We start from the raw sequence: 144,179 nt of genomic DNA, 5'->3' as shown, positions 1-144,179 counted from the left end.
TCTAACCCTCCCAAACTGTACCGACCCGAACCGTTCCGCTCAGTGGAAACGAGGCATTAGAGTATTCTAGGAAGCATGGTCTAACTTTGTTGCCTATTGGTTTCCTCAGACATACTGCCTAATCGCTATAAAAGGAAAGTGGAGGTAAGCTATAAAATTGGTCTCTTCCCACTCTCAGAGGCTTTGCTGAGGCTGCAGAATCCAATAGCAGTTAGTGGAATCCTATGACGAGGGAGCAGGGCTGAGCTGCACTGTCTGTGTCTATGGAAGTAGGTCTGAGGATTGAGCATGCAGATGTGCCACCATATGACACACCAAGAAGAGGAGGAGTCACAGGCAATATTCCAGAGGATATAACCTTGGAGGTCTTTCCCTTCAACAGGCAACCTGGTTCTTTAAATTGATTCTTAAAGCGGAATTCCGTGCACGAAAACTTTTTTTCAGTGAACATACCCCCGGGACAGTCAGGGCTAGTACATTCCACAATGGCTACCCTTTCATCTGTCCCAGTTCGCACTTACCTACAAGAAGAAATACTCACTTTTAAAATTTCTTCTCCAGCGTTGCCATCTCTGTTGTGGGCAGCTGAAGCCAGCGCGATTCTCTTCTGTGTCCTCTTCTGCGTCTTCTTCTCCCAGAATGCGCCTGCACTGGCCCCTCTCGTCACTTCTGGTACGGCACCGCATTCCTCCACAGCTTCTGGGCATGCCCAGAAGCTGTTTAGCAGGGAATGCGGCGTCGCCCCGGAAGTGATGAGCGGGGCCGGTACCGTCGCATTGATTCCAGGGAGCGATGACGTTCAGCTCCCAGGAATCATCGCAAGACAGGAAGTGACGGCGGAGCCGCGGCACAGAGGGAGGAAGTACAGAATAGGTGAGTATTTTCAATCTACAATTACAAGGTGAGTGAAAAAAAAATGCCTAACAATCCAATTCCTTTTCAGGTGAAGGAGACCAAGCGGATGGGCACAAGGAGACTCTGTTCTATGTATTGTGACATTGGTCCCAACATGGAACAAGACAGATGGGTCATGCCCAGCCTCTCCAAGTAATTTATCAACTCAGGGGCATGGGGGCCAGACACCCCACACCTATATGGATTAAGTATGTTCCTGTAAACTGTTCTCATGAACCCTGGTCCAATTGGACTGGGAGTGGGATGCAAAAAACCTTTTAGGGCAGGCCAGGTTTCTCTAGTGTGGGTACTAATGCCCCTGCGACTTCTAGTAACACCTGGGTAAAGTGAACATAATCTAGAGGTGCCGCTGCAGCAGTCCTGTCTCTGGAATGACTTGAAGGGAGTTGTAAGTTGGATGCACAAAGACTAATAGGCAAGTCAGAGTCCTCTGAATGAGTACTGATGACCCCCGGCAGTGAAAGAGTGACATTAGGAAGCTAGGTTCCAACACAGTGGTGCTCCTAAGGAGAGGAGAGGGATTTTAAGGAAAGGAAGCTTTATAGTGATGTGCAATGTGCACCTTTCACATTTGACTGTTGTGGACCATCCACTATTTAATTAGTGAAGTATGCTAAGTTACACCGAATAGTATGTATATGTAATGTGTCACAGCAAAGTGTGGAAACTCTAACTTGTTGTGGACATTCCTTTCTTGTGAATATAAAGGGTAATGGCCGGGGATGTCATAGGAAAGCCTATGGCAAGTAGTTGGGCACAATATGGTGAAGGCTAAGAACTACCAAAAGTGGGTTGTAGTCCAAGCGGGGGGCTTGAGTGATTTGGCATCAATAGTCGGCCAATCAGAAGCCCCTTACAAGTATTTACTACAGTATATCTGTGTGTATATATAAAATACAAAAAGAAGAATTTGCATTACACCAGTAGTGTACAAAACAACCCAATACAGTGATACCATGTTTGAATTTTTGCCACTTCTAGAAAATTCAGAGCTGGCTACAAAATGAATTAAAAACGTAACATTTATTAACATTTATTTACAATAATTGTATAGCAGTTGTAGATGTTATATGATTTTATACCAAAGGTTGAAATATCTTTTAAGATGTCTGAATGCTGTGGGGACTAGGAATAAATATGGCAAGCAAAAAGTATTGAAAATAAATAAGTGTTTAAAATATATTTTTTTAAAAAACACAATTATACCAGTTATTCCTTTGGGCAGCATGTATACCAGAGTAGAAAAGAAATATCCAAAAGACTTATTTGTAGGATTGAAAAAAAAGCATACGGTATATACAAACTATAAATCTAAAGTTACATTTTCACCTTGTTAAGGTTTCCAAAATATACCTTTCTTAGCTCTGTGCGTACAAAGAAATATGATACATGGATGGCACTGACAGAATGTCAAATGCAGAATACTTGCTTGGTGTTAAAATGGTCCAGAAAAAAAATAGCCCAAATAAATGTTAATAAATCCCCTGGTTATTTTTAAACTATTGTTGAGTTAGTACCATGGGAATAATGCAGAGCAAATGTACTACCTACAGTATTTTTTAAAGGGGATTAGGATCTTTATAATAGAGTTAAAAGTTTATTGGAGGTGTTGTTAAAGGACCACATTCAAGAAGTGGCTTTGGGAAAAAAAATATTACTCCAACATTCCAGAGCAAAACAAGACACCTGAAGCCATTCCATCTAAAGCAGGCCATACACGATGCGAATTTCGTCCGAAAATCGAAATTGCAAGTGAATTCGAACGATTTTCATATCGTTAGTGTGGTATGTGCAACATGCGATTTTCGTACGACAGCAAAAATTCACATATCCAACATGTTGGGCCAAATTTTGTATCATTAATGGGGGAGTTGTATGATTTCACCTAACAAAACACAGAACAGTAGGGGGTGTGTCCAGTAGAGGTGTGGTTAAAAGTTGGTTAAAAGTGTTTGGAAGTATGATTTTCGGATCACATTGATGGTACACTCGCATGATGTACACGAGTGCCGCTTGCGTTTATCGCACGATAAATCATTCGAAATTTGCATCGTGTATGGCCTGCTTAAGGGTCCTTTCACATGCTGTGCTGCCGATGAGGTCCATTCTCTGCTCAGCGGGTGATCGATCAGCTGATCCCCGCTGAGCAGGCTGATGACAGCTCCGTCTCCGCTCACTGTGCAGAGACGGAGGTGTCAGATCCCCGCTGCTCTCTATGGGGGATTCAGATGAGAATGGACCGCCTGTCCGTTCTCATCCAATCCCATCTGATCCGATCCCCTGGACGGATGGAAAATACGGTTTCCATCCCTCCGGATTTCACGGACAGGATCAGAATCGGATAGCAGCGGGTGTCAGCGGAGATATCCGCTGCCTCATAGGGATGCATGGAGGATCCAACCAGGTCCACCTAAAAATCTGACAGGTGAATCTGATCGGATCGTTCATGTGAAAGGGGCCTAAAGCAGGGTAGGACAGTAGACGCGTTTCACACTACTGGTAGTGAACAAGCACATAGCAGTCGTGTGAAACGAGTCTACTGTCCTATCCTGTTGTACCTTGTACCACTTATGTGAATTTTCCTTTCCTGATGGCAGCATACGTTTGGATAGCCCCGCCTCCTCTCCTACTCTATAGGACCCCACTCCCATAAATCTTTGCTCCCTTTCAGCATCCATGTTCTGTAACTAGCCTACTCAGTAACTGGGAGGGGACTCCTGCTGCCATGGAGTCCATCAGGAAAGGAAAATTTCAGTAAGTATTTGATAGACAATTTTCCGTTTTCCTGACAGACTCCATGGCAGCATAGGCTTGGGAAATAACTCGCCATACACTCCCGGGTGGGTAGATGCTGAACAAAAATATTTAATTAGTACCATCAACCGACAGCACTTGAACACCACCTACAATAAACAAACAAGGTTACAAGAGACAGGCCCTCAAGCAGGGGAGGAAGACAGAAGAGTATTATACTTGCCACGCAGCTCCCCAGGGATAGGAATGGCCCAGGCAGACACATGCAGCACCGGACTTCTTGGGCAAAATCAGGCCACCCGTAGCAGCTGGGCTATCTAGTAAGTCCCCGGCAAAGGTTTCTTCAATTGCCCCCTCCATACCCTGCTAAGAGCAAGGGCTTAGCGGAGGAACAGCGACCCACTGTCGCTTCATGCCAAGACCCATTGCGATATCCAGATAGATAGGGACGCACCTCCACGTGCATCCAGAGGAGGACAAAAAAGGAACATGGATGCTGAAAGGGAGCAAAGATTTATGGGAGTGGGGTCCTATAGGGTAGGAGAGGAGGCGGGGCTACCCAAACGTATGCTGCCATGGAGTCTGTCAGGAAAGGAACTTTTCTTCATTGGATTCCGTGGTGGTGTGCAACCATTTTCTTCTTTCACAACCCTTACATATACCCAGTGAATTGACTGGCCTTGGGTGATACACAGAGATGAAACAAATCCTCCTACATAAATTGTACCTGTTTATCTGAAGTCTTTTCTTGCCTACATGTGTTCAAAGTCCAGAATGTATAAAGCTTGTCTAAACTGTCAGAAAAAAGGGGGACGGAGAGCTGAATTTGCCCTCTGCAGAGCTGTGACACACCCCAATTCACACAGCACACAGGAACAGAGCTGAGACTGTCAATCAGCTTGAGCTTCCTCCCCTGTCACTTTTTTCACTTGGTGTCAGGAAAACTTGTCACCTAGTGCTCTTAATTGAGACACGTATACACTATAGAAGGAAATGCTTTTTTCACATTTCCTGTCTGATGTTTACAACCACTTTAGGCTATACCTTGATAGTTGCTCAAAAATATTTCTATCTATCTATCTATCTATCTATCTATCTATCTATCTATCTATCTATCTATCTATCTATCTATCTATCTATCTATCTATCTATCTATCTATCTATCTATCTATCTATCTATCTATCTATCTATCTATCTATCTATCTATCTATCTATCTATCTATCTATCTATCTATCTATCTATCTATCTATCTATCTATCTATCTCTACATTCCTGCATAATACCTTGTTTTATAAAACATCAACTATCTTCCCTGATTTCTCAGTGCTGTCTTCTCCACCTCAAAAGATGAACTGCTTCACGTTAATTTTCACTTATTTATTTCATCTTTATTTGCGTGTTTGGTGGGGATCTATTACACTGCTCAAAAAATTAAAGGAACACTTTGAAAACACATCTGATCTCAATGGAGAAAAATATCATGCTGGATTTCTATACTGACATGGACTGTGTAATGTGTTAGGAACAAAAGGATGCCACATCTTTTGATTTTCTAGAAGTGTTTAGCCCTCTTTAGATTGATAATTTTAATTTCCATCAAAGTGGAACAATTTTGCAGCAGGCTAGTCCATTTTGCTGAAATTTTATTGCAGCAACTCAAAATGGTACTCAGAAGTTTGTATGGGTCCTACATGCTTGTATGCATGCCTGACAACCAAGAGGAACCCAGGACCCACTGCCCCATTGTCAGGATCTGACAATGGGTCCAAGGATTTCATTTTGATACCTAATGGCAGTGAGGGTGCCATTCTCAAGCATGTAGAGGTCTGTGCATCCCTACATGGAAATGCCTCCCCAGACCATCACTGACACACCACCAAACCGGTCATGCTGAATGATGTTACAGGTAGGGTTGAGCGGACACCTAGATGTCCGTGTTTGACGGGTTCGGCCGAACTTTAAAAAAAAGTCCGGGTCCGTGTCCCGGACTTTTACCGAACTTTTCCCGGACACCGAACCCCATTGAAGTCAATGGGGACCCGAACTTTAAGGCACTAAAATGGCTCTAAAACACCAAAGGAAAGGGCTAGAGTGCTGCAAATGGCAGCAAAACGTAATTAAGAGCATGGCAAGTGCTCTGCAAACAAATGTGGATAGGGAAATAACTTAAAACAACAAAAAAAACCCAGAAAAATAAAACAATGTTCTTCTTCATCTCTGAAGGACGAGGCCCATATGGAGTAGGAGGGAGGTTGAGGTGGTGGTGGATGTGGCGGTGACATAGGCATGCGCACAGGGTGTGCCGGGTGTGCCTGGGCACACCCTAATCACCTAGGGCACATAGCATTGCCAGTGAGGAGATGGGAAAGATCTCCCTCGGACCTGCTCTGCTCTATTTCTCTTTGCCTACAGGTACATGGCCCCGATACATTACTCTCCCTGCTGGCAAACACATGCATGTGTATTTCAACTTTGGGGTGCACACCTTAATGCAATAGGCTGCGCACACCTATGGGCAGTGTAGGTGGAAGCGGCGGTGGAGGAGGACCAGGGCCGGATTAAGAGCATCATGGGCTTGGTGCTGAGGATTTTGAAGGGCCTTAAGGGCCGTGCCTTGCCATGCACCCAGAGGAGGAAGGGTGCAGCCATGCATGCCTAATTCAACATGGGATGCTGTCTCTGAAGCCCATAAACACATCCATGCATCGGCAACTGTCCCTCCTTGTCCGGCCTTCGCGCTGTGTGGGGAGGTTCTGAGGGTGCTGCCTGGGGAAGCGAGCATAGAAGCCAGACTTCTGTGTTTACAAGTGACAGAAGAGCGGTAACAGTGAATATGGCCAACCCGGGGCCTATATAAAAGGTAGGGGCCTGGAGCTGCAGCTCCAATAGCCCCTACGTTAATCTGGCCCTGAGGAGGAGGACGAGGTAGCCAACACTGCTTCTTTTCACAAATTTTAAATGAGGGTACACCCCAAAAGAGTGAGAAAGAGCAAAAATGGAACAATGGGTGGGTAAGGTCGGTATCCATTGCTATTCTGCACAAGGTACGGAAAAGTCCCGTGGGATCCATGCCTGGTTCATTTTAATGAACGTGAGCTTGTCCACATTGTCTCTGGACAGGCAGCTGCGCTTGTCTGTTATAACGCCCCCAGCCGTGCTAAATACCCGTTCAGATAATACACTGGCTGCAGGGCACGCCAGCATCTCCAAGGCGTAAAGGGCAAGCTCAGGCCATGTGCCCAATTTGGAGACCCAGAAGTTGAAGGGGGCAGACCCCTCACTCACTACATGTAGGCGTGTGCACACATACTGCTCCACCATGTTGGTAAAATGCTGCCTCCTGCTAAGACGTTCCATCTGAGCTGCTGGTGCTGCTGTTTGTTGTGGCGTGCTGACAAAGCTTTTCCACATTTCGGCCATGCTAACCCTGCCTTCTGAGGTGCTGGCGGTGCCCTGGTTGCGTTGGCGACCTCCTCCTCCTCTGCCTTGTGCTTCCACTGCGGCCCCGCTGTCAGATGGGAATGCCAGCAGCATGGCGTCTACCAGCGTGCGCTTGTACTCGCGCATCTTGCGATCGCGCTCCAGTGAGTGAATTAAGGACGGTACGTTGTCCTTGTAACGGGGATCCAGCAGCGTGGCCACCCAGTAATCAGCACAAGTTAGAATGTGGGCAACTCGGCGGTCGTTGTGGAGACACTGCAGCATGTAATCGCTCATGTGTGCCAGGCTGCCCAGAGGCGACGAAAGGCTGTCCTCTGTGGGAGGTGTATCGTCCGTGTCCTCTGTATCCCCCAGCCACGCACCAGTGATGGCCATGAGCTGGCCTGGGTGCCACCCTGCTGTGAACATGGTTCCATCTCCTCCTCCAGCTCCTCCTCCTCCTCATCCTCCTCATCCTCCAGAACTGTGCCCCTGCTGGACAATTGTGTCCCTGGCGTTTGTGTGTGCAGGAACCCACCCTCAGAGCCCCTTGCGAATGACTGCCCTGAAAGCCTTGGAAATGTTACCTCTTCATCCTCCTCCTCCTCCTCATCCTGTGCCACATCCTCTTCCATCATCGCCCAAATTGTTTTTTCAAGGAGGCATAGAAGTGGGATAGTTAAGCTGAGAACGGCGTCATTGCCACTGGCCATGTTGGTGGAGTACTCAAAACAGCGCAACGAGGCACACAGGTCTCGCATGGAGGCCCAGTTATTGGTGGTGAAGTGGTGCTGTTCCGCAGAGCGACTCACGCGTGCGCGCTGCAGCTGAAACTCCACTATGGCCTGCTGCTGCTCGCACAGTCTTTCCAGCATGTGCAAGGTGGAGTTCCACCTTGTGGGCACGTCACATAAGAGGCGGTGAGCGGGAAGGCCGAAGTTACGCTGCAGGGCTGCCAGGCGAGCAGCAGCAGGGTGAGAACGCCGAAAGTGCGCACAGACGGCCCGCACTTTCTGCAGCAGCTCTGACATATCGGGGTAGTTTTTAAGGAACCTCTGCACCACCAAATTCAGCACATGCGCCAGGCAAGGGATGTGCGTCAAACCGGCTAGGCCCAGAGCTGCTATGAGATTTCGCCCGTTATCGCACACCACCAGGCCGGGCTTGAGGCTCGCTGGCAGCAACCACTCATTTGTCTGCTGTTCCATGCTCCTCCACAACTCCTGCGCGGTGTGTGGTTTGTCCCCCAAACAGGCAAGTTGTAAAACTGCCTGCTGTCATTTACCCCTGGCCGTGCTGAAGTTGGTGGTGAAGGTGTTACGCTGTCCGGATGAGGAGGCGGTAGAGGATGAGGAAGCGGAGTAGGAGGAGTTAGGAACAGGAGGCAAACTGAAGCGCCCTGCAATCCTCGGTGGTGGAAGGACATGCGCCAAATTGCTATCCGCCTCAGGCCCATCCACCACTGCATTTACCCAGTGTGCCGTTAGGGAGATATAACGCCCCTGACCGTGCTTACTGGTCCACGTATCGGTAGTTAGGTGGACCTTGGCACAGATGGCGTTGCGCAGTGCACACCTGATTTTTTCCCCCACTTGGTTGTGCAGGGAAGGGATGGCTTGCCTGGAAAAGTAGTGGCGGCTGGGCGCGACGTACTGTGGGACAGCCACCGACATAAGGTTTTTAAAACTGTGCGTCTCCACCAGACGGAATGACAGCATTTCAAAGGCCAATAATTTTGAAATGCTGGCATTCAGGGCCAGGGATCGCGGGTGGGTAGGGGGGCACTTCCTCTTCCTCTCAAGTGTTTGGGAGATGGAAAGCTGAACGCTTCCACGGGACATTGTGGAGATGGTTGTTGGTGACCCAGGTGGTGGTGTTGCTGACAGATCGTCTGTTTGCGGGGTGGCAGGTGCCGGTATCACTACAGATGTGGCTGGAGCGGCCGAGACTGCAGCAGAAGAGGAAGCAGGATGAGCCAGAGACGTTTCTTGGTTTTGAAGGTGTGTACTCCACTGCAGCTCGTGCTTTGCACTTAGATGCCTGATCATGCAGGTTGTGCTCAGGTTGAGAAGGTTTATGCCTCGCTTCAAGCTCTGATTGCACAGGGTGCAAACCACTCGTGTCCTGTCATCAGCACATTTTCTAAAGAACTTCCACGCTAGAGAACTCCTTTGAGCTGACTTTGGTGCGCTCGTTCCCTTGCTGCGTTGGGCAGTAGAGGGCGTAGTGTCTAGGGCACGGCCGCTCCGCTTCTGCACCCTGCTCCCTCTTCTGCTGTGCTGGTGGCTCTGTGCGACCACCGCCTCTTCCTCCAAACCACTCAGGTCACCTGCATGACGTTCATTCCATGTGGGGTCGAGGACCTCATCGTCCTCCACATCATCTTCCACCCAGTCTTCACCCCTGCCCTCCTTGTCGGTCTCCACAATGCTGAACGCCGCAGCAGTTGGCACCTGCGTTTCGTCATCATCGGAGACGTGCTGCGATGATCCTTGCATGTACTCATCTTGAGAAATAAGTGGTTGGGCATCGCTGCACTCAATCTCTTCCACTTCTGGGGCAGGGCTAGGTGGATGGCCCTGGGAAACCCTGCTGACAGAGTCATCAAAAAGAAGAAGAGACTGCTGTATGGCTTGGGGCTCAGACTGCTTGCCTGATTTGCAAGGGGGTGAGGTGAAAGACGGTTGGACATCGGCTGCAGGTGCCAACTGTGACCTTTCTGCAGTAGACTGGGTGGGAGACAAGGTGAAGGAACTGGAGGCACTGTCAGCAGCAAACCAATCTACTATCGCCTCCACTTGTTCTGGCCTCATCACTTCTAGGGGCGTATGATGCCCTACCAAATACTGATGCAGGTTCTGTCGCCTACTCACACTTGAGGAAGGTGTTTCACTTGTGCGTGTAGCTGGCACAGATCGACCACGTCCTCTCCTTGCAACAGGAGCTCTACCAGCAGCACCACGACCCAGGCCACGGCCCTTATTTGACGGTCTCCTCATATTTCTGTAATTTAAGATCTTGCACTAGAAAGGTTTTTATTGAATAGCGGAATAGGAAATATGATCCAAAAAAGTGTATGTATCTCGCACGTACAAAACCACACTAGGCCCCAATTACTATTGTTTCTACCCCTAAAAGGATGGATGAGGAGTAGGAGGAGTATGGAACAGACAGCACCCTCAAATCTTCAGAAGTATGAGATGAACCTCAAAAACTTGGAAAGGTGGATCTCACACGTACCGACACAGACTATCCTGCAATTCAATTGATCCTCAAAGGTTTTTATTGAATAGCGGAATAGGAAATATGATCAAAAAAAGTGTATGTATCTCGCACGTACACCACCACACTAGGCCCCAATTACTATTGTTTGTACCCCTAAAAGGATGGTTGAGCAGTAGGAGGAGGAGTATGGAACAGGCAGCACCCTCAAATCTTCAGAAGTATGAGATGAACCCCAAAAACTTGGAAAGGTGGATCTCACACGTACCGACACAGACTATCACGCAATTTAATTGATCCCCAAAGGTTTTAATTGAATAGCGGAATAGAAAATATGATCAAAAAGAAAGTGTATGTATCTCACACGTACACCACCACACTAGGCCCCAATTACTATTGTTTGTACCCCTAAAAGGATGGTTGAGGAGTAGGAGGAGGAGTATGGAACAGGCAGCACCCTCAAATCTTCAGAAGTATGAGATGAACCCCAAAAACTTGGAAAGGTGGATCTCACACGTACCGACACAGACTATCACGCAATTTAATTGATCCCCAAAGGTTTTAATTGAATAGCGGAATAGAAAATATGATCAAAAAGAAAGTGTATGTATCTCACACGTACACCACCACACTAGGCCCCAATTACTATTGTTTGTACCCCTAAAAGGATGGTTGAGGAGTAGGAGGAGGAGTATGGAACAGGCAACACCCTCAAATCTTCAGAAGTATGAGATGAACCCCAAAAACTTGGAAAGGTGGATCTCACACGTACCGACACAGACTATCACGCAATTTAATTGATCCCCAAAGGTTTTAATTGAATAGCGGAATAGAAAATATGATCAAAAAGAAAGTGTATGTATCTCACACGTACACCACCACACTAGGCCCCAATTACTATTGTTTGTACCCCTAAAAGGATGGTTGAGGAGTAGGAGGAGGAGTATGGAACAGGCAGCACCCTCAAATCTTCAGAAGTATGAGATGAACCCCAAAAACTTGGAAAGGTGGATCTCACACGTACCGACACAGACTATCACGCAATTTAATTGATCCCCAAAGGTTTTAATTGAATAGCGGAATAGAAAATATGATCAAAAAGAAAGTGTATGTATCTCACACGTACACCACCACACTAGGCCCCAATTACTATTGTTTGTACCCCTAAAAGGATGGTTGAGCAGTAGGAGGAGGAGTATGGAACAGGCAGCACCCTCAAATCTTCAGAAGTATGAGATGAACCCCAAAAACTTGGAAAGGTGGATCTCACACGTACCGACACAGACTATCACGCAATTTAATTGATCCCCAAAGGTTTTAATTGAATAGCGGAATAGAAAATATGATCAAAAAGAAAGTTTATGTATCTCACACGTACACCACCACACTAGGCCCCAATTACTATTGTTTGTACCCCTAAAAGGATGGTTGAGCAGTAGGAGGAGGAGTATGGAACAGGCAGCACCCTCAAATCTTCAGAAGTATGAGATGAACCCCAAAAACTTGGAAAGGTGGATCTCACACGTACCGACACAGACTATCACGCAATTTAATTGATCCCCAAAGGTTTTAATTGAATAGCGGAATAGAAAATATGATCAAAAAGAAAGTGTATGTATCTCACACGTACACCACCACACTAGGCCCCAATTACTATTGTTTGTACCCCTAAAAGGATGGTTGAGCAGTAGGAGGAGGAGTATGGAACAGGAAGCACCCTCAAATCTTCAGAAGTATGAGATGAACCCCAAAAACTTGGAAAGGTGGATCTCACACGTACCGACACAGACTATCACGCAATTTAATTGATCCCCAAAGGTTTTAATTGAATAGCGGAATAGAAAATATGATCAAAAAGAAAGTGTATGTATCTCACACGTACACCACCACACTAGGCCCCAATTACTATTGTTTGTACCCCTAAAAGGATGGTTGAGGAGTAGGAGGAGGAGTATGGAACAGGCAACACCCTCAAATCTTCAGAAGTATGAGATGAACCCCAAAAACTTGGAAAGGTGGATCTCACACGTACCGACACAGACTATCACGCAATTTAATTGATCCCCAAAGGTTTTAATTGAATAGCGGAATAGAAAATATGATCAAAAAGAAAGTGTATGTATCTCACACGTACACCACCACACTAGGCCCCAATTACTATTGTTTGTACCCCTAAAAGGATGGTTGAGGAGTAGGAGGAGGAGTATGGAACAGGCAGCACCCTCAAATCTTCAGAAGTATGAGATGAACCCCAAAAACTTGGAAAGGTGGATCTCACACGTACCGACACAGACTATCACGCAATTTAATTGATCCCCAAAGGTTTTAATTGAATAGCGGAATAGAAAATATGATCAAAAAGAAAGTGTATGTATCTCACACGTACACCACCACACTAGGCCCCAATTACTATTGTTTGTACCCCTAAAAGGATGGTTGAGGAGTAGGAGGAGGAGTATGGAACAGGCAACACCCTCAAATCTTCAGAAGTATGAGATGAACCCCAAAAACTTGGAAAGGTGGATCTCACACGTACCGACACAGACTATCACGCAATTTAATTGATCCCCAAAGGTTTTAATTGAATAGCAGAATAGAAAATATGATCAAAAAGAAAGTGTATGTATCTCACACGTACACCACCACACTAGGCCCCAATTACTATTGTTTGTACCCCTAAAAGGATGGTTGAGCAGTAGGAGGAGGAGTATGGAACAGGCAGCACCCTCAAATCTTCAGAAGTATGAGATGAACCCCAAAAACTTGGAAAGGTGGATCTCACACGTACCGACACAGACTATCACGCAATTTAATTGATCCCCAAAGGATTTAATTGAATAGCGGAATAGAAAATATGATCAAAAAGAAAGTGTATGTATCTCACACGTACACCACCACACTAGGCCCCAATTACTATTGTTTGTACCCCTAAAAGGATGGTTGAGGAGTAGGAGGAGGAGTATGGAACAGGCAGCACCCTCAAATCTTCAGAAGTATGAGATGAACCCCAAAAACTTGGAAAGGTGGATCTCACACGTACCGACACAGACTATCACGCAATTTAATTGATCCCCAAAGGATTTAATTGAATAGCGGAATAGAAAATATGATCAAAAAGAAAGTGTATGTATCTCACACGTACACCACCACACTAGGCCCCAATTACTATTGTTTGTACCCCTAAAAGGATGGTTGAGGAGTAGGAGGAGGAGTATGGAACAGGCAGCACCCTCAAATCTTCAGAAGTATGAGATGAACCCCAAAAACTTGGAAAGGTGGATCTCACACGTACCGACACAGACTATCACGCAATTTAATTGATCCCCAAAGGTTTTAATTGAATAGTGGAATAGAAAATATGATCAAAAAGAAAGTGTATGTATCTCACACGTACACCACCACACTAGGCCCCAATTACTATTGTTGGTACCCCCAAAAGGATGGTTGAGCAGTAGGAGGAGGAGTATGGAACAGGCAGCACCCTCAAATCTTCAGAAGTATGAGATTGTGTTCACTGTACCCCACAAAGATTGTGTTCACTGCACCCCCCAAAGATTGTGTTTACTGCACCTCAAAAAGGATTTTGTTCACTGCACCCCACAAAGATTGTGTTCACTGCACCCTAAAAGGATTTTGTTCACTGCACCCCAAAAAGATTGTGTTCACTGTACCCCCCAAAGATTGTGTTCACTGCACCCCACAAAGATTCTGTTCCCTGTACCCCACAAAGATTGTGTTCACTGCACCCCACAAAGGATTTTGTTCACTGCACCCCAAAAAGATTGTGTTCACTGCACCCCAAAAAGGATGTTGTTCACTGCACCCCAAAAAGGATTTTGTTCACTGCACCCCAAAAAGATTGTGTTCACTGCACCCCACAAAGATTGTGTTCACTGCACCCCACAAAGGATTTTGTTCACTGCAACCCAAAAAGATTGTGTTCACTGTACCCCCCAAAGATTGTGTTCACTGCACCCCACAAAGGATTTTGTTCACTGCACCCCAAAAAGATTGTGTTCACTGTACCCCCCAAAGATTGTGTTCACTGCACCCCACAAAGATTCTGTTCACTATACCCCACAAAGATTGTGTTCACTGCACCCCACAAAGGATTTTGTTCACTGCACCCCAAAAAGATTGTGTTCACTGCACCCCAAAAAGGATGTTGTTCACTGCACCCCAAAAAGGATTTTGTTCACTGCACCCCAAAAAGATTGTGTTCACTGCACCCCACAAAGATTGTGTTCACTGCACCCCACAAAGGATTTTGTTCACTGCACCCCAAAAAGATTGTGTTCACTGTACCCCCCAAAGATTGTGTTCACTGCACCCCACAAAGGATTTTGTTCACTGCACCCCAAAAAGATTGTGTTCACTGTACCCCCCAAAGATTGTGTTCACTGCACCCCACAAAGATTCTGTTCACTGTACCCCACAACGATTGTGTTCACTGCACCCCACAAAGGATTTTGTTCACTGCACCCCACAAAGATTGTGTTCACTGCACCCCAAAAATGATTTTGTTCACTGCACCCCAAAAAGGATGTTGTTCACTGCACCCCAAAAAGGATTTTGTTCACTGCACCCCAAAAAGATTGTGTTCACTGCACCCCACAAAGATTGTGTTCACTGCACCCCACAAATGATTTTGTTCACTGCACCCCAAAAAGATTGTGTTCACTGCACCCCAAAAAGGATTTTGTTCACTGCACCCCAAAAAGGATGTTGTTCACTGCACCCCAAAAAGGATTTTGTTCACTCCACCCCAAAAAGATTGTGTTCACTGCACCCCACAAAGATTGTGTTCACTGCACCCCAAAAAGGATTTTGTTCACTGCACCCCAAAAAGATTGTGTTCACTGCACCCCAAAAAGGATGTTGTTCACTGCACCCCAAAAATATTGTGTTCACTGCACCCCACAAAGATTGTGTTCACTGCACCCCACAAAGGATTTTGTTCACTGCACCCCAAAAAGATTGTGTTCATTGCACCCCAAAAAGGATGTTGTTCACTGCACCCCAAAAAGGATTTTGTTCACTGCACCCCAAAAAGATTTTGTTCACTGCACCCCAAAAAGGACGTTTTTTCACTGCACCCCAAAAAGATTGTGTTCACTGCAGCCCAAAAAGATTGTGTTCACTGCAGCTCACACACAGAAAAATGGATGTGGATCACTGACACCTGCCTATCTCCTATCCCACACCACACAGCAATATTGATTGTAGTTTGTAGAACACAGTTTCCCTAAAATTCAGCAGCAGCAGCCTCTCCCTAACAGGATTGAGAAGAGATCGTAGATCAGGATTGAGTGCAGAGTCACCCCACCCCCCACACAGCAATATCGATTGTACTTTGTAGAAGACACTAACCCTATAATTCAGCAGACTCTATCCCTAAAATGCCTACAACTCGCCTTGCCTAAACACTCCGACCTGTCCCTCAATTCTATCCGGACACAAATGGTTTTTTCCTGCCTGTCTTTCCCTAATCAGCAGCCAGCACGTTGATGTGTGCTCTGTCCCTGATCTAAGCAGCAGAATGAAGACGCTGCAGCTGCCTGGAACTTATAAAGACTTGGTCACATGCTTCAGATGGCCAATCACAGCTACTGAGACATTTGCAGGCATGGCTGGGATGGCTTAAGGCACACCAGTTAAACGATTGTTGATTGGCTGTTGAAAGCCCGCCATGAAAAGAGCGCCAAAGCATGCAAAACCTGGAAATAAAACGACCGAACACGGATTTTTACCCGAACATACAGTAAAGTGTCCGTGTCCGTGTTCGGGTACAAAAAATCCAATTATTCGGTACGAACACGAATAATACAGTCCGTGTTCGCTCAACACTAGTTACAGGCAGCATAAAATTCTCCACGGCTTCTCCAGACCCTTTCAAGTCTGTCACATGTGCTCAGAGTGAACCTGCTCTCATCTTCGAAAAGCACAGGGTGCCAGTGGCGGACCTGCCAGCTCTGGTGTTCAATGGAAAATTCTAATTGAGCTCCATGGTGCCAGGCAGTGAGCACAGGGCCCACTAGAGGACGTTGGGCCCTTAGTCCACCCTCATGAAGTCTGTTTTTGATTGTTTAGTCAGAGACATTTACACCAGTGGCCTGTTTGAGGTCATTTTGTAGGGCTCTGGCAGTGCTCATCCTGTTCCTTTTTACAGAAAGGAGCAGATTCCGGTTCTGCTAATGGGTTAATGATTTTCTATGGCCCTGTCCAGCTCTGCTAGAGTAACTGCCTGTCTCATGAAATCTCCTCATTGCTTTTGAGCTGGGAGACACTGTAAATCTTCCAGCAATGGCACATATTGATGTGCTATCCTGAAGGAGCTGGACTGCCTGTGCAACGTCTATAGGGTCCAGGTATGCTACCAGTGCTATCAGTAGTGACACTGACCCTAGCCCTATGTAAAACTAGTGAAAAACAGTCAGAAAAGATGAGTAGGGAAAAAAATGTCATTGGCCTCCACCTGTTAAACCATTCCTGTTTTGGAGGTTGTCTCATTGTTGCCCATCTAGTATACCTGTTATTATTTCATTAACACCAAAGCAGCTGAAACTGATTAACAACCCCCTCTGCTACTTACTGGAGCAGATCAATATCACAGGAGTTTACTTAACTTGATGCTATACTCTGATTAAAAAGTGTTCCTTTAACTTTTTTGAGCAGTGTACAATCGTTTAACTTACCCTCAAGAGACGTCTGGCTAAAGTGAAAGAACAGAAGAAAACATGGATCATGGACTTTTAGCAAATATACTAGGGATAGACCGATATGGTTTTTTCAGGGCCGATACCGATATTTTGGTCACAATGTATCGGTATCGGCTGATATGGGCGGATATTTTGTACATTTAAAGTTTTGAAAAGTTAAGACATTTTTTGACACAAATCTAGTACTAAACATTTTAATTTTTGTTTAATGCTTAATGGCTGACTGGCTGTCACCCTGTGGTGGGTGGGTGGCTGGCTGGCTGGCACCCTGTGGTAGGTGGGTGACTGGCACAGGGCTGGTGGGCGGCTGTCTGGCTCAGTGCCTGTGGGCTGGTACAGGGCCTGTAGGTGGCTGGCTGACTGGCACCCTGTCTGTGGGTGGCTGTTTGTCTGGCACCCTGTGGTGGGTGGCTGGCTGTGATACACTCCCGCGAGACTAGTCCCAACTCCAGACGAGGCTGTCCAAGGCGAGGGAGGAAGCCTAAGAAGGCAGAATGACGTCACAAAAATATCTGCAATATCGGCCAGTTTCAGGGCCGATACCGATATATCGGGGAAAGTACATATTGGCCTTGCCGATAATCTGTCTATCCCTAAAATATACTCCACTAGCTATTATCCTCTTCTCGTTCTTTAACTTCAACTTCTCCAGCATAAAAATACAACCTATTAACCCCCACCAACGCAATATGTGTCTGATTATTCTAAACAGAGTTCCCTGCTTTGCTTTTTTACAAATTCATGAGTTGAACTGAATTATAGTCTGACGTGTGCAATGGTAGGCAATTTCAGTTGGTTTGCTCCCGTCTATTAGTCTGCAAAATCATTCCTTATTTTACTACTACACTAACCACTATTTAGAAATTGTGCTTGCCATATCTGACAGCTTCCCTTTAAGTAATTATGTCTTTCTGTTCTACCTAAGCACAAAAGGTATTATTTTTTTTAGAAGTTCTCATTCAAAAATGTCTAAACAGCATTGTTCAAAACAGTACCTGCCTTCTGGTGCAGAGCTTTCTAATGCTAACATAACACAGTCATATATCAAATGTTCCTGAAAATCAGATGGCTGAAAAACCGAACAAAGAAAAATGGGGCAGTGAAATTAAATCATAACAAAATTGGATACAGACTGCTTCAGCACAAAAGGTTTGCGTTAAAGGCTTATATTTTTAACACTGAGTAAATCTAATATAATGGTATGGGACCAATAAAGAAGGAAGAAGAGGGGAAATATGACAGGGGAAAAGTAGCAGAGAAGACTGCTGTCCAATCAAATGCAAATTAAAATGTCCAGATTTTTCCTGCTTTCCTGCAGACAATGTTTTTTTTTTCTTCACAGTGACATCCATTTTTTGAGACTCATTATTAGTATAACTTGAGATCTCTTTCAGCAGCATTGTGTTCTTGTTTTAAATTGATTAGCAAACCTCTGATGTGGGCTAAGCCTGTGAATTAAAGAGTTATTCCAGGTATTTCTCTAATTGGCTATCATGCCTATTATAAATGCTTCAGCATAACCAATTTATTTTACTAAATTATTGTTTTCTCTCAATTGCTGCATTCTCTGTATGTGTATTATATAAATTAAGCTGAAAGATGTTAGAGTTAAATTAACACTGGTATTTTGATTCCTTTGGCCTTACTGAAAAAGAAAGCTTTAATGAAGAGTTCTGTGCTGTGGTTTTTCCCAGAATCCCTCATGGGTAACCTATTTTTATAAAATCAAACAATGTATAACTCAGAGATCAAGGACAAGTATTCTACTTGGTAACTACCACATTACCATATCTGGAAATGGAAATGGAACAATACTGTCTTTCACAGATTCACTTAGTGGTCATATACACATCAGGTCATTGCCAGATATCAAACCTATATAAGATGACACTGGGATTTACAATATGGGGTATTTCCGATCATTACAATGATTTCCTAGAATTTTTAAAATAATCACAAAATACACATTTGATGCTTTTATTAGCATCAGAACATTTACTCCAACCGTATCCCTTTTATTAGATGAAAATAATGATAATAGCACTCACCCTTACAATTTAATATGGATATCTTCATCTATTTTATCCAAGTTTTAACTTGGTGAACAGCAGCTGCACATTTAATTCATTTTTTGTATTATTATATATGTTTAGCACAGGTTATTATTCAAATATTTATTTCTTTTTTTAAATTGACTGTTTTAAGCAAGTTGTATTATATGTAACTAAAGAAAGCAATTTCTATTTCCATCTACAAAGAGTTATTTATGTATAATAAATGCAATATATCAAAGCATATACAGCAGTAGATTCCTTGTTATCAAGTTACCAAAAAAGGAGATTAATACCTTTCAGGCTGGGTTCACACTGGTGCGAATTGAATGCGGGTTTCCCTGCAACCAATTCACATGACAGGGGAGTGTGCCCGGCTCTCAATGGACCCAGTTCACACATCTCTGTGCACCTGAGAGTGGATTGAACAGGGATCCTGTGCGTCTTTGGCTCTGTTTCAGGTCTGAATTCATGCAAAAATCCATCACTGTAATGGAGAATAAGGACGCACCAAACCCCCGCTGTGAGCATCTGATTTAAGTGTGATCCCAGCCTAACAACCAGAAAACTAGGTGGCTCTGTCCCAGAACAGTGTCTAGTTACAAAAAGTAGTGTACTCAGGTGCTAGGCTTCTGTAGATACAGTCTTCCTGTATTGATGTCATGGGTATGTCAGTGCCCCGTTATAAGCCAGGTTGGGAGGAACCCTAGTGCAGATGGGCCATGGGAGTCAAACACCCCACCCCAGCACAGATTTAATTAGCATGTAGAGGCCCTATACAAGGCAGGAGGCAAGGAGGAATGAGCCTAAACCCAGAAGGAACCGGCTGTAGTTTTTCTGTCCTTTATGGAAACTGGGGTAGGGCATATTGCAAAAGGCCTCTTAGGGTAGGTCAGAGATCCCTGTGTGAGGCTGCTTCCTTGGGAGATTCCAAGGAGAGATGTACATAGCAAGGAGGTGACTTCAGAGAGCACAGCCCTGTGATTTGAGGAGAGACTGTAAGGTTATGGCAGCTGAGGTGCTGCACATGCTTTCACCTGTGACTAATGTGGACTGTCTACTAATGTGATTGACTGTGGAATATCAAGTGACCCTAGAATGTATATCCTTGTGATGTGACTTTAATTCTTTTTCCTGAATACCACCAGTAAAGTACAGCAAAACTACTTTTTTGTGTGGGCATTGCCTCCTTGGGGAAACATAGATCAATGGTCGGGAATGTCATGTAGAGGCCTATGGTAAGGAGCAGGGCACAAGGCGGAGGAGGGTACGACCTCAGCAATAGGGATGATTGAACTTTTCAAAAGTTCGGTTCGGCCAGAACATCCGAACTTCCCGAAAGTCCGGCCCGGATTTCAGAACCCCATTGAAATCAATGGGACCCGAACTTCGGTAATCAAAAAACACCATTTTGAAGCCCTAAAACCCAATAAATGCCCCTAAAAAGTGCCTAGGGTTCTGGGTCATGCCCCAGGGACTATTAATCACACAAAAAAAAGTTCTCAAAAATTGTCATTTTTGATAGAGAGCCAATTATTGAAAAAATTAAAAAAAAAAAAATTGTTTGGGATTTAGTATCTGGGGGGTCTAAAAAGTGTACCTCTGTAGCATGTCCAGAACCATAAAAAAAAGATAGTTTGCATTAGGTCACTTATAGAACAGGTTAGTGGCTTCTCGCTTTTCACACCTTGCCGGTTTAGTAGCAAGCATTTTTTTGGGCATTTTTTGGGTTCTTTGGAGGCAGGAAAAACATCTGAACTTGTGTATAGTGGTATATATACCACTATACACAAGTTCAGATGTTTTGCCTGCCTCCAAAGAACCCAAAAAAATGCCTAAAAAAACGCTAGCGTAAAAAAAAAAAAAAACTCTCAGGTGTGTTGTTGCAGGCATTTTTTGGGGGTTTTTGGAGGCAGGCAAAACATCTGAACTTGTGTATAGTGGTATATACACACACATACTTATATGTATTTTACACTTAGACATATATAGGTGTTATAGGAGTGTAACCATATTAGTGTAAATGATTTCATTAGCGCAAGCATATATTTCTGCTACTATCACACCTATATATGTCTAGGTGTGTATATACATATGAGTATGTGTGTATATATACCTCTATACACAAGATCAGATGTTTTGCCTGCCTCCAAAAACCCCCAACAAATGCCTGCAAGAACACACTTGGGCGGTTTTTTTTTTGGCTCTAGCGTTTTTTTGGGCATTTTTTTGGGTTCTTTGGAGGCAGGCAAAACATCTGAACTTGTGTATAGGGGTATATATACACACATACTTATATGTATATATACACCTAGACATATATAGGTGTGATAGTAGCAGAAATATATGCTTGTGCTAATGAAATCATTTACACTAATATGGTTACGCTCCTATAACACCTATATATGTCTAAGTGTAAAATACATATAAGTATGTGTGTGTATATATACCACTATACACAAGTTCAGATGTTTTGCCTGCCTCCAAAAACCCCCAAAAAATGTCTGCAACAACACACCTGGGCGTTTTTTTTTTTTGACGCTAGCGTTTTTTTGGGCATTTTTTTGGGTTCTTTGGAGGCAGGCAAAACATCTGAACTTGTGTATAGTGGTATATATACACACATACTTATATGTATTTTACACTTAGACATATATAGGTGTGATAGGAGCGTAACTATATTGGTGTTAATTATTTCATTAGCGCAAGTAGTTTTTTCTGCTTCTTTCACACCTATATATGTGCAGGTGTATATATACATACATGGGTGTGTATATATACCCCCTATACACATGTTCAGATGTCATGCCTGACTCCAAACGTGCTCAAAATATCCCTATAGACGCCTGCAGCCAAAAAGAATGCTGACGGGGGCAAAGCCATATTACTGCAGCAAAAGTGACTTCAGAGAAACTAGCTTTTCTCTATAGCGGTCACCCTGATATGGAAGGGGTTTGTCACCCTGCCATAGCAGTCACTGTCAGTTAACCCTACACTACACTACGGTCCCCTTACACTTAACACTTTCCCTACAGAAACTGAATAAATTAAAGCTAACTAAAGTGTAAAAGAGCACCCTAACTACACTAGATATCCATTTCTTCACACTAATAAATGCTAAATGACACTTTGTAGCAGAAGTCCACGAACTGCTTCCACTCTCTTCCATGTCCCTGTATAACAATGCTAGGAATTTGGCGGGGGCTATCTTATATACTGGGGGGCGTATTCACTAATGATTGGTCTATGGACCCCCTAGTCACTCCAATCACATTCCTAGCATTCTCCTGCCCCCTCAATTGGCTTTTGCTAATGGTTCTGGTCCAATCATGGGCTTTTAAAGCACATTTCCTATCCCATTGCATTTTGGTCAGTTCTGGTTGCCGAATTCCGAATTTTTTGGGCAAAAAGTTCTAGATTCGGCCGAACCTCGAACAGCCAATGTTCGGGTCGAACCGATGGTCGACCCAAACCGTTCGATCATCCCTACTCAGCAAGAGAAACAGTGTTCGTACAGGGTTGGGGATGGGGTAGGGATCTGTGCTTTTGGGGCCAATTCAACCAACTACAAAGCCCCCCCTAAAAGAAAGTTCAATGCCACTACATTTAGTAAAGTTTTAAGTTATCTATAGTGAAAACTTTTTTTCAGTTTTGGATAGAGTGGTGAAGGCTTAGAACTCTATCAGACTTGCTGCTGTCTGGGGTGCTACTAGAGAGATTTACCCTCACTTTTTTGGGGACAACATTTTACCAAACAGGGAATGGAAAATATGCAACAAAAAACAGACAGCAATAAATGCTAACAAGGGTTTTAGCCTTCCCCTACTTCACCTAAAAAAAAAAAAAAAATACTTCTATCTGTGTAGTAACTGCAGAGTTTTTGAGTTAAAGTGGTTCTAAAGGCTCAAGGCTTATAAATCTTCAAGTTAAAAAATCTTCTCGGTGCAGCTCCCCCCCCAGCACCTCCTTAAACACACCTGAGCCCCATCTTGATCCAGTGATGTGCATGAGAGCAGCAGCTTTCAGAGTCTCTCTCTCCTCATTGACTCACACAGAAGTGTCAATCACAGTTAGTGAGACAATAAGCAGAGTGCAGGGGGTGAGGCCGAGCCATGCTCTGTGTGTGAATGGACACACAGTGTGCGACTCAGGAATGAGGCTTGCTATTGGGGGCACTCGAGAGCGGGAGAAGCCAGGACTGCCAGCGAGGAACCCAAAAAGAAGAGGATCGGGCTGCTTACTGCAATGTCATTGCACAGAGCAGGTAAGCATATCGTGTTTGATATTGTAAAAAGAAAAATCTTTCCTTTATAATCACTTTAAACACTTTCAGGTAATTACAGAGGACAAGGGGGCAAACAATAAACCTGAATATTACCATTTATAAGTAATAACACCAGTAATTGTTGGTCAAGGTAAAATACAATTGCCTTCTGTGTGATCGGGAAGGAATATTTTTTAGATATCCTATTCTAAAACCATGGCCATTAATATAACATTGGTCACTCTGTTAAGGCTGTAATGACCTTCACTTTTCTGGAAAGTCTTTCCACAGGACTCTTAAGTATAGACCTGGGTTTGTAAAAGTGAAAATGACCTTAATCAAACTGTTGCCACAAGTTTTAAAGCACACAATCATCTAAAATGTTTTCTATGCTGTATCACTTACAGTACTCTGCAATGAAAAAACCTGAACTCAATGATCGTAGTACTCCTTAGTTACATTTCCTATTTAAATTTAACCACTTAAGGCCCGGAAGATTTTACCCCCTTCCTGACCAGGGCCTATTTTGCGATTCGGCACTGCGTGACTTTAACGGACAATTGCGCGGTCTTGCTATGCTGTACCTAAACGAATTTGAGGTCCTTTTTTTCCCACAAACAGAGCCTTCTTTTGGTGATATTTGATCACCTGTGTGATTTTTTGATCATGCGCTATAAACAAAAAAACAGCGTCAATTTTGCAAAAATAACAATATTTTTCACATTTTTTTATATGAAATTCCAAAAAAAAAAATGTAAAAATCAAAATTTTTTAACATTTTAGGCCAATTTGTTTTATGCTACATATGTTTGGTAAAAAAAAAAAAACGCAAAAAGCGTATTTTGATTGGTTTGCGCAAAAGTTATTGCGTTTACTAACTAAGGGAAAGATTTTTATCATTTTTGTTGTTATTTTTTTTTAACGAGTAATGGCGGTGATCTGCGATTTTTTTTGCGGGACTGCAACATTGCGGCGGACAGTTCGGACCCTTGACTGACATTTTTGACACTTTTGGGGTTACCAGTGACATTACTACAGTAATCAGTGCTATACATATGCACTGTTACTGTAAAAATGACACTGGCAGGGAAGGAGTTAACTTTATTTGAGAAGGAGGGGTTAAGTGTGTCCCTAGGGGCGTTCTTCTAACTTTGATTGGATGTGGCTGTGTGTGTAAGAACAGAGATCAATGGTCCTACATAGCAGAACCGTATGATCTCCATTCTTACACAGGGGAGAATGACAGGCGGCTGTGTTTACATTAGCTGCCTGCCTTTCCCCCCCTGTAAAGGACAATCGCGACTGGGGGTCCGTGAGCGAGCGGGAGCGTGCCTCCAGCGGCGCACGCTCGCTCCCTAGAGCCTCACAGGCTAGCGACATAGACCTACATCGCTTTGCCTGTGAGGGGCTGACTGCCGACGTAAATCGGCGTTAGGCAGTTGGCAAGTGGTTAAAAAAAAATGCATAGAGCACTGATTGAGTTTTTATTGAGGTCTGTGTCCCCAGTTGAGAGATTTCCCTCTCCTCTGGTCAGGACAGGAAGTGCTGGGAAATCTTTTCAACTTTGTTAGGTTATTACTACTATCTGTTCCCTGTGCTGATCCTCTCATTTCCTGTCCTGCATAATAGACTATTGGAGGGACAGCAAGTGAGGTGACATTTACTCAATATAACTCACTGACAGAAATGTGACAGTAGTATATATCTTTTTCAAGTCTATCCAAAACTAAATAAACATTTTAATTGGAGTTTGACTTTAAGAAGAAGAAGTCACAGGCCAGAGGCATAACTAGAACCTTCAGGGCCCCGGTGCAAGAAATTATGACAGGGCCCTTCCCTTCAAGCCTGGGGCTCTTCCCATTGATCCTGTGGCCCTTTACTCTCATTGCGGGGCCCTTTATTATGGTCCCGCAGTGGGACCCTTTCACAAGTTCTGCAGTGGGCCCCCTTTCTGCAGTGGGCCCCCTTCCTGGGGCCTCCCCACAAGTTCATCCACTGGTGTTAGTAGTTTTTATTTTTTGGTATCTTAATTGTATTATTTTTTATCATTTTATTTTATTTTTTTACAATGTCACTGACTTTGAATCTGTCCATTCAGAAAAGGAAGGAGCTGGTAAAATACATATTTACCGACCCCTTCCTGCTTCCCTATTGTGACACATCCCCTGCAGCAGCCGATAGGAGAGGGGAGGGAGCACGGGGAGGGAGCACCACCATGAGAGCCCACAGGGGCCCAGAGACAGCAGAACACAAGGGAACTGGATAGCAGGAGTGGCGGGGGCAGCATACAGAGGAACCATTCTCTTCAATTTTCCTCCTGCAGCTACAGAAGGAAAAAGGAAGACAGTGATTTCTCTACATGCTGCCCCTGCCGCCCCTCCTATCCAGGTGTACAGGGGAGCCGCACAGGCCCCCTGGAGCATGGGCCCAGTTGCAATTGCAACCCCTGTAGTTATGCTCCTGTCACAGGCTTTGCCTTAGGTAGCCTTTGGGACTAATGACTGTTGTTGCCATTGTGGCAAACCTTGTTCCTATGTTTCAGTGACAGTTTACAAGGACATACAGTTTTGTCTTATGTCAAATGAAAAGGCCAGATAGATCTACAACATCTCAAAAAATCTTGGATGCTTAAATGACGTGATTCCCCATGCCATAACATTTCTTCATATAGTACTGTGGAAGTTGATAGTAAATGACCATATTCTTTACCACTATCCTTATCATCATTGTCGTCACTGTTGGGAGTCTGAAGGTTTTCCGAAATATGATTTTATAGGCACTTTGTATTACAATTTTTTCACAGGCGGTAGAATCATCTAGGAGTACGAGTCATTTAAAACAGTTTATAAAATGGATTCATTTTGGTTAAAAAAGTTTATGATAACAAAATACTTTGTTTTTCAGTTTTACCCATTTGCATCACAAGATTGAGGACAATAATTGCTGTGTTATTTAGCAGGCAGCTTAAAATGCACATTTGCATGGTAATGTCATAACGACCTTACTAGTTCAAAGGAAATGAGGACAATTAGCTAACATTTGAACTACAGCAGACACTGATTTTCAACATTGTATTATAAATAGAAAAATCAGTTTTAGTACTTCATATAACAAAGAACAACAGATCAGAAGCTAGTTGATGTTTTGGACTGTCAGCCCATAAACACGACTAGAACATACCTTGCACAAAAGCAGGGAGGAGACAGTATGATGGTAATTGACTTGCTCGTATTGTAGGTTTTCATGAGAGCAGGCAGATGTGCCTACTCATAAATGCAATCTCTTACCTACTAAAGAGCACACTCATGTTCAGATAAGACACATGAAATACAAGTTTAGATTCTGTGAAACAATAAAAATAACAGAGTATAACATGTGCCATGATTGCTCAGTAAGCTCACATGCTTTAATCTAATCAGCATCTCCAAAAAATATATATTATCTGTCCTCACAGAATGAAATGTGAATATCTCACATGAGCCATGTTTTTGCCACCAAAATCTCTCTCCCTTAAGCTGCAATGGTAATTAATGGGGGTGTACACATACCATGACGCTTTGCATTGTGGCAAGACAAAAATGATCCTCCCAGTTGCAATGCACACAGCTGTGACTCAATGGTGTGGGTTTTTAGGTGTTATTACAGGTGGTTGCGCAACATAAAAAGCCATGTAGCATGCTGAAGTCATCCAAAACCCCAATGTGTTTTGTCACCAGGATATATGACTTCCTCAGAGATGACAAAACGTGTTGGGGCAGGGCTTTAGACGATGTAAGCAAAGTATATGCCCAAAAAGGAAGTCACAAAAGTGAGTACAAACCTCACATTTTTGTAAATATTTTACTATATATTTTAATGTGACAACACTGAGAAAATGATACTTTGCTACAATGTAAAGTAGTGAGTGTACAACAGTGTAAATTTGCTGTCCCCTCAAAATAACTCAACACACAGCCATTAATGTCTAATCCGCTGGCAACAAAAGTCAAAATGTCCAAATTTGGCCCAAAGTGTCAATATTTTGTGTGGACACCATCATTTTCCAGCACTGCCTTAACCCTCTTGGGCATGGAGTTCCCCTGAACTTCACATTCACCTGAGTTCCTCTTCCACTCCTCCATGATGACATCACGGAGCTGGTGGATGTTAGAGACCTTGCGCTCCTCCATCTTCTGTTTGAGGATGCCCCACAGATGCTCAATAGGGTTTAGGTCTGGAGACATGCTTGGCCAGTCCATCACCTTTACCCTCAGCCTCTTTAGCAAGGCAGTGGTCCTCTTGGAGGTGTGTTTGGGGTCGTTATCATGTTGGAATACTGCCTTGCGGTCCAGTCCCCGAAGTGAGGGGATCATGCTCTGCCAGCAGCACTCATGCAGCCCCAGACCGTGACACTCCCACCACCATGCTTGACTGTAGGCAAGACACACTTGTGTTTGTACTCCTCACCTGGTTGCCGCCATACACGCTTGACACCAACTGAACCAAATATGTTTATCTTGGTCTCATCAAACCACTGGATATGGTTTCAGTAATCCATGTCTTTAGTCTGCTTGTCTTCAGCAAACTGTTTGTGGGCTTTCTTGTGCATCATCTTTAGAAGAGGCTTCCTTCTGGGATGACAGCCATGCAGACCAATTTGATGCAGTGTGCAGTGTATGGTCTGAGCACTGACAGGCTGACCCCCCCCCACCCTGCCCCACCCCATCAACTTCTGCAGCAATGCTGGCAGCACTCATACGTCTATTTCCTACAGACAATCTCTGGATATGACGCTGAACACATGCACTCAACTTCTTTGGTCAACCATGGCGAGGTCTGTTCTGAGTTGAACCTGTCCTGTTAAACCGCTGTACGGTCTGGCCACCATGCTGCAGCTCAGTTTCAGGGTCTCAGGCACTTCTTATAGCCTAGGCCATCTTTATGTAGAGCAACAATTCTTCTTTTTTTCGGATCCTCAGAGTTCTTTGCCATGAGGTGCCATGTTGAACTTCCAGTGACCAGTATGAGAGAGTCAGAGCAATAAGGCCAAATTTAACACACCTGCTCCCTATTCACACCTGAGCCCTTGTAACACTATCGAGTCACATGACACCGGGAGGCAAAATGGCTAATTGGACCTAATTTGCACATTTTTTTTTAGGGGTGTACTCGCTTTTATTGCCAGCGGTTTAAACATTAATAGCTGTGTTTTGAGTTATTTTAAGGGGACAGCAAATTTACACAGTTATACAAGCTGTACACTCACTACTTTACATTGTAGCGAAGTGTCATTTCTTCAGTGTTGTCCCATGAAAAGATATATTAAAATATTTACACAAATGTGAGGGGTGAACTCACTTCTGTGAGATACTGTATGTTATTAGTTGAATTAACGGCAATGTATGTGATTTTATGCTATATCTGTCATGCTGTGTAGTGAACCTTATATTGTGAATATGGTGGGTTGGGAACAAAGCTTTAATTTTATGGTAAAGCACTATGGAGTGTTTAAATTCTTTATGGTGACACTATACTGTAGAGGAGTGCAGAGCAGAGGACACTAGAGGTGGTTGTATACCATTTAAAGGGGCCATACATGCACAGTGGTAGAGTAAAAGAGACCTAGAAGAAGTGGATTCAATTTAAAAGGGGATATATGCACTTTGTGACCTTTCAGTATATGAGAGTTATATATTCCAGGTGAGAGCACAACTAGTGGTGAGGAGTCACATGTGGTAGAGGAATGAAGTGGATGCAATGTAATAAGCACAGATTTATGGATGTATAAAGCTTAATTAAGACACAAGAAAGACTATATACACTATATTACCAGCCTGCCTTTACACGCGCATAAACTTTAATGGCATCCCAGTTTTGTTCATAGGGTTCAATATTGAGCTGGCCCACCTTTTGCAGCTATACGAGCTTCAACTCTTCTGGGAAGGCTGTCCACAAGGTTTAGGAGTGTGTCTATGGGAATGTTTGACCATTAAACTCGCTCATCCATGTCTTTATGAAACTAGCTTTGTGCACTTGTGCGCAGTCATGTTGGAAACAGGAAAGGGCCATCCCCAAACTGTTCCCACAAAGTTGGGAGTATGAAATTGTCCAAAATGTCTTGGTATGCTGACACCTTAAGAGTTCCCTTCATTGGAACTAAGGAGCCAAGTCCAACCCCTGAAAAAATAACCCACACTTTAATTGCCTCTCCACCAAATTATTTGGACAAGTGCACAAAGCAAGGTCCATAAAGACATGGGTGGGCTCTTTTTAGGGTGGAGGAACTTGACTGACTGGTCTGCACAGAGTCCTTACCTCAACCCGATAGAACACCTTTGGGATGAATAACAGTGAAGACTGTGAGCCAGGTCTTCTTGTCCACATCAGTGCCTGACCACACAAACGCGCTTCTGGAAGAATGGTCAAACATTCCCATAGACACACTCCTGTCCCTGTGGGCAGCCTTCCCAGAAGAGTTGAAGCTGTTAGAGCTGCAAAGTGTGGGCCAACTCAATATTGAACCCTATGGACTAAGACTGGGATGCAATTAAAAGTAAATTGGGTGTAAAGGCAGGCGTCCCAATACATTTGGTAATATAGTGTATATATAAATTTCATTTTGTAGACTTTTTCAATTTGTTTATTATTTCACTTATATTTGATTGGCTAAAAAAGCTTCACCTTTGCATTCCTTTTTTTAATACAGTGTTGGGAGTTATACAAGGTGTTGGCAGCTAAAAAAGTTTCTTTTTTTTCTTTTTTTGGTGTTATAAATAGCAGCACAAAGAGTTATTTGGTTAAATATGCTGAAAGGTGTTTTTTTCTTTCTCATCTGAGAAAGTTGGCGGATCTGTATCTGCACCATCCTTTAAAACTGTCCTGTCATGACTGGACTCTGTGTCTTGAAGTTTGGACTCTTCTGCATTTTCTGACAGTACCAACGCCTACCCTTCAATCCCCAGTGAGGCTGTCCAATATAGCGATGGGATGGTAGAATTGTGTTATATGTCAGATATCAGATGTCAGAATGGCCCATCATTTTGCAGAAGGGTTTTAGAAGCTGCTGCAGGTATGAGCAGGCATGTCTTGATTATGCCTGCTGAGATTTTATTTTTGCTTACTTCAATACAGTCCATTCAAAAGATATTAGCAGTTTGTGTGGTATTATGTTTGGTTCTTATCAAACCATATTTGGTCATGAATTAGCCATATGCATGCTGTCATAATTGTGTGCATCAATTTGTTACGGTGCATTGTGTGCCCAGAATAAATATTACAAGTATGCTCTGTCTGTTTTACAGATTTAGCGGGGACATTGTTGCAACAGCATACGCACATTTTCTTTAGTGAACCAAGGCAATTGTCCCATTATTCTGATGCACTTTTTCTTGGATGTAGTAGATTTAAGCAGTCGTGTACCATCAGCTCACTTTGATTTATTTCTTTGTGCATGTTCCTATGCAATTGCCTCTAACTATACTGCATTGTCTTGTTGGCTCCCTTCATCTTTTTGTAACTAAATCATTAAATCCTCATGTTGAGTTGTTTATTCTCTCTGTTCTGGTGTATGCTCTGCATTGCATACAGTTCTGTTTAGGAAATATATCTATTCCAAGGCAATGAAAATAAATTTGTTTGCATGTATATGTAAAGACAAACCAATAATTTGTAGAAGAAAGAAATAAAAATACATAAAGCATTATATTTACGAAAACACACACAAGGGCATGAACATACATTAGGGCATATATAGGTCAGTACATTAAGGCTGAACTGCAGGCAAACAACTAAATGTGCAACTAAACTGCATACCATATGCACTATATTGTCAAAAGTATTGGGACACCTGCCTTTACATGCACATGAACATTAATGGCATCCCAGTCTTAGTCCGTAGGACCTCTTGGATGAATTAGAGCTGGTCCAACATCAGTGCCTGACCTCACAAATGCGCTTCTGGAAGAATGGTCAAACGTTCCTATTGACACACTCCTAAACCTTGTGGACAACCTTCCCAGAATAGTTGAAGCTGGTATAGCTGTAAAGGTTGGGCCAACTCAATATTGAACCCTACGGACTAAGACTGGGATACAATTAAAGTTCATGTGTGTGTAAAGGCAGGTGTCCCAATACTTTTGACAACATAGTGTATATCAGATATTTTATCAACCAAAGAATTTGCATTTATGTCTATCCAGTCCTGATTTACACATCACTGCCAGGCAGCAAAGCCACATTGGTGACCTGACTGTTCTCTATTCTAGATAGGCAATTCAGCTAGGTCACCTTCCTGCCCTTTGCATATTATTGGACAGTGAAGGAGAAGCAACAGACTGCTGAGCTCATCATTTTGTTCTCTTGGCACCTTTCCCTTGTAAGCACGTTCTCTGTCAGCACATGTGAATCACAGTGTGCATGGTTCAAAACAGACAAGTAGAATAGTCTCAAGCCAAGTTCAGATATATACAATAATTGCATTTTAATGATTTTTCATTGAAAACTTGGTTACAATTATTGGAGTTTTTCTGGTACAATATTTTTTTTATTGCATGTGAAAGTAACAAGACTGCTGATTGCCCATGTGGGGTTATACAACAATGAACAGGAAACAAGACATATAGGCATGAGTAATGTGACGGTATTGGCCGTCACTGGGAGTGAGGGACTGATGCTTTGGATTGCTTCAAATGGGGTCTGTATTTACAAGTGATGCTAATGTGTATTATGCTTCGGTGTCAGACAGGATCCCCCTATTGTTTGTGTTTTGAGATGGAATGTGTATTGTGTTAAGGTTTGCCTGTCCCATTGTTGAATGTTGATGACCTCTTATTGTTCTGTCCAGATGGCTGGCTAATTGGTTCAGGTTGATTCTGTTTCTGTATACAATTTCATCTGCATATGATGATGTAATCATTCGCTCCCTGACCTGTGTGTAGTAATTGATGAGGAGGGGAATGTGCTCGTGTGTGTATAAATTGAGTATGTGTCTATTCAATAAACAGTCTGTTTCTACCCCCTCATGAGGTCTCGACTCATGTTTTGGGGGGAATATGCTCTTCATACTCCCTTGGATAATCACTAAGCTCTTGTAAGAGCTTGTTCCTGCTCCACTCTTTGGGGAAAGAGAGGTTTACACACTGGAACCTGGAGCCTTGTCGTAGGTCCAGGGTGGGTAGGAGACGGTGAGACCCCAACCAAGCTGCGGCAGGTTTGTGGGGTCTGAGGTGGTTATGGTGTCTAGTGGAGTGCTTGGAGCCTTCGGGAAGCACTAGGAACATCCGTCAACGGAGGTACCAGGTCGGGGTGCCAGTTGATCCGTTACAAGTAATATCTTGTGCAACTAAACATTTTTTAGTAAAGCCAAACGTCAACTAACCGACCTCATGAATGGAGCCATAGGTCTGCATAAGCTGCCTAAACCCGAAGGCCTAGGGGCACACCATGTGGAAACAAGAGTGGAAAGCCAGCAAGCCAGTCACTGAAAGAGAGGAGGGGGAAAGGAGAGAGGATAGGAAAAAAAAAAGGGGGAAGGGGAACAAGACAACTGAGGGGGGAAAGGTGGGAGTGGTTCCCAAGGGAAGAAGCTGGGAGTTAGAGGAAAAGATAGAAAAAGGGGTCTATGCATTAAGATAAAAAGCCTTCTGTTTGCAGCAGCCACCCCAGCACCCCTTAACACTTACCTGAGCCCCATCTCTGTCCAGCGATGTCAGCGAGTCCCTTGGCCATCCAGGATTCTCCCTCCTGATTAGCTGAGACACAGCAGCAGCGCCATTGGCTCCTGCGGTTGTCAAAGACAGTTAGCCAATGAGGAGAGAGAGGGGGCTTTAAGCTTTGACAAAAAAACCTGCAAGCTGATTGGTTTCTATGCACAGCTGCACCAGATTTACAGTTTTAGTAAACCAACCCAATGTTTCTAAACTGTGCATCTACTTTGCATCTACTTTGTTTCATTTATCTGCAGAGCAAAATGATGAGCTTCGATCTGCAACCTGATGTGCAAACCCATCAGTCTAACCCATATGGCCTTAATTAACGCGTCCTCCCCTTTTCCCCTTAACTACAGTAATATTTTTCCTGATATATTTCCTTTTGTTTATTTCAGCTTTTCTAACCATTAACAGTAAACCTTTTTTTATTTTTTTTTTATATTCATTCATGTTGTTAATTATTTTCTTTAGTGGTGCAGTAAAAAAATATTATGTCCCCCCCCCCCCCTAGTTCCTATCCAGGCTTTTTTTCAGTTTTCAGCACCCTGATAGTTTGAGTAACACTGACTCTGTAACTCCATACTGCCCCCAAATTAATGTTTTACCTTTGTGAGACAGATAGAGCTTTATTTCTTGTGCTTCTTAATAATTGCTGAGATTGTTCATTTTTACTTTTATTTTTCTTTGTATATAATGTTCTTAAATAATGCAGAACTCCAACCAAAAGCTACAAGATCCCCGTTAAAAGATAAATTAAGCTTTTGCTGCCATAATCACTTTCACTCTGGAGGTTTACCACTCAGCACGTTTTTCTTTTTTTGCTAGATGTTATCAGTCTGATGACCATTGGCTCCCACTGCTATTAATCACAGCAACTGAGGAGGGTGGCAGAGGCACCTTGCTATGGTGGGCACTCAGCAGGGTGGGAGGAGCACCAGCAGAGGATGAGAGAAGAATAGGGTCGTGCTCTGCTTGTAAACCCATACTGTCATACTTACCTGCTCTGTGCAAAACTATTGCACAGAGCAGGTAAGTATGACAGTATGGGTTTACAATCACTTTAAGGGTATATTTATAAAGCAGTGAATGTGACATTTAAACATTCATGGATGTGTTTTCAATGAGAGTGATTGATTTTGCAGAAAGGCGCATTTACTACTTTATAATTTATAAGTACTGGAATTTTTTTTTTTTTTAAGGCAGACTAACAGTAGCATTATGCATAAGTTGCTGCACTGTAAGATTTAAGGTAAAGCTTATTAAGCATTAGTTCATCAGTACCTTAGACTGTAATGGCAGTGTCCTCTGCTAGGAGAGTTTCTTTGTTTCCTAGGTCACACATCAGTTTTAGAACTAGTAGTATATCATGCCCTAGGGTTGGAGATTGGCATACTTTTGTTTTAGCTTTCCCAGCCAAGGACACTGCTGTCAAATGTACAGTTATTACAGTGTGCAAAATTCATCAGGCTCTGTGTACTCGTCAAGGTAGCAGCTGCTACATACGGCTCACAAAAGGTTTCTTTTAGAGTGAGATTGGTGTCAAAGGCATATAATGGAACAGAATAATGTTATATAGACATCCCCCTGAGATATTACATTCCTTCCAACTTAAATGTCCCTATTAATATATTTAATTAATAAAATACTAAAACATTTTACAGCGGTTTAATTGGACACTACTAAATTAGATTTCATAGGATAATGCAATTTTAAAGTGTATCTAAATCCAAGAAAAATACATAAAACATATTGGAGCCTAATGGCTCTTAGTTTTCTTATTTTTTTCTTTATTTTCACCTGGTGACTTTCTGTCCTGACAATGCTGACAGTGACAATGCTCACTAAATATACTATATAAAAGGGGAGGGTTTTGGGACTTTAAATGAGAAACATAGAGGTGTCTCCATCCCTGGTTCAATGGAACAAACAAAGGGTTGGGACTTTGAGTGAGGAGCAATGCACAAACCAGGCCGTGAGTAAAGAACATATAGTAAAATAGCAAAGTTTATTGTAGCGACCACAGCATGTAACACCTGGAGTACATAATAACAATGGGATAACATGATGGAAAAACATTACATCACAAAAAAAAGGTCATAAACCAATAACATAGGATAGGACGGTACAAATAAATACATTGCAAATGATGATGTTTCAAAGGGTTGGTAAATCATGGAAGATGAGTGTTGTACAAAATGAACTGAGTATATTCAACACAATGATGGCATCATAAGTGCTTAATGCGTTTCGTAGATCACATGCTACTTCTTCAAGAGAAGATGCACAAGATATTATCTAGAAAAAATGTACATCATAAGTAATGAATAGTTAACAGAAAGTGTAGGTAACTCAATCTGTATATATCAAGTAATGGGGATTCAGAGTGGGAAAGAAAATATACTAAATCTATGGTGGAGCAGCATGGTTAACCTAGAAAATGAAGTGTGGTAAGACTACTGATCCCCTGTTCTTATTTTCAAAATACAGCTGTTTTGTAGTCCTCTGTGACAAATAGGGCTAATAATATTGTGTGAAATTTTAGTACAGCATTGTGAGCTTAGAGAAAATTGAGTGCTCAATGGATTTCTGGCAGAATCAATAGGTATTTTTTTTTCTTTTTTGCACTTATTAAACACAAATACATTTCTGAAAGCATTTTGTTATATAACATATTGAAAGGGACCAAAAAGGAATAGATTATTGCTAGGGTTTACGTATACCATTGTGTGTCAGAGGCGCGCACTGCTGTTCCAAAGAGATAAAATTGACTTTATTGTACAAGACCAACAGAAAGTACTCCACTCTGTTTCTTCTTCAGATGAATTTCACCCTTATATTGTAATTTTCAAGAGTTTGGTACAATACAGAGCCTATTGGGCATACCCAGACTCTTCGGACAAACCAACATAGAAAACAAGAAAAGAAAAGAAAAAAAAAAAAAAAACATAAGTAAAAAGTACGCTCAGACCAAAATAACGGATTGAATCACAGTGATCTTATACCTGAATTCAAGGCTTAAGGACAGAGGAGGATGATAAAACAAGGCATCTTCGTAGGTGCAATCACCTAGCCGAGTACTAAAACACAAGGAGCAATAACGTGGAATACCATTGGTGCCGTAAGCAGAACTCTTTCAATAAGGAATGAATAATTAAAATAACCCATACATTAGCTTTAAATATATAAAATTATGACACTACAAACTTGCATTGGTACAAACGGCCACGGCCTTTATTAAATATTTTTAAAATACCATGTGGGATTTAAACAAAGGTATAGCTTGGCCCTAAAGCCCAAACTAACCACCACTGAAATGTAAACAAATAATACATATATATACTGTAGGCTAGCCAAAAAGCACAGCCTATACCACAAAATAATATTAAACATCCCACACGCCAAGCCCATTAAGGGGATGGCACCACCACAAGGCCTAAGGCCAACTCAATGCAAGATTGTAGGCCTACATTAAAAATATCATTCGCCACATCTGAAAAATGAACCAAATCACTTCTATAAAAACCGCCTAATACCCCCTCCAGGTCAGAGTGTCTATAAGACAGTCCACCTACAGAGGGCATAAATTTAGCCACGGATCGATTTACACGTTTGCGATTTTTCTCCAAAAACAATTTACCCTCAGAGAACCAAAGCAAACGCGAAACCATCTCCGAAAACACCAACCTACAGGAAGGAAAAATAGAATTAAAATACATGAAATCAGACCTGACTTGCAAAATAATATCAATATTCTTGCGATTCCCTAAATCATTACCACCTGCATGTAGAATAATAATATCAGGAACGGGCCACTTCATGCAAAGAGCAGAAAACATAGAACGCATATCAGTCCATAGAAGACCACTGATGTAGAAGGAAATCCTAGATTACTGCCATAAGTCCTTAAAGCAGCTCTTCTGTGGGCCCAAAAAATATAGGAATGCCCGATAATCCATACAATTTTAGCACTACCTGCAATTTCAAAATGAAAGGTTAGGTCTAACATAAGATCTGAAAGCATTTGATCTCCACCTGCCAATATTTTGAATAGAGCCACTGGAAAAACCTGCAACAGAAGCAGAAGAGGCAGCCCCAATCCTAAACGAATGAGACGTGATTGGCAAATGGTCCAAATGCAAGTGGGCCAAACATTTTTTAAGAGGCCTAACTTTCAAATACTGTTCCACCAGCAGCACACAACACAAATGGTAGTATCAACCTGTTTATTCAAGGAAATCAAAAAACCTTGTCCAGATTGGTCAGTTTTACATTGCCTCAAGCAAATCCTCAAGGACCCGTCAACCAAAGATACATCTTGAAACAGCAAACCATTACTTGCTGTAGAAGACGAAGCAAATAACTCAGATACTCTAAAGGCTCCAAAATAACAGACACAAACAGACACAAAAAGCAGTCTGAAACAATAAAGATTCAAAACTTGAAAAACAAACTGAAGAGGTAGCACCACAAAGACTTTTTAAAATGGACAATGATATGGCAAACCTCTTATCAGAAACAACATGAGCCCTACGATAACCACGCAAAACAACTTTCACAGAAAAATAACTAGCACATGATGGATAACCACTCAAACGTGCAAAAAATGAAATGCCAGCCAAAGTTTTATTTACATAAGCAAAAGAAAATTTTTTACTACATAAGTCATTCAAAAACAACATAACAGACCCCTCATCCACAGGAAGTACAGCCCTCCCTCTCGATAACCTGAAAGAGGACCATAACCCCCACGAGGACAGATAAGACGACCAAGTAGAAGGAGCCAATGAATTCCGAATAGCCGATGCAACGTCAGTCAAACAAGGGTCCACAAGTGGCTGGGGCAAGACAGGCCAATTGGAGCAGCCTGGGGCGCCAACATCCGAAACCTGTGGAACTGCAGGCGGGATAAAGAATCAGCTATATCATTCGAAAAACCTGGGATATACTTCGCTTTTAACCAAACATTCAATCGAAGACACTGCAAAACTAAGAAACGTAATAGAGAAATGACAGGTAAGGAACGAGAGGACAAACAGTTGACAGCAAATACAACTCCTTGGTTGTCAGAATGTAAAATAATCCTCTTATTCCTAAATTGCCGTCCCCACAATTCCAATGCAACAAGCACAGGAAACAACTCCAAAAGCACTATACTAGAAGTCAAACCCCTACTAATCCAATCAGGATGCCAAGAAGCAGCAGACCAATTGCCATCCCAATAAGCCCCAAAACCGTGGGTGGCAGATGCATCTGTGAATAAATTAAGAGCAGAAGCAGAACAAAAATCATCCTGCCAAACTGAAGATCCATTTAAGTCATCCAAATACCTTAACCACATCCTCAAATCCTCAGATATAGCAGAAGAAATTCTCACAAAATGAAAAGGGGATGAAAAACCAGAAATGGCTCTATACAAAAACATTTACAAAAAACCCTGCCCATAGGCAGCACTCGACAGGCAAAATTTAAAAGTCCCAGAAGAGACTGAATAGTCCTCAACTGGACTTTTTTCCTACACAAAATGAATTGCAACAAAAATTTTATCTTTGAGATCTTGGCAACTGGGAGGCGAAATTCCATCAATACAGTGTCTATTTCAATACCCAAAAATTCAAAGCTGGTGGTAGGGAATACAGTCTTCTCAGTAGCCAAGGGGATCCCAAACTCATAACAAATAATTTTGAATTCAGTAAAGATTCTCAGACAATCCAGAGAATCAGCACCCCCAGCGAACAAGAAATCATCAAGGTAATGTAAAACATTACCTGAAGACGCCCTACAGGATACTACCCATTCAACAAAACAAGAAAAGAGCTCAAAATAAGAGCAGGACAGCGAACACCCCATAGGCAAACATTTGTCGTAGAAAAACTGATCACAAAAAAAAATTCCTAAGGAGTTGAACGCAGAAGGATGTATAGGCAAGAGTCTAAACGCAGACTTCACATCAGACTTGGCTAACAAAGCAGAGGCCCCAACACCCCTAATCTTCTTCAATGCATCTTCAAATGTGGAATAGGATACAGAACAAAGAGAAGGGTCAATGTCATCATTAAGAGACAGCCTGTCAGGGTAGGACAAGTGATGGATAAGGCGAAACTCGCCGACCTCCTTCTTTGGGATAAGCCCCAACGGGGAAATGCGGAAATCTGGAAAAGGGGGAGAAGAAAAAGGGCCAGCCATCCTACCAGCATCAATTTCTTTAAAAAGTTTTTCACGAACCAACTCTGGGAATTCACGTACAGAAGGCAAATTTTCAACGACAAAACATCCAGAACCAGAATATGGGGGCAAATAAAAACCAAATCTAAAACCCTCATACAAAATCAAAGCTTTGTCACTGTCTGGGTACTCCATGAGCCAGGGAAGCATTCTTTCCCAGCTCACCGGAGTTGCCGCTCTTTTGAAAGAGCTGATCCTTAGCTGAAGGGACAGAAGGCGGATTATTCTTTTTAAAACAACGAGAAATAGGGTGATTATTTGCACAATGTGAACACTCGTGTCTAAATCTGCATTTAGAACGAGAACACATGCCTTCATTAAAAGCAAAGCACACTCCCTTTCTTAATTGCCCAAAGTTGGAAGAAAGGGCAGATGATCTTGAAGGGGCAGATGATCTTTGTGGCAATAACAAATTAATCCACAATCCCACATCCTTTACTCCCCACTTTAAGGAATGATGAATAGAAAGCTTCTGTCTAAAAGATTCATCATAACTGTACCAACCAAATCCTTGAAAATGTTTGTAAGCCTCCAGGACAATGTCGAGATGTTGAAAAAGTCCTGAACATAATTCAGGACGCCTTTCACCTAAAACACTCGCAAAAATACAATAGCCCTGCAGCCAATTATTAAAAGACTTTGGAATATTCCTAAGTCTATCCTCAGACTGCTTCTCACCATCCTTACCTGCAGCTCTGTAATGAGGTAATAAAGTCAAAAGATCAACAAATCCCCCCCTCCAAATCCGTTCTTTAACAGAAGAAGGTAAATGAAATCCTAAAGGTGAAATTTCGCATGGTATACTCTCCTTCATGCAAACAGTAGGTACCAAAGGTGAAGAAACAGGAACAGAGGGGGTAGATACATCATGCAAAGCAGGGCGATCTGTAGGAAGCAACGCCTCAGACCAAACTTCGGTCAGAGGGTCCGCAACAGATGGCCCCTGGACAGGCACATTAGAAACAATAACCTTGTCAACAGGCATAGTAGAACCCACAGCAACAGGAGAAGACATTTGAGAACAAAAATCAGTCAACATAGCAAAGGATCCCTGAAGCAAAGCTGACAGATGAGGAAACTGGAACGACAGGAACCGGGATGGTATGCCGAGCCGCTGATACTTCCGGACCGACAACCTGGAAAGAAGGAGTGATATTAGCAAAGGGGGCCGACTGTGAATTGGTACTACATGTACCTCGAACGGGCCTTCCCTTTTTTCCGGAATTCCTGCAGGAAGCGGCGACATCATCTCCAAAACGACCCGGTCGCTTCACCGAGCGGAGCGGGCGTCCATCTTGCCTCCTTGCGACCGTCGCCCGGAAATGATGATCCGGAACTGCGTCATCGGGGTCAAAGACCTGACGATCCGGAAATGCGTCACTGGGGTCACGGTCCCGACAGGCAGGAATTGCATCACCGGGGTCACGGGCAGCCATTCTGACTGGACGACCTCGGCCAACATGACCCGCATCAGCAGGGAGCGCCACAGACACAGGAGAAACGTCATCAGTAACAGCCGAAGAAGATCGGCAAGGCTCCACCGGCTCTGGGATCGAAGAAAAGGACAGGCAACGCCGCATCCATTCGACACCATCGGCTTCCCCGGCCCAGTTCAAGATCTGCTGGAGAAGGGATTCCATAGCAGGTCAGTAACAACAACAAAAAGTCCTGAAGCTATTGTCTGTTGCTCCCGCTGCTGAATGAATTTTAACCGTTAGATTTCCTCTTTATATAGGGGAGTCCAAACGGCTCAAGGTGAAAATTCTGTCACTTTTGGACCAACCAACAACAGGTAATAAAAAAGTAACCAGTAATATTACATTGTCATTGTCCAATCAATAATAGAGTTAAATGACCAATCATATATTCTGCCTTATCAACCAATAGACTGTCTTTAATAACATGTAATTAAATCTTTTTTTTTTTTTTTTTTTATACCAACTGTCATGCTACGTCCCCACAAATGAATGACAGGTACATTTTATGACCTGTCCTTCATCTTTTTTCTCTAGAACACATCAATTAAACTTTTATACATGTTAATCACGTGTATTAGAGTCAGAATTTGTAGACGGGGATTCTACCAAAATAACCTGCACTTTGTGGAACTTTGTGGCGCAACCACTAGATAAGTAAGTAGCCTTATAGACCCCCTTAGTGGTGTTTAATGATGAACCATTATTAAACCAGGGGTGCAATTAATCAGAGGGAGGGTATTGGGGAGTATACTTTGTTGTGCTGGAACAATAAAGTTGATTTGAACTTTTTTGGAAAAAGCGGTGTGAAGCTTCATTGCACAGTGATTGATTACATTGGGAGGTGATGGACCCAGAGATACAGGCACGTGGTTACACAGAACAGAAACTTAAGAGCAGAGCAGAGGCACAGAGGGAGTATAAGGGTTTATCTACACTTTAATCATAAAGCTATCTGGATTGCACCTGCAGATGCTAGGCATATTTCTTAAAGTGGAGTTCCATGTTAAAAAAGAATTGGACATTTTTTTTTTTGGGGTCACTTACCTTATTTTAGGGGCATCTCTGTCCGACTTCCTCTTTCTGCGGCCGCGGCCCCGGACGTCACTTTCGGTTTCGCATTGCATCCTGAGAGATGTGAGTCATCAATCCCAGGATGCAATGGGAATGGCCGGCCGCTACTCTGATTGCCGAACGCAATCTACAGCGCATGCGCGAGATTGCAATCGGCATTCTGGGAGCCAGAAACCAGGAAGAGGGACACAGCGGGGGACACAGCGGGGGACACAGCGGCTTCAGACGCCCACACCAGAGATGGCCACGCTCTGCAATCAATTTTAAAGGAAAGATTTTATCTAAATTTAATTACTGTCCTGTACTGCAATGTGGGTTTAGTGTTAGTGTAATTGGCATTAGCTTAGGATTAGGGGGGTATTTTTATCTAAAAAATGTTTTTGTAGCCGGAACTCTGCTTTAAGTATTGTCAGGATTCGGAGCTTCAGTATTTCATTCTGAAAGCTGCAAATTCTAATTCTCTAGAGAAAATTTAGCATCAAATTTGTGAAACCCTTTTTTTAGTTACTGTATTTATCGGCGTATAACACACACTTTTTTCCCTCTGAAAATATAGTGCAAACAGTGGGTGCGCATTATACGCCGATGTTTTTTTTTCAATGAGGGGGCGAGGGGGCGGCGATCGGCCGGTCCGCCCCGCCTCTCCTGGCCCTGGGACAGCCCTGCCAGCGTACTCTGCAGTTAAGAAAAAAATCACTGCAAGCCCTTTTTATAGATCCTTACTTCATTATATCACTGTCATTGAAAAACGCTGCCTCTAAATACTTGGTTAGCTTTGTTCTTGCTGGCTGCTCTCCTCCTTCCGCTCCTCCTCTCTGAGTGTAGCTTCACATTGGTGGAGGAGAGTGATCACATGACCGGCTATTAAATGTCAGAGAAGAGCAGCCACATGACCGGCCATGAAAGAACGGAGCTACTGAGGTATTTAGAGGCATCGGTTTACAATAACAGTGACACATTGTAGGAAGTATCTATGGAAAGGGGCTGGCAGTGATTTTGTTTTTACTTTAGAGTATGCTGTCAGGGCTGTCCAAGGAGACTGGGGGTCTCCAGGGAGTGCATGGGGGCTGTGCAATGTAAAGGGGGCTTTGTAATAAAAGGGGGTATGTAGTGTGCATGGGGGGGACTGTGCAATGTATAGGGGGCTGTTTAATGAAAGGGGCAATGTACTGTTATTTTAAAATATTTAAACATTTTTTTTTCCTAAAACTTCCCTCTTAAAGTGAAGGTGCGTGTTATACGCTTGTGCGTGTTATACGCCAATAAATACGGTAATTTTCTAAATAGGTAGAGAATAATTAGGTAACAAAGTGAATGGCCATTCAGCCTAGGGAATATGGTGCAGCTTTGTTAACTTTAAGGATAGGAGGTGTGAACTGTGTATTTATCACTACATTGTAATGGATGAGTGAAACTGATCCCCTTTGGCTTTGCCAACATTTCTGGGAAAACTAGGATGTTTTACAGAAACTTTGCTTTGGCAAAATGGTCAATGGAAACGCTAAGTTAAAAATTAATGAAGGTTTTGGTGATTTTTAAAGCTGCAGTAGGCTTAAACTGAGAGTTGCATCATAATTTGTGTCCTGTCGCTTTCAACTTTGTATTTTTTTTTTTCATCCTCTTTATTTTACTTCTGCAATAAAAAGTTATGTAACAATAAACACACACACAGATGACATAAAATACTTAAAATGGTAGAGAGAAAATATGGAAGCTAATTATGCCAAAATATCTGTAAAACTATGTCACAAAGTCAATTTTTATGAAAGCTCTTCGCTCTTCTCTATACATTGAAGATGGACAGACGAGTCCTCAATGAGACAGCTGTCCATCTTTTAAAGCAAGTGTGGCTAGCTTTAGGAACATTCAAATGCCTCTTCTTTCTCTTCAGCACTAAATATTGCACTCTAAAAATGGTTTGTTGGAATTAAGGCATCATTTTGCATTCAGCATTTTAATTAAATAACAATATAAAACATACATTACCAAAACTGATATTTCTGTTTGAAGTAAAAAAACTAGCACTTGAAAAAAAATAATTAACGGCCACAATTTATTGTCAGCTATTCTAACTTAACATTGTGTTTTCCTAATTAAAGATATTTAGTTAGAAAAACTTAAATTAATTGAGTCATACAAATGTAGAATTATATTTTGTGTTAACAAAATATTGCCTTAATTGTTACTGGCAGTTACAGAGCACTAGAAAATGTTACGTGTTAGTTCCTGTCCTCAAGGGGTTTACAATTTAAGGTCCATATCTCACAATTAACCTACCAACAAGGTCTTTGGAGTGTGGAAGGAAACGGACACGAAGTGAAAACATGCAAACATAAAAAGTGGCTTAATAGTTAGTACTTCTGACCTGCAGCAGTGGGGTCCTCATTTCGAATCCTGGCCAGGTAAACTATCTGTAGAGTGTACATGTTCTCCTTATGCTTGCATGGGTTTCCTTCCACGCTCCAAAGACCTTGCTGCTAGGTTAATTGGTATATGTATGCAAGATAGCAACCTTAGAATTTAAGCTCCTTGAGAGCAGGGATTAATGTAAAAATATGTAAGGTGCTGCATAAAATTTTCAGTGCTATTTAAATGCCTGTCATAAATAAGGTACATTTTGGTAATGTATGTTTTATATTATAATTTAATTAAAAAGCAAATCCAACAAACCACCTTTACAGTGTAGTGTATTTGTCATATATTTTTACTAGCAGCTAAACTCTTCCTTTATTTGGTTCCCTTGCTCATTTTACTGATGTTCGTAATGATGAGTACTGATAAACATTGTAGCTCTACTTCTTATAGTCTCAGTACTCAATGCTATTTATTTACAGCATTTATTTTTTGGTTCCAATGTCTTTTTTATTTTACATTTACAGTATGTTGTATGTTGGGTTATTAATAACTACTTCTGGTTAGCTTATCGTGTAGCTATCAAATGTCCAATTGACAGTTTCACAAACAACAACCTGGCAAGATTACCTCTCTGCCTGGGGGCTTGTACTGTGCTGTGCTGCCATAGTAACCTAATGCCACAAGTACACTGAGGCACGCTGATATAAAGGCTGCTTGCAATGTACCAAAGAAATACATTCTGTGATACTTAGCAGGGTAATATTACCTTAGAAACAAATATGACACAGGTATTTAATTTAGAACACATATGTGCTATTTATTTATCTCATTTCAATGTGCCAGAGGCAGCAGACCTCTTTGAACGCAGACACTAAGAGCAGAAATATTTTTGCACCTGGCATTGAATATTTATCAAGAAAATGTTAATTTAAAATCTGTATTTCTTGTTTTGCTGGTATTTAAGGCCCAATTTTAACTAAACCTGTTTTCTAAAAACAGATTTCTAACCCTTCCCTACTCTAATGTAAGCTATAAAAAAGTTTTAGCTAGAGTTGAGCATTCAATTTAGTTGTATATCTTTTTTATTTAGTGTTTTCTGCACATTTTTAACAATATTCACAGAGTGGGAGGGGTAGGGGATTGCATAAATTAAATTTTAATTTTAAAGATACCATATCACTTTGCCCTTTAAGGACAAAGTAAAGGGTTCTCTTGATAAAAACCGACCCTTTCCACCCACTGATACCTTTTCTGTTGTCTCCTGCTGCATGTTCTTCCATAGAAGTCGGGAATCCAAACCCTGTGTTGGATAGTGTCAAAATTTACACAGGGTTAAGGAGAGGGACAGTTTTCCCCCTCTTCCTCATATGACAATATTTGGGCACGGCGATTGGTATTTTAGTCCTGAACACTGGATTCTAGGAGATAAAGGAGAATGTCACATGCCCCCTCATACCAAGAAAGTTTTTCCCCATGGCTCAATAATCAGGGGAGCGAAGAAAAAGTGTCTAAACAGGTTGGGGGGGTGTTCTTTTAGAGATCCTGATGTCAATCATAAGATAAATTAACATTAGAAATGTTACTTTTAACATATGACAAACACATTTCTGAGCCAGGTCAAATAACTAAACAGACAGTTCAGTAAGTTACTCTTTGTTTGACTGAGCCCCCAAAGAAAGCCATCTGGTAAAGTGTGCTACAATATCTCATTTGGGTTAATTTACATAAGTAAAAATGAATGTTCATTGTTAAGGTGTAGCTACAATCACTTTGAGTTACTCTAGTTTGGCCAGTTCAGTATGTTGTCCAGTTTTGGTCACCAGGAAAGATGTTCTTGAACTGGAGAGAGTCCACAGAAGGGCAACAAAGTTAATAAGGTGGCTGGACCTTAGGACCTTAGTTACGAGGAACAACTTCCAACATTAAACTTATTCTTCCTGGAAAAGAGAGACTTAAGAGGGGATATGATCACAATTTACAGATCTTTGAATGGTGACTCTGGTATTGGGAGGAAACTATTTAACCTAAGGTCTGTGTAGAAGAAATGCGGCCACACAATAAAGTTGGACAAGATGTGTCAATCAATCTTAAACTGCATAAGGGGTTCTTTGTTCTTAGAGCAGTAAGAATGTGGTGGTAGTGGTGTCAGCGGAAAGTGTAGATAAATTCAACAGACTTTTAGAAGTGGTCCTTATTGAATGCAATGTACAGGGATATGGTAAATAGTGACATAAACACACGCGCATGTACACACACATGCCCAGGTTGAACCTGAAGGACTGGTGTCTTTTTTCAACATTAACAACTAGGTAACTATGTAATAGATACCTGAGGTCTCCTTAAAAATATCCTTTCAATTGCACTCTGCTATCACGTAGAGAACTTATCAGTTTCCTTGTGATAGCAGTGAAGTTAAGTTAAAAAAAAATAATTAAAATCAACTGATCAAACATCAGAGGCTCTCAGTGTCTCCATGGTGGCTTCTCTGGCTGCTCTTCTCAAGGCCGACTTTCATTATAAGTGGGCCTCCTCCCACATGAAAAACCTGCGTATTTAGTTTCCCAGGAGGCTGGAAGATGCCTTTGGGTTGAACTTTTCACTACTTTCATCAAACAAAAGAGATCTTAAGGCTTGGAAGACTGGCTAGTTTTCCTTGTCTGGGTGCTGCAGGCATAGTTAAAATGAATATTATGCCCAGTCTCATTTATCTGTTGCAGGCCCTGCTGCTTCTTACTCAGAATTCCTTCCTCCATGTGATCAATAGGACACTCCTCAATTTCCTCTGGTCGCAGGAACCTCCTAGACTCCCTCAGGCTATACTTAGTTCCTCCAAAACTGTTAAGAGGCAAGGCACTGCCGGATGTGACCCTTTATCATACAGCCTGTCATTGACTAGAGTGCTAGACTGATGCCGTCATGGACAAATCAAGCAAAGGGTGCAGTTGGAGCAAGTCATAGTGGGAATACCATTGAACTTGCTGCCATGTTGTCACACAAACCTCCCTGTCCCCGTACACACCCATCCTACTGTTGGAGAAAATTGGCGAGTCTGTTCTAAAGGGTTTTGAATCTCCTCTTTCTTCGGACCCCTCACCCCTCACTCCTATAGTTGGAAACCTCACCTTTAGCCCTTGCTTACTTGATCCAAGATTTGAAACCATGAAATCTAACGGCCTCTTCCAGGCACAATATTTCATTTCAGACAGACATTGGGTTTCCAGACAACTAATTTTGAATGACTCTGAATGACTGTTTTTGATGGTTGTTTTTTTGGCAGAAGTTTCAGCTGGCACACTTCCTCAGTTCTTTAACCCTGCTGAATCCTTTTGACTAATCTGACTCTTTTTGTACTTTTGTGTCAGTTCTCCTTTGTGCAAACTGGTTTTCCAGACTTACTGCATGCTCATATCCCCACCCCAAACCTAACGGTTACCATACATCTCAAAATGGGAACAAGATCTGGGGTTGAGCCTTACGGACAAACAAGTAGAGAGATGATTCTCCTGTTCACTTACAAAACATCTCTCAGTTCCAGGTACCAAGAATCTGGATTCAAACTGTTAACACGTTGGTATTTTATGCCTGTCCGGATCAATAGGATGTTTCCCTAATGTCCCAATGTGTGTTGGTGTTGTGGGGAAGAGATTGCCTCTCCTTTATACCTTTTGGTCCTGCCATTCTCTGCATGCTTTCTGGTCGGAGGTACATCGCATTACCCAGAAACTCACTGATCATGCAATATCGTGGGACCCAGCGTTCTTTCTCCTGCATTATCACCATATCTCTGGGAAGACCTACAGACGCTCCATTTTACCATTACTGCTCACTGCAGTGAAGAGCTGTATGGCACTTTTCCGAAAGCAGACACAGACACTGTTGATCTCTGTCTGGTTGAAAATGGTCTCTGAAATAAATGAGATGGAGGACCTGGAGGCCATGGACAGGGGCCTACAAGACATATACTCAGAGGAGTACCCATCTCTGTTTGGTTGAATTGTCATCCTGGGGCATTTGGAGGTTGCTTTGCTGGCTTGCCAAATCAGGGAAGACAGAGGGGAAGATGCAGGCTCAATTCCTCTCTCCTCTCTCCCCTCTCTTTTTTTTTTTCTTCTTTCTTCCTCTTCTCTTCCCCTCTATTTCCTTTTCCCCTCTCTCTTCTTTCTACTTGAATCCAAACTGGAAAACACAAGTTACAGAGACAACTGAACTAGCCCACTGGGGTAATTTGGCATGTACTATTTTAGCTGGGATCTCGCTGCTCTGACAGACATTGTGTTGCAATTTGGCTATGTGGGAACATGGTTCCTGTTTGTTTAACTCTTAACTGTACATGTTTTTTATCTCTGATGATCATGCTATGCATTCTCTCTATCATTGCCTTGTGACAAAAAATAAAGAATTGGAAAAAAATTAACGTTTACGTACATACAAAAACAAATACGTCCCACATATAAAAGGTGTCGCCACACACAAGTGAAAGCAATAATTATTTCACTGTTTCATTGTTAACTCAATTTTGGGTATCGTGATGGTTCCCTAGTTCACAGGTGCGTAGTTTTGAGGCTTAACATATTTGGTATCAATTTACTCAATTTACTCAATGCAACCATCTTCTTTTATATATCTTACAAAAAATGGGATGCTATATTGTGTTTGTGTGCATTAAAATTAATTTGAATGTATATTTTACTAAAATTATACATTTCATATTGTGACATGGGGGATCATTAGTTCAGTGGTAGATGCATTTTTAACAATGAGTTCATGGCAGACAGAAACTATGTTTAACCTCCCTGACGGTATGATTCTTTCCGATTTTAGGTGCTGAAAGTGGTACCATTATTTTGCATGTAATTCTTAAGAATCAGCAGCCCAAACCAACTATTTACATATGATTTTTTTTTACTGTGCGTTCTTCTTTATATCTTTATAACATCTCGGGTATGATAGAGTTTGAAACACAAAATCATAAATTATAATATAATAAATAACTATAAATAAGTTAAAGTATGTATGTATATATATACAGTGGGTACGGAAAGTATTCAGACCCCCTTAAATGTTTCACTCTTTGTTATATTGCAGCCATTTGCTAAAATCATTTAAGTTCATTCTTCTTCCTCATGAATGTACACATAGCATCCCATACTGACAGAAAAACACAGAATTGTTGACATTGTTGCAGATTTATTAAAAAAGAAAAACTGAAATATCACATGGTCCTAAGTATTCAGACCCTTTGCTGTGACACTCATATATTTAACTCAGGTGCTTTCCATTTCTTCTGATCATCCTTGAGATGGTTCTACACCTTCATTTGAGTCCAGCTGTGTTTGATTATACTGATTGGACTTGATTAGGAAAGCCACACACCTGTGTATATAAGACCTTCCAGATCACAATGCATGTCAGAGCAAATGAGAATCATGAGGTCAAAGGAACTGCCTGAAGAGCTCAGAGACAGAATTGTGGCAAGGCACAGATCTGGCCAAGGTTACAAAAAGATTTCTGCTGCACTTAAGGTTCCTAAGAGCACAGTGGCCTCCATAATCCTCAAATGGAAGACGTTTGGGACGACCAGAACCCTTCCTAGAGCTGGCCGTCCGGCCAAACTGAGCTATCGGGGGAGAAGAGCCTTGGTGAGAGAGGTAAAGAAGAACCCAAAGATCACTGTGGCTGAGCTCCAGAGATGCAGTCAGGAGATGGGAGAAAGTTGTAGAAAGTCAACCATCACTGCAGCCCTCCACCAGTCGGGGCTTTATGGCAGAGTGGCCTGACGAAAGCCTCTCCTCAGTGTAAGACACATGAAAGCCCGCATGGAGTTTGCTAAAAAACACCTGAAGGACTCCAAGATGGTGAGAAATAAGATTCTCTGGTCTGATGAGACCAAAATAGAACTTTTTGGCCTTAATTCTAAGCGGTATGTGTGGAGAAAACCAGGCACTGCTCATCACCTGTCCAATACAGTCCCAACAGTGAAGCATGGTGGTGGCAGCATCATGCTGTGGGGGTGTATTTCAGCTGCAGGGACAGGACGACTGGTTGCAATCGAGGGAAAGATGAATGCGGCCAAGTACAGGGATGTCCTGGACAAAAACCTTCTCCAGAGTGCTCTGGACCTCAGACTGGGCCGAAGGTTTACCTTCCAACAAGACAATGACCCTAAGCACACAGCTAAAATAACGAAGGAGTGGCTTCACAACAACTCCGTGACTGTTCTTGAATGGCCCAGCCAGAGCCCTGACTTAAACCCAATTGAGCATCTCTGGAGAGACCTAAAAATGGCTGTCCACCAACGTTTACCATCCAACCTGACAGAACTGGAGAGGATCTGCAAGGAGGAATGGCAGAGGATCCCCAAATCCAGGTGTGAAAGACTTGTTGCATCTTTCCCAAAAAGACTCCTGGCTGTATTAGATCAAAAGGGGGCTTCTACTAAATACTGAGCAAAGGGTCTGAATACTTAGGACCATGTGATATTTCAGTTTTTCTTTTTTAATAAATCTGCAACAATGTCAACAATTCTGTGTTTTTCTGTCAGTATGGGGTGCTATGTGTACATTCATGAGGAAGAAGAATGAACTTAAATGATTTTAGCAAACGGCTGCAATATAACAAAGAGTGAAAAATTTAAGGGGGTCTGAATACTTTCCCTACCCACTGTATATATATATATATATATATATATATATATATATATATATATATGTACACAGTATATACAGTATATATATATATATATATATATATATATATATATATATATATATATATACATAAAAAGTACAGTGAAACTATAGGAAAGAGCACTGCGGGGCCAACTAATGTGAATTTATTTTATTTAGCAATGTATCAGTGTGTTTTAATTTTTGAATTTGCCTCCGGTTCCACCCCCCCTGCGAGCGCCACGTCGCAGGAGATGGAAGGCGGGGCACACAGAGCATCAGGAGGAAGATCCGCCGCTGCACACCGCCGGGATACATCGCTGGATCCCGGGGACAAGGTGAGTACCCTCTCTTCCAGGATCCAGCGATCTTCCTAGCGGAGTGTGGCTCGGGGTTACCGCTTTTGGCACTGAAATTTAACCCAGAGCCACACTCTGGAATACCGCTAGGAAGGTTAAGGGCCGGGTAGCCCATGTTTATTAAAAAAACAAAAACATCCCCGCGCATCATCTCCCATGGGTAACGCCGCCCAAGACTCCACGCTCAATTCTGACTCACCCCGTTATGGGTGCAACCCTGCGCCTCTTTCATGCGATACGCCGCAAACTGGACCTTTCTCCGAAACTTAGTCCACTGCTACCCCTATGCGCCTCCCCAGAGTTCCCACCCTATCACCCTTTCCTCCCGTCCACGGGGCCCTCCGTAGATATGCCCTTTCAAGCGCGTCACTTCTTTGCCGACTCTCGCCCTCTCACACACCAAGCCCTTCACCTTAAATACCCATATGTTGACATTCCGTTCTACAGCTTTTTACAGATTAGACACTTCTTACACAGCGCACAGCCGGTGGCGGATTGGACCCGCTCTCTTACTTCCTTTGAACAAGTCTGTTAAGCGCCGGGGCCACATCGCCACCTGATATCCATACTATACACTATGCTCTTTCCGACTGCCCACGCACACACGGAGGCACTTCGGTCTCAATGGGAGAGAGACCTTGGCAGGAACATTTCTGAGGACGACTGGACGAGAATTCACTACCACATGCATAAGGGATCCCTGAATGTCCTTGCTCAAGGAACTGGCTACAAACTCTATGCTAAGTGGTATAGAACTCCTGAATTACTGCACAGGTTCTCAGCAGCTAACTCTCCTACTTGTTGGAGATGTGGCCTGCACCCGGGCTCTCTTTAGCATGTCTGGTGGGACTGCCCTATCGTCCAGCCGTTCTGGAGGGAGGTACACTCTCTGATTCCCGAATCACCACCTATACTCCCGACTTTACTCCGGCGCAATACTTGCTTCATCTCACGTCCTTGCCCTACTCCAGTTACAAAAAGTCCCTCACGCTGCACCTCATCAATGCAGCCAGGATGTGTGGGCCTTGTCACTGGCGTTCTACCTCCCCCCCCCCACAGTTGCGGAGTGGCTGAAGAGGGTTCAGAGGGTGGCAGAAATGAAGGACACTATTGCACAGGCTAAGGATACCCATCACAAATATTACACGACCTGGGCTTCCATCCTGGATACACTTTGCAACTCTTCCTGACTTTCAGACACTGACCACTACATCCTAGATGCTAGTTAAGTCCTGCCGGTTGCGGGATGCTTCGGACATCTTTTCCCATCTACCGCTGCTTACATCCTTGGTCGAGACCCCCTCACCTATACCACGGGCATCAAGCCCCCCATCTGAGTATTTCTCTCCTCGCTGTCCCTTTCTTCTCTCCTTCTCCCTATTTAACGTCCTCTCCTCATGTTTTTCCCTACACCTTCTCTTTTCTCTCCCTCCCTCCCCCCTCCTCACCCGGATGCTCCCCTGTTCCCCCCAAGCCGCAGACCCGACCCCGCCCGCGGGCTGGAACACATTCCTCCACTGAACCCCCATGTGGGTTTCTTCGGAATTACCCACCCCAAGACGGCCTACACGTGTTTGCCGGTTGCCCCCTATGCTCGGATACAGCATGTTCCCCCATGGGGGTGTCCGGACATGTGGGGGGAACCACCTTTACCCTTGAAGATGCCTTATCCGTTGCATACGCAATCGTGTTGAACGTTGCAACGGTTTCTTGTTTACATGTTCTCCCAACGGCCCTGCACCATGAGTATGGGGACTCATTGTCCTCTCCTTACTAAAGGGTTTACACTGCCTGCCTTATGATGTTCTTGCTCATTCCTGTACTCCACTGTTTGATTGTGTCGTGGTCTGTTTACACAACCCTATTCACACTGTGTGCTGTTGTTGTTTCCCTTGTTTTTCTTTTTTGATGCACTTCGCTATGCCTAAAAGTGATGTTTACTTATTTACTTGTTATGTCAGTCCATTTTAACTCAATAAAATGTTTTGAAAAAAAAAAAAAAACACTGATCTATGTAACAATATGTATTCATTTGTCTTTTCCCTTTTTTTTTTTATTGTATTCATGTTTAAATACTCTGTATTGTTCAATATGCAACTGTTTGACATTTACGTTATATTCTTTTCACTTGAAATAAACGAGTTTGGAATAAAAAAAATGTGGGAAAAACACAAAAAAAAAACAAAGCAAAATACAAATGAAAATTACTAAACCACCTGGCTCTCTTGGTTAGCAGTATCTCTGCTTGTTTGGTCTTCCAGACCACTGGCTATTCTATGCACACAGCCTTGGGCTTCTTGGATGCACATAGCCTTAAGGTCCTTAATGCACACAGCCTCAAGTCCTTTAACGCACACAGCTTTCAGTCCTTTAACACACACAGCTTTGAGCTTCTTAACACAGACAACTTCTATCTCCACAAAGAGACTCTCTCTCAGTGGCGACCACTGCTCCTTCTCCCCTCCACTCCACCTGCAACTCTCAGCAGGCCAACATTATAACGGCTGCGTGCACTCTGCTGGTGGTCCACAAAACTCAGACACTGCGTTGGAGATTCCTTCCCTTCCAAGGCTCTTTGAAATCTCCAAACTATTTAGCCCCATCCAGAAATATCAAAATCTAGAGAAATCTGCAAAAGCAGTTTTCTCTGCTCAAAATAACTCAGCAAATGTGTAAACCATGTGTCCTTTCCATGATGACAGAGCCTGTTACTGTCAGAAAATTCAGTAAATTTACATATCTCCCCTCCTTATTTCGACCCAGTAGAGGGCAGAACACATAACCCTATCACTTTGGTTGGGACACCTCTGTGCCAGCTGTCAGCCACATAGGCCCAAACCTTTTTCTGGGGTCCTCTGCTGCCTTTTTTGATACCATCAGTACTGTATTTAAAAGTGTCTATGAGTACTTCAACTTGTACATCTTAAGTGACCAAAAGAACCTCTGCCAATGATGCGTCTATTCCTGGCCCTTCTGTTTTATGAGGTCTAGTGGGTGAGACAGTATCCACAGCATTTACTAACCCCTGCTCAGCCACACCTCTAACAACACTAGCAGGAAAATCCTTCATCACCGCACCAAACTGAGAGACCTATGATATCTCTAACAGATCTCCTGAGCACCTTCTATACAAACCAGTCACTGGAAGCGCCCTCACAGGGAACCGTGAGATCACTTACCCCATTATTATTAAGCGTTGTACCCACCAATTGCACTGTTGATTAATGTTACCCAGCACAACTTGGACTACCTGGCTCCCCCAATCGGTACTACGCAGTGCCTGGTGCTCCCCCGGATTGCAGTCAAATGCATTTCTTTTACTCATCCCCTCTAACTCAACAACAATGAGCCTCTGCAAGTTTACACAGGTAACATGGTCACCTTGACACTTGACATTATTCAGGTGTTGGGCTGTGGACAACACATCTGCCACCCATGCACCCTGAACCGCTCCTTCTGACTAGAGGGGATAAACCGGTGCTGGAGACAATGTGCCCATGACCACCAGGCATTCCGCGATCCCTCCATGGGGCATAGCAGATGTTATGTTCACCCCGTTTTTACACATGAACACTTTGTCCAGCAATGCAAGTACTTCCCTGCTCCAACTATCCCAGTCCATGATGTCTCCAATAATGGGTGCTACACTGCACCATGTCACCTGCTCTAGGAGACACCTGGGACTCCCCAGCAAATATAGTACCTTTAGCATCAACAACAGCAACAACATGGGGACAAAGTGCTTTGGGGTAGAGGGGCAGAGCCCACCTTCTGCCTCAAAGCACCCACCCCCCCATGTTGAGGGCATGTGGTCTGGTCTGGTTCAGGAGGAGGGGCTGCTCGCTCATTCTTCCCCTTTCCTGACCTGCCAGGCTGCATGCCTGGATAAGGGTCTGGTATGGATTTTGGGGGGACCCCATGCCATGTTTTGTTTTTATTTTGGCACGGGTTTCCCCTCCAAATCCATACCAGACCAGAAGGGGGAGGAGACCCCATGTTCTTTTTTTCTTTCTTTTTTTTTTTTTTTTATTGTTCAGCTATCAGTGGGGAAACCCATTAAAAATCTAATGACTCATTGGTTGTTAAGGACACCGAAGCCGGCTTCCTGGCCCTGCTCCTTAACAAACAGCTTACACTGCTCCATGATTGCCCAGAATGCACTGTACAGAGCTCAGTGCATTGCAGGGTGTTCGTCAGGGCGAACACCCTACGAACACCCTGCAAACACCCTACGAACACCCTGCAAATTTAGGTGTTCGATGAACTGCCAAACAGGCAAATAAACCGTTCGCCCATCACTGCTTACCGGATCCTGTAGCAGGTGACTTTGGCTTAATTTGAGGTGCGCTGCCTCTCAGCCTTATCCTCACAGGCTACTGCCCCTATGCGGCTACAGAGTGACACTGCAGCCTTTCCAGACTCTCCGGCAGAATTCCAGAACCTTGAGCAAGTAAAGATCCCACACCCCACTTGGCCACACTCCAAGTACAGTACCGGACTCTGAGCTTTACCTTCTTGGCAAATCCCCAATGACTGGCTCTCTCCCATTGCCGTGGGACACTGCTCTCGAGGACAGCATTGGTCACTGCCTTGAGCAGGAGACTCCTTGGATTCCAGACAACCTGGCTGGCCTGGACATTACAGCCATGAATGACTGTACCCTTTCTTGCCTCACGCACCTGGATCCATGTTGCCAGGGACAACATCCTTAACTTAAGTGAAAAATTTTGGTGAAACCAAAAGAAACTGCGCAAATGGTTGATTTTGTGACCCTTGTGATAAATTATATATGTCTTATATAAATATAAAGGTATTTTAAATTCCTAAGGAATTTCTTCCTGAATGTGAGCAGCAAACAAAAAGCTGTGATGCTGTGACAATTTTGAAAGGTGAAAAATTGTTGCGCTCAACATGTAATAAAGTGCTTGTGCAAATAAATTAGCATAGGTATAATTTCATAACATAAAAAAGTGGAGATTTTCAATCAAAAACTCAATAAAACAGTGTAAAAGTCCATATGCAGCAACAGAACCCAAAGTCCATATAGCATTGGTAACACTATGTATAGAGAGAGACTTGATCATGATCCCCTGATGACGTCAGCTCCTACTGACGAAACGTACGTCGGGAACGTGAGACCGTAGTGACTTCCGGGTTGGAGGAGCGCTAGCGTTCGGCATTGCTCATCGCCCCGCTGTTTAAAACCACCTGTATTGAGCGAACGATTCATGGAAACTCTAGTAAGTGCAAATCTGTAAGAATAAATAGTCATGTTTAAACTTACTGCACCATGAGAGTTTTCTTTGCTCTATCTATGTCCGCCACGAGATCCGGGTTGATTCTGAGAGGTTATCATAGGAATATGTACCCTGGAGCAGAGGAGTTGAGGATCGTGTATTGAGCGGATATCTTTGTCTATGTGACCCCCTATAATCAAGGGGTCATATATCTCCGGTAAGGAGTACCTTGCTTGAGCACTGGGTGGAATTGTGGAGGTGAAGGCTTTTTTACACCACTATCAAGTCTCTCTCTATATATAGTGTTACCAATGCTATATGGACTTTGGGTTCTGTTGCTGCATATGGACTTTTACACTGTTTTATTGAGTTTTTGATTGAAAATCTCCACTTTTTTATGTTATGAAATTATACCTATGCTAATTTATTTGCAAAAGCACTTTATTACATGTTGAGCGCAACAATTTTTCACCTTTCAAAACATCCTTAACTTACCCTTAAGCTGGGGATGACACAACCAATTTGCACCAGTCCACTGCTAATTTGCACACAGCTAACTTTTCTGGCATGGTTGGAGTATGTGTCGACATACTCTCTAGCCACAGTATTCTTTTCCTTGCCTTAGTAAGGATTGCAGCCTTTTTCTGCTTTGACTTCCCCATTTTTGTAGTCACGTACACAATGACTTTGTACAAAGTTTAAAACAGACATTTTTTACTTTCCTTTTGCAGGTACAACACCTGCATGCAATGTATATTGCCTGGCTGCACCACACAGACACAAACAGTTCTTGACATTCAAACTCATTGTAGAGCAAGGATCCAGATTCCACCATTTTCTGCTTGAATCCGAAAACCTTTGTGACATGGGGGATCATTAGCTCAGTGGTAAATACATTTTTAACAGTGAGGTTATGTGAGACAGGAACTATATTTAAGGGCCTGGTAGCCCAAGTTTTTTTTGAAAAAAAGGCAAAAACAAAACAAAAGTCCAACATAAGCTTTCCCACAAGGGGGTTCTTCTATAGCATTATGCAAATGAAAATGACTGAGCCACCTGGCTTTATGTTCAGCGGTATCTCTGCTTGTTTGGTCTACCAGAACACTGGCTATTCCATGTACACAGCCTTGGGCTTCTCGAATGCACACAGCCTTGAGCTACATAATGCACATAACCTTGAGCTTTTTAACGCACACAGCATCAATCTCCACACAGAGACTTTCTCTCAATGGCAGTCACTGCTCCATCTCCCCTTTACTTCACCTGCAAATCTCAGCAGACCAACATTATAAGGGCTTAGTGCACCTGGGCCCACAACCTGTTGGTGGTCCACAAAACTAGGACACTGGAGATTTCAAAGTGCCTTGGGAAGGAAGAAATCTCCAACCCAAACTATGGAGCCCCATCATGAAAACATCAAAATCCGGAGAAATCTGCAAAAGCAGTTTCCTCCGCTCAAAATTAACACTTAGTAGTTCTGCATTTAGCAAATGTGCAAACCCTGTGTTCTTTCCATGATGACAGAGTGTTGTGCTGACATAATATACAGTAGCACATATATTGTAAGACATAAACTATTGCAACTGCAACTATTTTATTCTACAGGGTCCGTAAATCTGCTTTCAGAAAATATTTAATGGTAAGTGCATGTTGAGCAATCATAAAGCATTTTAAAGTAATACTAAAGGCAAACAACTTTTTATTTAAAATTATCTGTTATACTTACCTTCTCTGTGCAATGGTTTTGCGCAGAGTGGTCCTAAACATCCTCTTCTGGGATCCCCCACTGGCAATCATGGCTCCTCCTCTTCTCCTCATGTCCCCATAGCAAGCTGCTTGCTATGGGGACACACAGTGTGCGCTTGCTCTCTCATGAGCTGTGTATGTCTCTGTAGCCACGCTCCACAGCCACACACAGCTTTACTCGGCCCTGCCCCCTGCTTCCTCCTCACATTATTTAAATGAATAGCAGTAGGAGCCAATGGCTGTTGTCCAAGTCCCTGTGTGAAGAGCAAAAAAGAAAAGAGGGGAGAGAAGAGATTTAGCCATACACAGCGCTGGATCAATTGAGGACACAGGTGTGTATTTAGGTAGGTGAGGGAGGACAGCAAAGTGTAAGCAGTTTTTTACCTTAATGCAGAGAATGCACTAAGGTAAAAAAAAAAAAAAAAACCTTTAGAACCCCCTGGAGAGCAAAAAATCTATATGAAAATATATACTGTACTATATCTTAACATATGTGTCTATGTAAAATTAAATAAATAAATATATATAAATAGTGCCTCTTAACCACTTGCCGACTGGTCACGTTGACCGTACTGCGGCAAAGTGGCTCAATATCGTCCAGTGGGAGGAGCGGCGGTGATCACCGCCGTTCTTCCCTGATCATCGGGGATCGAGTGTGGAGATCCGCCCGATTGTGTAAACAAAGCGGGCGGATCTCCTAAGTGACAGGCAGGGTCAGATTGCAGGATTCAGCATAGCTGAACCTGTGATCTGTGCCTGTGTCACTTACTCCCCTCCCCCCACACACCTTAGTAAGCACCAGGCATACATTAGCACCTTGATCACCAATAAAAGTTAACCCCTTCCCTGCCGGTGTCATTTTTACAGTAACAGTGCATATTTATAGCACTGATTACTGTAGTAATGTCACTGGTACCCCCAAAAGTGTCAAAACTGTCAGTCAAGGGTCCGATCTGTACGCCGCAATGTCGCAGTCCCGCAAAAAAAATCGCAGATCGCCGCCAGATCGCCGCCATTACTAGTTAAAAAAAAAACAATAAAAATGACATAAATTTCTCGTAGTTGGTAGCTGCGATAACTTTTGCGCAAACCAATCAAAATACGCTTATTGCAATTTTTTTTACCGAAAATATGTTGCAGAAAACAAATTGGCCTAAGATGTTAAAAAAATTTGATTTGATTTTTACATTTTTTTGGGGGGGAATTTCATATAAAAAAATGTGAAAAATATTGTTATTTTTTCAAAATTGTCGCTCTTTTTTTGGTTATAGCGCAAAAAGTAAAAATTGCACAGGTGATCAAATACCATCAAAAGAAAGCTCTATTGTGGGGAAAATAAGGACATAAATGCACGACCGCGCAATTAAAATAACGCAGTGCTGAATCGCAAAATATAGCCTGGTCAGGAATGGAGTAAAATCTTCCAGTCTTAAAGCAGTTAAAAATGCGCTCATTGAGAATTTTTTTGTCAAAGATAAGTAGCTAAATACATTTTGGCCTAAATATATGACAAAAATTGAATATATTGGATATTTTTTAACTGTCAAAGTAGAAAAACATTGTTATTTTTTTCAAAATTGTCGCATTTTTTTATTAATATCGCAAAAAATGAAAATCGCACAGGTGATCAAATACCACCAAAAGAAAGCTCTGTTTGTGGGAAAAAAAGGACGTAACTTTCGTTTGGGTACGGTGTTGCATGACCGCGCAATTGTCAGTTGAATTCGCACAGTGCCGAATCGCAAAAAGTGGCCTGGACATAAGACAGCAAAATCCTCCGGTGGTAAAGTGGTTAAAAAAACATTTTTTTTTGTTTTTTTTTTTGTTTTGTTTTTTTAGATATTTGTGAGCTTCTCTTTATTTTAAATAATGTGCTCAATTCTCTCCTAGATCAATACCTGTGTAAAAAATTGGAAACATACTCACAAATTGTATTACTTTTCCATTACAGAAGGGTAATTGAGCTTAATTGATAATCCATTTAATTCCCCATGCTTTTTCCTTCACGTTACAACCAGGTAATATTATTTCACCAATCCTCCTTCTCCTCTCACCAAATGGACAAGACTTCATATGCCAATTCACAATAAATAATGCAAGATAAACTTTATATAGCGTAAATCCATTTATTAAAATTACATAAAAGAAATACAGTAACTATTATACTCATGTGTAAAATGCGCAAACAGCATCTAGTAATCGCTAGAACAAACAGATTCAACGGCCATGGCTCGACCTGGTGCATTTTGTCAAAGTATTGACTTTTTTAAAGGTCTTTCAAAGGCTTTGAAAAAGTCAATGCATGTTGTTAATAGAGGATTTATGCTGGATGGTTGTGAGAACAGATCCTTGGCTATATGGTTTTATATATTATAAATATGAAGTTTAGTAAGTTTTTAAAAAAACAGCACCAGGGTCAGTACTTACTATGAATGAGGAGTTACAAAGAAGGAAGTCTCCAAAACGCATAGCTTAGCAACCTCAGCTATGTCCCCAGCTCCCCGAACAATCTAAGACTCTGCTCAACAAGGACTCCACAGTGTACCACCATTGATTTATCCCTGCTCCACTACTGCTGAAAAGTGTCTGTTCACCCCGTTTGGGGAACACCCGCATTTGCAAGGTTTGCGGACGGTGTTCCCCCGGCTGAATGCCCTGCAATGCACTACACGCTACACCTGATTACTACATTCTGCACCCTGATTGGGCAAAGCATTCTGCACCCTGATTGGGTCCATACAATACCAGGCCACATGCCCTCAACATTGGGGAGATGGGTGCTTTGGGGCAGGGGCTGCATATTGATGGGGACAAGAGTCTCTTCCCCACAACCCTGGGCTGTGGTTGTGGGGGTCTGCAGACAGGGGGCTTAGAGGAATCTGGAGGCCCCAAGACCCCACCCCCCCATGTGAGCGAGGCGTTGTGGTGGCATCATGATTGATGATGGATCTACATTGGGGGGGTTATTTTTTAATAAAGGAATTATCAAAAATTGTCTCTGTATTTTTATTACTTATTGACACTTTTTTTGGTGAATGGGTAGGGGTACTATGTACCCCAAACTCATTCACATCAGAGGTCCAGAATCCAGATTCCAATAAGCCCTCCACCCGCAGACCCCACAACCTTCAGACCAGCGTTGCGGGGAAGAGAGCCTTGTCCCCATCAACATGGGGACAAGGTGCTTTGGGGTGGGGGCAGAGCCTCCCCTGTCCCAAAGCAGCCCCCATGTTGAGAGCATGTGGCCTGGTACAGTTTAGGATTGGGAGCGCTTGCTCGTCTCCCCTTTCCTGACTTGCCAAGCTACATGCTCGGATAAGGGTCTGGTGTTGATTTTGGTGGGACCTCACATTGTTTTTTTTTTTAATTTTGGTTCGGGGTTCCCGTTTAAATCTGTACCAGAATGCACTGTGCAGTGAGCAGGACATTAGGCAGGGCAAACACCCACCGAGCACGCTGCAAATTTGGGTGTTCCCTAAACGGGGGGGAACAGCCAATGTTTGGGCTGAACCATTCACCAAACTCTAGTCTGCAGTAGCTCTAGTAGCTTCCTTATATAGTGAACTTTCTGCAGAGCAGTCATTTCTTAAAGCTTCTTGTTGCCAGCAGGTACTATCAGTCCAAGTTAATATTGTGTGATGTTCCTTTGGACATTAGTTGCATGGATGACAGTGGCACCATTTATATTCTAGCAGCAGTGGAGCAGGGATATATGAATGCTGGTACAATGTGCAGTTTTTGTTGAGCAGAGTCTCAGATTGTTCTGGGGACACAGCTGAGATTGCTAGGCTATGTGTTTTGGAGGCTTCCTTCTTTGTCACTCCTTATTTCATGGTAAGTACCATCCCTGGTGCTGTTATTTAAATGTGATTTGACTCGTTTATTTTCTTTAGAAATGTCATTTTTGCTTCAGCATGTTCTATATATATTAAAGATGCACCAATTTACAAGCAGACTAAGGGGACCCCCCAGGTAGTGATGGACGAACATCGGCCAGGGCGGTTCGCGAACGTCAGCCGCAAATTTTCTCAAAAGTCCGCGAACCGCAAGTTCGCGGTGGGCCCTATTGACTTTAATGGGAGGCGAACTTTAAAAACCTTTAGGTCATATTTGCAGCCACAAAAGACATACTAGCTGTGCACAAATAGTCCCAGCACACAGATAATGTCATAACAGAAGTATTGCAATTGGAAAAGTTGCCCAATTTTTTTTTTTTTTTTACAGCAACTGGGAGCAGCAGGTAAATACATGTCAAATACATATAGGGTCCATTTACACATCTGTAAAATGGGTCCGCATCCATTCCACAATTTGGCGGAACTTTTACAGACCCATTGTCTTTCAATTCCAGTCTGAAAAATTAGGCATTCACAGGATAAAGAGGTAAGTGTCGGCCATTCCAGGCCCGAAAAAAAAATCAAATTTTTTTTTAAATTATTTCAATAATTGGCTCTCTATCAAAAATGACAATTTTTAAGAACTTTTTTTTGTTTGATCAATAGTCCCTGGGGCATGACCCAGAACCCTAGGCACTTTTTAGGGGCATTTATTGGGTTTTAGGGCTTCAAAATTGTGTTTTTTGATTAGCGAAGTTCGGGTCCCATTGATTTCAATGGGGTTCTGAAATCCGGGCCGAACTTTTGGGAAGTTCGGGTGTTCTGGTCGAACCGAACTTTTCAAAAGTTTTATCATCCCTAGTCAGATGTATCTTGGCACCAACACTGTGTGCCAGAGATATATTCACTTGCCGCTGAACATGGCCATACAGCTCTGGAATGCCCTTCTGCGAGAAATATTTCCTGCCTGGGACCTTCCATTGTGGTGTTCCAATAGACACAAATTTACGAAAGGCCTCCGAGTCCACCAGTTGATATGGCAGTAGTTGGCAGGCTATCAGTTCCGACAAGCCAGCAGTCAAACGTTGGGCAGGAGGGTTATCCGGCGTCATCATTTTTTTCCGCTCCAACATTTGGGCCACAGAAGCCTGCCTTTTTCCCAGAACAACGTGACAACGGCATGATGGAAGGTGGAGTGGAGGACAATTGTGAGGAGAGAGTAGAAAAGGCTGGACGGTGAGAGCCTGGAGTGTGGCTTTGTAGGTTCTTACAGTGTTGCTCCCACTGGGCTCGGTGATGGGAGTTCAGGTGCCTTCTTAAGGCGGTTTTCCCCAGGTGAGTGTTGGACTTACCGCGACTTATGCGTTGACTGCAAAGGCTGCAGATGGCAACACTGTTGTCAGCAACGGACACATTAAAAAAAGCCCACACTGCAGAACCATGTGCCGACATCCTGCGAGCGCCAGATGTGACTGTACATGGTTGATGGCTCGCTCCTGATACATTTGCAGTCTGCTTTGTACCTCTTGTGCAATGCAAGTTCTGCCTGCCTCTCCTCCCTATAAGCCGGTCCATCTCTCCCTCTGAACTCCCCTCCTCTTCCTCTCTTGTGGGTACCCACGTGACATCCATAGACACGTCATCATCCACGTTACCTTCCCCACCACTAACAATCAAAATCTCGGAGTAGGCAGCAAAAGCGCGGACCAACCTCCTTGGATTGATCTGGGTACTGTCGTCAGACTGCTGAGTGGCGGCTGTTGCTACTTCTTCTTCGTGATCCGATGCCAACAATGGTTGCGCGTCGCAAATGTCTTGTGATGGATCGGAAAATAATTCCAGTGACTCAAGCGGAGGGTATGTGGTGGTGGTGGTGGTGTTTGTGGTGGTGTCTTTGGGGGTGCACACAGCAGAGAGTGAAGAGGGTGCAGATAGAGAGGATGAGGAGGGTGAAGAAGAGGAAGGCTGAGTGAGCCACTCAACCAAGTCTGGTGCGTCCTTTGACGTAATCGAACGCGCCTTCTGAAACTTCACACTTTGGCTCCGGCCTACTGCTCCTGCCCTACCCCTACCACCCCTGCGTAAGTGTTTGCCTCTTCCTCCGCCTGTCATGATTTTAAATTACGCTGTGACAAAAGTCTCTAGAGAATCGCAATATATCTGGAAAAAGGTATATAACACCCCGCTTCTGGCACTGTGTGTATCAGAGTTAACACAGCAAAAGTGGCAATATTGTTGCAGGACACAAATACAAGTATGAAAGTATACTGTTAAAAAACACCCCACTTCAATATGTGGTATTGGGGGGCCACTGGTCTATCACACCAGTTGTTCAAAAATTGGCCAGTGAGTTTGGCACTGTGTAGCAGAGTTAACACAGCAAAAGAGGCAATATTGTTGCAGGACACAAATACACTTGTAAAAGTATACTCAGATAACACCCCACTTCAATATGTGGTATTGGGGGGCCACTGGTCTATCACACCAGTTGTTCAAAAAATTGGCCAGGGAGTTTTGCACTGTGTGTATCAGATGTAACACAGCAAAAGAGGCAATATTGTTGCAGGATACAAATACACTTGTAAAAGTATACTCAGATAACACCCCGCTTCAATCTGTGGTATTGGGGGGCCACAGGTTTATTACACCAGTTCTACAAATAATAGACCAGTAACTGTTGTCACTGTGTGTAGCAGAGTTAACACAGCAAAAGAGGCCACATTTTTGCAGGACTAAAATACACTTTTAGAAAAGTATACTGTTAAATAACACCCCACTTCAATATGTGGTATTGGGGGGTCACTGGTCTATCACTCCAGTTGTTCAAAAAATTGGCCAGTGAGTTTGGCACTGTGTGTAGCAGAGTTAACACAGTAAAAGAGGCAATATTGTTGCAGGACACAAATAAACTTGTAAAAGTAAACTCAGATAACACCCCACTTCAATATGTGGTATTGGGGGGCCACTGGTCTATCACACCAGTTGTTCAAAAAATTGGCCAAGGAGTTTGGCACTGTGTGTATCAGAGTTAACACAGCAAAAGAGGCAATATTGTTGCAGGACACAAATACACTTGTAAAAGTATACTCAGATAACACCCCACTTTAATATGTGGTATTGGGGGGGGGGCACTGGTCTATCACACCAGTTGTTCAAAAAATTGGCCAGTGAATTTGGCACTGTGTGTAGCAGAGTTAACACAGCTAAAGAGGCAATGTTGTTGCAGGACATAAATACACTTGTAAAAGTATACTCAGATAACACCCCACTTCAATATGTGGTATTGGGGGGCCAATGGTCTATCACACTAGTTATAATACATTAAAAGTGCTTTTGTCACTATTTGTAGTATTGCTGCAGCAACGCTCAGTCACCACACCAGTTACAATGCTGCACAGTGCACAATACAAATCCACTATAATATACTTTCTATATTACATAGTATATTACACCATGGATTACACTATATAGTGCACTGCACACCAATACCAAAAAAATTCCAGCCCTTTAAATTACTTTTGTGGACATTAACAGAGCGATTTGTGTCACTGCAGATCTGTCCCTAGAGCACACTGGATACCCGTCCCTAAACTGAACAGAAACTGCACACCAATACCAAAAAAATTGCAGCCCTTTAAATGACTTTTGTGGACATTAACAGAGCGATTTGTGTCACTGCAGATCTGTCCCTAGAGCACACTGGATACATGTCCCTAAACTGAACAGAAACTGTACACCTATACCAAATAAATACCAGCACTTTAAATTACTTTTGTGGACATTAACAGAGCGATTTGTGTCACTGCAGATCTGTCCCTAGAGCACACTGGATACCCGTCCCTAAACTGAACAGAAACTGCGCACCAATACCAAAAAAATTGCAGCCCTTTAAATGACTTTTGTGGACATTAGCAGAGCGATTTGTGTCACTGCAGATCTGTCCCTAGAGCACACTGGATACCTGTCCCTAAACTGAACAGAAACTGTACACCTATACCAAATAAATACAAGCCCTTTAAATTACTTTTGTGGACATTAACAAATCGATTTGTGTCACTGCAGATCTCTAACTGTCCCTAAAGCACAGAATGGATACCTGTCCCTAAACTCAAAAGAGACTGTAGTAGACCTATACCAAAATACCAGCCCTGAAAAGGACTATTGTGGATCTTAACAGAGCTATTTGTATCTGGCAATCTCTCCCTCATGAACACAGCAGACCTCTCCCTATGCTGACAAAAAGCAGAATGTGAAATGGCCGCCTGCTCTGGTCTATTTATAAGGTAGGGGGCATGTCCATGTGCTGAAATGTTTCAATTGGCTGTCCCGTTCCACCTGACGGCTGTGTCATGGGTCAAAGTTCTCCCCAATGTAAACTTATACGGCCGCCGCGAACAACGCCATGTGTTCACAAAAGTGGCGGGTAGCGAACAAGCAAAATTTGCCGCGAACTGACCGCCGGGCGAACCGCAAGGCCATCTCTACCCCCAGGCATTATATTGAAGCAAATTTTTCATTTGTATTGTTGCTCTTTAGGCATTATTAACATCACTTCTCCTGAAAAAATTATCTTTTTTACAAACTTGTTTTGCTTTCATACATGTCCCCCAGGGCAGTACCCGTACCCACATAACCCTTTTATGGCCAATTACTTGCCTATAAGCTGTTTGGTTCAGAAATTTTCCCCTGTTCGAGAGTTCTACTGCAAACCGGAACAGGAGGGTGCAGACATCAGGGCAAGTGTCACTACCTTCAACTTTACAACACTATTGTTTGTTCATGGTTCTGTAATGGATGTAATAATGGTTAATAGTGGTTATAGTGAAATGCCTATTTCACTTATGATGCATGCCTTATATACATATGTTACTGCTGAGATTTACTACCTTACTCAAAATGCAGCTAGATCACCCCTCCCTTCATGGAATCCAAGATGGCACCTCCAGAGAGAGACTTCACTCAAAATAGAAGACCTCGTCATGTCCTGGAAGAAAAACCTAGACAGATAGATACTCCAATCATCCAATCACCACCTTATACGTATTATACAGTATATGACTATTTCTTGGAATGAATTTCTTGAGTCTTTATAAAGACAAAAGAGGAACAAATAAATATAGAAACGAACTACTCTGACAAATGTGTTTGCTATGATTCCTGTGTGTGCACACACTATTCTGAAATTAGGCCAGATATAATCTCTGACTACTTTGGTCCCAATCCAAAATATTTGGCACCCCAGATGGGACCTTGGGTTCTGTCCAACGGTAGCCGATAAAGAGGAAGCTGAGAGAAATCAAACACAGATGAGGGGCAGAGACTGATCACCTCTGAATATGCGGTAAGACATATTTTAAAATCTTACCTGTATACCCTGTCTCTGTGATTGGTTATCCCTGTGTCTGCATTGGCTGCCTGCGGTCAGCAAAGACAGGTAACGTAACTTGCCCAGGGTCTATTAACAAGGAACCTGTATAATTTATATATGCTGCCTGTTTTGTTATATATGTGCTGGCTTGTGGTGGGGTGACGAGACGGTCAGAAGGGAAATACTGTCACAGATGAGATAACTCCCCAGGGAGGAGGGAAAAACGCGTTTAACGCTGGGATCCTGTGCAACAGGTTTCATTCTGACGGTTTTTTCACCCCCCTGTAATGAGTCAGTAATGTCATGTGTGTCATGTCTTAAGTGTTCTTGTTTTTTGAGGCCCTTAATTAGGTTTGCTGCATGCGATTGAGACACTTACATGGCACCTGAAATTATATATTGAATTTAAGCTATCTTGCTGGACAGATCTGTATTACTTGCTTCCTGTTTTTTATGTGACAAGCGCTGCTGCAGACACACACGCTATCCCTTACTCTAACTTCCTCTTTTTCCTGTGTAGTGTGACGTACTCGTATATCTATATCCACAAAACTAACAAGATACACGCAGGGTGTGGGACTAAGAATCCCAGCATTCACACACATATACAATTATTTCTGTAAAATTCAATTGTTTTGCCATTTATTGATATTGAGCGTAATAATAGAGGATAAGAACACTGTTTTATCAGGAAAAACATGTGCCCGTAGTTTCCTATGCATAGGGGAGACTCGGTGCAAAGTTTTGAGAATTGGCTACTTGTCAAGGGGGAGGGGGGTTCAAATGTAAATATCTTTGTTCCTATGACAGTTATAGAATTCATTTTTGGACATTAAAGGTTACAGCAATTAATGGTGGATTTACAGGCTCTTGATATTGCTTGTGATAAAGGCCTTGTGTCTAGGGGACAGTAGCAGACCTAGGGAGATTGCTGAGAGTTCAATAAACTGTGGATGTTTAAAGTTCTTAGAATAGTTGCTGTGGTGTCTGTAGACACATGTCTAGACAGAACTAAGGAGGATGTTGTTTTCATGCACAGATAATTAGTAATGTCGCGAACATAAAATTCGCCGTTCGCGAACGGCGAACGCGAACATCGGCGAATTTTCGCGAACCGGCGAACATTGCGAACCGCCATAGACTTTAATAGGCAGGCGAATTTTAAAACCCACAGGGACTCTTTCTGGCCACAATAGTAATGGAAAAGTTGTTTCAAGGGGACAAACACCTGGACTGTGGCATGCCGGAGGGGGATCCATGGCAAAACTCCCATGGAAAATTACGTAGTTGACGCAGAGTCGGGTTTTATTCCATAAAGGGCATAAATCACCTAACATTCCTAAATTGTTTGGAATAACATGCTTTAAAACATCCAGTGTGTGTATACGATCAGGTATGATGTTGTATCGATCAGGTAGTGTAAGGGTTACGCCCGCTTCACAGTGACAGACCAAACTCCCCGTTTAACGCACCGCAAACAACCGCAAACAGACCAGAACCGACCAAAATGGGACAGGAACTGGGCTTTAAGGGTTAGGGTTAGGTTTAGTGTTAGGGGCTAGGGTTAGGGTTACGGTGAGATACTTAGGGTTAGAGTTAGTAACCCTACCCCTACGCCTCTAACCCTAACCGTCTAACCCTAAGCACTAAAAATAACCCTAACCCTAGCCCTAACCCTAACCCTAGCCCTAACCCTAATTCTATTTTTTTTTCTGGTTCTGGACATGCTACAGAGCTGAAACTTCACAGGTACACTTTTTAGACCCCCAGACACTGAATCACACAAAAAAAGTTCTTAAAAATTGTAATTTTTTGTTAGAGAGCCAATTATTGAAAAAATTAAAAAAATAAAAATAAAAAATTTCTTTGGATTTAGCATCTGGGGGGTCTAAAAAGTATATCTGTGAAGTTTCAGCTCTGTAGCATGTCCAGAACAAGAAAAAAATACGAATTAGGGTTAGGGCTAGGGTTAGGCTTAGGGCTAGGGTTAGGGCTAGGGTTAGGGTTAGGGCTAGGGTTAGGTTTAGGGTTAGGGTTATTTTTATGGCTAGGCTTAGAGGGTTAGGGTTAAGGTTAGAGGGTTAGGGTTATGGTTAGAGGGTTAGGGTTAGGTTTAGTGTTAGGGGCTAGGGTTAGGGTTACGGTGAGATACTTAGGGTTAGGGTTAGTAGCCCTACCCCTACTAGGGATGATCGAACTTTTGAAAAGTTCGGTTCGGCCAGAACATCGGAACTTCCCGAAAGTTCGGCCCGGATTTCAGAACCCCATTGAAATCAATGGGACCCGAACTTCGGTAATCAAAAAACACCATTTTGAAGCCCTAAAACCCAATAAACGCCCCTTAAAAGTGCCCAGGGTTCTGGGTCATGCCCCATTAACTATTAATCACACAAAAAAAAGTTCTTAAAAATTGTCATTTTTGATAAAAAAAGCCAATTATTGAAAAAAATTAAAAAAAAAAAGAGAGATTTTTTGATTTTTACTTTGGATTTAGTATCTGGGGGTCTAAAAGGTGTGCATGTGAAGTTTCAGCTCTGTAGCATGTCCAGAACCATGAAAAAAAAAAAAGATAATTTTTCAGTAGAACCGGGATGTGGGTCGGGAGCCTCCTTTAACTTTAACACCTATATGATCTTTTTTTCTGGTTCTGGACATGCTACAGAGCTGAAACTTCACAAGTACACCTTTTAGACCCCCCAGACACAAAATCACACAAAAAAGTTCTTAAAAATTGTCATTTTTGATAAAAAGCCAATTATTGAAAAAAAAAGATTTTTTGATTTTTACTTTGGATTTCGTATTTGGGGGGGTCTAAAAGGTGTGCATGTGAAGTTTCAGCTCTGTAGCATGTCCAGAACCATGAAAAAAAAAAAGATAATTTTTCAGTAGAACCGGGATGTGGGTCGGGAGCCTCCTTTAACTTTAACACCTATATGATCTTTTTTTCTGGTTCTGGACATGCTACAGAGCTGAAACTTCACAGGTACACCTTTTAGACCCCCCAGACACAAAATCACACAAAAAAGTTCTTAAAAATTGTCATTTTTGATAAAAAGCCAATTATTGAAAAAAAAAGATTTTTTGATTTTTACTTTGGATTTCGTATTTGGGGGGGTCTAAAAGGTGTGCATGTGAAGTTTCAGCTCTGTAGCATGTCCAGAACCATGAAAAAAAAAAGATAATTTTTCAGTAGAACCGGGATGTGGGTCGGGAGCCTCCTTTAACTTTAACACCTATATGATCTTTTTTTCTGGTTCTGGACATGCTACAGAGCTGAAACTTCACAGGTACACCTTTTAGACCCCCCAGACACAAAATCACACAAAAAAAGTTCTTAAAAATTGTCATTTTTGATAAAAAAGCCAATTATTGAAAAAAAAAAAAAAGAGAGATTTTTTGATTTTTACTTTGGATTTCGTATCTGGGGGGTCTAAAAGGTGTGCATGTGAAGTTTCAGCTCTGTAGCATGTCCAGAACCAGAAAAAAAAAGATTGTTTGTATTAGAACTAGTGTTGAGCGAACACGGACTGTATTATTCGTGTTCGTACCGAATAATTGGATTTTTGTTACCCGAACACGAACACGGACACTTTACTGTATATTCGGGTAAAAATCCGTGTTCGGTCGTTTTATTTCCGGGTTTTGCATGCTTTGGCGCTCTTTTCATGGCGGGCTTTCAACAGCCAATCAACAATCGTTTAACTGGTGTGCCTTAAGCCATCCCAGCCATGCCTGCAAATGTCTCAGTAGCTGTGATTGGCCGTCTGAAGCATGTGACCAAGTCTTTATAAGTTCGAGGCAGCCGCAGCGGCGTCATTATGCTGCTTAGATCAGGGACAGAGCACACATCAACGTGCTGGCTGCTGATTAGGGAAAGATAGGCAGGAAAAAACCATTTGTGTCCGGATAGAATTGAGGGACAGGTCGGAGTGTTTAGGCAGGGCGAGTTGTAGGCATTTTAGGGATAGAGTCTGCTGAATTATAGGGTCAGTGTGTTCTACAAACTACAATCGATATTGCTGTGTGGGGTGGGGTCTGCACTTAGTTCTCCTGATCTACGATCTCTTCTCAATCCTGTTAGGGACAGAGTCTGCTGAATTTTAGGGAAAGTGTGTTCTACAAACTACAATCGATATTGCTGTGTGGTGTGGGATAGGAGATAGGCAGGTGTCAGTGATCCACATCCATTTTTCTGTGTGTGGGCTGCAGTGAACACAATCTTTTTGGGGTGCAGTGAACACAATCCTTTTGGAGTGCAGTGAACAAAATCTTTGTGGGGTGCAGTGAACAAAACCTTTGTGGGGGTACAGTGAACACAATCTTTGTGGGGTGCAGTGAAGACAATCCTTGTGGGGTGCAGTGAAGACAATCCTTGTGGGGTGCAGTGAACAAAATCTTTGGGGGGTACAGTGAACACAATCTTTGTGGGGTGCAGAGAAGACAATCCTTGTGGGGTGCAGTGAACAAAATCTTTGGGGGGGTACAGTGAACACAATCTTTGTGGGGTGCAGTGAACAAAACCTTTGTGGGGTGCAGTGAACACAATCTTTGTGGGGTGCAGTGAAGACAATCCTTGTGGGGTGCAGTGAAGACAATCCTTGTGGGGTGCAGTGAACAAAATCTTTGGGGGGTACAGTGAACACAATCTTTGTGGGGTGCAGTGAACAAAACCTTTGTGGGGTACAGTGAACACAATCTTTGTGGGGTGCAGTGAACAAAACCTTTGTGGGGTACAGTGAACACAATCTTTGTGGGGTGCAGTGAAGACAATCCTTTTGGAGTGCAGTGAACACAATCTTTGTGGGGTACAGTGAACACAATCTTTGTGGGGTGCAGTGAACTAAACCTTTGTGGGGTACAGTGAACACAATCTTTGTGGGGTGCAGTGAACACAATCTTTGTGGGGTGCAGTGAACAAAACCTTTGTGGGGTGCAGTGAACACAACCTTTGTGGGGTACAGTGAACACAATCTTTGTGGGGTGCAGTGAACAAAACCTTTGTGGGGTACAGTGAACACAATCTTTGTGGGGTACAGTGAACACAATCTTTGTGGGGTGCAGTGAACAAAACCTTTGTGGGGTACAGTGAACACAATCTTTGTGGGGTGCAGTGAACAAAACCTTTGTGGGGTACAGTGAACACAATCTTTGTGGGGTGCAGTGAAGACAATCCTTTTGGAGTGCAGTGAACAAAATCTTTGTGGGGTACAGTGAACACAATCTTTGTGGGGTGCAGTGAACAAAATCTTTGTGGGGTACAGTGAACACAATCTCTGTGGGGTGCAGTGAAGACAATCCTTGTGGGATGCAGTGAAGACAATCCTTGTGGGGTGCAGTGAACAAAATCTTTGGGGGGTACAGTGAACACAATCTTTGTGGGGTGCAGTGAACAAAACCTTTGTGGGGTACAGTGAACACAATCTTTGTGGGGTGCAGTGAACAAAACCTTTGTGGGGTACAGTGAACACAATCTTTGTGGGGTGCAGTGAAGACAATCCTTTTGGAGTGCAGTGAACACAATCTTTGTGGGGTACAGTGAACACAATCTTTGTGGGGTGCAGTGAACAAAACCTTTGTGGGGTACAGTGAACACAATCTTTGTGGGGTGCAGTGAAGACAATCCTTTTGGAGTGCAGTGAACAAAATCTTTGTGGGGTACAGTGAACACAATCTTTGTGGGGTGCAGTGAACAAAATCTTTGTGGGGTACAGTGAACACAATCTTTGTGGGGTGCAGTGAAGACAATCCTTGTGGGGTGCAGTGAAGACAATCCTTGTGGGGTGCAGTGAACAAAATCTTTGGGGGGTACAGTGAACACAATCTTTGTGGGGTGCAGTGAAAATAATCTTTGTGGGGTGCAGTGAACACAATCTTTGTGGGGTGCAGTGAAGACAATCCTTTTGGAGTGCAGTGAACACAATCTTTGTGGGGTACAGTGAACACAATCTTTGTGGGGTACAGTGAACACAATCTTTGTGGGGTGCAGTGAAGACAATCCTTGTGGGGTGCAGTGAAGACAATCCTTGTGGGGTGCAGTGAACAAAATCTTTGGGGGGTACAGTGAACACAATCTTTGTGGGGTGCAGTGAACAAAACCTTTGCGGGGTACAGTGAACACAATCTTTGTGGGGTGCAGTGAAGACAATCCTTTTGGAGTGCAGTGAACACAATCTTTGTGGGGTACAGTGAACACAATCTTTGTGGGGTGCAGTGAAAAAAACCTTTGTGGGGTGCAGTGAACAAAACCTTTGTGGGGTACAGTGAACACAATCTTTGTGGGGTGCAGTGAACACAATCTTTGTGGGGTGCAGTGAACACAACCTTTGTGGGGTACAGTGAACACAATCTTTGTGGGGTGCAGTGAACAAAACCTTTGTGGGGTACAGTGAACACAATCTTTGCGGGGTACAGTGAACACAATCTTTGTGGGGTGCAGTGAACAAAACCTTTGTGGGGTACAGTGAACACAATCTTTGTGGGGTGCAGTGAACAAAACCTTTGTGGGGTACAGTGAACACAATCTTTATGGGGTGCAGAGAAGACAATCCTTTTGGGGTGCAGTGAACACAATCTTTGTGGGGTACAGTGAACACAATCTTTGTGGGGTGCAGTGAACACAATCTTTGTGGGGTGCAGTGAAGACAATCCTTGTGGGGTGCAGTGAAGACAAACAATCCTTGTGGGGTGCAGTGAACAAAATCTTTGGGGGGTACAGTGAACACAATCTTTGTGGGGTGCAGTGAACAAAACCTTTGTGGGGTACAGTGAACACAATCTTTGTGGGGTGCAGTGAACAAAACCTTTGTGGGGTACAGTGAACACAATCTTTGTGGGGTGCAGTGAAGACAATCCTTTCGGAGTGCAGTGAACACAATCTTTGTGGGGTACAGTGAACAAAACCTTTGTGGGGTACAGTGAACACAATCTTTGTGGGGTGCAGTGAACAAAATCTTTGTGGGGTACAGTGAACACAATCTTTGTGGGGTGCAGTGAAGACAATCCTTGTGGGGTGCAGTGAAGACAATCCTTGTGGGGTGCAGTGAACAAAATCTTTGGGGGGTACAGTGAACACAATCTTTGTGGGGTGCAGTGAAAACAATCTTTGTGGGGTGCAGTGAACACAATCTTTGTGGGGTGCAGTGAAGACAATCCTTTTGGAGTGCAGTGAACACAATCTTTGTGGGGTACAGTGAACACAATCTTTGTGGGGTACAGTGAACACAATCTTTGTGGGGTGCAGTGAAGACAATCCTTGTGGGGTGCAGTGAAGACAATCCTTGTGGGGTGCAGTGAACAAAATCTTTGGGGGGTACAGTGAACACAATCTTTGTGGGGTGCAGTGAACAAAACCTTTGCGGGGTACAGTGAACACAATCTTTGTGGGGTGCAGTGAAGACAATCCTTTTGGAGTGCAGTGAACACAATCTTTGTGGGGTACAGTGAACACAATCTTTGTGGGGTGCAGTGAACAAAACCTTTGTGGGGTGCAGTGAACAAAACCTTTGTGGGGTACAGTGAACACAATCTTTGTGGGGTGCAGTGAACACAATCTTTGTGGGGTGCAGTAAACACAACCTTTGTGGGGTACAGTGAACACAATCTTTGTGGGGTGCAGTGAACAAAACCTTTGTGGGGTACAGTGAACACAATCTTTGCGGGGTACAGTGAACACAATCTTTGTGGGGTGCAGTGAACAAAACCTTTGTGGGGTACAGTGAACACAATCTTTGTGGGGTGCAGTGAACAAAACCTTTGTGGGGTACAGTGAACACAATCTTTGTGGGGTGCAGAGAAGACAATCCTTTTGGGGTGCAGTGAACACAATCTTTGTGGGGTACAGTGAACACAATCTTTGTGGGGTGCAGTGAACACAATCTTTGTGGGGTGCAGTGAAGACAATCCTTGTGGGGTGCAGTGAAGACAATCCTTGTGGGGTGCAGTGAAGACAAACAATCCTTGTGGGGTGCAGTGAACAAAATCTTTGGGGGGTACAGTGAACACAATCTTTGTGGGGTGCAGTGAACAAAACCTTTGTGGGGTACAGTGAACACAATCTTTGTGGGGTGCAGTGAACAAAACCTTTGTGGGGTACAGTGAACACAATCTTTGTGGGGTGCAGTGAAGACAATCCTTTTGGAGTGCAGTGAACACAATCTTTGTGGGGTACAGTGAACAAAACCTTTGTGGGGTACAGTGAACACAATCTTTGTGGGGTGCAGAGAAGACAATCCTTTTGGGGTGCAGTGAACACAATCTTTGTGGGGTACAGTGAACACAATCTTTGTGGGGTGCAGTGAACAAAACCTTTGTGGGGTACAGTGAACACAATCTTTGTGGGGTGCAGTGAACAAAACCTTTGTGGGGTACAGTGAACACAATCTTTGTGGGGTACAGTGAACACAATCTTTGTGGGGTACAGTGAACACAGTCTCATACTTCTGAAGCTTTGAGGGTGCTGCCTGTTCTATACTCCTCCTCCTCCTCCTCATCCATCCTTTTAGGTGTACAAACAATAGTAATTGGGGCCTAGTGTGCTTCTGTACGTGTGAAAAACATACACTTTTTTTGATCATATTTCCTATTCCGTTATTCAATAAAAACCTTTGGGGCTCAATTAAATTGCGGAATAGTCTGTGTCGGTACGTGTGAGATCCACCTTTCCAAGTTTTTGGGGTTCATCTCATACTTCTGAAGCTTTGAGGGTGCTGCCTGTTCTATACTCCTCCTCCTCCTCTTCCTCATCCATCCTTTTAGGTGTACAAACAATAGTAATTGGGGCCTAGTGTGCTTCTGTACGTGTGAAAAACATACACTTTTTTTTGATCATATTTCCTATTCCGCTATTCAATAAAAACCTTTGGGGCTCAATTAAATTGCGGAATAGTCTGTGTCGGTACGTGTGAGATCCACCTTTCCAAGTTTTTGGGGTTCATCTCATACTTCTGAAGCTTTGAGGGTGCTGCCTGTTCTATACTCCTCCTCCTCCTCTTCCTCATCCATCCTTTTAGGTGTACAAACAATAGTAATTGGGGCCTAGTGTGCTTCTGTACGTGTGAAAAACATACACTTTTTTTTGATCATATTTCCTATTCCGCTATTCAATAAAAACCTTTGGGGCTCAATTAAATTGCGGAATAGTCTGTGTCGGTACATGTGAGATCCACCTTTCCAAGTTTTTGGGGTTCATTTCATACTTCTGAAGCTTTGAGGGTGCTGCCTGTTCTATACTCCTCCTCCTCCTCCTCCTCATCCATCCTTTTAGGTGTACAAACAATAGTAATTGGGGCCTAGTGTGCTTCTGTACGTGTGAAAAACATACACTTTTTTTGATCATATTTCCTATTCCATTATTCAATAAAAACCTTTGGGGCTCAATTAAATTGCGGAATAGTCTGTGTCGGTACGTGTGAGATCCACCTTTCCAAGTTTTTGGGGTTCATCTCATACTTCTGAAGCTTTGAGGGTGCTGCCTGTTCTATACTCCTCCTCCTCCTCTTCCTCATCCATCCTTTTAGGTGTACAAACAATAGTAATTGGGGCCTAGTGTGCTTCTGTACGTGTGAAAAACATACACTTTTTTTTGATCATATTTCCTATTCCGCTATTCAATAAAAACCTTTGGGGCTCAATTAAATTGCGGAATAGTCTGTGTCGGTACGTGTGAGATCCACCTTTCCAAGTTTTTGGGGTTCATCTCATACTTCTGAAGCTTTGAGGGTGCTGCCTGTTCTATACTCCTCCTCCTCCTCCTCCTCATCCATCCTTTTAGGTGTACAAACAATAGTAATTGGGGCCTAGTGTGCTTCTGTACGTGTGAAAAACATACACTTTTTTTTGATCATATTTCCTATTCAGCTATTCAATAAAAACCTTTGTGGCTCAATTAAATTGCGGAATAGTCTGTGTCGGTACGTGTGAGATCCACCTTTCCAAGTTTTTGGGGTTCATCTCATACTTCTGAAGATTTGAGGGTGCTGCCTGTTCCATACTCCTCTTCCTCATCCTCCCTTTAGGGCAGTGGTTCTCAATTCCGGTCCTCGGGACCCACTAACAGGCCAGATTTTAAGTATTACCTTGGGGGATGCAGACTAGAATACTGCAATCACTGAGCAGCAAATGAGATCACCTGTGATGTAATTTAGTTATCTTGCAAACCTGGCCTGTTGGTGGGTCCCGAGGACCGGAATTGAGAACCACTGCTTTAGGGTAGGAAAAAATTTAATCGGGCCTAGTCTGTGTTTGTACGTGTGAGATACACAGTTTTTTATCCTATTCCGCTATTCAATACACACCCTTTTGGTGTAAAAAACATTAAATTGCGGCATAGTTTGCATATTTGACTGTGAGATACACCCGTGCGATACTGTTGTTCTTTTGTTCCGCTATTCAATAAAGACCTTTCTAGGGCAAGATCTTAAATTTCAGAAATATGAGGAGAGCGTCAAATAGGGGCCGTGGCCTGGGTCGTGGTGGTGCTGCTGCTAGAGCTCCTGTTGCAAGGAGAGGACGTGGTCGATCTGTGCCAGCTACACGCACAAGTGAAACACCTTCCTCAAGTGTGAGTAGGCGACAGAACCTGCATCAGTATTTGGTAGGGCATCATATGCCCCTAGAAGTGATGAGGCCAGAACAAGTGGAGGCGATAGTAGATTGGTTTGCTGCTGACAGTGCCTCCAGTTCCTTCACATTGTCTCCCACCCAGTCTACTGCAGAAAGGTCACAGTTGGCACCTGCAGCCGATGTCCAACCGTCTTTCACCTCACCCCCTTGCAAATCAGGCAAGCAGTCTGAGCCCCAAGTCATACAGCAGTCTCTTCTTCTTTTTGATGACTCTGTCAGCAGGGTTTCCCAGGGCCATCCACCTAGCCCTGCCCCAGAAGTGGAAGAGATTGAGTGCAGCGATGCCCAACCACTTATTTCTCAAGATGAGTACATGCAAGGATCATCGCAGCACGTCTCCGATGATGACGAAACGCAGGTGCCAACTGCTGCGGCGTTCAGCATTGTGGAGACCGACAAGGAGGGCAGGGGTGAAGACTGGGTGGAAGATGATGTGGAGGACGATGAGGTCCTCGACCCCACATGGAATGAACGTCATGCAGGTGACCTGAGTAGTTTGGAGGAAGAGGCGGTGGTCGCACAGAGCCACCAGCACAGCAGAAGAGGGAGCAGGGTGCAGAAGCGGAGCGGCCGTGCCCTAGACACTACGCCCGCTACTGCCCAACGCAGCAAGGGAACGAGCGCACCAAAGTCAGCTCAAAGGAGTTCTCTAGCGTGGAAGTTCTTTAGAAAATGTGCTGATGACAGGACACGAGTGGTTTGCACCCTGTGCAATCAGAGCTTGAAGCGAGGCATAAACCTTCTCAACCTGAGCACAACCTGCATGATCAGGCATCTAAGTGCAAAGCACGAGCTGCAGTGGAGTACACACCTTCAAAACCAAGAAACGTCTCTGGCTCATCCTGCTTCCTCTTCTGCTGCAGTCTCGGCTGCTCCAGCCACATCCCTAGTGATACCGGCACCTGCCACCCCGCAAACAGACGATCTGTCAGCAACACCACCACCTGGGTCACCAACAACCATCTCCACAATGTCCCGTGGAAGCGTTCAGCTTTCCATCTCCCAAACACTTGAGAGGAAGAGGAAGTACCCCCCTACCCACCCGCGATCCCTGACCCTGAATGCCAGCATTTCAAAATTATTGGCCTTTGAAATGCTGTCATTCCGTCTGGTGGAGACGCACAGTTTTAAAAACCTTATGTCGGTGGCTGTCCCACAGTACGTCGTGCCCAGCCGCCACTACTTTTCCAGGCAAGCCATCCCTTCCCTGCACAACCAAGTGGGGGAAAAAATCAGGTGTGCACTGCGCAACGCCATCTGTGCCAAGGTCCACCTAACTACCGATACGTGGACCAGTAAGCACCGTCAGGGGCATTATATCTCCCTAACGGCACACTGGGTAAATGCAGTGGCGGATGGGCCTGAGGCGGATAGCAATTTGGCGCATGTCCTTCCACCACCGAGGATTGCAGGGCGCTTCAGTTTGCCTCCTGTTCCTAACTCCTCCTACTCCGCTTCCTCATCCTCTACCGCCTCCTCATCCGGACAGCGTAACACCTTCACCACCAACTTCAGCACGGCCAGGGGTAAACGACAGCAGGCAGTTTTACAACTTGCCTGTTTGGGGGACAAACCACACACCGCGCAGGAGTTGTGGAGGAGCATGGAACAGCAGACAAATGAGTGGTTGCTGCCAGCGAGCCTCAAGCCCGGCCTGGTGGTGTGCGATAACGGGAGAAATCTCATAGCAGCTCTGGGCCTAGCCGGTTTGACGCACATCCCTTGCCTGGCGCATTTGTGCTGAATTTGGTGGTGCAGAGGTTCCTTAAAAACTACCCCGATATGTCAGAGCTGCTGCAGAAAGTGCGGGCTGTTTGTGCGCACTTTCGGCGTTCTCACCCTGCTGCTGCTCGCCTGGCAGCGCTGCAGCGTAACTTCGGCCTTCCCGCTCACCGCCTCATATGTGACGTGCCCACAAGGTGAAACTCCACCTTGCACATGCTGGAAAGACTGTGCGAGCAGCAGCAGGCCATAGTGGAGTTTCAGCTGCAGCACGCACGCATGAGTCGCTCTGCGGAACAGCACCACTTCACCACCAATAACTGGGCCTCCATGCGAGACCTGTGTGCCTTGTTGCGCTGTTTTGAGTACTCCACCAACATGGCCAGTGGCAATGATGCCGTTCTCAGCTTAACTATCCCACTTCTATGCCTCCTTGAAAAAACAATTTGGGCGATGATGGAAGAGGATGTGGCACAGGATGAGGAGGAGGAGGAGGATGAAGAGGTAACATTTCCAAGGCTTTCAGGGCAGTCATTCGCAAGGGGCTCCGAGGGTGGGTTCCTGCACACACAAACGCCAGGGACACAATTGTCCAGCAGGGGCACAGTTCTGGAGGATGAGGAGGATGAGGAGGAGGAGGAGCTGGAGGAGGAGATGGAACCATGTTCACAGCAGGGTGGCACCCAGGCCAGCTCATGGCCATCACTGGTGCGTGGCTGGGGGGATACAGAGGACACGGACGATACACCTCCCACAGAGGACAGCCTTTCGTCGCCTCTGGGCAGCCTGGCACACATGAGCGATTACATGCTGCAGTGTCTCCACAACGACCGCCGAGTTGCCCACATTCTAACTTGTGCTGATTACTGGGTGGCCATGCTGCTGGATCCCCGTTACAAGGACAACGTACCGTCCTTAATTCACTCACTGGAGCGCGATCGCAAGATGCGCGAGTACAAGCGCACGCTGGTAGACGCGATGCTGCTGGCATTACCATCTGACAGCAGGGCCACAGTGGAAGCACAAGGCAGAGGAGGAGGAGGAGGAGGTCGCCAACTCAACCAGGGCACCGCCAGCACCTCAGAAGGCAGGGTTAGCATGGCCGAAATGTGGAAAAGCTTTGTCAGCACGCCACAACAAACAGCAGCACCAGCAGCTCAGATGGAACGTCTTAGCAGGAGGCAGCATTTTACCAACATGGTGGAGCAGTATGTGTGCACACGCCTACATGTAGTGAATGAGGGGTCTGCCCCCTTCAACTTCTGGGTCTCCAAATTGGGCACATGGCCTGAGCTTGCCCTTTACGCCTTGGAGGTGCTGGCGTGCCCTGCAGCCAGTGTATTATCTGAACGGGTATTTAGCACGGCTGGGGGTGTTATAACAGACAAGCGCAGCCGCCTGTCCAGAGACAATGTGGACAAGCTCACGTTCATTAAAATGAACCAGGCATGGATCCCACGGGACTTTTCCGTACCTTGTGCAGAATAGCAATGGATACCGACCTTACCCAGCCATTGTTCCATTTTTGCTCTTTCTCACTCTTTTGGGGTGTACCCTCATTTAAAATTTGTGAAAAGAAGCAGTGTTGGCTACCTCGTCCTCCTCCTCAGGGCCAGATTAATGTAGGGGCTATTGGAGCTGCAGCTCCATGCAGGCCCCTACCTTTTATATAGGCCCCGGGTTGGCCATATTCACTGTGACCGCTCTTCTGTCACTTGTAAACACAGAAGTCTGGCTTCTATGCTCGCTTCCCCAGGCAGCACCCTCAGAACCTCCCCACACAGCGCGAAGGCCGGACAAGGAGGGACAGTTGCCGATGCATGGATGTGTTTATGGGCTTCAGAGACAGCATCCCATGTTGAATTAGGCATGCATGGCTGCACCCTTCCTCCTCTGGATGCATGCCAAGGCACGGCCCTTAAGGCCCTTCAAAATCCTCAGCACCAAGACCATGATGCTCTTAATCCGGCCCTGGTCCTCCTCCACCGCTGCTTCCACCTACACCGCCCATAGGTGTGCGCAGCCTATTGCATTAGGGTGTGCACCCCAAAGTTGAAATACACATGCATGTGTTTGCCTACATGTACATGGCCCCGATACATTACTCTCCCTGCTGGCAAAGAGAAATAGAGCAGAGCAGGTGCGAGGGAGATCTTTCCCATCTCCTCACTGGCAAACAGAGCGATAATGCTATGTGCCCTAGGTGATTAGGGTGTGCCCAGGTACACCAGGCACACCCTGTGCGCACGCCTATGACACCGCCACATCCACCACCACCTCAACCTCCCTCCTACTCCATATGGGCCTCGTCCTTCAGAGATGAAGAACATTGTTTTATTTTTCTGGTTTTTTTTTTGTTGTTTTAAGTTATTTCCCTATCCACATTTGTTTGCAGAGCACTTGCCATGCTCTTAACTACGTTTTGCTGCCATTTGCAGCACTCTAGCCCTTTCCATTGGTGTTTTAGAGCCATTTTAGTGCCTTAAAGTTCGGGTCCCCATTGACTTCAATGGGGTTCGGTGTCCGGGAAAAGTTCGGTAAAAGTCCGGGACACGGACCCGGACTTTTTTTAAAGTTCAGCCGAACCCGTCGAACACGGACATCTAGGTGTCCGCTCAACCCTAATTAGAACACTTTCTTTCAGGACAGGTAGTTAGCTTCTCTCCCGGTTTAATAGAAGACATTTTTTGGGGTTCTTTTCAGTCAGGAAAAACATCTGAACTTGTGTATAGTGGTACTGTGCACAAGTTCTGATGTTTTGCCTGCCTCCAAAAACCCCCAAAAAATGGCAGCAAAAACACAACTGGGCATTTTTTTTTTGACGCTAGCGTTTTTTTTGGCATTTTTTTGGGTTCTTTTGAGGCAGGCAAAACATCTGAACTTGTCTATAGTGGTATATATACACACATACTTATATGTTTATACACACCTAGACATACCGTATTTATCGGCGTATAACACGCACTTTTTCCTCCTAAAAATGGAGGAAAAAGCAGCAGTGCGTGTTATACGCCGATATTAAAAAAAAAAACGGCCAGGAAGCATCGCCGAGAGCAGAAGGGGTGAGCCGGGCAGGGCCGAGGAGAAGGAAGGACTAGCTGTCATTAGAGCAGAAGGGGGGCGGGCCGAGCCGAGGAGAAGGAAGGACTAGCTGTCATTAGAGCAGAAGGGGGGCGGGCCGGGCCGAGGAGAAGGAAGGACTAGCTGTCATTAGAGCAGAAGGGGGGCGGGCCGAGCCGAGGAGAAGAGAGAACGAGCGAGCGCAGTCATCGGAAGTCCCGCCTATGACAGACGTCACATGTCTCGGCAGAGGAGGCGGTGTTCCGTGAGAATTACCTACCCCGTGAAAATTACCTACCCCTCGTCACTTCCGGCCAGAAAGAGCTGAGCAGCGCAGCACTGCGCATGCTCAGAGCCCCGGATACGTGATGGAAGAACAGAGGAGCTTACTAGTGCGCATGCGCACTAGTATTAAACGATCACGGTGTACCGTGAGGAAAACCTACCGACGCGGCGCTTACATAAAACAGCTGTGCGGCAATACGAATCATCTCCGCTCCTGTCCCGGTCACTTCCCTGCTCTCGGCAAGTAAATATAAAAGCGGCTTTCGGCTCCGTGATTTATCTTTTCATACAGCCGCTGCCGCTTTTATATTTACTATCCGAGATCAGGGAAGTGACCGGGACAGGAGCGGAGATGATTTGTATTGCAGCCCAGCTGTTTTAATGTACCCGCTGCATTACATACAGTGCCGAGTACCGGAAGTGACGAGGGGTAGGTTTTTCTCACGGGTAGGTAATTCTCACGGAACAGCGGGACTTCCGATGACTGCGCTCGCTCGTTCTCCCTTCTCCTCGGCTCGGCCCGCCCCTTCTGCTCTTACGGTATGACAGCTCGTCCTTCCTTCTCGGCTCGGCCCGCCCCCTTCTGCTCTTACGGTATGACAGCTCGTCCTTCCTTCTCGGCCCGGCCCGCCCCTTCTGCTCTCGGCGCTGCTTCCCGTCTTTTTTAAAACAAGATGAGGTTAGTTCCAATGGCGCTTGCGATGCTGCATATTTGGACATCGCGCTTGCTAGGCTGCATGTATGGACACTTGGTGGGCTGCATGTATGGACACTTGGTGGGCTGCATGTATGGACACTTCGTGGGCTGCATGTACGGACACTTGGTGGGCTACATTCATTGACACTGCTTGTGGGCTGCATGTATGGACACTGCTGGTGGGCTGCATGTATGGACACTGCTGGGGGGCTGCATTCATTGACACTGCTGGTGGGCTGCATATATTGAGGCTGGATATATGGACACTGCTGGTGAGGCTGCATTTATGGACACTGCTGATGAGGATGCATTCATGGGCACTGGTGATGTCATTTGATTAAAAAAAAAAAAAAAATGTTCTGAGTTCAAAGCTGTTTATGTTAAATTTAAGCTTTTTTCCTGAAATTTCTCTCCAAATATTGGGGTGCGTGTTATACGCCGGCGCATGTTATACGCCGATAAATACGGTATATAGGTGTGATAGTAGCAGAAATATATGCTTGCGCTAATGAAATCATTTACACTAATATATTTCTGCTACTATCACACCTATATATGTCTAGGTGTGTATAAACATATAAGTATGTGTGTATATATACCACTATAGACAAGTTCAGATGTTTTGCCTGCCTCAAAAGAACCCAAAAAAATGCCAAAAAAAACGCTAGCGTCAAAAAAAAAAAATGCCCAGGTGTGTTTTTGCTGCCATTTTTTGGGAGTTTTTGGAGGCAGGCAAAACATCAGAACTTGTGCACAGTACCACTATACACAAGTTCAGATGTTTTTCCTGACTGCAAAGAACCCCAAAAAATTGCCTGCTATTTAATAGCAGGCATTTTTTTGGGTTCTTTGCAGTCAGGAAAAACATCTGAACTTGTGTATAGTGGTACTGTGCACAAGTTCAGATGTTTTGCCTGCCTCCAAAACCCCCCAAAAAATGCCAGCAAAAACACACCTGGGCATTTTTTTTTTTGACGCTAGCGTTTTTTTGGCATTTTCTTGGGTTGTTTGGAGGCAGGCAAAACATCTGAACACGTGTATAGGGGGTATATATACACATATATGTCTGAATATATACCCCTAGACATATATAGGTGTGATAGTAGCAGAAATATATTACTGTAAATTATTTCATTAGCGCAAGCATTTATTTCTGCTACTATCACACCTATATATGTCTAGGGGTATATATTCAGACATATATGTGTATATATACCCCCTATACACATGTTCAGATGTCATGTCTGACATCAAACATGTCCTCAAAAAAGCACTGACAGTGGCAGCCCCTGCAGCATAAAAAATGCTTGCTGGTGAGAAGCCATAATGGTGTTCCGAAGCTATTCAGAGAAATGATCATTTCTCTATTGCCGTCACCCTGACATGGAAGGGTTTGGTCACCTTGCCATGGCAGTCACTGTCAGTTCACCCTACACTACATTACGGTCACCCTGGTATGGAAGGGTTTGGTCAGTCGGTCAGCCTGCCATGGCAGTCAGTTTCCCCTACACTACATTACGGTCACCCTGGCACTTCATACTTTCCTTACAGAAACAAATTTTTTGAAGCTAACTTAAGTGTAAAGGAGCACTCTAACTACACTAGATATCCCTTTCCTCACACTAAAAATAGCTAAATGACACTTTTAAAGTAAAATTAACAGAACTGCTTCCACTCTCTTCCATGTCCAGTATAACAATGCTAGGAATTTGGCGGGGGCGATCTTATATACTGGGGGGCGTATTCACTAATGATTGGTCTAGGGACCCCCTAGTCACTCCAATCACATTCCTAGCATTCTCCTGCCCCCTCAATTGGCTTTTGCTAATGGTTCTGGTCCAATCACGGGCTTTTAAAGCCCATTTCCTGAAGCATTGCATTTTGGGCGGTTCTGGTTGCCGAATTCCGAACTTTTTGGGCAAAAAGTTCTAAATTCGGCCGAACCTCGAACACCCAATGTTCGGGCCGAACCGATGGTCGACCCGAACAGTTCGATCATCCCTAACCCCTACCCCTCTAACTCTAATCCTCTAACCCTAAGCACTAAAAATAACCCTAACCTTAGCCCTGACCCTAACCCTAGCCCTAACCCTACCCCTAGCCCTAACCCTAATTCTATTTTTTTCTGGTTCTGGACATGCTACAGAGCTGAAACTTCACAGGTACACTTTTTAGACCCCCCCCCCAGACACTAAATCACACAAAAAAAGTTATTAAAAATTGTCCTTTTTAAAAGAGAGCCAATGATTGGAAAAAAAAAAATAAATAAATAAAAAATTTCTTTGGATTTAGCATCTGGGGGGTCTATAAAGTGTACCTGTGAAGTTTCAGCTCTGTAGCATGTCCGGAACCAGAAAAAAATTACGAATTAGGGTTAGGGCTAGGGTTAGGCTTAGGGCTAGGGCTAGGGTTAGGGCTAGGGTTAGGGTTAGGGTTATTTTTATGGCTAGGCTTAGAGGGTTAGGGTTAAGGTTAGAGGGTTAGGGTTATGGTTAGAGGGTTAGGGTTAGGTTTAGTGTTAGGGGCTAGGGTTAGGGTTACGGTGAGATACTTAGGGTTAGAGTTAGTAGCCCTACCCCTACCCCTCTAACTCTAACCCTCTAACCCTAAGCACTAAAAATAACCCTAACCTTAGCCCTGACCCTAACCCTAGCCCTAAGCCTAACCCTAACCCTAGCCCTAACCCTAATTCTATTTTTTTCTGGTTCTGGACATGCTACAGAGCTGAAACTTCACATGTACGCTTTTTAGACCCCCCAGACAATAAATACAAAGAATTTTTTTTTTTTTAAGTTTTTTTTTTTTTAAATTTTTCCAATAATTGTCTCTCTATCAAAAATGACAATTTTTAAGAACTTTTTTGTGTGATTTAGTGTCTAGGGGGTCTAAAAAGTGTACCTGTGAAGAGTGTACCTGTGAAGTTTCAGCTCTGTAGCATGTCCAGAACCAGAAAAAAAGATCATTTTTCAGTAGAGCAGGGATGGTGGGAACCCCTTGTACACCTATATGATCTTTTTTTCTGGTTCTGGACATGCTACAGAGCTGAAACTTCACAGGTACGCTTTCAGACGCCGCAGACAATAAATACAAAGAATTTTTTTTTTTAAGTTTTTTTTTTTTTTAATTTTTCCAATAATTGGCTCTCTATCAAAAATGACAATTTTTAAGAACTTTTTTGTGTGATTTAGTGTCTAGGGGGTCTAAAAAGTGTACCTGTGAAGAGTGTACCTGTGAAGTTTCAGCTCTGTAGCATGTCCAGAACCAGAAAAAAAGATAATTTTTCAGTAGAGCAGGGATGGTGGGAACCCCTTTTACACCTATATGATCTTTTTTTTTCTGGTTCTGGACATGCTACAGAGCTGAAACTTCACAGGTACGCTTTTTAGACCCCCCCAGACACTAATCCAAAAAAAGTCATGCCTGCCACCGTATATATCAGTGGTGGGTGGGCAGTGGCACTGCGGTGGGCACAGTACACTCTGTGGACCTGACACAGCACTCACTGCAATTATGACAGAGGAAAAAAAAAACATTTTTTAAAATGCAAGGTACTGTGCCTGTGCCACCCGAAATGAGTGTGGTGTGCACACAGTACAGTCTGTGGTGGGTCTGTGGCCTCTCACACACAGCGGGCAGGCAACTGCAGTGTACAATAGATATATATATATATATATATATATATATATATATATATATATATATATATAAAGAAAAAACTCAATTACCAGCCCTTAAAAGGGCTTTTGGGGACACTAGATATATATATATATATATATATATATATATATATATATATATATATATATATATATAAATAAAAAAAATCCTCAATTACCAGCCCTTAAAAGGGCTTTTGGGGACACTATATATATATATATATATATATATATATATATATATATATATATATAAAGAAAAAACTCAATTACCAGCCCTTAAAAGGGCTTTTGGGGACACTAGAGCTTTTTGGGGTGCTGTCAGGATGCTGTCCTTACAGCAGTAGTGGACCAAGAACACTGCAAGACCAGGAACACTGACTAACAACTGTCCCTAGCTTAACAGCAGCAGCAGCAGCAGCAGCAGCAACTCTCCCTGCTCTCACTAACACACACTGCTTCAGAATGATCTAAGATGGATGCTGCCCTTGCTTATTTATAGGAGGTGGGAGGGTGTGGGAGGGAGGTATGCTGATTGGCTGGAAATGTGCCTGCTGACTGTGAAGTTCAGGGTCAAAGTTTGCCTCAATGATGTATTATAGGGGGCGGACCGAACATCGCATATGTTCGCCCGCAGCGGCGTACGCGAACATGCTAAGTTCGCCGGGAACTGTCCGCCGGCGAACAGTTTGGTACACCTCTACAGATAATATGTTAGCATGGCCATTTCGAATGCATCTTATTAGCTCCAGTAATTTGAGGATGTTAGCACATGACTCTTTAAACATGGATGTATGGGTAAGGCAGCCACAGTGTTACATTGTGTCTCTGTATATTTGAAGTCCAAAATTTCAAAACTTCATGTATCTGAAAATGAAATGACACCTTCTCCCTGTAGTCCTTTGTATGTTATTAAAACAGAGCTAAACTGTATCTGAGTACCACATACCTAAACACTATTTCATTCATTTTTTTAATATTCAAAGCAAACACACCCATCCTTCTCTGTCTCCATGGCTTTTTTTATTGGGAAATCAATTTGAAAAATATCTCCCTAACATTTCTAGTAATGGTCATCTTGAGTAAGAGCAGATGATGCATGTAGCATTTACTTCTTAGAATCCATCTTCCCTTAACTCTGGCATTCAGGCAAGAGAGTGTGCTTAGCTAAGAAAGCCCCGCCTCCCTTCCTGAAGACTCCTGGGATGTATGACATTATTTTGACCTGGGCCAGAAACCAGGAATCAATCAAAGAAATGTTAAAAAAAGGGTAAACTAAGAAAATATGACATACCTACCAATATATTTACTAAGACTAGCTGCAAAAGGATTTAAAATAGTTCAATTTGATTGGGAGAGCTTAGTTCCACTTTATTACATTGTGTAAACATGTATATTCAGTCTCCATATTTTCACCATGCTCTTAAAATTTTGTAGGCAAGGGATTATTTTTTGGCAACAAGAAAACAAACAATACTGTATTATCTGTTTGTAAATGAACATAAAGATAGCTGCTGCGCAAATGGTGGTGATATGTAATTCCAATAGATAGCAAATATCAGCATGCCAGTTCCACATCCAATAAGTACAAAAGTCCGACCATATCAAAAATCCAACTGGAGACTCCTATTATTCAGGTGACAGACAAGGTGTTAGTGAAAATGCAATTCAAATATATGTATTGTGTGTGTGTCTGATGTGTGTGTGTTAATATTTAGTGTGACCACCCTTTGCCTACAGAAAAGTATTATTTTTTCTAGGCAAACTAGCATACAGTGTTTGAAGGTATGACTTTTTTGCTGCAATTCTTTCACAAAGTCCACTTCTGACCAGACCTTTCTGGACCATAGATAGGTGTACCTGGGTCTCACTGTTTCCGCCATTTCTGTGTTGATAGCACTTCTGGACATCTTCCAATGTCAAAGGGACGTAAGCATGATGTGTCTTTCATCTGCTTGGCCGACCACTGCATCTATGGTCCTCAATGTTGCCTGATCAATGGTGTCCTCAATTCTGAGAAATATAAGCAGATACTCATCCATCATACCATACCATCAGGGAAGTGTGTAATTGGCCCCACATTCTTCTGCAGCAGGTCAAAGCCCCCCCAAACATACAGACAATGTCATTAAGAACTATCTTCAGCGTAAAAAGAAGAACAAGGAATCCTGGAAGTGATGGGTTGGTCCCCACAGGGTCCTAATCTCAACATCATTGACTCTGTCTGGGAATCTGGGATTACAAAAAGAGACATAAGGATTTGAGGCAGCCTCCATCCACAGAGGATCTGTAATTAGTTCTCCAAGATGCTTGGAACAACCTACCCCTGAGTTCCTTTAAAAACTGTGTGCCAGTGTACCTAAAATAATTGGTGTTGGTTTGAAGCCTAAGGGTAGTCACATCAAATATTGGTTTGATTAAGCTGTTTCCTCTGTTCACTCACTTTGCATTTTGAAAATTGTCAAACAATTAAAATATATATTTTACTTTATAGCATTTCTTTACATCTGCCTAAAACATTTGCACAGTAATACAGTATATAGGTATACTGTATGTTGGTTGCGTAACAATTTCACATACTTGTACTGTATAAGGGGGAAAAGGAAATCTTGTCCTTCCTGTGAAATCCCAAGATTTAGGATGGAGAGCAAAGTAAATGCTAGCAGCATTCACTCTATTAACTGGAGACAGTGCCGTGGCATGTGGTCCAGCTGGACCAGAAGTGCATTTCAGCAAAACCAGAAATGGTTCACTGTGCATGCACCAAATATCATGTCCTCCTCAGCTGTCCAATAGGATGAAAATAACCATCACTAGGCATCAGGCAAATGGCGCTAGCTGTCACAGTAGATAGACTGTCCACAAAATAAAGGAGAAATTAGCAAATATTGAAGGATAGCAATAAACAAATTAACACCACTGAAAAATTAAATGAGAAAATAATGACAAATGGCAACCAATATGTACAGTATGAAAAAAATGTATGATGTAGCAAGGAAAACATAAATAAATAAAAATAATGAAATAATTAAAAAAAATTACTGGAAATGTAATGCACAAAATAATGCACAAAAAAAGGTGTAAATGGAATGAAGTATGATGACATTTAGTACACTGCTTCATTGTTATTGTGAGTTTAAATTCATGTATGTTTATTGTTTATTCAGTGTTATTACGAATTCAGTTTAATAAAAAAAAAAGTATATATGTATATATATATAAATATATACACAATACCGTTCAAAAGTTTGGGGTCACCCAGACAATTTCATGTTTTCAATGAAAACTCACACTTTTATTCATCAAATGAGTTGCAAAATGAATAGAAAATATAGTCAAGAAATTAACGAGGTTAGAAATAATGATTTTTATTTGAAATAATAATTTTGTCTTTCAAACTTTGCTTTCATCCAAGAATTTTCCAGTTGCAGCAATTACAGCCTTGCAGACCTTTGGCATTCTAGCTGTTAATTTGTTGAAGTAATCTGAAGAAACTTCACCCCATGCTTCCTGAAGCACCTCCCACAAGTTGGATTGGCTTGATGGGCACTTCTTATTTACCATACGGTCAAGCTGCTCCAACAACAGCTTTTATTCTAAAACTTTTTGTACACCATCAGGGTTCCTTGACCTCCATATATATAGGCAGTCCATGCCTGCCTGGGGGGCTTGGTTTGCCTCTGGTCAGATTCATCAGTCGTCCCTCTGCAAGCAGCCATACAGGTGGGACCACCCATATCACACAATTTTAATACCCATTTGGATAAAATAATTTATACAGTTTTTTTCCTCTTCTGTTTTTTTTTTTTTTAAATATATGATTGTTAAATTGATGTACGCATGTATGTTAACAAAATGACTTAATCATATGTATATGCTCTATTTTATTGTCCTACAGTTTTTACATTGATTGAGATTGTACACCCCTATACCCCTGAGGAAGCGGAAAATCCCGCAAAACATGTCGGGTAGTGGGTAATCATTCAGAGGAAGTCTTCCCAGATTTACCAGGTCATTCCTGGTCATCTGGTACCTCCGTACGGTCTACTACAATCATCTTAATGTTATAGCCATGCTGACTTGTTTTGTATATCTGGACTGTCTTATGTCCCCAATCTTTAATTTATGTTGTTGTCTCCTTTTTTTTTTTTATTTCATAATAAAATTTATGATTTTATAGAAAAACATGATGGTCAATCTTTGAATTTTGGCTACTATTGGTCACAGACGGTACTTTTAAAATCCTGCCCCATACCCCACACCCTCTCTTACTCTTTATATAACAGCTCAATAGGGTTGAGATCTGGTGACTGACCTGGCCACTCCATTACAGACAGAATACCAGCTGACTGCGTCTTCCCCAAATAGTTTGGAGGTATGCATTGGGTCATTGTCCTGTTATAGGGGGGGAAAGGCTCCAATCAAGCCCTGTCCATAGGGTATGGCATGGCATTGCAAAATGGAGAGATAGCCTTCCTTATTCAAAATCCCTTTTACCTTGTACAAACCTCCCACTTTACCAAAGCAGCCCCAGACCATCACATTATCTCCACCATGCTTGACAGATGGTGTCAGCCACTCCTCCAGCATCTATTCACATGTTCTGCATCTCACAACTGTTCTTCTGTGTGATCCAAACACCTCAAACTTAGATTTGTCTGTCCATAACACTTTTTTCCAATCTTCCTCTGTCCAATGTCTGTGTTATTTTGCCCATCTTAATCTTTTCCCTTTATTTGCCAGTCTCAGATATGGCTTTTTCTTTGTCACTCTGCCTAGAAAGCCAGCATCCCTGAGTCGCCTCTTCAATGTGGACGTTGAGACTGGTGTTTTGCAGGTACCATGGATTAAGCTGCCAGTTGAGGACCTGTGAGGCGTCTATTTCTCAAACTAGAGACTCTAATGTACTTGTCCTCTTGCTTAGTTGTGCACCGGGGCCTCCCACTTCTCTTTCTATTCTGGTTAGAGCCCGTTTGTGCTGTTCTCTGACGGGAGTAGTACACACCGTTGTAAGAAATCTTCAGTGTCTTGGCAATTTCTTGCATGAAATAGCCTTAATTTCTCAGAACTAGTGATGAGCCGAACACCCCCCTGTTCGAACCAGAACATCTCAAACAGGGAAAATGTTCTAGAAAACATACGAACAATCACAAATCCTCATTTTAAAGGCTTAAATTAAAGTGACTATTAATTACCTGCTGGCCAGGGGAGATTCAAACCCATAGCCTCTAACTTGCAAGCCTGTTATTCTACCAGCTATGCCACCAAGCCAGTTGATTACCTTAAGGCTCTCTCTGCCTAACTAATTTCTATCTGAGTTTGACAGCTCTTTTATAGGGCTCTGACGTCACCAGCACCCCATAATCCACTGCTCAGGTGCAGTGAATAAATTACTGATGTCACCTCAGAAGGGGCGGGGACAATTAATAGGTTTTAATTAAAATCTATAATTAATATTGATCACCTGCTGGCCAGGGTTTTCAATCCCCCAGCCTCTCATTTGCTATCCCCTTATTCGAACAGCTATGCCACCGAGCCAGCTAATTAACCTAAGACTCTCTCTGCCTAACTAACTTCTATCTGAGTTTGACAGCTCTTTTTTTTTTTTTTTCCAATATAAAACTTTTATTCGTGAAAAAAGAACAAACAAGTAAAAGTATGCATTACAATAGTAAAGTGCATGTTAAGTTTAGACATTTTGTTCAGTAACATTCAGGAAAGACTGATGAACATTCACATACGGCATCTACAATCCAGTCTCAATGAGAAGGTGTTAGATGCACAAATGAAAACAAACTTGCATATAAATTTCCAGATGTATACATTTTATAAGTATATAGTCTATAAAGAGGAGTGTAAATCGGTTACTGTTGTGATATTATCAAGCAGACGAGTCACATGGCGTGGCTCATCCATATAACAAAGAGAAAATAGAAAAAGGGAAGAAAAAGAAAGATTAGAAACGAAAGATATAAAGGAGTGAGAAGTGGAGATATTAGAAGAAATGGGACGGGGTAGGAAGGGAATAGGATGTGGGGTAGGGGTGGAGTAAAAGTTGTTAACGTGTCCAAGTTTGAGTGAATGACCTATCAAGTCTTATTGAGCTGCCATAAGGTCTTTGTACTCTGATGAGACCGTAAATGTTTGCCAGTGGGACCACATTTTTTGAAAGATATTGTTTCTCTCCAGTTTTATAGCCAAAGTCTCCTCCATCTCATATATGTAGCCAACCCTGGCCAGCCAATCTTTTGTCGTGGGAACCACTTTTGTATTCCAATGTATTGGGATGAGGGATTTAGCTGCGTTAAGCATATGTCTTGTCAATGATTTTTTGTATTTTCTATATGGAAAATGATTAATATGTAGTAGACAGCATGCTGCATCTAGTGTAAGCGTAGTTTCCGTGATATGTCGTATCCATTTGGAAATTTCTTTCCAGAAGCCTCCTATGACAGGACAGTCCCACCAAATGTGGAGGAATGTGCCTAGAGATGAGCCACATCGCCAACACGCACTAGAGTTTTGTTCAGACCAACGGTGAAGGACAACAGGTGTACGATACCATTGGGTCCTGATTTTGTAGGATGTCTCCTGTATTTTCGCACTTAGAGAACATTTATGAGAGAAACAACAGGCTTTCTCCCATTGAGCTGATGTGAATAAACAGCCCAGTTCTTGTTCCCATTTTTCTTTATATGGGTCGGTAAAATCTGGCGACGCTGTGATAAGCTTTTTGTACGATTGAGACGTGGCTCCCTCAATCCTCTCTCTTTTCATGCACTGTTCCTCAAAGTCTGTTAGTGGCCTGTAGAGGAGTTCCCTGTGTTTAGTGTGCGAAATGTAATCGTGCAGTTGTAGATAGGACCAGTACTTTAAGGGATTTTCGCTCGAGCAGTCCAGTTTAAGATTATCAAAGGATTTAAACGTATTATTTCGGAAACATTGGTAGACCCTCAACGGGAGCAGCTGGCCATTCTTTTTTAGTAGAAAAGAGTTGTTCTCAATACCAGGCAAAAAGTCTGGATTTTTGTGAAGTGGTACAAGTGGGCTTGGAAAGGAAGATATCTTTTGCGCTAATGCTACATTTTTGAAAATGTTAAGGGTATTACTTATAAGCGGGTGTGCTTTGATTTCTGCGGGATAATTTCGTTGGTTTGTCCATAGAAGGTGATGTGAAGGTATAGAGCTCCAGCCAACCTCCACACCCACCCAGTCTTTGCTGTTAGAGTGGCAATGCCAATCCAGTACTCTTGTCAGGTGTGTTGCCTGATAATATTTTTGGAAGTTTGGTAACGCTATGCCACCACTCAGTTTAGGCAATTGTAAATAGCTAAGTTTAATTCGAGGTTTTCTGTTTGCCCAAACAAATTTTCTTTGTAGAACCGTTAATTTGCGAAAAAAAAGTGAGGGTATCCTGACTGGGAGCGTGTGGAAGAGATAGAGCAACCTCGGCAACACCGTCATTTTTATGATGGACGCCCTGCCAAACCAGGAAAAAGTCTTTACATTCCATTTTTTAAGATCACTTGCTATTTGTGTCAGTATGGGTATAAAATTTGCTTCGTATAGGTCAGCTGTCTGTTTCGTAAGTTTGATGCCTAGGTATTTCAACGCCTTGGGTTCCCATCTATATGGGCAATTTTCTTTCGTCAGTTTGAAGAGATCATTAGAGAGGGTTAGGTTAAGAGCTTCGGATTTGCTGTGATTAATTTTAAAATTAGATAGGTATCTATATTTATTGAATTGGTTGTTTAAATTTGGAATAGAGATGTGTGGTTGGGATATGAAGAATAGTAGGTCATCTGCGTAAGCTGAGAGTTTAAACTCTCTAGTTCCTCTTTGGAATCCATGAATATCTGGAGAAAGGTTTATAGTACGAATTAGGGGTTCAAGGGTCAAAATAAACAAAAGTGGTGATAAGGGACATCCTTGCCTGGTACCATTTCTCAGTGAGAATGGAGAAGATAGGTTGTTGTTAACCTTAACCCTTGCTGTGGGGTTTGAGTACAAAATTTGAAGCCAACTTATCATATTTGGTCCTAGACCAATATGCCTACATGTGTGCATTAGGAAATCCCACGCCACTCTGTCGAAAGCCTTCTCCGCATCTGTGGAGAGTATCAGGCCTTCGACAGCAGTGTCTCGCACTCCATGGATCAAGTTTATCGCTTTTATGACACTATCTTTGGCCTCCCTTCCCTGCATGAATCCCACTTGTTCCGGCCCTATAACATGATGTAACAGTGTACCCAGTCTGGTTGCCAATATTTTAGTTAAAATCTTTAAATCTAAATTTAGGAGCGAAATTGGCCTATAGCTTGCACAAAGAGTAGGGTCTTTGTCGGGTTTGGGGATGACTGAGATGTGTGCCATCAAAAAATCTCTGGATGGGACAAGTTTTCCAAGCATGGAATTCAATGCATTTGTGAGATGAGGCGCTATAGAATCTATATATATTTTATAATACTGGGATGTAAAGCCGTCTGGGCCGGGACTCTTCCCTGTTTTCAATTCTCTTATTGCAGTCTTCGTTTCATCTAATGAAATCTTTTTTTCTAAATCATCCAATGCATCTTTCGGCAGGGTTGGTAACCCACTGTTGATCAAGTAGTCCTGAATTAGCTCATCTCGGGATCCTTCCAGCCCCTCGGGTTTTTTCTGCGGTGGGATATTATATAATTTGGAATAGAAGGATCCAAAGCTGTCTGCTATTTTATGTGGGTCTCTTATCAATTCACCATTTTTGCCTTTGATGCAATGGATGTTATTGTCAAGTTGGGTTTCCTTCAAAGCCCTAGCTAATAGTTTACCGCCCTTGTCCCCCTGTTCATAGTAGATTGATTTTTTGAGGAACAGTGACCTTTTAATCTTAAATTGTAGAATATCATTCAGAGCCTTCCTTTGTGTTATCAATTCTTGCTCTACTTTTTGCGAAGTACTGAGTTTGTGCTGCCCTTCAAGTTCAGAGATTTTCCTTATCAGGGTTTCGGTGAGTTTTTCCCTCTCCTTTTTACATATTGCTCCATGCCTAATGAGCTCTCCTCTGACCACACTCTTGTGTGCTTCCCAGAGCAATAGGGGTGAGATGTCCTCTGAGACATTTTCTTTAAAATAGTTTGTTATGGTATTCTGGATATCATCTTGAATGTTTTTTTTCACTAACAGTGATGAGTTCAATCTCCATGTGAACTCATTTCTAGATGGTGTGTCTAGTATAAGCGAAATGGAGATCGGTGCATGATCCGAAAAGGAAATAATGCCTATGTCAGCATTAGTCAGTTTGAAAAGATCTCTTTGGGTTATGTAGATATGATCTATCCGATTGTATCGTTTGTGTGGAGCTGAGTAAAACGTGTAATCTTTTACCGTCGGGTTGAGCGCTCTCCATGTGTCAATAAGTGTTAGAGATCTGAGGAGTGTTTTAATTTTTTTAATTATTTTGTATGTGATACAAGATTTACCCGAGGATGTGTCTTGTAATGGGTCTAGGGGCACGTTAAAATCCCCCCCTAATATTATACATCCTTTTGCATGTTGTTTAAGTTCATCTATGATCAGATTACAGAATGTGATGTGTGCTGTATTTGGGAAGTATACGTTCGCTAACGTCATCGGGCTTCCGTTAAGGGTTCCTATCAAGAGCAAGTATCTACCATCTGGGTCTGATATCTGCTCGTCCAGTTTGAATTTGCAATTCTTATGGAGCAATATTGTCACTCCTTTTGTTTTGGCTTGAGTATTGGTTGCGTGAAAAGTCTTAGGATAATATCTAGTATTTAATTTGGGTATTTTGTCGCTACGGAAGTGTGTCTCCTGCAAATAAACAATTTGGGCTTTAGATTTTTTAAGCTCATATAAAAGACGACTTCTTTTTTCTGGGATGTTAAGGCCATTTACGTTATGGGATATAACAAAGGGCACCTTGTCTAGCCTCGAATAGGCCATATTGCAATATTTGGGAGGGGGGAGGGTGGGATGGGGGTAAAGAAAGAGGCAGAAAAGAGAAGAGAGTGAAGCACAAGGAAAGTAGAGAAAGAAGATACCAAGTAGGTAACAACGACCACCCGTGACTAGTTAGTCCCGGTGGGATATCAGTTTCAGAGGCTACCGTAGTATAAAATGGCTCCTGCTACACCTTAGAAACGGTGAACAGTCTGCCAGCCTCTGTCTAGGGAACAAATGGTTGGCACATCCAAGAATGACCACTACACTCAAAAGAGAAAACACACCAGGAATTGGAACCAAGAGTAGGTTTTCCAGGTGTATTAAGTTCTATGAATAAGTCAATCATTCCAGGAGGCCCTCCCACTCCACTTAAAAGAATAACGTTAAACAGTGAAAATAGGTATACTGTAAGAAGCATACCTTTAAAACACTTACAGCTTTTTAACAATAATTTGGGTACTTTTGTTGAAAAGATCGGCAACTGAAAGAGAACTCACATTTCGGTACCCCTATCTGCCAGCTCCTGTGAGACCGCATTTTAGCCTGAATACGATGGTAATCTTCCGTTGTGGATACTCGCGTGCGCATTATGACAACGACATACATACATGGAGCACTCACCCAGCACCCAGCGAGGGGATCCCCAACACCGGATCCGGCAGTGACACTTCCCCATATAAATGTCCGCTTGAGATCATTAGTCACCCTGCGCACGCGAGCAGAACAAGGAGAGTTCTTGCATCAACAAAAGAAAACTGTGATATCAAATAAGACTGAGAAAATGTAAAGCACTTATCATTAATAGATGTCTATGAACTAGGGCGTTCAAGGGAGTATATGTCACTGCACATTTCCAGGTCTCTACTGTAAAGTCCAACACATTCACAAGGATGTTGCCTAAAGATTAATGGCTTAATTCACTGTTAATTCTAACTGCATTATGTTAGCACAATAGCTGCAGCTATCTGGTTGCGCAGTCGTGTACTACCGTTCCATCAATCAACAGTTATGAAAGTCATTTCTTATAGTTTAAGGAAGTGTATATAAACAATTAACCTATAAAGAGAACATTAGCGGTAGAAGATAATGATGATGTCTTAAGAGAAGATCTCCAATGCATTGTTCTCATTCTCATTGCTATGGTAATCACAACCCCATTTTTAATGACCAATCGTCATAAATCAAAATAGAATAGTGGTTTGTAGTCTCCACAGCAGCACGAAACTGGTATTGATGTGAATGTGTCTCAGCTTCACGCAAAACCGTGGAACAAGAAAGTATAGTGGTGCGTATACTCCGCCGAAATAAGATAATGGTGTAGTTATGAATGTGTCTCATCTTCTCATATATCAGTACTCCCAAACAGTTTGAGTCATATTTTTGAGTATAGACATCTATTTCTAGGAACAAAATTAAATTCAAGGTAAGGAAAAGTCAACCTCATCCAGTCTGGGCATGAGTGGAACTATGTGGTCAATCACCTGTATTCATCACTTATCAAGAATGCGGCCATGTGGGCAGGGGGTGACAAAGTTCATGTCGTACTGTCAATTATGAACCCTTATTCTCGGCGTCCTAGGTGGAGACGAGAACAGATTTCCAGGATCACGGAACTTTTGCTTCTTTCCACTTTTCCCGCCTGGGGTCCGCGCTGGAGAGGGGTTAGGGGTTCTTTGGTTACCCATAGGATCCGGAGGGAGCAAAAATTCGGCATACCAATCTGGAAGAGAGATTGGCTCAAGGTGTAAGGATTCACAGAAGGCTGGCAGATCATCCGGGGTTTTGAGCATATATTGTCTGCCCCCTGAGCTGGCCTGAAGTGCAAAAGGAAATTTCCAGCGGTACGGTATATGCTTAGCCTGTAAAATTTCCAGTAGTGGTTTCAGTGCCCTTCTGTTTTTTAGCGTGATAGGGGACAGATCTTGGAATAAGAGGATTGGTTGCTCATTAAAGATGATCTGTTCATTTTGGCGTGCCTGTTTTAGAATCTCTTCCTTCAAAGGGTGACTGCTTAGACAGCATATGATGTCACGAGGAGGGGTATTATCGGGTGCTTTAGGTCTAAGGGCCCTGTGTGCCCTGTCAAAATCGATTGGAGATTCCACGGGTCTGTTTAAGAGGCCGTTAAAGATCGAGCACAGGGCCGGTTTCAGTCGCTCACTATCAACTTCTTCTGGTACCCCTCGCACTCTGATGTTATTTCGTCTACCCCTGTTGTCCAGGTCCTCTAGTTGACGGTTCATCATAATTAGATGTGATGAATGCGAGTTGGTCACCTCCTCAAGCCGTTGTATAGCTCTGTCTCTTGACCTACCGGCCTTCTCTCCAACTGCCATTTGTTCCTTAATCCCCATAATGTCAGTCTTAAGGTCAATTAGTGCTGCAGCAAATGACCCCTTGATGTCTGCTGCGATGGCAGTCATGTCATTGAAAGTCAATGTGCGGTCTGGCCTAACACAATCACCTCCCAAGTCTTCTGACGTGGCCAATGACTCTAGATCATCTTCTTCTTCCCCTGTTGGGGCTGGGACTTGTGCTGTTTTGGAATTTGCCATTTTATTTTTGCTCTTAAACTGAGTCTTGAAAAGATCTGGTATAACCTTACTACCCTCTGATTTTCCGGACCGTAGTTGTTTTGAGTGTAGTCCAGGCTTTGAGAGCTTGCCCATTTCAGGAGCGGGTTGCTATAGATAAAGCTGTATAGCTGTGGAGCAGGAGGGCCATCAGCGGAATCGCTCTAGCAGGCGGCCATTCTGTTTGTGTGCCAAGCCACGCTCCCACACGTCATGTATGTAAAAAGTAAAGTCTTATGTCCCTTTAACAGTTTTGGTGTGTGCTGCTAGAAAGGGTTTCTATGATATTGAGGCAGTTTTGCAGTACACTGGGGGATCAGTCAAACAGTGTAACAAGGACCAATTCAGCTTAGAGGGCGAGGATGATTGTGGCAGAGTATGAGTTAAATGCTCAGTGCCTCTTATATGAAGTAAAGCTGTGTTTGAAGGATATGAACAGTCTGCTGCCAGCAGTGTTGTATCTACTGACTCCTTTAGGGTGGCAGATGGTGCGGCCTGTAATGAGCTCCTGTGTCACAACTGGAGTGTCTGAATGGGTTAGTGGATGGCAGTATTGTTGGGGGATGTCTGAGAGTTAGTAGGAGTGCTCAGTACCACAATGCTAGGATTAATTAAATCTCTTGTGCATGCTAGGGTGCTCCTCCTTAGGCAATGCTGCAGGCTCAGGTAATGTCTAGGCCGCAAGCACAAAGCCCCTCTGTTCGGCCTTTCAAGTGGTCTAGGAGGGTCTGGTTGGGACTTGTAGTCCTTCAGGTATATTTTGCCGGGTTATGCTGGTCACTGGTGGTGAGAGGGATGCCGCCGAACGGCTCCGGGCCTAGGCCAAGATGGCGGTCGCGGCCGTGGAGGAAGGAGTCAGCACTAAGCCCTGGGGTCCCCACTGATAAGATCCCGGGCTGTGTGTGGTGTCGGTGCCTACCTCCTTCCCGATGACTCGGTCCCGTACTGCGCGGATGATATCGGCGCGCTCGCGGACGGATGCCGCCGTACTCGAGTCCGCGGCTTCTGGTCCGGCCTAGGCCGCAATTGTCGATCCTCCACGGATGGCCCGAATTGGAAAATTTTTTGCCTGGTATGATGCCCAGAGGTTGTGGAAGCTCGATGGGCACTTTTGATCCCCGTCGGTGTAGGCAAACCCGAAGATTACTTCGGATTTACCCGAGGGATCGGCGGAGCTCTTGATTTTCACCTCTGCCTCGGTCTCCTTCCGGTCACGCCTCTTTTTATAGGGCTGTGACGTCACCAGCCCCCATAATCCACTGTCAGCTGTCAAACTCAGATAGAAGTTAGTTAGGCAGAGAGAGTCTTAGGTTAAACAGCTAGCTCGGTGGTGTAGGTGCTAGAATAACGGGCTTGCAAATGAGAGGCTTTGGATTTGATTCCCTGGCGAGTGGATGATTGATATTAAATAAAACCTGTTAAATTAATTATGGATGCAGGGACTCAAAGTTCCTACCAAGAAGCCCATTTGTTCGCCATTCGGCGAACGCGCAAACAGGCAGTGTTCGAGTCGAACTTAGGTCTGACTCGAACACGAAGCTCATCACTACTCAGAACAAGTATAAAGTGTCGAGTTTCAGAAGAAAGTTCTCTTTTTCTCTTCATTTTGAGTATAACCGAACCCACAAATGCTGATGCTCCAGATACTCAACTAGCTTAAAGGAAGGGCAGTTTTTTAGCGTCTCTAGTCAGCACAACAGTTTTTTAGCTGTGCTAACATAATTGCACAAGGGTTTTGTAATCATCAATTAGCCTTTTAACACAATTAGTTAACACAATGTACCATTAGAACACAGAAGTGATGGTTGCTGGAAATGGGCCTCTGTACACCTATGTAGATATTCCATTAAAAATGAGCCGTTTCCAGCTAGAAAAGTCATTTACCACAAATGTCTAGACTGTATTTCTGATTAATTTAATGTTATCTTCATTGAATAAAACAGTGCTTTTCTCTCAAAAATAAGGACATCTCTAAGTGACCCCAAACTTTTGAACGGTAGTGTATAGATAGATAGATAGATAGATAGATAGATAAAGATTATTTATATTTATATATATATATATATATATATATATATATATATATATATATATATAAAACTATATATATATATATACTGTATAAAGTCTAGGTCTAAGGTTTGAAAACAGCTGAGATTACTTTATTACAATTTTCTTAAATTATACATACAGTACATAGATAAAACATTTGCTTATGTTGCTCATCGACAAAATAACACTGCATAATAATTAATATAGTATTTGGAAATTACATGGTGACTGATAAACACTTTTGAGTAGCAGTAAAGGGAAAACTATATATTTAGGTACTTACCATGGATGTTTCATTTTAAGCATACCAAAGCTCTTCCCCCAGATTTAGAACACTTAGCTCATTCCATGGTTACAGAGACAATGTGATTAAATTTATTCTGCAGGAGCAACTTGAGCATCTTGCATTTGCTTGCAAATAAAAGCCTGTTCTTTACAAAGGCAAATGCCAGCTGCTGTATGTTAATTTACCAACCAGTTAAATGTTTACTTTATTACATATTTTTAAAATATAATATGATTTAATACGGACAAAATACTTTATAACAATAATAATAACAATACAAAAGATCTTGCAAAGATTGACCTCGCATGCTGTTCAATGTTTTGCAACATCTGTTCCTGGAGCCTTCAATCCACATATGGAAAAAAAAAAAAAAAACGTCTCAGAGCAATTTTTGGGCAACTATTAGCTACTTTTTTTAAAGTCATGAAATATTCATCAGCTGTAAAAATGGGAAAATTCACCTATTTCATATTCATAGGAGAATTTCCATACATCTCCAATGCCTGGTTTTGCCTTCCGTCCCTGCATAGTTAGCTTGCCAGAGTAATGAAGCCTGACATCTTTACACCAATGCATAAAATGTTGTGAAATAGACTTAAGGCCTATTTAAAAGTGCTAATTTCAGGGAAAGAAAAGTTCAGTTTTGCAGTGGTCAGGTTGCCAAAAGTACATACGAATATGCACGTCACTTGGAGGCAATTAGAACAATTTCTCAGTGGCTAGTTAATGTAAGGAAATATTTGAAAAAAGTAATTATACGGAGCATAAACATGAGTCTCAGAGGTTTTTAAATTAATATTTAAAGGAAAGCTGCCTGATTTCAAATCCTGCAAATACTAGTTGCTTGGCTGCCATTCTGATCATATTGCTTAGACACATATGAAATTGAGTTATTAAAGAAATAGTTCATGTTCACTTTGTAAAGTATATGTTCATGCTGCAAAGTGAACATTCACTTAGTTTAGTGAATTAGGTAAAGTTTTGTTCTATTTGATTATCAAATTCTGTTCAAGCTATTTTTTTAATTTCCCTTAAAAGTTTAGTAAATCAGTCTTTAATCCCAAAAATGTATGTGGATAAATGTTTCTGACCTTGCTTTGATGTTTTAGATTTGCACAGTTGTTCTGGATAGAGAAAAAGCATAAAAGTCATGCGAGTAACATTTTCAAAAGGAGGACATCAATGGCAACCCTGGTATTTCTCTTAGGAAAGGTTAAAATCCACCAGCTTGGGGCTACCTTGTGCAAAATTGTGAATGTTATCGGCAGGTTCGTTACATAAGTGTTCCTGGTCCACAACTCCACCAGAGCCTTCCAGACCAGTCTGTGACAGTTCTCAAAGCTACTCACCCACTGCAGCTTTTGCCTCTTCCTGGCCACCAGTGAGCAGAGTAGCAAATTTATGAAGAAAGAGTACCAACCAGAGGACCCAGGCACTGTGAATGGGCTGCAATTACAGCTAAAGCCACCAGGGGAAAGCCCCACCCACTGTCTACTGTGCAAAGGAAACTGGCATTAGATCCCGGGCAATGTGGGAACAGTAGAATACTAATTGGAACCATTTGGAACTGTGATAGATGACGTTTCCAGGAGACAGCCTCTATTAAGTGGAGAACTGTAAATGACTACAAGTCCTAGGAGGGTGGTGTATTGTAGAAAGCAGGAAAAGGAAAGGAAAATCCAGGGATCGGGGCAGTCGGGGCAGGAGTGGAAGGTGACTGTTGGAGGGTCCTGCTAAGTTAAAAGACTCTGCTCTTGCCAGAGCAGAGTGAGATGGTGCTGCAGGATTTGCACAGAGGCCAAAGCTAACAGAGAGATTCAGTGGGCTGGAGGAGAGGGACTTCACTGCTATTGTGAGAGATCACCATTATATAGTCCGGAGTCACCGCCAAAACCACAGGTTCTGGTCATAAAAGAGTGGGATAAGGTTCTTACCAGACTGTATAGCTTTGAGAGATCGCTGCCTGCAACTTTCTCAATCTCCGCCTAAAGGGTAGGGATGAACGAACAGTTCGAGCCGAGCATAAGTTTGGCCTGAACATTGCCCATTCAGGTGTTCCCTGAACACCCACATTTTCTGTACACTCATTGCTCCCCCTTCTAAACCATACCAGGCCACATGCCCTCAACATGGGGGAGGTGATTCCGGGCAAGGGGGCTCTGTGCCCCTCTCCCCAAAGCACCTTGTCCCCATGTTGATGGAGACAAGGGCCTCTTCCTGAAAACCCTGGGTGGTGGTTATGGGTTATTAGAATCTGGAAGCCTCATTTAACAAAAGGGGCTCTATGTCCCGGTTCCCTTCCTATGTAAATGAGTATGAGGTACATTGTAACCCTTCCTTATTTAAAAAGTGTCACAAATAAATAAAGCAGTTTTTGATAATTCCTTAATTTAAAAAAAACAAAAAAACAATGGTTCACAATGTAGATGCATCGTCAATCACTGCGCCCACCGCACTGCCAGACCCGGAAATGATGAAGGTTACACGCCACACAGCAAATGCCTTCTCCTCCATCTGACAGTTCTTAAATAGGTAAGCTTCGCTGATGTCACAAGGGGGCAGTTATCCTTAATCGCGGGCAGATTGTTTTTTGTTTTTTTCGGGCCCGGCGGAGCGGCCGGCACTGTGACTGAGGATGGATATACATCGGGGGATGTTTTTTTATTTTTTTAATAAATTGTCAAAAACTGCCTCCAGTTTTTTTTTTTTACACTTTCTTGGTGAATGAGTAGGGGTAGAGCCCCCCTGCCCCAAAACACCCCCCATGTTGAAGTCATGTGGCCTGGTATGGCTCAAGGGGGGGGGTGCTCGTTTGTTCTCCCCCTTTCCTGGACTGTTAGGCTGCATTCTTGGATAGGGGTCTGGTAAGGATTTTGGGGGGTGGGGACCCATTGCCATTTAAAAAAAAATGTTGATGTGGGGTACCAGACCTAAGGGTCTAGTATGGATTTTGGGGGGGACCCCCGTGCCATTTTTGTTAAAAAATTTGGTGTAGGGTTCCCCTTAAAATCCATACCAGACCCTGGGGGGACTACCACGCCATTTTTGCTTTTTAATGTTTCTATTGCTGAAATTTTTTTATTGCTGAAATATTGTTTTTAAAGGAGCATTGGCTTTACTGATGCCTAAAGTGAAACAATACAAATAAATATAGTGCCTGGGGGGTCCACTTAGTCTGCCTGCAAAATGGCACATCTGTACCATGTATAGAAGCTGCTGCAGCAAAAATTACATATATAAAGAAGAAAAATTACATTTAAATTGATTTTACCAGCTGCAAGCCCTTGCTGGCAATACAAAGAAAGAAAAATAAGCAGCCCCCCGCCCCCCCACGTGCATCCCAGGCCCTTTGGGTCTGGTATGGATTTTAAGGGGAACCCCAAGACAAAATAAAAAAAACACAGTGTGGGGTCCCTCCCAAAATCCATTACAGACCCTTATCTGAGTATGTAGCCTGGCAGGCCAGGAAGAGGGGGGGGGGTGAGCGAGCACCCCCCCTCCTGAACCATACCAGACCACATGCCCTCAACATGGAGGTTGCTTTGGGGCAGCTGCCCCCACCCCAAAGCACTTTGTCCCCATTTTGATGAGGACGAGGGTCTTCCCGACAACTTTGGGTGGTGATTGTGGGGGTCTGCGTGCAGGGGAATTAGCAAGATCTGAAAGCCCCCTTTAACAAGGTCCCAGCCCCTCCCTATGAGAGTGAGCAAGGTAAACATTGTACCCATACTTAATCGCCAAAGTCTCAAAAATAAAAAGACAGAAGGCAGTTTTTGACAATTCCTTTATTAAAAAAAAATTAAAAAACAATGTCCCGTAATGTAGATCCAACGTCAATCACAACCCTGCTACACCACCGGAAGCATAAAAAAACACTCCACCCACAACGAAGGCTAACCGCCGAATGCCTGCTCCTCAATCTAACAGTTCTTAAATAGTTAAGGGACGGGGCCACCTGGTGGCGCCACTTTACAGGTAGCCTAAGAGAACCCCCAGGCACTATATTTAAAGGAATTTTTCATTTTCATTGTTTCACTTTAAGCATCAATAAAATCACTGCTCCTTTAAAAATTATCTTTTTAAAAAGTTTTTTTTGCATTGATACATGTTCCCCAGGGCAGTACCTGGACCCCCCTACCCTTTTTATGACCAAAGACTTGCATATAAGCCTTCAAAATGGGGACTTTTGATTTTTCATATTCGGATCGCATAGACTTTAAAAGAGTTCACGGCTTGGGTCCAAACTTTTTGTCTCTTCAGGAGTTCTAGTGCGAACCGAACGGGGGGGGGGGGGGATTGGGTGTTCAGCCCATCACTACTAAAGGGAAAACACTACCCTAACTTGGGACGTAGTCATAGTTTAGAGTGTCCTTTAACATGGGATACAAGCACTCCAACCTAGGACTTTGGGTCTCAATGTTTAATACCACACTAGCCAGTAGGAGGGATGGAGGGCTTGGATAGACTAAAGGGCCTTTTAGCTTCTAGTATCACATTTTAGTTAGGAACCTTCTATGTTTAGGGTTCAGGTACAGAAATAAATGATCCTTTTATTATTTCTTGCATTGTACAGGTTTGTTTATTTTGTTATAGTTTATAACTGTTGCGTTTTGTTGCCGTTTTCCTATTGTTGCCTTATTGGGCGTGTAGCCCACTAAATCATCTTTTTCCAGCCTTGGTGTGTGAGAGGATGTGACATTGCCAGAAAGATCATTGTCATTTGGAATCAGGGCATCCATGCTTCAGCAGCTCCTTTAGGCTAAGTGAGATACAGTATATACTGATATATATATATATATATATATATATATATATATATATATATATATATATATATTTTTTTTTTATTATACAGGATTTATATAGCGCCAACAGTTTGCGCAGCGCTTTACAATGTGAGGGAAGACAATATAGTTACATGTTAGAGCTTGCAATCTAGATATATTGTATATATATATATATATATATATATATATATATATATATATATATATATATATATATATATATAAATAATGGGTAACAAGTGAACATGTTGTCTCTGACGTTAATGTGTTGAAAGGAGAAAAGTGGGCAAGTGAAAGGATTTGAGCAACTTTGACAAGGGTCAATTTTAACCACTTGCCGACCGCCGCAAGTACATCTACTGCGGGGGTCAGCCCCGTGCAGGCAAAGCGACGTATGGGTACCTCACTGGCCTGCGAGCCAATAGGGGGCGAGCGGGCACCGCCGGAGGCGCGCTTCTGCCCCCGCTCGTTCACGAGCATCCCCGCGCGAGTGACTGCCGGTTTCCGATATCCGCCGGTCACTCGATCTCCCGCCGGAGAGGGAGAAAGGCAGGCAGCTGATGTAAACAAAGCCGCCTGTCATTCTCCCTGATGTAACAGCAGAGATCATACAATCCTGCTATGTTGGATCGAATGTCTCTGTGGTTACATCAAAAGCCACACCCCTTTACAGTTAGAAGCACGCCCCTAGGGACACACTTAACCCCTTGCTCTCTAATAAAGTTAACCACTTCCCTGCCAGTGTAATTTTTACAGTAACAGTGCATATGTATAGCACTGATTACTGTTGTAATGTCACTGGTCCCCCCAAAAGTGTCAAAAATGTCAGTCAAGGGTCTGATCTGTCCGCCGCAATGTCGCTTTCCCGCAAAAAAAAAACGCAGATCGCCGCCATTACTCGTTAAAAAAAAAAAAACAATAAAAATGACAAAAATCTTTCCCTTAGTTAGTAAACGCAATAACTTTTGCGCAAACCAATCAAAATACGCTTATTGCGATTTTTTTTACCAAACATATGTAGCAGAAACCAAATTGGCCTAAAATGTTAAACATTTTGATTTTTACATTTTTTTTGAGGAATTTCATATAAAATAATTTGAAAAGTATTGTTATTTTTTCAAAATTGTCGCTCTTTTTTTGTTTATAGCGCAAAAAGTAAAAATCGCACAGATGATCAAATACCACCAAAATAAAGCTCTGTTTGTGGGAAAAAAAGGACATCAATTTAATTTGGGTACAGCATCGCACGACCACGCAATTGTCAGTTAAATTCACTTAGTGCCGAATTGCAAAATGGGCCCTGGTCTTTGAGCAGCCAAATCCTCCGGGGCTTAAGTGGTTAATGGCTAGACAACTGGGTCTTGTGGAATGTTCCCAGTTTGCAGTAGTCAGAGTCTACCAAAGGAGGTCCAACGAAGGAAAATCAGTGAACCAGCGAAAGGTTCATGGGCAATTATGGCTCATTGATGCACTTAGAGAGCGAGGGCTGACCCGTGTAGCCCAATTAAATAGAAGAGCTATTAAAGCTCAAACTGCCCAAAAACTTATTGCTGGTTCTGATAGAAAGGTGTCAGAAAACACAGTGCATCACAGTTTGTTGTGTACAGGAAGGCATAGCCAGAGACTGGTCAGGATTCCCATAATGACCCATGTCAACAGACAAAAGCAGCTACAATGGGCACATATGCATCAAAAATGGACTATGGAGCTATGGAAGAAGGTGTCCTGGTCTGAAAAATCATGTTTTCTTTTACAAAAAGTGGATGGCGGGGTGCGTGTGCATCACTTTTGTGGGTAAGGGAGGGCACCAGGATGCACTATGGGAAGAAGGCAAACTGGTGGAAGTGGTTTGATGCTTGGAGCATTGTTCTGCTCGGAAAACCTGGGGTCCTGCCATTCATGTGGATGTCACTTGACACATACCGCTTACCTAAATGTTGGTGCTGACAATGTACACCCCTTCATGGAAACAATATTCCTGATGGCAGTGGCCTTTTTTAGCTGGATAATGGACCCTGCCACACCGCAAAAATTATTCAAGTTTGGTTTGAGGATCACAACAACGAGTTTGAGGTGTTGACTTGGTCTCCCAATTCCCTAGATCCTAATCCATTGAGCATCTGTGGGATGCGCTGGAAAAAAATCAGATCCATGGAGGCCCCATTTCGCAACCTACAGAACTGAAAGGATCTGCTACTGACAGAGTCCAAGCCTCAATGGGTCAGAGTTGTTTTGGCAGCAGAAGGGGGATCTACTCAATATTTGGTGGATGGTCGTAAAGTTATCGCTGATCTGGGAATATATAGTAGATTACAAATGAAAAGGAATAGATTTCATTCAGATTATTTTTAGATTTAATTAAGCTTGAGACTTTTAAAAATTAATATTAAATGAAGCTTTTAATTTTTACATTTGATGAAATTTCAGGTTGTACATTGCTCACAAGAACTAAAAGAACACATTTTTGTAATCAGAGTACAGCATTAAGTCATTTAAACTCCTGGGGTATTGATCTAGTCAGGTAAGTAGCAGAGGGGGCTGTTTTTTTTTATTTTTGTTCAGGTCTCAACCATGTTTGTCATAATAGCGGTGATTTTAACCCTCTTCCTCGTCCTTCAGTTTATGGAATCCACAGGCTTAACTTTAACAGTTCAAAAGAGCCTGTAATCTCAACTTTAGGGAAATGGAAACCAGCACACAGGCCTTTTCAGAGCTGTAAACAACTAATTGAGTTCTAGCAGGATGTCTATTTCTGCTGACTAGACCTATCGTAAAACTATTATCAAATCCTCAGTTCTGTCACCCATGGTTTGTAGGGCAAAAACACTAGGAATACATAACATTCCATAAAATGTCTACCCAGAACGAATGGGGATTGTAAACAGCAATCAAGCTTTATGCTATCTCCGCCCAATTCACAACTCAACAAAATCCACACACAATTCATAAAATCAAACAACACCAAGACAAATTAATATTAACCACTTAAGGACCGGAAGGTTTTACCCCCTTAATGACCAGGCCATTTTTTGCAATACGCCTCTGCGTTATTTTAACCGGTTGCCGACCGCCGCAAGACGATATACGACGGCAGTCAGCCCCGGCCAGGCAAAGTGACGTATATATACGTCACTAGCCTGTCACTTGCTTGGGAGCCAATAGCGGGGGAGCACGCGCCCGCGGAGGCGCGCTCCCGTCCCGGCTTGTTCCCCAGCAAGTCCGTGCGTGTGACTGGCGGACCCGATGTCATTATTAAACCCTATTGCAAACTAAACAAATCCCTGTCTCTTGAAGAATGCTACTGTATAGTATAAATCCCCTGAACACATTTGTCTGTGGTGACAGTGTGTGTTACAGACATTTATTTTAAAATTATAGTTTTGTTTTGTTTGTTTTTTTCTTTTCCGTGGTAGTGCAAAAACCTAGGACGAAAAAACCCATAAGTGTATAAAAATCATGCATGTGAACACACACTAAAAAGTGCACAAATGGGTGTTCTTTTAGTCCACCCCCCAATGGGGTAGCACCTCTACCTTCATCCTCTGGGGTGAAAGGCTCCTGACAGGGACAAGGGTTTCCAATGGTCTGTCAGACCCCGTTCTTCTAGATGAGCCGAAGCTGACCATTGAATATTTAGTTGAGGGGTTCTCCCAAAGAGGGATCCCCCCAAGGGCAAGGGAGGAAGGAACCTGAGGACCACACATTCTTCCCCTAGATGTTAGGGCAAATCTGAGGACTCACACCCTTCATCTGTGAGAAAAACACACACAAAAGTGAAAGAGTGACAAACAATGGGAGAAAATAAATAAAAAATAAAAAAAAGTGGCAGTGCAGATTGTGCACTGGCTAGGCCCTGAGGCCTGGTAGATAAAAAATTGCAAAGGGCTAGTGCAAAAGGGGAGCATTTGTGACTGTGACCATGTGTTTTTTTACACAGTGGCATCCCACACCCAAGTGTTACTCAGAGCATCCCTAGGGCGACCACTCCCAGACGGCACAGACACTGCAGACCTTCTGCCTTCCCAGCCCATGGCCAGACAAGGTAGAACATTTGAATCAGGAGGTAATGGGTTCTTCCAGCTTTCCCAAGGAATTACACCCGTGCCCCAACTGCCTGTGGGCGCCCCGGTTTATGTTCCAGCCGATACTAACCTTTCAAGCTCCCATCACTCCAGCAGGTTTGCATAGCCACTACCCAACCTTGGTCAGGTCAGATGATATCACAGCACGCCCACTCGATCACTGATAAGAAAAGATACTATACTTGATCTTAGCCATAGTTGGTATTGCTAAGATTATGAGTTCCCTCGTTCTCGGTCAAAAGGGGGTAGTGGTAGATTAAAGGGTTAATTGCTTAATTCATTTAATCCAGTGAGTGGTGCAGCAAGCTGGGAAATCTTTGTGCCGGGTGCAGCGGAGAGTAGCTTTGTGACGTAAGTGACAGCGCGGTGTGAGTTTGGCCAGTCCTTTGTCAGATCCCTGGTGAGGAGGGAAGGGATCCAACAAAATGTTGATACTTGTATAACTGTACTTGTGTATGATTTTGTAACCGTCCAAGTTGATAGTTTAATAGACTTTTGTTGAAGGGACATGTTGTGAAGTTTTCTATTGGTTAGCATATGCAAACACTTATCAGTGTATTCTGCTGCTGCTGCCAGAACACAATGTCCCAGGGGGAGGAATTCAGTAGTTTTTTTTTCTTTCAGCATGCTAGCTGAAAAATAAAAAATAAAAATAACCATGTATGGCAACTATTTAATTTATTAAAATAGAATACGATCTATTTATTGATCTGAACTTAGAATGTAGAGAAGCATTTTTCCTCACTGCAGATATCCTTTAAACACAGTCAAGGTTTATATGTTTTATAACTGAATGTATTTCAAAAAGCTTATTTACTTTTCATCTGTAAGACTAATATATATTTCTTCCTATTTATTTTCCTAAAGTGGTTCTAAAGTCTTAAGGTTTTTAATCTTAATGCATTAAGGTAAAGAAAACTTCTGTAATGCAGGACCCCCCCCCCCCAGTCCCCCCTTATACTTACCCAAGCCCGATCCCAATCCAGCAATGTGCAAGAGATCAGCAGCTCCCGCTGCTGTCTCCCTCCTCACTGGCCAGATTGATAGCAGTGGGAGCCATTGGCTCCAGCTGCTGTTAATCAAATGCTGTGATGAGGGAGCAGGGGTGGGGCTTAGCCACCAGGTCTGTGTCAATAGACGGAGATAGGGCGGCTCAGGGCGAGCACGCAGAGTGCCAACATACCAAGGGAATTACTATGGGGGCATCCACTGAAAAGGAGGAGTCAGGAGCGCCGGCAGGGGAAGCCAGAAGAGAAGGATCAGGGCTGTTCTGTGCAAAATCAGTTTTTCAGAGCAGGTAAGGATAACATGTTCAATATTTTAATTAAAAACAAACAAAGGTTTAATATCACTTTAAAAGCAATGCCATAATAAAAAAGAGCCTTGCAAGTATTTAGTCTTATATGTGCTCTTCTGTAACATTGTAAGATTAGGGGGCCTATGCTCAGGCGTTCCATCTGTCCATTTCTCATCCATAAGCTGACGGATGAAAAACGGGCATGAATGGATTTCTTTGGGAAAACAGATGTAAACAGAGGATCATCCATTTACATCCACTAACATATGTGTCCTTTTAGGCCCATTTTTTTAAAGGTTAACAGGGTCCATTTAAAAGTACTGGAATGGAGGTAAATTGAGGTAAATGGACAACATCCATTTTTGCATCTATATTGCCATCCATTTTTGCTTTGGTTGTTAGGAGCTGGCACTCGCTTACATCCTAACAACCAGTGACTGATCCCTGCTGCCAGCAGGGATGAGTCATTGTTTGTTAAGGAGCTAGCGTCCGCCGGCATCCTAACAACCATGACTCATCACTCCTGTTAGCAAGAAATTTCCTGTTGACATCAAAATTTGAACAAAAAATCTGACACAAACATTTTTTTTTAAAACATGACCTGCAGGACCCCCTAATTGTGGCCAATGCCAAAATACTAAAAAATTGTTTGAGGCCCCCCTCAAAATCCATAAAAGACCCTTAACTGAGCATACAGCCCAGCAGGCCAGGAAATGGGAGGGATGATTGTGCACCCCCCTGAACCATTCTAGGCCACATACCTTCAACATGTGGTGGGTACTTTGCAGGGCTACAGAAAGTGACCCTTTTAACAACTCCCTTTAACAAGTTAACAAGGGGACCCCCAGATCCTAGCCCCCGCTGTGAATGAGTATGACATACATAGTACCCCTATGCATTCACCAAAAAAATGACAAGTGTGAATAAAAACACCACACAGGTTTTGACAAGTCCTTTATTTAAAGGGGACAGGGTCAGTCAGTGACCCCACCACCTTATGATGTCATTGGCCATATATGTACATGTCCATGCATGTTAAAATATGATCAATGATGTCACCGGGAGACTCCTCCTCTAGTGACACTATTTCTCCTTTGTTTACTTAAGCTGTGGGGGAAGAGGTATGTCATTCGGTGTCAGGCAAACAATGGTTACAACAGTGTAATCCAAAAATTATATTGCGCTATCTTAAAATGTGAGAATGAGCCGCTAACACCAATCACTAGACAAAAAAGTGATGAAAAATACAAAAAAAGAAAAATGAGTAGCGCTAAAAACTGAGTAAATGTCCGACAACATAAAAAGTCCAATTGAACCAGCAATAAGGTGCATAGAATAATGATAAGAAAAATCCAATCATGAAAGATGGTGGCAAATGATGTGACCAAGTTGTGCAGCAAATCCCTCCACCAATAACGGTATAAATAAGATTGCGCTCACCAAATGGAAAGGACCCCAAATACCTTATGGCAAAGAGGTCAAACAGGCTTGAAGGAAATATTGTAGTGTCTCCACAGGATTCACCGTCCGCGATGAGCAACGTGCCAATCACTGATGACGAGGATCAGATGGAGACTCCACTTCCCCAAGAGATGGTACATCAAAAAGACAAAAGGAGGAGCACATAGCATAATATTGCTAAAAATAAATGTGAAAAACTCATAGTGCAGCTAATCCCTACACCAGTGAAGGTATAAAAAAGATTGCGCTCACCGAATGAATAGGACTCCAAATGCCATATAGCATAGGAATCAAACCAAGCTTGAAAGAAGTGATGGAGTGTCCCCACAAGATTCACAGACCACGTTGGACAGCGTGTAGATCCCCAATAGATGAGAGCAATCACGATATCCACTTCCACAACAGGGGGTGTATCAAAAAAGAAAAATGGGGGACATATAGCGTAATATTGCTAAAACAATTTATTTCTAAAAACGGCTGATACACTTACAAACATCCATGACAGAAAAGCGTGTAGAATATGCTGTGCTGACTGAGTCCTCTTAACATGTTTCGGGATACGTGCCTTTTTCTTTTGAAATGACACATGAATGACAAACTGCAGTAAATCCAATGCAACAATGCATTGATTAATTGCATTTACTCAATGACAGACTATTTGCAGACTATTTGCATTTTGACAGCTGCCTCCTCTGTCTAATACCAAGCAATTACCAACTGTCATTTTGACAGTTGGTATTTGCCGTTAATAGCAACTGGGGGTGCAATGGCAGAGTAGGGTAGCTGGACATCAGAGGTGCATTCTAAAAACTTTGTTACAGTTTTTTTAGGATGTATCTCTACTGTACTAATACATTAATTGGTTAAAATGGAACTTTAGGCAAGCAACTAACTATGCAGTTGAAATAAATTGATAACAGTTCTTTACCTTTCAAATATTTGTATTTCTGTCCTGAGGTTTACACAGGCTTGACAAACAACACAGCAGGCTGGTGACCCGACTCTTCTGCAGATAAATGGATATAAATTTCAAATGGATGACATTTATTAATATTATAATAGCCAGCAATTTGTGCAGCACTTTATAAAAGGGATACAGTAAAGTTACAGTTGATTTCAAGACAAGAGGGTTATTAGGCCCTTCTCAAAAGAGCTTACAATCCAAAGCTCTCATCAAAGTGCTGTGTATTATAAACAATTGATTTTTTTTTTTATAATATGCTGTTTTTCCTTTTGTAATGCTTTATTTGATCACAGTACTGTTTATCTCCCCCAGACTCTTCCAACTACTTCTTGTCTACATGCACTTGCTCTAGCTACACATCAGTGCTCAGGACCAGTATACTGCATGTATTTTGGCATGGCCACCTGTAGTTTCCACAGAGCGGGTATGTGACAGGGTGACAAGGCATGAGCACAACTGGGATACAGTTATTACCCAAAAGTAGGACGTGTTTGAACATGGCAGGATCACCAGGTTTTTTTTTTTAATAAACATAATAGATTCCAATAGATACAGTATATGAGGGTTTAATGATTGCGTTTACTTCAAGTGTAGAGCTTTAAGCTCCTACACAAGGATTTTTCTACATCACACTGAAAACACAAACACTGTCAGGGCCTGAATTTGAACCTGGGTCCTCTGCTTTTTCTGGGGATGATTCTTCCTTTTGAGTTACCTGAGATGCTAGACAGTCCCCTCTCTGATCTACCGGACAACACCACCTTGTGCCTTGACTTCTGCTGAACCTTGAATGCTTTGCTTCTCCCATGAACTTCCTTATTTAAGCCATGTATCTGCTCTTCTCTTTTGTCAGATTTTTGGGCTCTCTTCAGCCTGTATCTCGCTCTAATCTTTCCTGCTGCCATCCATATTGTGCTACTACTTGTTATCGACCCTTGGCTTGTTCCTCAACTATGCTTCTGCCTGATTTCAACCTGAAACTACTCATTACTGACATTTTGCTTGTTTTACTGACCAAGCTTCTGTTTTATCCTTACCTGCTTATCCGCTTCTGGACCACAGCTTGCTCACCTCCTGGTGGGGCAATCCTGACTGACACGCAGCAAAATCCATCTCCACCATCAGGAGCTCTGATGAATACTGGTTAGTACTTAGGCTCTGCACCTCAGATGAGCTGTCGTCTGCCAGGGTGACTGCCAGTGTACCTATCCTGCTGGTCAGTGGTAGTCCCATTACTGCTATAGCAACTGGTATTCAAGCCTGAACCCTGATCGTGACAACAGTTCAGCTCTCTGGCTATTTTTAACACGCTTAGATCCTCTGTCCATTTATTCGTAAATTGTAACATTTCCCTCTGGCTATGGACTTGTCTATGCAGACCAGAATAGACACTCTCCTTGGGTCTGTGAACACATACAACTACTCCCTTACAGTGTCCACCGGTGCGGGGGGGGACCACTTATTCTCTGTTGGCTGCCAAACCAAATGTCTTGTGAACAGCTTATGAATAGTGAGCTGTGGGTACCAGATAAGATGTGGACCTAAGAATGAGGGGCTTTATTCCACTCCAAACTCAACAAATTTTCTTGGTTCTGGGCTCCAGGACTGAAACCAAAACCTACTAAGCTCTGAGATACAAAAAGCTTGTTTTCTCCCTAGCAGGCACAAACCTTGGAGCTCCTCACTCTGTGAGATAAACCAAGATGACACATAAATACCATTCACACCTTGTCAGGCAGGGCATCACATACCTTCCTCCTTGGCAGAGTTCTTGGCAACATTTTATGTACACCTGAAATTGCTTCTTCTAAGTAGACTTCCAAGGGCAGTTTCTGATTCATTTATTCAAGGCTATTCTGGCAACTTTTACATCAGGGCATTTAATATGCTTATTTTTTTATTGTTTTTGCTAGGACTCCTAAGCTAAGATATCACTCTGTAAGCTCTTCTAGCAGTACAATCTTTTTTGAGGCACGGAGTAGTATTATTTCATAGGTGTCATCTGAGCTTTTGGCTTCTGCCACCAATAAACTGGCAAAGCTCCTCTTAGATATGTTCTCTTGACCAACATTTTTACTTTCATTTAGATTTTAAATGGGCCATGTTTTTAAATACTTTTGTTATATCCATAGCCACTGTCTACACTTGGAGGGGGAAAGGACTCTTTCAAGTGTTTGTCTATTACTTTTGAACTATAAGACTCCATCCTACTCTCCTAGAGCTTCCAAAACTGTGTAACAACCTCCCCCAAACTGTCATCCTATACTAATGCAGGGCCTACCTCAACTATACAACTATTGCTGTCCCACCCTCAAATTCTATCTTGGTTTCCAGTAAGGAGCAGTCACCCAACCCATTCTATCACATCAGACTGATATTCAAGATCAGAAGCCTCTTTGTTTTTTTTCAGTGGTAACAAGATTATTAGAAATCAGCAAAGAGTTTCTATTTTTACCTTTGTCAGAAATGACAACAATTTTCAGACAGGGCAGTTTCTGCAAAAGAGAATACTCACAGCTGAGCGATTACCTCCCATGCCAAACTCATGAAACAGACTCATCTGTCATCAGATACTCTGCAGGCAGCTGTACTGTCATCAGAGATTTAACAAAGGCGACCAGGTCTTTATCAGTGCCTTTAATTGATTAGAACACCTCTGAATTTGACTTGCCAGTCTCCACAGTCAACATTTATCACATCTCCCCACACTTCAGGTGCTTTATTGGGTTTACTAGAAGAACCTACTTTTGGGTCTGTGACCCCAATCTCTTTTCTCAAGGTGGGGCATTTTGGTGCTTCTAGCAATACCTTTTGTTTAAAAAAAATATTGACTGTTTAACCTCTTCTTAGGTTACAGAAAATACTTATGCTTTTTTCCCTTCATTTTTTCAGCCTTTCTATCTTGTGTGGGGTGTCTGCTGCTGCAACAAGCATGCCCCTGCCTATAAGCTGGTCAGTAGCACCTTGGACTTTAAAAGGAGCTCCAGTCTCCCCCAAAAAATTAAAAGTCAGTAGCTACAAGTACTGTAGCTGCTGACTGTTAATATAAGAACACTCACCTTTGCAAGGATCCAGCGATGTCGGCACCTGGGCCAATTCTTCAGTCGTTTTCGGGTGCAAGTGCCGGACATCTTACGTAGGGGGAAACCAGCAGTGAAGCCTTCTGGCTTCACAGCTGGTTTCCTACTGTGCATGTGCAAGTCGCGCTACGCTTTATCAATGGTCCCGCAGTCTTCTGGGACCTGTGCTGCAGGGAAAGGAGGAGGGGCCAAAATTCCTTGTAGATCACTGCGGTGATCTGACCCGGAAGTGAGAGCGGGTACCTGTCAAAACCAGGTACCTTCTACCCCTCCCCCCCCCCCCAAAAAAACTGGCAAATGTGGTGGCGCTCCGCTTTAAAGGTGTTGTAAAGTCAGAAGGTTTTTTTATCTTAATGCATTCTATGTATAACATGTATACAAGTATAACATGTTTGTTATTTTTATAGAAAAAAAAAACTAGATTACTTTAAATTGCAAAGGACTCCATCACCTCTACTTCCTTGGTACAAATAAACTAGGGACTGAGGGTGGGTGTAGTGTAATATGCCAACATCCAAATTTATAACATAGATAGTTAGGTTTGCCCAAAGTGAATCCAAGAAACCCCTGATGGACTTTGGAGGCAGAATGAAAGGGTTTAACACATGTATAAAACATAAGAATTTTATTTAAACAACTTGATGTAAAAAGGGAAAATGGTTCCTATAAAATGACATATAGCACAAATATGCACATACAGTTTCTATGTACAAAGATATCCTTAACATCTAAACCATGCATTGAGCCACCTATAAGCAACTTCAGGTCAGCCCAGGCAAGTATTAGTGGTAAAGCCAACAGGTTTTGAATGTATAGTCCTTCCTCAAGGAATGGGGTATATTTGTTTCTGAAAATATAAAACAATTGGTTAATTTGTCTACAAATCAGTGCATAAGCATGTATATGTAAACATGTGATATTGTAATTTTGCATAGAGTAGAATTACTGATCATACTTACAACAATAGATATAAGAACAAAGAGAAATGGAGGAGACATGTGCGTACCTGTCTGTAGAAGTGGCTGCAGAGCACAACATGGGGGGAGAGGAGGGGGCCCAATGGAAATGGCCTGGGCTGACCTGAAGTTGCTTGTAGGCGGCTCCGTGGATGGATTAGATGGTTAAGGGTATCTTTGTACACAGAATCATGAGACATGTATAACTGTATGTGCATTGTTGTGCCTATTTGTCATTTTATAGGGACCACTTTCCCTTTTTACGTCATGTTTTTTAAATAAAATTCTATATGTTTTTTACATGTGTTAACCCCTTTCTTTCTGCCTCCAAAATCCATGAGGGGTTTCTTAGATGCACTTTGTGCAAACCTAATTATCTACTTACTTAGTACTGTTTAACAGTTTTGGGAGCAACCCAACAGAGGACTGTGAGACCTCTTTCATCACCACTAATAAGCTTTGCGACAAACCACCCCAATTTTTCCCCAGTTATAGGTGCTCCTTAGTGCCAGCTCATTTGTCAGTGGAGGAGTGACAAATGTATATAACTGGTGACAACTGATATTTTTTTGCCAAAAACGTTGTCATAAAGGGTAAATCTGAATCAACGCTTGAGATCCTCCTGGGGGGCCTTCATGTGGCTGAGCATGTGGAGAGGGTCACTGGTGTTGTCATCAATAATATAAAGTGTGAACAGTATATAGTAAAGGTAAAGGGATGCAAAGAATGCAATCATCTGCAAGTTCCTTGCAACGTTGATTTTTTTCATGGGAGAGCAGCATTTACAGGATCCCAGAAACAGATGACAAGTCCAACAATGTAACTTCAAAATAATTTAACAATCAAATGCCTCATGGGCTTAGAATACCAAGTTCTGTCTTTCATGAATTTTAAAAATATTATACCAAACAAATGCCAATGGGCTTAGAATACCAAGTTCTGTCTTTCATGAATTTAGCAAGGATACCGACACTCCACACACCCAGCATTTATGTTCATTCTATATATGCATCTATGAGTCTTCCATGCATGTGCTTGCATCTATATCCCCTTTATTCTAGGCTATTCCTTCCACCATCTTAGCCAGTTTAATCTCTGCCTGATATGCTAATTACTCATAATTTACTAAGATGTGGAGGAAGCTGATTAGTTAATCAGGCAACCACTTTTGATCTTGCTGTTAAACAATACTCTTTGGCTATCATCTATCCTATGATGGCTGCTTACATTAGTTTTCCTTTGAAATATCTAAGACCCTCCTTGTAGTTTCAATTAAGGCCAGCTGTAGTATTTATAACCATTGTATCTGTGTAAACTGGTTCCTATTAACGTAATGCTTGGATGTTGTAAAGCTACAGTTTGCTTTTGCTTTATAAATAGAATGATCATAGGAAAAAGCTGTCCTTCTATCAGTCTTAGGGATTTTCTCTTTAATGTGTAAATGAAGGTCAAGGTATTACCGAATCAGTGTTTATCTGTACCTGTACATTCACACATACATGTATTCTGAAAAAATACATTTAAAAGACATAATAATAATAATAATAAAGAAAATGCCTTCTATGCCCAAATACCAAACTTAAAATAATAATCAAGAAAGTGCTCCATATAATGCCAATACACACATAATAAATGTATATAAAAAATATTATATCTACATATGATTTACAGTATCATATGATTTCAGTGCATAAAAGCATTTACATTTATCAGACACTTCCCTGTACAAGAACGTTGACAGGCATAAAACAAGATAGGTCCCTTAATGTCCATGGACGTAGTGACCTCACTAACACCCACCCAATATGTACACATTTTGTCACTTGATTTTCTCAGGGGCTTTTATGTACTGAGATCATGTGGGTGCAAATGTTTTCTATCCTCTAATAAACTGTGGTATATTTAAGCAGCCCATACACAGAGCAAATTTTTTTTCCTGCAACCATTCAAAACCTCTGTGCATGCTGTGGTACAATCACATCTTTCTGGGACTGCTGAGTCACACCTTCTTTGGAGTTTTTGTCTCCCAGAGACACCCCCTTACCTTTTGCTAGGGGGAGAGGACCTTACCTAATGCCTCGTCCACACATCAGATAATCGCTTTCGAATTGATCTGATCATTAGTACACAGCTTTCGACTGCCGATCACGACATTTTGTCAAACAAAATCCAAAGGGACGAACACGAAAACTTTTGTCATATGATAGCCCAGCGAATGACAATCGTTTAATCAGTACAGTATGCGTCCGCTAAAATTCGATAAACAAAGACCACGCATGATCAGAAACAGGAAAAACCTGGAAAAGGCCTGGCTGCCATTGTTTTTGTTTTGCACTATCTTATACGTAGCTACGCAACCAGGAAGCTTTTCCACAATCGTACGAAAAAAATCATATGTTTAGTACACATTGTTGAATTTGATACTAGTATAATGCAACAAAATGTGAACGATAAGTCGTCCGATAATCTGATCATGTGTACGAGGCCTAAGCTGAAGCTTGCTGGCTTTTGAAGTCATATAAGATATTTTCCCACAAAGGATTTTTCCCCCAAACTTGTCATAGTCATCTGCTATTAAGTTATCTGAACCTTTATGTGTAGAAGGGGCTATATTTATTCTGACCAGCATTCTCTGGGCCATACTTCCCACACAGGGACCTTTTCAGAGGTTGTCATAAAGACTTTAACATACTCAGCAGGCAACATTAGTTGTATAAAGTCATCTGGTCTAATTTCACAGGCTTTGCCTTGTGCAAAAGCATTTACTGCATGCCTCTTGATAGCCATCTCTTTTACAGCTTTGTAATCTCTGTAGTTGGACCAACCACTTTAAAGGTCCTCAACAATGTGCACAGTTCCAGCAAAAATTGTCACTTTAAGAGCTGCTTTAACTCTTGCAGGTAGATAACACTTGTCACATACAATGTGCTTTGTCAACACTCTTTGCACAGAGCTTAAACAGTTCATTGCTAAAAAGCTTACATCTTATAAGGGATCAGTCACTTTCTGGAAAAATGGGTTCCATTCTCTGCTTGCATCTCCCACCAAATGTGAGTGTTTGCTTAAAGTGCAGAGCTTTGAGAAAACAAAAAACATTGCTTTCTTTTTAGCAAGCACAAACCCTGGAGCCCCTCACCTTCTGTAGTTGAGAAACCTGGGAGACACATACTGTAAATATTGTACACAACCTGCCTCACAATCGACTTTAAACAATACTGGCTAGTCACCTCTTTACCCCCAGTCTCTCTGGACAGAGAAGAGAAGGAGAAAAAGCAGACTGATGTAGTGCTTACCCCTGAAGGAGCATCATGAGACATGTAGTTCCCAGAGACAGGCCCATTGCCCATTGAAAATAATGGAGGATGAACTACAGCCTCCATCAAGTTTTTCAGCAGTAAGGAGGAGAGAACCAGATTTTCCTAGGCAAAGTTTGCTCCTCAAGTTGGCTACCTGGGCAGAGTCTGTGAGAGGACCGTTCTGGGGATGCCATCTAAGAGAGAGCCTGTGCCAGCGAAAGCTAACTGCCGGGTGTAGAACTACCAAGAGTGTGTGGGACTGCCAGAGTGTACAGAGCGTGACCTGAGTGCAAAGGAGTGAAGCTACTGTGAGGATAAGGACCTGCTGTGCTGCCTACCAGAGTCACCACAGGCAACCCAGAGGGAGCGGACACCTAATTGGAGGGATCACTCCTGCTGGGTCTGGTGAGAGAGTGTGGTTCCTACTTGTTACCACCACTATAGAATAGACTGAGCCTTTTGGAAATACTTCACTACTATAGACTGAGCCATGGGGGGGGGGGGGGGGTTGCCCAGGGTCCAATCAATATTAAAGATGGCCCTGCTGATAGTGACAACAGTGGACCATGCATGTGTAATGTGTATTGAAACAAAGACTTATAGTCTCCATGCATGAGCAGAAGCACCTATTGGGAGACAGATTGAGATCATTGTCACCCTAATGCAAGAAATGCCTGAACAAGGACCTTCATGAAAGGATGGCCAGGTATTAATTTAAGGAGCGCGCCACCGCTGGCGCGTGCTTGCCCCCCAGCACCAGGCGCGCGACTGACGTAGAGCTACCTCGGTTCGCGCAGGAGAGCTAGCATGCCGCAGTAAAACTGCAGCGGGTGGGCGGGAACCAGTTAAAGATGCAGAAATGAAAAAAATTACATTAAAAATTATATTATCATGTTAAGGCTTTTTTGACATGTAAGTGTTTGGGCTTATATATACAGTACTTTTTTCATAAACAAATCTAAGTTACTTCCAATAACCTAAATATTATTTCAACAGTATGATACAGTGCAAAATTACATATTGGCTTCCTGCAGCATTTGTCTAGGTTGATATTCACAACGCACTGAAAAAAGTAAACTTGACTGGATTATGAATTGGTTTTCCATCAAACACACCAGTCATGACCTTTAAACAGAAAAAAAGCCCGAGGCATGACGACTAGTAATGTTACCTACAGTGATACTTTTGGAAAATATCCTGTAATCCTTTCTTTCATGAATAATAAAACTTTTAGCTTGAGGTAAAGTCTGACCACCATGGATATTATGCTGCCAGTACAAAAAGAAGCGTCTCTTAAATCACTCATCATACAAGACCAAGACTGAGCCAACACAATGGTATACATTAAGGGGGTTCATTAATGTAATTATTTTACATGTTAACTTCATGAAAAACTCCTATTGTAAGGCCTGAAAGTCATTTGTTATTTCACTAAAACATTTTGCATTGATGAATATTTGATTTCAGATCAGTTTGCACTAACTACAGAAAGACAAAGCTCTCATCAATTTCATTTTTTTTCACTTAATAATGCCATGTTATGTAAGAAAAGAAGAAACATACTTAATTCACAGATATTATATAGACAAAAACTGATTGGTTAGTGGGAAGTTTAAAGTGAAAATTTAAATGCACAGAACTAAATTCTCTAAAATGTCAAACAATTTATTCACAGTTTTTTTTTTTAAGTTCTTTTTAGAACAACATGAAATTCATATACATGTTTAGCCTTCGCATGGCTATTATGGTACTTCATGCAACTACAAAGAAACTGGCATCACCAATAACCACTTGGTACACTTCCTGTGGCAGGGTGCCTGCTCTGTGCCAGATTACGTAACTAGTACATAATCTAACACCTATGGGTCTGGGGCACACGTACTCTCTGTGACCTGTTCCCACTGTGATCACGCACTGGGGGAGTCCAGCAGCAGGTACAGTGGTCCTGTTATCTGCCAGCACTTTCCAATTATACATGACACAGGCAGAACGACAATCTGCCTATGTAAACAGGGCAGATTGTCATTCTATCAGTGGGGAAGACATTGATCCTGTGTTTTTTGCAAAGCAGGAACACATATCTTTGCCTTCCCCTAGTCAAAGCACCTCCCCCACAGTCAGTAAGCACAGGCTAGGCACACAGTTGACCCTATATACATGTTTAGCCTCTTTATGGCTATTATGGTACTTCATGCAACTGCAAAGAAACTGGCATCACCATTAACCACTTGCCAATTGCCCACCGTACAATTCCTGTGGCAGGGTGCCTGTTCTTCACCAGATTACGTATTATGTACCTAGTATGTGATCTAACACTTTTTGGTCTGGGGCTGACAGATTGTCATTCTGTCAGTGGGGAAGACATTGATCCTGGGTTTCTGCAAAGCAGGAACACAGATCTTTGCCTTCTCCAAGTCAAAGCACCTCCCCCACAGTGAGTAAAAAGGAGGGGTGAAACCTGGCGCACAACAGGGAAAGGGGTGTCCAAAACACTTCACAAACTCCAATAGTAAACATACAGACATATGCTACTATAATGGAAACAGCAACATAATGGTGGCTATATTAAAAAAGTCCATATGTAAAGTCCATATACATGTATCTCCAAACACCACACTCCGTAGGCTGCTCTGGTGACAAGTAGAAGGGGCTTGTGGCGAGCTGGAAGGAGAACACAGGCGCCACACTAAGTGCAGTATATCGAGATTTATTGTAAATTAACCAACGAAAAGGTACTCACAAACATGTGTGTAAAACCAGCATGACAGTATCATAAAAGGAGATGATGATCCCGATGTCCAAATTCAGGATGGCACAAGCGGTCTCAGAGCACTGGGTTGTATCGAATGGACGATCGGTACTTCCCATCTGCAGGGGACACAGCACTAGCCGTCCTGACAACACTTCCGGGATACGTACTGGCGCCGGCTTGTTGACCCTATATACATGTTTAGCCTCCTTATGGCTATTATGGTACTTCATGCAACTGCAAAGAAACTGGCATCACCATTAACCACTTGCGAACTGCCCACCAAACAATTCCTGTGGCAGGGTGCTTGCTCTGTGCCAGATTACGTATTACATACCTAGTATGTGATATAACACTTTTTGGTCTAGAGCTGACAGATTGTCATTCTGTCAATGGGGAAGACATTGATCCTGTGTTTCTGAAAAGCAGAAACACGGATCTTTGCCTTCTCCAAGTCAAAGCACCTCCCCCACAGTGAGTAAGCACAGGCTAGGCACACAGTTAAACCTTATATCGCCCCTTATGTTAACCCCTTCCTAGCCAGCCAGTGTCATTAGTACAGTGACAGTGCATATTTTTAGCACTGATTACTGTATTAGTGTCACTGGTGCCCAAAAAGTGTCAGTTAGGTGTACAATTTGTCCGCCGCAATATCCCAGTCCCACTATAAGTTGCTGATTGTGCCATTACTAGTAAATAATTAACGAAATCTCATAATTTATAGACGCTATAACTTTTGCGCAAACCAATCAATATACACTTATTGGGATTTTATTTTACCAAAAATATGTAGCAAATATATATTGGCCTAAATTGATAAAGAAATTCAAGTTTTTACATTTTTTATGAGCAGAAAGTAAAAAATTTGGTATTTCCTCATTCATGTATTGCAAGACCCAAAGAAAAACCCAGGTGAGGTTTAATACAGGCCTTGATCCATCACTTAAAACTCTTAATACCTATCTAAGCATACATAAATTATGAATTGTTTTTATGAATCTACTGACAGTATGTAACAATTTCTATTTATGTTATCCTATGTAACAGAATCTTCACAAATACCCAGTGAAGTGGGTCTTGCTATCCATGAAATACGGTGTATATAACGTCCACACCAAATTACCAGCATACAGGACAAGAATGACACCAGAGGAACATAAATTAGGTTTTGTATTGACAAGGAATAGTTATGGTTTTGGAGTATGGTTAAACTAGGCTCTGTGTATGCAAATGTGTATTTAATGATGATGCCAGTGGCTTTGTAATGACATGAAGTACCAAAACAGCCTTCAGGAGGCTAATCATTTTTTTTTATTTTATTAAAATTATCTCAGGAAGCGATACTTTGTTTACAATCATCTGTAGACATTTTGGAGGTTCAATCGAATCACATATAGAGCACATGCTATAGAACTTCACTCTCTCAATGAACATTGACTATTTTTAATCCTTGTGCTGCTAGCATTAGTAAATATATAGGAAGATACCATATATTCTATATATTTGTTTTAATTTTTTTTTATAAGTTTCTTCAGTTACTTCCTGGTTTTTGGCACAGGCAAATTATGTCATACATCTCAGGAGTCTACAGGAGGGGAGGGAGGGGCTTTCCCTGCTAAACCCACCCTCCTGCATGCATGCCTGAGCTATGGGCAGATGAATTCCAGGAAGTAAATGCTACATGCATCATCTGCCCCTATTTAAAATGGCCACCGCCAGAAATGCTAGGGGGGGGGAGGCGTTTTTCAAATTGATTTCTCAGCAAAATAATGCATGGAGAATTGGGGAGTTTTCTTTGAAAAATAAAAATTAAATAGTGGGGCATGGCCGGCACTTGGACAAAATGGACGCGTGAGACACAGGCTCCTTTCACTGGACTCATTCACCAGCGTCTCTTTTCATCCCCCCCAACCCTAAGGGCTGTGTATTAGCTAGCCTGCACCTGCTCTCTCTCGTCAGTGGCATGTCATTGAAGAGAAGAAGAAACATGGCCTGAGAAAGCTCACAGCCTACATGTTCCAGCTGGCAGGGTGGGGTGGCGCGCTCAAGATGGTTCCGCGCATGAGTCATCCATAATGCGGCCCAGGTCTCTCCTTCCTCAGCAATCACTTACACACCTATCCGCTCCACCAGTGCCAGATGGACCTGCCTGTGTTAGACCCGCTGTTTCTGTTTCACCCCCTGGAACGCTTGTCTATGGAAGCCCGGCTAAGGCACAGATGCGGTTAGATTCTCCGGCAGCTGACTTCCATGTGGTGAGCCATTCATGCTCCTCACATAGCCCCCAGAGCACACAGCCAGACCCGATCTCTGCATACTTCTGGTTAGCCGGTCATTGACGCCACACTAAAAAATATGCTTATATTACTCTTTACAATCAGATATGCTTTCCTTTCTGTACAAATTTGAACATAGCATATCTGTCCTGGAGAACTGAGTGTCTAATGTAGAGGTGAACTTGGGGGATGTCGCTAGTACAGTCAACGACCTCATTGATGCCCATGATGATTACACTGAAGAGCAAACGTAGATCAAAAATAAAATATCGGACATTGAGGACAGATCATGCCGCAACAACATTAAAATTCGTACTAACACTTGAGTCAGTACAAACATCTGATCTACCCTCATGCATCAGAAGCTTGATTAAAGCTGCGCTGCCAGAATTTAAAAATATAGAATTGGTCGTCTACAGAGTTCACAGACTCCCCAAACCTCCATTTTTGCCAGAAACTGTACCTAGAGACATCATTCTTCGTATACATTTTTACCACATGAAAGAACAACTCATGAAAAAAACAAGAGCCTTAGGAATCTTGCCAAATCCATATGCTTCTCTGCAAATCTATGCTGACCTCTCCCAACATACACTGCTGCGACGCAGACAACTTAACACAATAATGAAGGCCTTAATCTCATCCAATATCACTGGGTTACTGCAGCTAAGCTACTAATCACATATAATGTCTCCAAACATAATGTGTCTTCTCTTCAAGAAGGGCTAAGTCTCCTATCCGAATTGAACATCATTCCTGACACCTCTACCATTGCTCCGATGGAAGACAGAAGACCGGATTGAAACATTGCACCTCTTCCTCAACGCAACAATCAAGTGCCTTACCACTGAACAGCCACCGGAAGATCTCCCTTGATGCAGTCCTCTCCATTGAGTGGCCTTAATCGGCCTTGGAACTCTTCCCCCACTGCTGCACTTCCTCGGTACTTGCTGTACCACCTGTTTAGGAAAAGCTCTTGGACCCAGGTCCTTGTTTTGTTAGTCTTGGTATTCTTTTTTCTTTTTTTTTTTTGTTCTTTAAACAGTACACAAGATACTGTTCTACTCCAGGTTGCCTATATCCTGTGCCCTACTTCTGAAGTTTTTTGCTACCTCAACACTCCCCACTTCTCCTTGACCAGTACTCGGCTTCCAAATTTACTCTGATAACTTAGTACATTATCTTCCTACTCACTGCCTCTTTGCGAAGGACACTGCAATATGACCATCAAGCTTCTTTCAATCATTGCCAAGGGCCTTAACCACCCGGCCAAAAGAGCATCTCTTTATGAATTAGCCACGCAAAACCAATGCAATATTTTGTGTGTACAGGAGACTTACTTTCTACTTACTTACACCCCTATGTGCACTAACAAAAACTTTGCTAACATTTTACAGCCTCTGCCTCAGCAAAGAAAAAAGGTGTTCTCATCGTCATTAATAACTCTCTTTACTTCCAATTACAAGAGTGCATTACAGATCATGATCGCCGCTGCTCCTCCCCTGGCCCGACTCCCGCTGTGACTGAATATAGTGGGAGCGAGCCTCCGGCGGCGCGCGCGCCGACGAGAAGGGGGAGTGTCTGGCGACGTAGGTCTACGTCGCCAGACGATAACTAACCCCTTTGCCGCAGTAGAACTCTAGTGAGCAGCGGTAAAGTGGTTAATCACACAATAAAAAGTTCTTAAAAATTGTCGTTTTTGATAGAGAGCCAATTATTGAAAAAATTATTGAAAAAAAAAAGAGATTTCTTTGGATTTAGTGTCTGGGGGGTCTAAAAAGTGTACCTGTGAAGTTTCAGCTCTGTAACATGTCCAGAACCAGAAAACAAAGATAATTTTTCTTAGAATTTGGGCGTTTTTGTTTCAGGCATTTATTGGGCCTCTTTTGGGTGTCTTTGGAGGCAGGCATAACATCATATATATATATATATATATATATGTGTGTGTGTGTGTGTGTGTGTGTGTGTGTATATATATATATATATATATATATATATATATATATGTGTATGTATATATATATATATATATATATATATATATATATATATATATATATATAAATGCCCCTAAAAAGTGCCTAGGGTTCTGGGTCATGCCCCAGGGACTATTAATCACACAAAAAAAGTTCTTAAAAATTGTCATTTTTGATAGAGATATATATATATAAATATATGTGTGTATATATATATATGGAATAAAACACCATTTTAAAGCCCTAAAACCCAATAAGTGCCCCTAAAAAGTGTCCAGAGTTCTGGGTCATACCCCAGGGACTATTAATCACACAAAAAAAGTTCCTAAAAATTGTCGTTTCTGAAAAAATTATTGAAAAAAAAAGAGATTTCTTTGGATTTAGTGTATATATATATATATATATATATATATATATATATATATATATATATATACCCCTATACAGAAGTTCAGATGTCATGCCTGCCTCCAAGGACGCCAAAGAAATGCCCAATAGACGCCTGAAACAAAAACACCCAGGTGTGAAAGGAGGGTAACACCATCCCTGCGCTACTGAAATTCTAAGAAAAATTATCTTTTTTTTCTGGTTCTGGACATGCTACAGAGCTGAAACTTCACAGGTACACTTTTTAGACCCCCCAGACACTAAATCTAAAGAAATCTATTTTTTTTTTTCAATAATTTTTTCAATAATTGGCTCTCTATCAAAAACGACAATTTTTAAGAACTTTTTTTTGTGTGATTAATAGTCCCTGGGGTATGACCCAGAACCCTAGGCACTTTTTAGGGGCATTTATTGGGTTTTAGGGCTTCAAAATTGTGTTTTTTGATTCCATATAAATATATACACACATATATTTATATATATATCTCTATCAAAAACGACAATTTTTAAGAATTTTTTTTTGTGTGATTAATAGTCCCTGGGGCATGACCCAGAACCCTAGGCACTTTTTAGGGGCATTTATTGGGTTTTAGGGCTTCAAAATGGTGTTTTTTCATTCCATAAATATATATATATATATATATATCTACATTACGGTCACCCTGACATGGAAGAGTTTGGTCACCCTGGCATAGCAGAGTCAGTTCACCCTAAACTACATTACGGTCACCCTGACATGGAAGAGTTGGGTCACCCTGGCATAGCAGAGTCAGTTCACCCTAAACTACATTACGGTCACCCTGACATGGAAGAGTTCAGTCACCCTGGCATAGCAGAGTCAGTTCACCCTAAACTACACTACGGTCACCCTGACACTTAAAGCTTTCCCTACAAAATCTAGATTATTGAATCTAACTATAGTGGTATAAAGTACCCTAACTACACTGCATATCCCTTTCCTCACACTAATAATTGCAAAATGACACTGGAGCAGCAGGAGTAACAGAAATGCTTCCACTCTATTTCACAACCTCTCTATTACAGTGCTAGAGATTTGGCGGGGCTATGTTATATACTGGGGGGGCGTATGGGGGGCGTATTCACTCCTGATTGGCCTCTGGACCCCCTAGTCCCTCCAATCGGCTTTTACTGATGTTTCAGGGCCAATCACGGGCTTTTAAAGCCCAGTTCCTGTCCCATTGCATTTTGGGCGGTTCTGGTGGCTGAATTCCGAACTTTTACCGCAAAAAGTTTGGAATTCGGCCGAATTTCCAACAACCAACAATGTTCGGGTCGAACCGATGGTCGACCCAAACCTTTCGATCATCCCTAGTGGTTATATATGCTTTAAAGACTACTACATAGCCTCCATTTTAGCACAACTAAAACCTTGGTTCTTATTCAGCTCCTCTTTCATATGGAGTTGTATGGAAGCCCAACATCGGGGACATAATTTAAAGAATTGGCTCCTCAGTACCCTGATAAACAAACAGGTCAACGCAGCTCTTTTACCCACAATTCTCACCACATTAAGAGCATTTGACTACTTCATCTCCACTGCTCCCTCAGGGACTAATCCCTATAAAATCCCACGTCCTGTTTCTGTTTTGTCACTACTCATCCCCAACATATATGTGAGGTTGTGGGAGGACAAGGGCATACTACTAATATTGGACCTCTATTCTGATAAACTCCTTATCCCGTTTACCTCCTTACAAAAATATTACTCCTTACCCAACCAAGAGTACTTCAAATACAACCAAATAACCCACTGTCTAATCTGCAACTCAACAAATTGGTGCACGAAAAAGCACCCTTGTACCTTACATCCAACTCCCTGTCCAGCAATGGTGTTGCCCTCTTTTATAATCTACTACAAGATAAAACAGCTTTTAAAAAATGCCCCCCCCCCCATGATCAAATGGGAAAGAGACATAGGCCTCAATTTTATTGACCTACAATGGGAAGCCATATCTTTCTGCTTTCATTGAACACATTCCTCCAATTTATGGGACCTCACATTCAAATACAACTTCAGTTAGCATATCACCCCCACACCTTCTACCTCAACCTTGTGCTGGAGGAACTGTGGGTTGCATGGAAACCTGTTCCACCTACTCTGGGCATGCAACAAAATTTCTATACCCCAATACTCAATATTGGAGTCATTAAGTATCCCCCCTATTTGTGATACATAGTGTACATGTTCTTCTACCACCCAGACTTCAATTAGTCCGCTATTAGAGATCACCAGACCACATACCTAATAAAGAGGTGATTCACTTAGTATACACCCACAGTACCTATGAACGTTTGTTTGCTATACCTTAAAGTCGTTTGCAACTTGCAAATAACCAGTGGGCACTATGGCTAGATTGGTATACACAGACATCTCAGAGCTCTGCGTGAAATGTGTTTCCTTTTTTGTTTCTCTGCTTTGACATATCTCAGGAAGACCATTTCATATCACTGTTTTATATTTTTGGATTGTGGTGCTCAGATGCAGTGTAGTTCCATTTTAAGGAATGTTTCTAGGATTGCATGTGTGCATATTCGTGTGACCAAATGATAATGGTGTGTCATGCATTTATAAAATGCATGGCTCCTATTGAGAAAGTACTGTTTGTAGAGAAGAATATTCAAAAGGTGATACAGTTGAAGGAGTTCATTGAAGATTTTTCAGTTGCCAAATGTAGAAAGAAAGCGTTTTTTATAGATATTACAGTGTGATGTACTGAATATAGCTGTTAGTTTGTAAAATGTACTCTAAATAGCTTAGATAAACGTACAATGCTTGCATTGACAGGTTCTTATTTTTTTTTTTGTTTTGTAAATTGTTGAATCAGCCATTGTTTTGATTACTAAAGAGTAGCTATGTTCATTGTCATTTATCTTACCTAAAAATCTACTTGGAGGTTTGCTGGCATGTATTTACCTGTATGCATATATTTAATTCAGATATATAATTTATTTAACCTAACTATGTATGTATAACTTTTCAGTTCCTGTAACATACAATAAACAGACAGTGATGTATAAATTTGCGGAATATTTTAATTCCTGTGTTTGGGGGATCCACCTCCAAGGGTCTAAATCTGGTTTTGATTACAACTAACCTTAAGGAGTTTCCTCAGGAGCATCACTAGTACCAGGAACCCAGGGCATGTTCCCACATCTTGCAGGGTTTCCTGGTACCCTGACACCATGTTCTCCCCCACTGTCGAAGCAAGTGTGTTTTCCCATTGACTGCTTGTCACACAGGTTCAATTCAGAGTCAAGAGAGGCTTCCCTTGGGCTCCTCCTCGGCTCTGAAGTGTCATGACACACACACCAGGAAGAGCCTGGGAGAAAGGACATCCCCCATGCCACACTGTACCTGAGATCTGTACATTTAGGGAGGTAGGGAGAATTGTGCTGGGAGACTGAATGTTCTAAAGGAGAGGAGATAACCAAGATTGGTGCTATGGCTGAGATGATGAATACTAGGGAGGTGATTTGGGGAGGGAAGGGGAGGATTTGTACTATGAGGTTGAATTCGGGGGTGTGGGTATTTGTGCTAATGGGAGGGGGGGGTGCTGGAGTCTGACGATTTGTATTGTGGGAAGGAGGAGGGGAGGACAGGATTAGTGCTGGGAAGTAATTTGGGGGAGGGGGAGCAGGAAATTCATAGTGAATGATGCTTTAGATCCCTAATATAAGGGTACAATAGTTGAACTCTTGTCAGAGGGAGCCCAAAATGTGGCACTTTGAGGAAGGTGTTGCATAATAACAATTACCTGATTGTTAGGGTGCCCCTCAGCTCTCAGGCAAGCTAATAATGATATACTATCCTGCCTACAAGCCTCTCTGCTTGGGATGCATAATATAATTTAATCTACCTAAGAAAGCAACACTAAACCAGAGGACAGTGACCAGCCTTTAAGAGACTCCCGGAGTGTTATTAAGTATACTGCAGGTGAATCAATATATCCCTGTGCTAATCTACACCAGGTATATTGTTTCCCTTTGAACTGGAAGGCCAGTAGTAGTTGCGTCTCCTACCAGTACAGAATAGAAGGCATTACTCAAACCAATGACTGTATAGTACTTTGTGTCATGTGGTATGGATGTCATCAATGATGAAATATCAGGAACAATGGGTGCAATGGGAACTATGTGGCTGTTGATGGCTCTCAAATCCTGTGTAAATCTGTTTGACCTATCGGGTTTCTTTACTGGATCAATGGGTGTAATGTAAGGGGACACTACAGGTTGGATAATGAAAAGTTCTAAGAATTTGGTATCATGGGGCGGATACCATCTACTTCTCCTTACTAAGTGGGTATTGTTTTTCTGCAGACAGACGAATCACTGATGGTAGCAGGCTCCCTTTTGAAGTCCTTATCTGCCTCGGATACTCTGATCCATGAAAGATGCAACCTACATTTTTTTTTCCACAGCTGAAGGGAACAATCACAGGCACTGCCTGGACCAGATGAATATTGACTTAATTTGGTACAGGGCTGATAATCATACTCAGAGAGATGAGGACCCTACAAACTATTGGGTGTCCAGGCTGGACCAACGGCTGGGTGTTCTGGAGCTTCTGGTTCACTCTGCACCCAGTGTGCAGTCCAAGAAGGCTTCAGTGCAGCATGTGCTTTTGTTATAGAGAGACAGAAATGCCTGTTCTCTGACAGTGTGGGCCAGCTCACTTTCATTAAAATGAACCAATCACAGATTACCAATTACTTCACAAACGCCTGCTGGTGATGCTACAGACTAAAGGTTTAAGTGTCATAGGGCACAAAAGCAAATTATGCTTAACACCATTTGGCAATTGTATTTCACACAATGCACATCCATTTTTATTGATTAAAAAATCTGTCTTGTCTCTCTATATTTGGTGCCTATTGAAGAATATTTTGGGAATAATTGGGGATAATGGTATGAGAGGGATAAGGACAGTGTGAGGTTGTTCCTTTTGAAGTGTTTTTTTTTTTTTTTTTTTTACTTTTTTCTACATTTTACCAACCTTTTAAAGGCAATACCTTATGGTAATTTGAAAAAAAGAAAGCTCACAAACCTTTAAACTGTTGTGCCACTGGCCAGTTGTAGGCAGCTGAGGGTATTAGCTGTAGCTTTTTGTGACTCCAAGTTTGTAGCCTATGCCTTTGCTCAGGCAGTGTAAAGGGACCTTACAATGTTTTGCAGCTCCAACTAACCTGCAAAAGTTCTAATGTTTGCAGCAGGAAAAATCCTGTATTGTTCCTCAAAGTTTGAGGCCTATTCCAGTGCTCTGGTTCCATTATGACACTGAAAAAATATTTTGGTTATTGTTTCTCAATAATGTGTTGTAATTCCTATTTTAAGATAAATTCCATCTCTCCTTCTTAAATTGTGGGCTAGCCAAACTGCTTACATACTTTACAGCAACTGTGCAATATATGTGGCTTTTGTCTTTTATATAATACACGCAAATTTATATGTAGCACCCTCCTAGGTAGGTGCTAGTAAGAGAGTATACTTTTTGGCTCTGTCTGCCTATCAGAGGAGGAGCAGGCAAATCTATATTGCCTTTTGCCTACCAAGGACCAGGATCTGTGAGTTAGGTCTGCTCATAGTGCTCAGTGTGTGTGATTTATCTGGTCCAATGGGGAGGCATATTGGACAGTGAAGGAAATCTGACCAATGGGTACACAGGCTTTGATACAGCCCCAGTGATTGGCACATACTGATTGTCTCAGTGCATTGTGGGGTGTGGTATAAAAGCCAGGAGCACATGTGCTGCGGGGTCTTTGGCTGGTGAGCAGAGTCCCGGAGGGAGGGTGGCAGCTGCCTCCTCCTCTGTAGCAGTTGCAAGCGGTCACAGGCAGTTGGCCTGGGGACCAGAAGGAAGGAGCTGATCCCAGAGGCCCATGAGAGCTGACTGGAGGGGTAGAGGCACTGGAGACCCTTAAAAAACAGTATAGTGAGTACAGGGGATCGTGTCTAGGGGCCTGACCTGAGGTGGACCACCCCAGTGTAAGATAGTCAGAGGATGGGTGTCAGCAGGTGGAGTGAAAGGAGGTTCTAGGTGTGTATCCCGAAGATAATTAATCAATTCATTCTTCCCTTCTCCCATCCCTAATTTAAATAAAACCACAAAAACAACTACATCCCCTAGACTGTTCTTTCACTGAGCCAGAGAGTAAAGAGTTAAATTGTGCATGCTGCAGTTGCTATCGGTAATCCAGGGGGATCCCAAGGTGAACAATCCAGCAGTCCTCAAGGGGGCAGTGCTACATATATTTCAAGATAAACCTAAATCTTCCCTCCCTCTTATACTCTGGCCTAACCAAGCTGCTAACATACTATCCAGCCACTGTACTATGTTAGTAGTTAATGGCTCTCAGATAATTAACTGTATTTTTTATTTCAAGATAAAACCTGCCTTGTCCCTTCCTTTTAAATTGTGGCCTTTAAGAGGCTCTGGGGTGAATATACTAAAGACAAATAGATGGTGAACTTTGTGAGTGCCGTTGCAGTCAATTTCCTCAGAGCTTAGTAACTATGGTACATTTTCACTTTGTAAAGAATAACCAGTTGCTAGGAAAAGAAAAAAACAATATTTTTTGAAAAATAAGTGCAACTGGGCTTGCAAAGTGCTCAGCCTAATTTGCCTTTAATCCACCCCTCTGTTTTCTTTATCAACAATAATATATCTTGGGAGGAGTATACTCAATGCTTCCTTGTGAAAAAGTAATACAATTATAGTAATGCCCAAATGGATTTTGAAACATCTTGAAATACTGAAATATGTTTAAATATTTTTTTAATTAAAGGTGCCTTAATCCCCTTTGTTCAAAGGTTTTCCTCCCAACTCATCTAATTTGTTACAAAGCCTTTACATAGATTTACACAGTGTACAATCTCAATGAACTTAGAAGCAAACATTTAAATATTGGGAATAAAAAATTGGAGTGTTAGAGCAAGATGAAAGAAAGAACACATTTACTAAGCTATAATCCTTAACATACAGGGGGAGATGTACAAAAACTGGTGCACACAGAATCTAGTGCATAGTAACCAATCAGCTTCTAACTTCAGCTTGTTTAGTTAAGCTTTGACAATAAAACCTGGAAGCTGATTGGTTGCTATGCACAGCTGTACCAGATTCTGTGTGCCCCAGTTTTAGTAAATCACCCCAACAGTGTGCAGTGGTTTTTGTAGACTCAATTTACAAAGTTTATTTATTTTTTTCTTACTGCCTTGTTCCATATTCTTTGAGCTACAAGAATAATTTCCTTTCTGAAGGCCATTTATTAAACATGATTTAGGGTTGATAAAGTATATCTAAAGCTAAACGCCTAAAGTATATGTAAAGCAAAAACTTTTTGATACAGTAGTGAATGATTAGAAGTATTGCCAAGCCTTTTTTTTTTTGTTATAGTCTATGTTAAAAAATAAGAGCTTTTTCCCTCTCTATTTGTCCTTTTAGCCACTGTTACTGGAACCCAATGTTAGGGATAAATGTGTGTTGTCACTAGAACAAGAATTAAGGAAAAGTGTTCCAATGGGGACACTTGTTCTGGTGAAAAATTGTCTAGGAAAGGTTTTCCTCAAATTGGTAAGATTTCCTCTCATGCTGACCTGTCCATTAGCCAAGATATAAAGCGAAATCTCAACAATGGGGCACAGGTGTCAAATGATCCCTTCTTAGTCTATCAAAAACTACCTTAACTAAATAAAACAGTTTTAGCTTTATATACACTTTAAACCGGGGTGCTCAACCTGTGGCATGCGGAGCCCTCTGATGTGGCCCGCAACCTCAAACCAGGGAAGCCAGCCCTTTGCATTAACACACATGTGTATATATATTAGAAGAGCACAAACACACATGTGTGTATATATTAGAAGAGCAGTAGACGGTGTCAGTAGAGCAGAGACTGGTGTCAGTAGGGCAGGGGGCGGTGTCAGTAAGGCAGTGGACGGTTTTAGTAGTTTTTCTTTTTATTATTTTTTACAATTTTATTTTTTGAAATTCATTTTTTTAAAATATTATTTATTATTTTTTCTACTATTTGTTTAGGAGCCCCATTGGGGGCTTTGGTGAAATATCAAGGGTCTAAACAGAGAGAAAGGGACAGAGGACAGATCGTCCTCAATCCCTTTCTCTGCAGCCTCAGCTGCACTGGACATTGAATGATTGGGATGTGTTCTGTGCTGAGTGGCTTCCTGTTCATTCACAAATTGAAGCATAGTAAACATAGTTTGCTATGCTTCCGTTACAATTGAACACAGGAGTGATTGGTACTGATCACTCATTGTGTACATTCATCCATCCTGAAACATCATTGCTCCCTAAAAAAAAGTACCAAAAATAAAAGAGGAGGATCAGCGGAACTTCCCTTTTAAGGTAAAGTTCCTCTCTAATGGTAGCAGCCACATGGTGTGCAACCCAGAGCACAAACACACATATGTGTACATCAGCAGAGCAGTAGACGGTGTCAGTAGAGCAGAGATTTGTGTAAGTGGGGCAGTGGATGGTGTCAGTTGTTTTTATTTTTATTATTTTTTACAATTTCATTTTTTTAATTCTTTTTTACAATATTATTTATTGTTTTTTCCTACAATTTTTTTAGGAGCCCCATTGGGGGCTTTGGTGAAGTATCAAGGGTCTAAACAGAGAGAAAGGGATGGAAGACAGAGCATCCATAGTCCCTTTCTCTGCAGCCTCAGTTTCACTGGACAGTGAAAGAATGGGAAGTGCCTGTGCTGAGGGTCTGCCTGTTTAGTTTACTATGCTTCAGTTACGAATGAACACAGGAGCGATCGGTACAGATCACTCACTGTGTTCATTCATTCATCCATCCTGAAACATCCCCCGCAGCAGCCAGCAGGAGAGAAGAGGAGGGAAGCTGGCAGCACTGCAGGAATGCCAGGAAGCAGGGGGAATCGGGCCCACACAGGGTGATTAGGGTGTGCCCAGGCACCCCCAGCACCCCCTGCGCACACACCTTTGAGGGAAGCGCATGCCCATGGTCAGCAACCCATTGATCACGAACTGGACTTGCTGACCTGCCATCCCACAACATCAGAGTTCAGTGAGCCGATGCTGGCAGTGGAGGGAGCAGGTGGCCACGGAGGGAGCAGGAGCCGCATAAGTCAATGCTTCCTCTGTAGCGCTGGCTCCTGTCCCAGGCAAAGTGATACCAAGTGCATTACATCTCTAATCCTTTCTAGCAGTCTGGAGAGCAATGCCAGCAGCAGCTGCAAGAGGAAAAGAAGGTCATTGTATTAAACAACACATGCATTGGGCATAATAGCTTTTCAATGGGCATGTTTGCACCTATAAAAGGATTACCAACTATTAGGCTGCTTCCATACCGATCGGCGGGTGCAGCGCAGTGCATCTGTGGCTTTCTTGCCTGTTAGCTGCACTGAGCCATAGACTTCTATTATATCTTATGGGTTTGATGCACTTTCTGAAAGCACACCAAAACTCCTGAATACACATTCAGAACTTGCACCATACTCGCAAGATGTAATAATTGGTAAACATCCATCGGGGAATGGTCCCATGGAAAATGAAGATCCTAATTGTTGTTTAAAATCTTCATTACGCTATTCAAAATAAAATAAAAAAATTAAAATTCGGAACCATTTCATTTCATTGTGGCCCACGTTACCAAATCACTTAATTGGCCCTCGCCAAACATGTTGAATGTATTCCTGTAAGGTCATAAAATGTAATCCTTTTTTGTTCTCTGCCTTCGATTAATTTATATCAGCAGAGTGTATCTGCAAACAAAACTTGAGTTGAGTGAAAGATGTGTAAATTTTTATTAAATATTAAATGAGTAACTTTTCTTTTTTATATATAGAGAGAAATGCTTTTATGTTGTTACAGTAATTTACAAATGTTTTTTTCTTTTGCATGTACTTCATGTAAAGCTATGTATATATGAAAAGAAAGATCTCCTCTTTGATTGGGACTTTAAAGGCAATTATATAACAACATAACTATGTAGAAAATATATATTTTATTATTCACAAAAATATAAATTGATTAAAAACATAATTGCATACACCATTTTGTATACTCAACAAACGACCAAGATGGATGACACATCATAGATATTGCAATGGTACTTAACCACTTCTGGACCGGAAGGACTTGCTCCCTTAATGACCAGGCCATTTTTTGCGATTCGGCACTGCGTTACTCTAGCGTACAATTGTGCAGTCATGCGACGCTGTACCGAAATAAAATTGTATCCTTTTTCCCCCACAAATAGAGCTTTCTTTTGGTGGTATTTGATCACCTGTGTGATTTTTTTTTTTTGCGCTATAAAAAAAAAAAGAGCGACAATTGTGAAAAAAAAAAAAAAAAAACAATATTCTTCACATTCTGCTATATAACATCCCCCCCCCAAAAAAAAAAAAAAATCAATAAAAATCAATTTTTTTTAACATTTTAGGCCAATTTGTTTTCTGCTACATATTTTTGGTGAAAAAATTGCAATAAGTGTATTTTGATTGGTTTGTGTAAAAGTTATTGCGTCTACTAACTACGGGAAAGATTTATGTAATTTTTATTGTTTTTGTTTTTTGCTATTAATGGTGGTGATCTGCAATTTTTATCGGGACTGCGACATTGCAGCGGACAGATCGGACCCCAACTGGCATTTTTGACAATTTTGGGGGGACCAGTGACATTACTATAGTAATCAGTGCTAAAAATATGCACTGTTACTGTAATAATGACACTGGCAGGGAAGGGGTTTACACAGTGTGTGATCAAGGGGTTAAATGTAAGCTTAGGGGAGTGTTTCTAACTGTATAGGGGATGGGCATGTGAAATGATCACAGAGACCTGTGTTTCTATATAGAAGGATCACAGGTGCTCCGTGATCATTTCAGAGAGAAGAATGGTCAGCTGTGTTTACAACAGCTGACCGTCCTTCTCTCTCAGTGGGGAGCAATCACGGGTGGCCGGCGGCAATCTGAGCTTGCCCCCTAGCAGCAGGCGTGCGACCAACGTAAGGCTACGTCAGTTGGTGCAGGGGGGGATGCCTGCCCCAGTATATCTGTGGCGGGTGGTCCAGAACAGGTTAAGAAGTGGTATTCCTGAGCCACTGCTGGACACATTCCATAGTGGTTGTGGTAACCAAGGGTGATTCACAACAGATGGGGGTAACCAACGCATTTCGAATTAAGTATCAAAAAATTCTTCCTCAGGGATATTATATCCACTTATTTGCTTCTATGCTTCCCAGGCTTCTAAGAGAGTGCCCTAGTATCTCCACAGACAATCATCCCATGTAGACATTCATCCATCCCATGGGACATTCATTCATTCATCCTATGGGACATTCATCCCATGTAGGGCCACTGGAAAATTTTATCCAAAAAAGAGGTTGACCCCTTCAATAAAGAATGTGTCCTCAAAGGTCCATTTCTCAATGTAGAGGAAAAAATTCCCAACATTATACGAGTCTAGAAGCAAGTCGGACTTATATCTCCAAACTTCTCTCCCCAGGGAGGTGCGGGGAGAGAATGGCTATAATATCACTGAGGAAGATTTTTTTTGATACTTAATACGAAACGCGTTGGATATCCCCATCTGTTGTGAATCACCCTTGGTTAACACAACCATCATGGAATGTGTCTAGCAGTGGCTGGAGAATACCACTTCTTAAGTCATTTTGTAATATCTATGATGTGTCATCAATTTATATTATAGTGAATAATAAAAGATATATAACAACATAAATGTGTAAAACATATAATTGCCTTTAAAGTTCCAATCAAAGAGGAGATATTTCTGTTCATATATACATAATTAAACAAGGAATGTTGGCAATTTTAACACCCTCGATCATCTGAGAAAATCATTTAAACCTTTCATGTAAAGCTTTAGTTTTTAAAACATTTATTTTATTAATTGATATATATTCGTGTTCACAAGTTATTATAAATGGTTACTATAATAATGGCTCTCTTAGCAGTTCATTAGTACCTGAAGCAATGGATCCCTTTGACTCATTTGGTTGCTAAACAAGCTGTTGAATTGGTGACTCAGATAAGCTTTCATTAAAAATGTGATGTACTACATAAAAAAAATGTCTGCTATATGAATAGTCTATTATTCTACATTATCCCTTTGACTGTCTCAATTATCGGAGCAGTCTTCTTAGGGGTCGATGCGTCAAGACCATTGTTGTGAGTTTATTTGCCAAATCTGCCTAGTAAAAGCACAGTATAGTCTATAGTATAGTTTTAATTCTTAGAGAAAGATGTGATAGATGACCTTATCATTGTATGGTGATATTAAATAAAGCTCTTTTTGTGTATTATTTCTAATTTTAAATATACCTGTAGAAAGCCATTTTTTGCTCATTATTTAAACAGACTGTTTCTGCTTTGCATTGCTACATAATGGTGGTGCTTTGTTACTCCATCTCTCTATGCAACCCTGTAGATTGGCAGCTCTGTAAAATGCCAGGTTTTTCTTCTGTGGGTGATGCTTCTTAGTATCCTGATACAAGAGAGACAAATTCATTACACTGTAGCTTCTGAGGGCTCCCTCTGTTGGCTCATATACAAATTTTCATATTTAATACGATACTAAAAATGTAAAAACAGTATCAAAAGTGAAAAAATAGTACACGATACATGTAACTACTCAAAGAAAATATTTCAAAATATGAAGAGAAATTTTATGGCCGATTTACGAGAGTTTGAAATGTTCACTCAAAATAAAAAGAGATTTAATTCAATTATCCAATCATGATTAGATTAAATATATAAACAGGAAGCACTTTTTCACATAAATAAAATAATGAAGTGATCATTCTCAGCTCGTTTAGTAAATTATATACAGTAAGTAAAGCCTAAAAAGAGCCTAAAGCCAGCAAGAGAGAGTTGTGGCCCAAATAGACAGAGAGGTATACACAGAGGATGGAGAATAAGCTTAGAAAGGAGATATGACCAGAGGACACCTCCAATTATTCAGGGAGAAGTGGTTGCCACAACAACTGAACTAATTTTATTTTACTGCTGGTCCTATTATAATGCATTTTGGCTAGAAACTATAGTAATGATATTCAATGGTATTATAATTCATTCTTGTACTTTTGTGATACATTGCTGATTGGTGAATATTATATGTAATTCCTGACCCTAATTTATTGCTAGTACCTATTTTGACTACTGGTCCCGTTGTAATATATTGTTGACTAGGAAATATTCATTACAGGTTCTTTTTTATTATTAATTATTATTATTATTATTTATTATTATTTGCTGACCCTTTCATAATTCACATAAAAGCAGTAGGAAAGGAATACACTGCTGGAAGTTGCATGTTTAGTAAGTAAAGAAACTGATCCATCCAGTTCAACCTAAGTGTGTGTATGTTTATGTCACTATAGTTTTCCCCATTCCTGTAGTTTGTGTTCACTAAGAAACATAGCTGAATGTTTTTTGAATTTTTTCACACTTTACATTGTCATCACCAACTGTGGGAGGGAATTCCACATCTTTACCACTCTAACAGTAAAGAATCCCATACACCATTTATGATTAAACAGCTTTTGGTCTAATTTAATTTTTGTGGTTGCGTGTCTTCTGTAGAGACTTTAGGGTAAATTGTTTCCTCCCAAAGCTAGAGTCTACATTTTATGATTTATATATCACAATCAAATCCCCTCTTTACTGCCTCTTGTTCAGGGAGAATATGTTTAATTAGGATGTGGGTATATGTACTGCTGTTATATGGTATATAATACAGTAGGTGTAATGGGGTCAATTCACTAAAGATTACTGCATGCGATAACGCAGTCACGTGACTCATATGCATAAATTATTGAATGCGGTAAATAAAGTCCAATTCATCAAAAAAAAAAAAAAGATTTTACGTTAAACGTTAAAAAAAAAAAAAAAAAAAAAAGAAAAAATTGGCTGTTAAATATTGCAAAAAATTGTGCGGTAAGATGGTAAGTCCCATTCACAAATGGAACAGGAAGTAAAAAAACCTGTGATATTTAACACCAGCATTTTGTTGGCAGTAACTAGAGCAGTATTTTCTGCTAGAGAGAGAGTTGGGTTAGCAGCATTACCAGTGATGGAGGTCTTTGAATGCAATTTATTGCAACTCAACCTGCTCAGAAGGCATCTAAAGAGGAGGAGGAGGGTTGTCGTGATGGCTCCAGAACATTTTGTGGAGGGGACCCTACTATATAACTTCACAGAGGGTGAAGCTCTAAGGAAGGTTTCTGGTGCATTTTAATTTTCTAAAATATGCTCAGAGAAAGTTCCTGGTCTGCTGCCCCCTCCACAACATTGCCTTGCATGCTGGACTGCTGCAAGACATTGAACGTGGAGCTCATGGAGGATGAAGAGGACATCTTTATACCTGAAATGTCTTAGAATCCTTGAGGCAATACGTATTGACAGCAGTTGATCGATTAGTACTTCACCCAGTGAGTGACATTTTAGATATGACATGTCTGGTAAAGTGTCATTTTTCTAAGGTTCAAACTTACACCTATGTATCCTGTGCACCTTGTTAGAGGATGCACATGGGCACATGTTTTAGGTATTGTTTTTGGTTTGATCTGTGTGGTGGGGTTTGGTT

The sequence above is a fragment of the Pelophylax lessonae genome (genome assembly GCF_965119305.1).
Source record: "Pelophylax lessonae genome assembly, chromosome: 5".
Classification (NCBI taxonomy): domain Eukaryota; kingdom Metazoa; phylum Chordata; class Amphibia; order Anura; family Ranidae; genus Pelophylax; species Pelophylax lessonae.
The sequence above is the reverse complement of the archived record's forward strand: the minus strand, read 5'-3'. Positions refer to the sequence as shown.